Here is a 144,179-nt window from a genome sequence, read left to right on the forward strand (position 1 = left end):
ATTCCTCAAAATGACCTATAAGTTAAATGAAAATACTAACAATAAACTGGGTTTTTCTTGGTAAGCCAATTCAAAAATGTATATGCATATGCAAAGTATCTAAATGGCCAAACCAACATTGAAATAGTACAGTAGAGTTGGAGGGCTCATAATCTTGATTCCAAAACTTACTATAAAGCTACAGTAATCAAGACAGTGTGATATTGATACAAGAAGAGACGTATAGTTTAATGGAACAGAATAGAGAACCTGGAAATTGACTCACATATATAGTGTCAGTAGATTTTTGACAAAACTGCCAATGGAAAAAGGATATTGTTTTCCAAAACATGTCCTGGAATATCTGGATATCCATATGAAAAAAAACAATCTCAATCCTTACTTGACACCATAACACAAAAACTAAAAATGTAATCATAGACCAAAACATAAAAGCTGAGCAATAAAACTTATAAAATAAAATAGGAAAAGATTTTGGCTTTGAGGGTAAACAATTACATTTTTAGACAGAACACAAAACAAAACAAAAAAATAAAAATTTGGTAAGTGACTATGATTAAAATGTAAAATATCTGCTCTTCAGAAGATATTTAGAAAATGAAAAGCTAAACCACATACTTGGAAAAAATAATTGCAATGCATCTACCTGACTAAGGACTTGTATCCGGTATACATAAAGGATTTTAAAAAATTCAACATTAAGTCAATCCCATTTTTTAAATGGGAAAATATTTGAACAGATAGATCATAAAGGAAAATATACAAGTGGCCAATAAGAGCATAAAAAAGACCCTCAAAATCATTACTTAGCCAGAAATGCAAATTAAAACCGCAGTGATATACCACAACACACCGAATAGAAATGACTAAATGTGAAGAAACTGACACCAAGTGGTGGCCGGATGTGGAGCAACTGAAATTCTCACACATCGCTGGGAATGTACAATGGTACAAGTATTTTAAAAGTTTTTTGTCGGAAAAGAACACTGAGCTTTGTAGGACATCCTAGACTCCAGTCTTTTCTGGTGGCCAGGAGGGAAGGGATGTAAAGGATGGGGGTCGGGGAGGCAGCGCTTGCCTCTCATTTGTAAACACAGTCAGTTGGGACAATGAACTTTTGGTCAGTGCTTGACATGGGCAGGAGGGAAGATGGAGCAAGAATAAACCTGACGGACTTGGGAAAGACCAGTGGGGCTGCACTCTGTATTTCCTCGTGGCGATAGTGGGACCACAGCTGTTTGCTGCCTTCCCAGCCTTCCCTGTCCCCAGCAGAGCTCACTGTGTGATCCTGTGTGTCAGTCCTGGGCCAGAGAGGGCCCACCACGGCACTCCTTGCCCTTCCTGCCTTCTTTCTTTGCCATGTCTAGGTTACCTCACCCCCCATGTAACATGCCCTATCCCAGAAGTAATTTAAGACAGCCTGAGACCTAACAGAACCAGGGCTGGACAGAACCGACAATTGTTGAGCCGTGGAGGGATCTTCACATGCATGAGCTCATTGCCTTTGCTTCATTACCTACCTCCCTTTCAGTTACCCAGGCCAGAGCCCTGGGCACACCCCAGCACAGGAAGGGGACTCCTACATTTATGTGCAGGATTCTCACCAGTGATGACTCACCTGCCCCTAGAGTTCTGCATTATCTCATTTCAATTTCACAGCAACTGCATGTTTATTGTGCAGAAGTATTCCTACTGAACTAATGAAGAAACCGGCTCAGAGAGGTTGAGGATCCATCCAGAGTCTCCCAGTACTGACAGGTGGATCCTGTTCCACTACATTCCTCTACCGCCCTGTCGTGGTAGGGATGGGTTGCATAGTTCAGGGCAGTAAAGACCAGACAGGGCCAGCATACCTGACATGTGCTCCTCCCCTGCTCGATAATAACTGAGAGCCTGGGAAAAATTCCTTCTCTCTTCAGACCTTGTTTCCTTCACTATAAGGAGGATCAACAGCTTCTAGGGAAGGGGGTCCTGAGCTTTTCCTGTAATAGGCTAGTGAGCAGATATTTTAGGCTTTGTGGGCCATACACTCTTGGTGGCAACTACTCAACTCTGTGGTTGACTCCTGAAAACAACCATAAACAGTACTTACCTGAATGGGCATGACTGTGTCCCAATAAAATTTTACTTATGGGCACTGAAATTTGAATTTCACATAATTTTCACATGTCAAAACTACTGGTTTTTTAAAATTTTCTTTCAACTATTTAAACTCATCCAAATGTACATCAGGCGGCAGGTGTGATTTGGCCTCCTACCCTAGACTAGCGGTTTCTGCAAGGACAAAAGTTAATCAGGTGCACGCGTGCACCCGCGGGCAAAAGACACCACCCAAGCGCCGGGCTGCTTCCGGGCTCCTGAAACCCAGTCGGTGCGGTGTCCCGCTGTAGCTGACCCTGGACTGGCACCCAGTCCCCATCCTGAAGGGCGGCACCCACCCTGGTCCCGGTGCGCACTCACCCAGGGGCACCGCGCCCAGTAGGGCACAGATAACAAGCCTCATTTCCGCTGGGCGCGCGACACTGACACTGAGACCGCTTCCTACGCCTCGGGCGGCTGTACCCGCTGCCGAGGGGAGCGGATCCGCCGCGAAGCGTTCGCCCTGCCCGGCTGGTGGCTCTCACTAGACCCCCCGCCCTTACCCCGGCAGCCCGCCAGCAGCCCGAGCCCCCCGCAGGGAGGGAGGGCGGCAGGCTGCGACCCACTCCTCCGCGCACCCGCGGCTGCCCCTCTGCCCAGCGCCGAGAACTGCGAGACTGGACCTCGGCTCGCGGGCTAGGGGTCCGCATCCTCGCGGAAACAACCCCCTGGACTGACCGCCGCAGAGAGAGCAACCGAGGCCCAAGCCGGCAGTGTCCCGCCCGGGTCCCAGGTTAGTTACTACAACTTAAGTTCCCTGACCCCTGGGTCATCATCTAGCCAAGCAGCTCTTAAAGGTTTAAAAAACCCAAACTCTTCGGGAACAGAGGCAGTCCTCAGTGTGGCACTGTGGTCTCTTCCCCCAGAAAAGCATGTACACACATACACAACGTTTTGAATACAATTTTCAGGAACCTCAGACTCTTGCTCCAAAACCGTGTGGGTTGCGCATTCCAGGTGCCTCCCTGCAGCCCTGTCCCTCGCACCACAACAAGGTCCCCTGCAACCCTCTTCTGAAAGCGAAGGTCAGGGGACACGCTGAACCGGAGGGCTTCTACCCTGCAGCCCTCAGCACGGTCCTAAATCTGTGAGCTCTGCCTGAGGGTAGTCTTCCGAATTTAAATTAAGTTGAAAGAACATTTTCTTGAACTGTAATAAATGCACATAAAACTTCACACACCCTACTGGCACAAGAACAGAACCATAGACCAATGGAACAGACTAGAGAACCCTGATATAAACCTAACCATATATGGTCAATTAATATACGATAAAGGAGCCATGGACATACAAGGGGGAAATGACAGCCTCTTCAACAACTGGTGTTGGCAAAACTGGACAGCTTCATGCAAGAGAATGAAACTGGATTCTTGTTTAACCCCATACACAAAAGTAAACTCGAAATGGATCAAAGACCTGAATGTAAGTCATGGATCTATAAAACTCTGAGGAGACATCATAGGCAAAAATCTCCTGAATATAAGCATGAGCAACTTCTTCCTGAATGGATCTCCTCGAGCAAGGGAAACAAAAGCAAAAATGAACACATGGGACTACATCAAACTAAAAAGTTTCTGTATGGCAATGAACACCATCAACACAACAAAAAGGCATCCTACAGTATGGGAGAATATATTTGTAAATGACATATCTGACAAGGGGTTAACATCCAAAATATATAAAGAACTCACATGCCTCAACACCCAAAAAGCAAATGACCCAATTAAAAAGTGGGCAGAGGATATGAAGAGACAGTTATCCAAAGAAGAAATTCAGATGGCCAACAGACACATGAAAAGATGCTCCACATCACTAATCATCAGGGAAATGCAAATTAAAACCACAATGAGATATCACCTCACACCAGTAAGGATGGCCAGCATCGAAAAGACTAAGAACAACAAATGCTGGCGAGGATGCGGAGAAAGGGGAACCCTCCTACACAGCTGTTGGGAATGTAAGCTAGTTCAACCATTGTGGAAAGCAATATGGAGGTTCCTCCTAAAACTAAAAATAGAAATACCATTTGACCCCAGAATCCCACTCCTTGGGATTTACCCAAAGAATACAACTTCTCACACTCAAAAAAGACATATGCACCTGTATGTTTATCTCAGCACTATTTACAATAGCGAAGATATGGAAGCAACATAAGTGTCCATCAGTAGATGAACAGATAAAGAAGAGGTGGTACATATACACAATGGAATACTATTCAGCCATAAGAAAGAAACAAATTCTACCATTTGCAACAACATGGACGGAGTTGGAGGGTATTATGCTCAGTGAAATAAGCCAGGCGGAGAAAGACAAGTGCCAAATGATTTCCCTCATTTGTGGAGTATTAACAATGATGCAAAACTGAAGGAACAAAATAGCAGCAGACTCCAAGAAGGGACTAGTGGTTACCAAAGGGGAGGGGTGTGGGAAGGTGGGTCATGAGGGAGGGATATGGAGATTGTGGGGTATTATGTTTAGTACACATGGTGTTGGGGGGTTACAGGGAAGACAGTGTAACACAGAGAAGGCAGTGAATCTGTGCATCTTACTACACTGATGGACAGTGACTGCATTGGGGTGTGGGTGGGGACTTGATAATATGGGTAAATCTAGTAGCCACATTGTTTTTTCATGTGAAGCCTTCATAAGAGTGTATATCAATAATACCTTAATAAAAAAATTTTTTTTTAATTTCACACAACCTAAGTATACAACTGGATGAATCATCACCGACCGAACACATCGCCCCACACTGGGAAACATAACATGAACAGAGCCCGGAGGCACCCCTGTTGGCCACTTCTAGTTACTCACTGAGTCCCCCACCAATATACCAATTATCTTGATTTCCAACAACATAAACTAGTTCTGCTGGTTTCTGAACTTTATGGAGATGGGATCATACACTATGTATAATTTTGTGTCTCACTTCTTTCACTCAAGATTGTATTTGTAAGATTATCTGTGCTGTGTATATTTGTCCTTCAAGTGTTATGGATGTTGGGTATTATCCCAGTCTGTATATGCAGCACATTTTATCTTTCCTGTTGATGTCAGTAAGTTCTACTTTGGGCCCTTTATAAATAGTGAGTGCCACTATGAACATTCCAGGACATGCCTTTTATTGCATACAGGTATGCATTTCTGCAGGGTATTTCCCCAGAAGAGTAATTGCTCTGTCACAAACTATCAGAATGTCCAACTTTAACAGACACTGCTAAACAGTTCTTCAAAGTGGTTGAACCAATTTACACTCCCACATTAAAAGTGTGATGTTTGGTTCCTCCATATTTTTGCTGTTTTGGTGGGAGTGTTGGAGGTTTTGCATTGCAGTTTTGAGTTTCTCTCATGACTAATGATGTTGAGTATCTTTTTATGTGCTTATTGGCTATTTAGATGCCCTGGCATGTAAAGTATTGCTTCGAGTCTTTTGCCCTGAATATGTTTTAAACAGAGTTTCTATAGAATTAAGTTTGAGGACTGACAATATGATAATTCAAACTATAAACCAACTCCTCTGATACAGCTTTCTCAGAACTGGACCTTAAGACCATAGGAATGTGTTATATTTAAACAGTCTATCTTACAACTTTTAACCCACCATAGCCCTTTATTCTGCACCCTTTTCTTGTACACAAAGGGTGAGTCACTGTTAGGTAAATATTGTGGTTCATTTCAGCCCCTACCAAGACTGTGAAAAGTTCTTCCCTCTGGCAGAGACTAATCCTGCCCTCCACTGAGGCCAGAGATAGTTGTGAGGGAGTCAGAAGATATTGCAATTACAGAATGCACAAGGTCAAGAGCATGAGACTGCAATGCACAAACCTGGGCTCTCCTCCCTTTACATACACACACACCCCTCAGAGTAAACAGCTTTTCCTTTTCCTTCTACATCTTAGAGACATCACCATCCTTGGACAACCCAGTGGGAGATGGCCCCCTTTCTCTTCCTCTTCACACCACCTCTAGCCAACAGAGTTAACTTTTCAATTCAGGAAATGTACGCTGTCCCTCTATGTGCCAGATGCCTAGGGACAGGATGGCATGAGGAGGGGACCTCTTACATCTGGTCAGCATCTAAGGTGACCCTCTGAGCTTTAGAGTGAGACCAGCCCCAGCCCACTAAGAAAGGCATGGGAGCCTTGGTTACACTGGGTTGGTGCTGTGTAGAGTGGTTCTCAAGTCCTTGTTGACCACAGGCCATCTGCTCATGAGCTGGAAGTAGCTAACATATTTCTAGTCAGACATTAAAGCAGCGTCTGGGCCAGCAATCCCTGCTGACCATCATCCCAAAGGAAAGGATGAGTAAGTCTGCTCTTTGGTGAGACACTCATCAGGACGCCCCTGGCATGGGATTTGCCCCAGAGAGGCCTGCTGTGATGGTGACACTCTGCTGAATGATGTCTGCTGTGCCCACCCTGTGTCAAGGACCTTAGAGGGCAGAGATTCCAAGTTGGGTGTCTCATCTACTTATACTTTGCCTTCCACTCAAGGAATATGAGAATTGCAGTCCCTTCCTCTTTTTAATCTAAAGGAAAAGGTATTTATGTAGTTTAATGCAAATCTTCTTTCGAATTTAATCATACATATAGGAAGTGTGCAGACTATGGATTGTTACAACATGAGCACACCCATGTAACCAATACTTGGATAAAGAGAAAATTACCAGTACCCCACTAGTCCCCTCTTCTGCCTTATAGTCACCAGCAATCAATGGGAATCACTATTCTGATTTTGAACACAATAGATGAGTTTTACCTGTTGTATTTTATATAAGTGGAATCATAAAATAAACAGTTTTCTGTCTTGCATTTTTGTCTTAGTATAATATTTGTAAGAGTCAGCCATCCTCTTTCATATATTGTAATTTGCTGATTCTCATTACTGTGTGGTATCCCAGTGGTGAATATGTCAGTGACTATTGATGGATACTTGTTCTTTGCTTTTTTGTTTTAATGAAGTAGTACTGCTGTGAACATTCTTGCATATCTGTTGAACTTGTATAAGCATTTCTGTTGGTATATAAACAGTGTACATTTGCTGCATCACAAGAAATGCTTATGCTCAGCTTTAATATCTGCTACCAGTTTTTTAAAGTAGTTGTACAAATTCCACTCTCCTCCTACTTCCAATAGTGCATAGAAGTTCCAGTTGTACCAGTCTTGCTGACTTTTGGTTTGGGCTTACTTTTAAATTGTAATTATACTGTAGCATGCAATGAAGTTCATTGTACTTTTTACTATTAATTTATCTCATGACTAATAAAGTTGGACATTCTTTCATATGTTTACTGGCAACTTAGATATCTTCTTTGGTGATATGCCTATTTTTTGTTGGATTGTTTGCTTATTTTTTATTTGGCTGTAGTTCTCATATTCTAGATGAGAACCTCTTTGACATATATATTTCAAGTATCTTCTACCATTTTGTGGCTTGTCTTTCACTCTGTTGGTAGGGTCTTTTGATAAACAGAAACTTAAAATATTTCTGAACCTAATTTCAATATTTTCCTTTATGCTTAGCACTTTCTGTATACTGTTTAAGAAGTCTTTGCCTTTTCCAAATTCATGAAAATATTCCCATATGTTTCTTTCTAAAAGTTTTATTTTTCACATCAAGACCTAGAATCCACCTGGAATGATTATTTTTTTAGACATAGACAGGTTCATATTCTATTTATGTGAAAGGAAAATTGGTTAAAATAAGAGAATGACTTTTCTTAAGGTGACATTTTTTTTGTCTCAAATATTCATTCATTAGATCTGGAATTTTACAAATGACTTATAAACCCTCTAATTTGTGTTATATAACTACAGTTATAAACTGAATGACTTGATGAGTTGACATAATGTCATAAAAGACGACACTAAGCCACACAGCCTAGAATTTTTTGAAACTGATGTTTGTGAAATAGGCGCCTGTATTCATTTTTTCTTCCTATGTGTATGTCCAGTTAACCCAGGACCATTTACTAGAAAGATAATTCTTTCCTCATTGCACTTTAAAATTTGTCAAAAATCAGGTAACTCTATGTATGTTTCCAGACTCTTCTTCCTGTCCTACTGATCTATATATCAATCCTCTGCTAATTTCTCACTGTCTCAATTTCTATAGCTTTATAATAAGTCTTGATGTCTCATAGTGTAAGTCCTCCAGTGTGTTCTTCAAAATGGACTTGAATTTGTCTGTTGTTGTTTTGCCTTTTGCAGTTCCATATAAATTTTATATTTGTTATGTCAGTTTCCAGAACAAATACCTGCAGAGATTTGATTGGAACCATGCAGAAATACAGATCAATTTGGAGGGATGACATCTTGACAATATTAAGCCTTGCAATTCATGAATATGGTATATTCCTCCAATTATTTAGGTCTTCTCTTGATAATATTTTGTAGTATTCATTTAGAGGTCTTGCATATTCTTACTAATGTTTCCAAGGTATCAGTTGTTTTTTGGTGTTATTATACATGGTATCATGATTTTAATTCATTTCCCATTTGTTTGTTGCTGATATATGACATAACAATTGGTTTTGTATGTTGGCCTTGAATCCAGTGACCACAGTAAATTATCTTAATTACAGAAGTTTATTTTGGATTTTCTGTGTACATCTGGTGTCTTTTGTGAAAATGTACATTTTGTTTCTAATTTTCCAATCTTTGTTATTTTCTTTCTTTTACTTGATTTACTGCACTGACTAGAACTTCCAGTACATCACTGCATAGAAGTGGTGATGGAGGAGAAAAGTTTCAATATTCCCCTATGGGGTAAAATGTTCTCTGGTGTATGTGTTTTGTTTTAGGTATTATTTAGCAGATTAAAGAAGCTCCCTTCCTGCATTGCTTTTCTTTTTTTTAATCATGAATAGGTGTTGAATTTTTATTAAGTATTTTTTCTGCATCCATCAAAATAATCATATAATTTCTTCCCCTTTTTTATGTTAATGTGGTAGACTATTCTCATTGATTTTTAAATGTTAAACAACTATTGCATTACTGGAATGAACCCCACTCAGTTGTAATGTATAATGCTTTTTGTATAGTGCTGAAGTTGAATTTCTAATATCTTGCTTGGGGATTTTTGCTTCTGTCTCAACCTTTTTCATGAGAGGAATCACCCTCATAGGTTTGGTTTTAAGGTAATGGTGATTCCTAAAATGAAACACTGTCTCTTTTCTTACTCTTTGGAAAATTTGTAAGAATTGTGTTATTTTCTTCTTAAATGTTTCAAAGACTTTACCAGTGAAGCTACCTGTTTAGAGTTTTGTCAGTGGAAAGGTTGATTCCAGATTAAATTTCTTTAATAGCTAGAGAAATGTTCAGATATTCTGATTCTTAATGTTTCAGTATTGGTAAGTTTTGTTTTTCAAGAAATTTGTCCATTTCATCTAAATTTCAGCTTTACTGATATCAAGTTGTTCACAATATTATTTTTACATGTTTAATGTTTACCGGTTTATAATAAAGGATATTTTGAAGGATACAGATGAACAGTGTGAAAATTAAGAAAGGGAAACCTCACTGAAGTGCAGTGGGGTAGCCAGCAGAGGGGACAGTCATGCCCACCTGCCCACCACTCCTCTTCCATTGCAGACGCCGCTGAAAGTAAGAGACAGACACTTCCCAAGTCATAATGCTTTGGCCACTTTACTACTGAGCAGGAGGAAGAAAGGTTTCTGCTGCCCCTGCAACAACCCAGCCAATGAGAGACTGTCACAGCTCAGCCAATGAGAAGCTACGATATGTGGAACTACCAGTTTACTCCAGTGGACTTCTGCTTAGAACAGCCAGCCCAACTGGGCCCTTTCCTTTATAAAAGAGTGGCCCAGTCCTTTGTTATCCAGACTTGCCTCTGGCTTTGCTGTAGCTTGCATGTCCTGAAGTATAATTCTCTGCTATTTCCAAATAAACCCATTTTTTGCTGGTAAAATGACAGTTTTACTTTTAAGGTTAACGACATCCAGATGAATCCTGAGCATGAGAGCTTCTGTCCCTGAGGAACTGGGGTATACCACCCTCCCAACACGTGGGTAAATTCACCAGCCTGAAAGGTACACATCTTTAATGTGGGGACGACTCTTACTATAATTCTTTTTTCATTGCTGGTATTGGTAATTTGTATATTCTCCTTCTTACTGATTAGAACCACTAGGGTTTTATTCATTTTATTAATTTTCAAGAATAGCCAACTTTTGGCTTTATTGATTTTCTCTATTACATAGTCATTTGTTATTTCATTAATTTCTGCTCTCAACTTTCTTTGGGCTTTGTTCTTTTTCTAATTTTTATAAAAGCAAGTAAAGACCATTGGTTTTCAGCCTCTCTTCTATGCTAATATATGCACTGAGAGCTGTAAATTTTCCTACAAGAAACTCGTTTTCTTCATATGTTGTGTTTTTATCTAAAATACATTCAAATGGACACTGTAATTTTAAAAATACTATAATTCGCATTGTGAATTATTTGACTTTGTTTAGAAATGTATTACTTGATTCCCAGTGTTTTTAATTTCCTATTGATCTTTTGTGTCTATTTTTGTCTAGCTTAATTTTGCTATGGTAAGAGAACATGCTGTGAATGATCTCGATCTTTTGAAATGTGTTGAAAATTGTTTGGTGGCCTCCATACACTCACTTTTTGTTGTTTAGCATACTTTCAATAATATGGAGGATACAGTGGTTGTTGGGTATTTTGTGTATATGCATACTATATCTAAAAAAAGTACCTGTAATATTTAAATAAAATACATATATGTACCCAATTGTGTTGTTCAAATCCATCTTTGAATATTTTAATCTGATTTTTCTGTTAGCACTGCAGACACTGTTAAAGTTCCCCACTATGATTGTTGGTTTGTCTAATTCTTTTAATTCTGTCAACTTCTGCTTTATATATTTTTAAATTATGTTTTTGAGTGCATACCTATTTGGGATTGTGATATCTTAGTGGTGGGTTAATCCTTTTATAATTATGATCATTATGAAATGCCTTTTTTAAATTATGTTTCTTGCCATACAGACTTTTCTAGTGTTGGTATAGTGACACCAGTTTCTTTTGGCTATTATGTGCATGATTTTTTTTAATCCTTTTGTGTTCAGTATTTATGTGTCCTTATATTTGAAGTGTGTCTTTTATAAGCAGCATATATTTTTAAAATTCCATCTGACAATCTTAGACTTTTAATTGGCATATAGAGTTTGTTGACATGTAATGCAATCACTGATTATTTTGGAGTCATCTATCACCTATTTGTTTTCTATTTGGCGAACCTGTCTTATATTCCCTTTCTTCTTTTTTTCTAGTCTTCTAGTGGTAGGAAGCCAAGCCAAGAAAAGGGACAATGTTTCCTTAAGGCTTTAAGAACGCAGAGGAATACCAGGCTGCTTGACTTTAAAGCAGTGTAACAATGTACCCCCCACCGGACCCAGTGATATGGAACAACTTGTTCATCATAGTCATGGAGGCCCATTAGTTTACAATAGAGTATCCGTGTACCCTTTATTGAGATAGGTTAAGACATAACCAGCATTCTGCCTGAACCTATAGTACAGTAACAGCACTCCGTGCAACATTCTTGGGGACTGACTCTCCTTTGCCCTTGTAATGAATGTATAAAAGGCATGGGACCCCCCTGTGCTCGCGCCTAAGCCTTTGGATAAAGATCTGCTGAGCCAGTGCCCTCACTAATAATAAACCCCTTCTCACCATTCGTCTCGGTGTCCCGACTTGTTGTTCGTTGTTCCCGCAGTTCCTGCAACATTACAGTTAATCAATTTTTTAATTAGTCCATCCTTTTCTTTGTATTCACGTGTTAGTTATATATTCTTTTCATACTCATTTAGTGAATACCCAGTGAATCACAACACACCCTTACCTTATCACAGTGTAAGGAGCATTATCACTTCTACAACTTCCTTGCTAATGCTAAGGACTTTATACATTTTAAATTTACTTTGCCAGTGATGTTATTGTTATGCACTTTTATTACATTTATAGTTTAAAATGCCATAAAATGTGATTACTTGTTTAAGTCAATATTCATTTTTAACCACATTTTTATTATTTTCATTGCTTTTCACTCCTTCCTCAGTTTCTGTTTCCATCTAAGGTTATTTTTGTGCTCTGTGAAGAATTCCTTTCCATTAATACAATCTTCAGGTAAAGAATTTTTGGGGGTTTTTTAAGAGTTTGGTAGTATTTTTTTTCCCACTGAGTGTTATATGATGCTCTGTTAATTTGTTTTCTTGCACAACTTTAATAATGTCACTTTCTTGTTCTCTTTTGTCCTTAATTTCTGTTGAGAAGTTAACTGAAGTCATCACTTGCTCCTTTGAGGTAATGTGTCTTTTTCCTTTAGCTGCTTAAAAGTTCTCATCTTCCTTATGTTCCTTTGTTTGATTATGTTATGCTTAAGTGTGATTTTGCCCCAGCTGTGAATATGTGGACTGTTGGAAATTGCTTTTGGAAAATTCTCTGCCATTATTTATTTAAATATTCCTCCTGCATATTCTCTGTCAACTCTACTTCTGTGAGTATAATTGTATGTGTTATAATCTTTTAAAAACACATACATGAACCTGAGGAGGGGGAGGAGCCAAGATGGTGGTGTGAGTAGGGCAGAGGAAATCTCCCAAAACCACATATATTTTTGAAAATACAACAAATACAACTATTGCTAAAAGAGAGACCAGAGGATACAGTACAACAGCCAGGCTACATCTACATCTCCGAGAATTCAGCATGTCAAGAAGGGGGTAAGATACAAGCCACGGCCCAGCAGGACCCGAGCACTCCCCGACCCCAGCTCACCAGCAGGAGGAAAGGAGTCAGAGCGGGGAGGGAGTGAAAGCACAGGACCACTAAATAACCACCCCTAGTAATCTGTACCAGGAGCACAGACATGCATTGCATGGTGTGCTGGATATTAAGGAAACGGAAAAGTAAAATCTGCAAGCAGGTTGCCGCCCGGCTCCCCTGGGACAAAAGAAAAGAGAGTGCTTTTGAAAGTCTTAAACAGACAGGTGACTCACAGCTGGACAGAATTGTCCCGGCACAGTGAGCCCAGCAGACTGTGAATCCTGAGGAACTTCAGGTGCCCCAGCCCCTGGGGTGGTAACGCAGCTCTGAAGCCCCTCACAGCTATCAGCAGCCTGCCATTCATTCCCTTACCAGCTGGTGTGGCAGCAGAGCAGCTGGAGAGCGGCCCCACCCACAGCAACCAGCCAGTCTCCTTCAGGCATGCAGCCACCCAGGCCAGACACAGAGGACACTGCCAGTGAGCAGCTGCCTGTCGCAGGCAGACGAAGCCTGGGCAAGTTGCGAAGGGGCACCATATTCACAGGAGAGCACACCCGGCACACCTGCCACACACCCTGTGGGCCTCTGGGCTACCCTGACAGCGGCCCCACCTGTGGTAGCTCAGGGGACTAAACTGGAGGCTGCACCAGATGTGCCAGTAACTGACACAGGTAGCAGAGAAGAGCAAGGCGACCAGCAAGCAGGAAGGGACTTTGTTCTCCCAGCTGACACATGCCTACAACTACCTCTATCACCATGAAAAGGCAGAAGACTTTGGTCCAGTCCATAATTACCCACACAACCCCTGAGAGACGGCCTGGGGAGATTGATTGAATCAATCTTCCTGAAAAAGAATTCAAAGGAAAGGTCAAAACCATGCTGATGGACCTGCAGAGAAGCATGCAAGAGCTAAGGGATGAAGTCAGGATGAAGAATACAGAAATAAAACAATCTCTGTAAGAACTTAGGAGCAGAATGGATGAGGTGCAAAAGACTGTTAACAGAATAGAAATCAGAGAATAGGAATACAGAGAAGCTTAGGCAGAAAGAGATAAAAAGATCTCCAGGTATGAAAGACTATTAAGACAACTGTGTGAACAAACCAAACAGAAAAATATCTGCATTATAGGGGTACCAGAAGAAGAAGAAGAGAGAAAAAGGGATAGAAAGTGTCTTGGAAGAATTATTTGCTGAAAGCTTCCCCAAACTGGGGAAGGAAATAGCCTCTCAGACCATGGTAGCCCACAGATCTCCCAACACAAGGGACCCAAGGAGGACAACACCACGACACATAATAATAATTAAAATGGCAAAGATCGAAGACAAGGACAGTATTAAAGGCAGCAAGAGAGAGAAAAATGGTCACCTACAAAGGAAAACCCACCATGCTATCATCAGACTTCTCAACAGAAACCTTACAGGCCAGAAGAGAATGTCTTGATATATTTAATGCAATGAAACGGAAGGGCCTTGAAGCAAGAATACTGTACCCAGCATAATTATCATTTAAATATGATGGAGGGATTAGACAATTCTCAGACAAGCAAAAGTTGAGGGAATTTGCCTCCCACAAACCACCTCTACAGGATATTTTAAAGGGACTGCTCTAGATGGAAGCACTCCTAAGGCTAAATAGATGTCACCAGAGAAAATAAAATCACAACAAAGAAAGCAGACCAACCAAACAGTAACTAAAGGCAAAAAATAAAATCAACTATTCACAATAGCTGTCAACGGAAATACAAAAAAGTACAGAATAAAACACCCAGCACATAAAGAGTGGAGGAGGAGGAATAAGAATGGAGAGAAATAAAGAATAATCAGACTGTGTTTATAATAGCTTAATAAGAGATTTAAGTTAGATGGTTAGATGGTAAAGAGGCTACCTTAAATCTTTGGTAACCACGAATCCAAAGCCGGCAATGGCAATAAGTACATATCTTTCAATAATCACCCTAAATGTAAATGGACTGAATGCACCAGTCAAAAGACACAGTAATAGAATGGATAAAAAAGCAAGATCCATCTATATGCTGCTTACAAGAGACTCACCTCAAACCCAAAGACATACACAGACTAAAAGTCAAGGGATGGAAAAAGATATTTCATATAAACAATAGGGAGAAAAAAGCAGGTGTTGCAGTACTTCCATCAAACAAAATAGACTTCAAAACAAAAGCAACAAGAGATAAAGAAGGACATTACATAATGATAAAGGAGTCAGTCCAACAGGAGGATATAACCATTATAAATATGTATGCACCCAATAGAGGAGCACCAACATGTGTAAAACAAATACTAACAGACTTAAAGGAGGATATAGTATACAATGCACTCATTCTAGGAGACTTCAGCACACAACTCACTCCAAAGGACAGATCCACCAGATAGAAAATAAGGATATAGAGGCACTGAACAACACACTAGAACAGATGGACCTAAAAGACATCTACACAACTCTACACCCAAAAGCAGCAGGATACACATTTTCTCAAGTGCACATGGAACGTTTTCCAGAATAGGCCACATAATAGGCCACAAAAAGAGCCTCAGTAAATTAAAAAAGATTGAAATTGTACCAACCAACTTTTCAGACCACAAAGGTATAAAACTAGAAATAAATTGTACAAAGAAAACGGCTCACAAACACATGGAGGCTTAAGAACATGCTCCTAAACAATCAATGGATCAATGACCAAATAAAAATAGAGATCAAGCAATATATGGAGACAAATGACAACAACAGCACGAAGCACCAACTTCTGTGGGATGCAGCTAAGGCAGTTCTAAGAGGAAAGTATATAGCACTCCCAGCCTATTTAAAGGAAGAACAATCCCAAATGAATAGTCTAAAGTCACAATTGCTGAAACTGGAAAAAGAAGAACAAATGGGACCCAAAGTCAACTGAAGGAGGGACATAATAAAAATCAGAGAGGAAATAAATAAAATTGAAAAGAATAAAACAATAGAAAAAAATCAACGAAACCAAGAGTTGGTTCTTTGAGAAAATAAACAAAATAAGCCCCTAGACAGACATATTAAGAGAAAAAGAGAATCTACACACATAGACAGAATCAGAAATGGGAAAGGAAAATATCACGATGGACCAAACAGAAATACAAGACTCATTAGAGAATACTATGAGAATCTATATGCTAACAAGCTGGAAAACCTAGAAGAAATGGACAACTTCCTAGAAAAATACAATCTTCCAAGACTGACCAAGGAAGAAACAGAAAATCTAAACAGTACAATTACCAGCAAAGAAACTGAATCAGTAATCAAAAAACTACCCAAGGACAAAACCTCCAGGCAAGAGGGATTGACAGCTGAATTTTACCAGACATATAGAGAAGACATAATACCCATTCTCCTTAATGTTTTCCAAAAAGAAGAAGAGGAGGGAATACTTCCAAACTCATTCTGTGAAGCCAGCATCACTCTAATACCAAAACCAGGCAAAGACCCCACCAAAATAGAAAATTACAGATCAATATCCCTGATGAACATACATGAAAAATACTCAACGAAATACTAGCAAACCGAATTCAAAAATACATCAAGAGGATCATACACCATGATCAAGTGGGATTCATCTCAGGGATGCAAGGATGGTACAACATTCGAAAAGCCATCAACATCATCCACCACATCAACAAAAAGGACAAAACCCACAAGATCATCTCCATAGATACTGAAAAAGCATTCGACAAAATTCAACATCCATTCATGATAAAAATTCTCAACAAAATGGGTATAGAGGGCAAATACCTCAACATAATAAAGGCAATATATGACAAAACAACAGCCAACATCATACTTCACAGCAAGTACCTGAAAGCCTTTCTTCTAAGATAAGGAACAAGACAGGGATGCCCACTCTCCCCACTGTTATTCACATAGTACTGGAAGACCAAGCCAAGGCAATCAGACCACACAAAGAAATTAAAGGCATCCAGATTGGTAAAAAAAAGAAGTGAAATTGTCACTATTGGCAGATGGCATGATATTGTACATAAAATACCCTAAAGATTCCATTCCAAAACTACTAGAACTAATATCTGAATTCAGCAAAGTTGCAGGATACAAAATTAATACACAGAAATCTGATGCTTTCCTATAAACTAACAATGAAGTAGCAGAGAGAAAAATCAGGAAAACAATTCCATTCACAATTGCATCAAAAAGAAAAAAATACCTAGGAATAAACCTAAACAAGGAAGTGAAAGACCTATACTCTGAAAACTACAAGACACTCTTAAAAGAAATTAAAGAGGACAATAACAAATGGAAACTCATCCCATGCTCTTGACTAGGAAAAATTAATTTTGCCAAATGACCATCCTGCTGAAAGCAATCTACAGATTCAATGCAATTTCTATCAAAATACCAACAGCATTGTTCAAGGAACTGGAACAAATAGTTCTAAAATTCATATGGAACAACAAAAGACCCCGAACAGCCAAAGCAATCCTGAGAAGGAAGAATAAAGCAGGAGGGATCTCGCTTCCCAACTTCAACCTCTACTACAAAGCCACAGTAATTAAGACAATTTGGTACTGGCACAAGAACAGACCCACAGACAAGTGGAACAGAATAGAGAGTTCAGATATTAACCCAAACATATATGGTCAATTAATATAAGATAAAGGAGCCATGGACATACAATGGGGAAATGACAGCATCTTCAACAGCTGGTGTTGGCAAAACTGGACAGCTACATGTAAGAGAATGAAACTGGATGATTGTCTAACCCCATACACAAAGGTAAATTTGAAATGGATCAAAGAACTGAATGTAAGTCATGAAACCATAAAACTCTCAGAAAAAAACATAGGAAAAAATCTCTTGGACATAAACATGAGCAACTTCTTCATGAGCATATCACTCTAGGCAAGGGAAACAAAAGCAAAAATGAAATGGTGGGATTATATCAAGCTGAAAAGCTTCTGTACAGCAAAGGACACCACCAATAGAACAAAAAGGCATTCTACAGTATGGCAGAATATATTCATAAATGACAGATCCAATAAAGGGTTGACATCCAAAATACATGAAGAGCTCATGCACCTCAACAAAGAAGAAGCAAAAAATCCAATAAGAAAATGGTCAGAGGAGCTAAACAGACAGTTCTCCAAGAAGAAATTCAGACGGCCAACAGACACATCAAAAGATGCTCCACATTGCTAGTCATCAGAGAAATGCAAATTAAAACCACAACGAGAGATCACCTCACACCGGTAAGAATCGCCATCATCCGAAAGACAAACAACAAATGTTGCTGATGTCGTGAAGAAGGGGGAACCCTCCTACACTGATGGGGGGAATGTAAATTAGTTCAACCATTATGGAAAGCAGTATGGAGGTTCCTCAAAATACTCAAAATAGAACTGCCATTTGACCCAGGAATTCCACTCCTAGGAATTTACCCTACGAATGCAGCATCCCAGTTTGAAAAAGACATATGCACCCCTATGTTTATCGCAGCACTATTTACAATAGCCAAGAAATGGAAGCAACCTAAGTGTCCATCAGTAGATGAGTGGATAAAGAAGATGTGGTACATATACACAATGGAATATTATTCAGCCATAAGAAGAAAACAAATCCTTTCGTTTGCAACAACATGCATGTAGCTAGAGAATATTATGCTCAGTGAAATAAGCCAGGTGGAGAAAGACAAGTATCAAATGATTTCACTCATTTGTGGAGAAGGAGAACCAAGAAACTGAAGGAGAAAACAGCAGCAGACTCACAGAACCCAAGAACAGACACATAGTTACCAAAGGTTAAGGGACTAGGGAGGATGGGTGGGAAGGGAGGGATGGGGGGGTAATAAAGGGGGAATTATGATTAGCATGTATAATGTGGGGGGGGCACAGGGAGGGTTGTACAACACAGAGAAGACAAGTAGTGATTCTACAGCATCTTACTACGCTGATGGACAGTGACTGGAATGGGTTATGTGGGGGAAACTTGGTAATGGGGGGAGTCTAGTAAACATAATGTTCCTCATGTAATTGTAGATTAATGATACCAAAATTTTAAAAAATCACATACATGTATCATGCTCTTTTTCTATATTAACATTTTTGTTTCCTCACTATGCTTCAGTTTGGATATTTTATATTGATGTCTTCCAGTTCACTAATCCTGTCTTCTATGCATCTATTATACTGTAAAATCCATTGACTGAGAAATTAACATCACCTTTTGACTTTTCATGTAAACTTACCTTTTAGATTCCTTTTTGGAGTAAAACAATCTCTTTGTGTTGTTTACAAAGTTATTTCTGAGTTGGAAGACTGCTCTTTCCATATTTTTGTAATTCCTGTATTCCCCCATTCAGTCGGCTGCCACAGTCAAGCAGGCGGAAGGCACACTTTTTCTTCTGTCTGTACTGGAATTATTGCCTTTTTCTTTCCTAGAATTTCCACTTGGTTTCTTTATAGATTCTAATTCTCAGTGAAATTCTCCATTATCCACTGCCTTCACCATCTTTTCCTCTACTTTCATCACTTTTACTTTATCCTCTTGACCCTGTTAATCAGAGTTTTTAAAGGTTCTTGTCTGTGTGTTAACTGCAATATCTGGATTATTTGCAGATGTATTTATATTGCGTGTTTTTCTATTAGTTTTTTGGACATACAGTTCTCTTGGCATGCCTTTCAGTTTTTGCTTGAACAACTGGATGTTGTATAAAAATATTTTAGAAGCTCCAGATGATATGCCATCATTTCCAAAATGCGTTCACACTTTTAATCTGCTAAAACAGAGTAGGGACTGATCACTTTCATCCAGTCAAGGTTGAATTGAATCAAGACTAGGTTGCAGTTTTGGAAGGCTCCAGTGGCTTCCAACTGAAAGCTTGGTGTGGTAGGCAGGAAAATGGTAGGAAGAAAAGATGTCTGGGTCCCAAAGTCACAAATTGTGAACATGTTTTATTACCAGGCAAGGGAGGATTAAGGCTGCAGATTAAAGTTGCTAACCACAATGGCTTCAGGATAAAGAGATTATCCTGGATTATCTGGGTGGGCCGATCTAGTCAAGAATCCTTTCAGTGTGTGAGAGGGAAACAGAAGAGCTGGTGTCTGAGTGAAGCAATGTAAGAAAGACTCCGCCATTGCTGGTTTTGAAGATGGAAGAGGGTAGGGCAATGAGCCAAGAAATGTGAACAGCTCTAAAGCTGGAAAAGGCAAGACAATGGATTTGCCTGTCAAGCCTTCAAAAAGGACACCTGCTGCCGACATCCTGAGTTTAGCTCACTGAGATCCATTGCAGACTTTTGACCTACAACAACTGTAAGATAATAAATTTGTGTTGTTTTCAGCCACTACATTTGTGGTAATTGTTAGAGCAGCAGTAGGAAACTAATATACTTGGTACATTCTTTGGGCCCTCTCCAGGGTGTGGAGTTATCATTATTGTCTCCCATTCCATGGAGCTTCAAATTGTGCCAGTTATCTTAAGGGAAAACTGATCACTTGCTAGATTAAGTTCTCTGCACCCTACTTTCTCAATGAGATCGTGCCTGTACTTCTGCTTTTCCAGCCCTGAGTATGCCATAAGCTCTGATAGCAGTGCTCCTCTACTTGGCCAAAGCTGATACCTCCTGCCTTGTGCCCAGAAGTGGCAAATTCCCCCAGGGAAATGTGGTTGCAGAACATCATCTCACCTGTCTGTTACCCGTTCCCCTTTCCAAAAACTTGGTACCTCTAATCCCTAGCACTCCTAAATAGATGTTACTTTCTACTTTATCCACATTTTCTTGATGTATCCAACAAGATTACAATTCCTGCACAAGCTACTTCATCATGACAAAAGCACAAGTGAGGACTACGTTAGCTACTAATGTTTCACCTTTAGTTTCTAAGACTCTAGTATATCATTGCTGCATGGATGAGGTTTACAGGTTATTGTACACATTTATAACAGCTCAAGCTCTTCATTTATTCATACCTTTGAAGGGAAATCAGGTCTATAAGGGCAGTGATCACATTTCTCTTGTTCAACATGTTAATCCTAGGTTGGAAAAGGGTGTCTGGTGTAATATAGAAAATTATCAAATTGATGAAAAAATGCATATAAATGATTGTCTCAAAAGTGGGTTGAGTGATCTTTGCAGGACCATGGACAAAAACCAAATAGGGTCAAGAGGCGAAATGTTCTCCTAAGGTTAATGATCTACGTAAGCTAATATAGCTCAAATCAATAGGGCCAAGTTACCCTCTGACTTCGGAGTAAGCAAATTGAAAACCTCCTATATACAAGACAAAGTGATACTGCAAAAGAAGGACATCTAACGCGCTAAAGCCATCTCTGTTGCTTTGGCACAACTTCTCACAATAGCAGAGCAGAAGGTTAGAAGATTGTATTGTAGGAAACAATACAAAGACTTCATGGTGGCCTTTGGAAAATAAGGAATTTGTAAAATTATCATTTATTGTGTTTATTGTGTGCCAGTTGTGCAAAAGCTTGCTCAGGTTTACCTCTTGTTTTTAGGTCCCAGATGCAGTTAGCTTTTCCAACCTTGTAAAATACCACATACTGAAAATTCCCTTTCATTTTTTGCTTGCATAAAAGCCAATTCTTCCCTGAGTTTGTCTCTTTCTTATAATATTTAATTAAGTGCAGCCAGCAGCAACCAACATTCTGTTTTACCTCATCACAGCAGGCTCAGCAGTCCTGTGTTCTGCCTTCCAGGTTACTGAAGACAGCCTCTTGAACAGGTGTTTTTGCTACTGCAAAGACTAATTCTGTGGCAGTTAACGTCATATAGTAATCTTATTTCTAAGTTATAATTCCCTATATTTACTCAATTATAATACTAGACACTTAAATATTAAACTCTAGCATTCAAAAAATATATTTCTATTTTTAATTTTCATACATCTTATCTATGTAGCAAAATATAGCAAGAAATACATTCCCATCACTCATGTTTTAAAGTAATTATTTTGTCATATTTCTTTCCAGTGTTTTTTCATTCTACAAACAAATAAATATAACTTTCCTTCATTTCTACCTCAAACAGAGTCTGGAGTGTCTGGTTCCAGGAAGGTGACCCTGGATGCCAGAGAGGTCATCCCTGAATCCCATCTTCTGAGGCAGGTGCCTGGGGGCACATCACAATTATTTCCCATTTTCACCGAAGTCTTCATGGGCAACCAATATAACCACTTTCACTGCTATTTAAGCAAACTTTATTGTGCATCAGAATCGTCTGGGGGGCCTGTGACAACACAGAAAGCTGGGTCCCACCCCCAGCATTACTGACTCAGCAGGTCTGAGGCCAGGACCAAGAATTTTCATTTCCAAGAACTCCTAAGAGATGGTGATGCACCTGGTGCAGGCACTGGACCAGGCAGGGTTCTCTGCTCTGTTTGCCAACATTAGGTACTTTGGGACAGATACAGTCCTTTCCTGCCGACGTGGAGACACAGATGGGAGAACTTGGCTGCTGGTCTCCTTTTCCAAAGACAAGGCTGCTCCTCTGCTCTTAAATCCAGCTGGCTTAAATCTAAAGGGTCGATTTCATTTTCCTCCTCCTCCTCTCCTGAGGCCTCCACTCAGCCCCAGGAATGTCAGGATGGGCTTCTGCCCCAGTGTGACCTTCATGCAGAGACGGGCAGGCAGCATGTGACAAGGAACAGTGTGGTGTGTCAGGAAGGGCATGGGCTTTCCAGGCACGCTGCCTCTCCTCAAGGCCAGGTGCAGCCTCTTCCTGGCCAGCCCTGGGCAAGCCACCCAGTCCTGAGCCTCGCTTTTCCCATCTGCACAACATGGGACAATGATGCCCACATCCTAGAGGACTGCTGAAAAAAGCAAACGGGAGCAGCGTCAGCAGGAGCCCTTTGTTGACTGCAAAGTAGCCAACTGATGGGAATCCTCACTGCAGCTTCAGGAGAGATGGGCTCCCTGACAATCAGCTGTGGCATCATCTTCTTTTCTGGCAACTCTAATTTTATATTTAAGGCTTTCCAGCGCCCTCTTTTCCAACCGCACAGCCTTCACCTTTGAGCCTCAGTGTTACTGATCCTGACTCACCTTCCATGCATGTATTCACACACTGAGAGCCAGGCTGCTCATTGCCATCTTCAGGTACTAAAAAGAAAGACGAAAACAATCAAGAGACATGGCATTAAACTCCCATATCCCTTAATGCAAAGTCTTGAGCTTCTCAATCTCAGAAGTCAAGAGTAAAATGAGGAGAAACACTAACTAAGCAGTTTGTCATTGGTTACCAACAAGCCGAGATTCCACAGGCCCATTTTACGTCCTCTGCCCTGATCTTTCCCGTTTGAACATTAGGTTCCATCCCAGAATCTCCCCAATACTCAGGGACTTTCAGAGAAAGGAAATGAGATGCTCACTGAAAAGGGCAGAAAGGCAGGAGGGGGACATTGCAGATCTTGACCCTTTTATAGTAGTATGCAATCAAGTCATCCTGAGAACTTTCTTTCCTTCAGACGTCTTGGCTGTGATAAACGGTGATTACATCGTTGCTATATTGAAGGGAAAAGAACCCAGGTCACAGAGTCAAAAACACTTGGATGTCATTTTAGTTCTTCGAAAGACTGTAAGGCCTTGGACAACATCATTAACTTCTCTAAGCGTCAGTTTTTTAATCTGTGAAATGGAGATGCCACTGTTTGCGCATAGTGTTGTTTTGGACGGTAACACAGTTTCTCGCACACTGCAGGCCTTAGGGCAGGTGTAAAATATTTATTGAGGAAAGCCTCTTTTCCCCGGCTTTCCTTTCCCATCAGGACCTCCTCTAACGTCCCCTCCCACGAAGCCAAGGCACTGGGCCAGCTCCCTGCGGAGCCCACGTCCGTCCTTGAAAGCCCTGCGCCCCAGGCTACCCGGGCACCCCTCGGCCGGGTGAGCACAGCACCTTTCCGCCTGCGACCAGCCGCTTTGGACGCCTCCATCCCCTCCCCCGGCCGCGCGGTGGACTGCGTCACTTCCGCCGGAAGAGGCGAGCGCGTCAGCTCCGTTGGCGCGAAAGTCGGTTCGCGGTCTCAGTTATTTCCGTGTTGTGCCTCGGCCTCGGGCTTGGGGCGCCGCCGGGGACTTTCAGAGGCCGGCGGGGGTCGCGCCTTTCTAGCCCCCGTCCCCCGCCGACGTTCTGTGGGCCGCGAGTCCCCCACTCTCCGCCGGAAGACCCCCAGCCTCCACCGCGGTGAGCTGAGGCGCGGAGGAAGGCCACAGCCCAGCCGGCAGTCGTGAAGCCTTCTTTGGCCTTCGGGGCCCTCGGACCGCCGGGTGGGAACGTGCGTCGGCGAGCACAGGGCTGCGGCGGGGCCGAGAGCCGGGCCTTTCCTTGGGAGCTGCGGAGCAAGGCATACGGCCTTTTAGGTGGTACGACCTTGCTACCTGGCCTCCGTGTTGGTATTTAAAAGGCCGTTTACTCAGGGGTAACGAACTTCGAGCGCCCTGGATGTCGGCAGGGACAGACTTGTTCAGGGCATCCTTCAGCTAAGTGCAATAGGGGACTTCAAGCCCCATAACATAGTTAAGGCCTCAGTGTGTTCACTTTAGGGACATTAATTTCCTTTTCTGAGTTGCGGGGATTGGTGTTGTCACCTATTTTATTGACTTTGCCCACATTACAGTGTTTATTACAAACCGTAATGAACGAATTCATGGGCAAGGCTGGAATGTCTAAGTTATTCTTGTCTGTGCAGTAAAGTAGGTGCTTTAAACATTTAACTTCCTACGTAATGTGTTTTGTTCTTGTTAATGGTTCTTTATTTTGACAGTTCAAAAATGTCCAGAAATGACAAGGAACCGTTCTTTGTGAAGTTTTTAAAGTCTTCTGACAATTCTGAATGTTTTTTTAAAGCTCTTGAGGTAAGAGTAGTTGAAAACCCCGTTTCATGTTGTTAATTCATTTTCTTGTTTTTAATGTTTTTGATTTATTGGGCTTTTTATGTGTTATTTACAGCTTCACAATCGTTTTATCTTCATTAATATAGATATACCATTGTTAAACGTATTTTTTAATTCATGTAAGTATATTATGTATTTGGGGCATTGAAATCTATTACGTCATCTTTATTGAAAGTGGCAGACATGCTGTTCTTGGAAATTACGTTGCTTTTTTATTTTACTTATTTTATTGTCTAGTAACCAGAGTATATTTTGTGTGCTGAAAAAATTTGAGTCAGTCATGTACTGGTTACACTTCATTTTTTGGTTAATTATTAAGAGTATGTTTTATTATGTTCAGTTAATATGGGATGACGTGTCGGCGTAGTGTACAGCCTTGCTCACAGATCCCGGCAGTATCAGCGTGTCCTAAGAGTTTGTTAGAAATGCAGAATCTTGGGCCCCAACTCAGACTTACCAGTTACAATCTGCATCTTTAGATCCTCAGCATGAATCCTGTGTATATTAAAGTTTAAGAAATAGTGTTGTAGCTGTTTTTTCTTCAAAGTTCATTCACTCATGAAATACTTATTGCTTGTCCATTATCTGATAAGCACTGTACTTGGGATAGATCAGTGATCAGAGCAGGCAGAGATCCGTTCTTTCTCAGAGCTTACATTCCATTCTAGCAGGAGGAAATAGACATTAGTCAGACATGATAAGGCAATGAACTGTGTAGTATGTGACAAGATGCTGAGTGCTATGAAAAGAGAAAGAGAAAAACAGGTGAAGGGTCCTAGAGAATGTTTGTTGGAGGAGAAGGGAAAGTTACTATTTTAAATAGAATGATCAGAATTGGCTGTATGGAGAAGATAGTAGTTGAGATAGTTAGCCAGCCATGTGGATGTCTGGGGAAGACAACTTCAAACAGAGGGAACAACAATGCACAGGCCCCTGGGAAAGTGCTTGGAGTGTCTTTCCAACTTGAGCGTGGCTATAGTGTACTGAGCAAGGGATGGAGGAAGAATGTTAAGAGTTGCTTCAGAGAATAAGAGTAAAGAGTCATGTTCAGCTTTGTGGGCCATTTAAGGATTTTGGCTTTTTCCTTCAATGAGGTGGAGAGCCTTTGGTGGGTTCAAATCACAAGGAGTAACTAATTTGACTTAATTATTTTACAAGGATCATTCTGAGTATTTAACTTCAAGATTTGTTCAGAAAATATTGCAGTGCTTACTGGGTGCCAGGATATGGTGGCAAACAAGATAGGTCATGAAACTTCATTCCTATAAGGGAGAGAGACAAAAACTATATATAATATCAGTGTTATTTTTCTTCATAAAATAGAGGGAAAGGGTATTTTAGAAAACATGATCAGGAAAGGCATCTCTGAGAAAGTGACATTTGAGCAGATCTGATTGAAGAGAGGGATCAAGTCAGGTAAGCCCCGGGAGAAGAGTATTCTAGGCAGCAGGAGCAAGAGCAAAGCCCCTTACCTTAATGAGGTCCTGCTTAGCTTGTTCGAGGCCTAGCAAGAAAGCAGGAGTGGCTAGAGAACAGGCCAGAGGGAAAGGTGTAGAGGGTAAGGGTGGGAAGGTAAGTACAGCCCTGACTCTGTGGTCTTGTTGGCCGCCATAAGAAATGTGGATTTTATTCTCTGTGTGTTGGGAAGCTGGTAAAGGTTTTTGAACAGAGGGTGACAAACCTGATTTGTATTGTTAAAAAGGTTACTGGCTGCTGTGTGGAGAGTAGATTCAGGACAAGAGAGGCAATTTAGATAAAGAACCGCTTTCAGGGACTTCTGCAGAGGTCTCAGTGAGAGACGATAGGAAATTTCAGTAGGGAAAAGGCTGGATTTGGGATGGATTTTTGAAGGTAGAATTTATAAGACTTAAATACATGTGAATACTATCAGATACATTCTCATTTCCTTTTTCTTTCAGTCAATAAAAGAGTTCCAATCAGAAGACTATCTTCAGATTATTACAGAAGAGGAGGCATTGAAAATAGAGGAGAGTGATAGATCGCTTTATATCTGCGATCCTTTTAGTGGTGTTGCCTTTGATCACCTCAAAACGGTTTGTTAAATTTTAGTGTGTTCCTTCATAGTCTGTTTAGTTTGTTTTTGCTTCAGAGGACGTAAGTTCTTTCTGATCATGAAGTATTATGAAAATTATGAACAGAGAGGAATCTTTTGGTTTTGGGAGATGAATAATATTTTTAAAGACTAATTTTGTTACAGTAGGCTTTTGCATGTAGTTTTTATATTTCTGGGTATTTAACTTCACTTACTATAAGTGAACCCTATAAAACAGTAATGAAAGACTTCAGTGATGGAGTTCTACTGTACTTAAACTCAGTTTGATTGCAAGATGTTTCAGGGAGAAATAATAAAGAGTAGGAAAAGATCTCTGTGTAATGCTTGGTTACTATCTCTCTTGTGTGCTGTTGCATGTTCTTTTTAGTACCTGTACCTTTTATACGGTCTGGAAAATTAAAAGATGACAAGAAGCATTTGGGGGATGAATGTTGCTTATATACCAATGAGCCATCTTACTTCTTTTTGTTGAATCTAGAGTCTACTGACTCACTACTTTTTTGGTGTCTGGACAAGAGAGAAGCATTGAAATAAGAGTAAACTGGTTGTAATTCCATCCAGTTTCCAAAGAAGTGATTCTTGTTTGAAGGAGAAGAAAACATAGAAGAGTAGGTAGATGCAGTAACTATTACGATTTATGGAAGGTCTGTACCCACAGTTGCCAAAAGCATTGTTGGTCTTACCCTCCTTTTGGAAATAACACTGCTTGTCAGATAGAACCAAAGCATCAAAAACTTAGTTTTCTTATGAATGACCAAAAAGATAGTAATTTACCCTCTAGATATTTGAGTCAGTTGCGCAGTGGTAACTTTGGCAGCTGTAGGCTTCTTAATATATCTTGAGTACACACAGGACTGCTGCCTTTCTTAACTCAATTATCAAAGGATATGAAAGGTCATTTTTTGAGTATCCTACAGTATCTTAAAAGAAGACTTTGAGAACCTTCTTTGGAAAGACATTGAGTTGCACAAAAAGTGTCTGAAGCACAAATGTAGAAAGTACCTCGAATAATATTTTTTTGGTGACAGTAGGTATTTTAGAGGGGTTATTTAGGGTTTAATACTTTTAAACATTTTTGGCTGGGTGCTTCATTTGAAAGGATATTTCCTAATTATTGTAGGTTATGATTATTACTCATACACCCCTACCATTAAGATTGTGTTTATTTCAAAGATTAACATTTTTATGACAGTTCTGAGCGAGCATGGCTCTGGAGTGTATTTCTTTTAATAGCTGCCTCATTTGATTGCATGCATGCACCCGTGTGTGTGTTTATTTAATGTGTAGTTAGTGTACCTGAGAAATTGTATTGTGGTCTTTTTTTCTTGTAACAGTTTGGTGATTTTTCTGTAGTACTCATCAGCTTCCATAAAGAATTCGTAAATAATACAGAATGTAGTTTTATAAGACTGAAGGTATTTTCCTACTTATGAAACTTTTTTTTATAGCTTGGCTGCAGAATTGTTGGTCCTCAAGTAGTCATATTTTGTATGCACCACAACCGATGTGTCCCAAGAGCTGAACATCCGGTTTATAATATGGTTATGTCTGATGTAACTGTATCTTGTACAAGCCTGGAGAAAGACAAAAGGGTAGGTGTTGAGAGGAAAATCATGATCTATGTATATATTTCCACACTCAGTGTTTCACTGCACAGGAGACACTTAGGAAGACATTGCACTTGGTATTCCTGACTTACAGCAAACTCAGTATACAACAGTGTATATCTTTTTTTTCTCTTTTTTAATCAAATATGGTGAAATCTTACCAAAAACTGGTTAACTGAATTTTAAGGGAGACTCACTTTTTCCCTACACAGTCTATTTTTGTAGAGAAAAATCACATTTTGAATCACATTTTATCCACCATAGATGTTTAGTCTTTTTAAAAAAGGGATTCTAAGAGAGGGAAATGTATGTATATTTTATATATATAATTTAGATGTTTTAAAACATCTAACATTGTTAATTAAAAAGCACCATAGTTTAGTTAATTTATGGAGCTGAAAAAAATAAATATAGGAAAGTAAGGTATAAATAAAGGTAATTATAATTCATATTTATCTCATTTCAGAAAAGTAATTTGGTTAATGATGTTAACGTTATTGTGGTAGGAAACATCTCTGCCTTCAAACTAACAACAATGAAAGATATTTATAGGATATTGTATAAAAATGAAAATGATACTGTTTGTTTTAGTATTCATAATATATTTTTCTTTTGGGGCTACAGGAAGAAGTTCATAAATATGTACAAATGATGGGTGGACGCGTATACAGAAACCTTAATATATCAGTAACTCATCTTATTGCAGGAGAAGTTGGTAGCAAGAAATACTTAGTTGCTGCAGGCCTAAAGAAACCTATTTTGCTTCCTTCTTGGATAAGAACGCTTTGGGAGAAGTCACAAGAGAAGTAAGAAAGACATTTAGATATTTTCTAGATTTGAAAAAATGATACATTCAGTCATCTTGGCATATTTTGGGGGTTTTATGATATCCTCTTTGTTGTTATTCAGGGACAAAAATGGGGTCATTACTCTTTTCTCCAATGAAAACAAAAGAGCAGAATCTACAAGCTCTTATTATCAAGTTGTAAGTTGATAGGTAGAATGGGCTCTGGGTTTAGATTTAACTACAATAGAAGAGATGCTTTGATAATATAAAATTGCTTTCAGCAATAAACATTTATAAGATAGTTAAGAAAATCAGTGGCAACTGTAGCTCTTGTGTTGTATTATCCTTCAGTAGTGTGCCCATATTTTAATATGGAGAGTAAATTAGCCGTTTTGGCAGTTGTATTCCCTCCCAAGAGGGCATGTGTAGGGTTGAATATAGATAAGTGTAAGCCATTAATTAAGATGTGATCACCCAATAAATGTTCATTGAGCCTATTTTATGGACTGGCCTGAGCTAGGCGTTATGTACAGAGTGAGCAAAGCAGCATAGTGTCCCTGCCGTTGGGGGGCTTTAAGCCTATTTCAGGGGGTAGAGTTGGGTTTCCCCTAACATTAGATTAACAAACATAAGTCCAGGGTCCATGTTTGAATTAAATAGGTATTTTCTACGTCTTCCTCCCAGCACATCCTAGACACGTCTTCCCATTGCCACCCGCATTCCCAGCCTGTTTCATCACATCTGCCTAGCATGACTGTAAAATAATAATGTATTTTTGTTGGTGTCCTGCCAAAAATCAGTGTATATTAATTATATAGTGTAACAGGATAAAAAGTTCATTTTTCTAGAGACAACCAAAGAGCCATTGGGCTTTTTGAGTAGGGATTCAGACTTAAAATTTTGGAAAATATGCCACTTTGACTAGCATGGACTTAGAGTTAATGAAATGTATATATTTTCCTTTAGAACAGTTTGATTTGAAAGACTTTATCTGAAACATTAATCTTTACTAGAGACATGATGTTGAGCTACATGAGCAATTAGTGTAATTCTGAGTGTCGATTCCCCTTTTAAAAATGATTAAAACTCTAAAGAATGAGGAAAGCATTAGCAATGTTTCTGTCATTTACTATTATTCTGGTACATATTTAACTACCTGATATATTTAATATGTTAATATTTTTCTTTTTATTATTTGTTTTCCTCAGAAAAATAGCTAGATATACTGATATAAGCATGGAAGATTTCAAGTGTCCTATTTTTCTTGGTTGCATTATCTGTGTGACTGGATTGTGTACCTTAGACAGGAGGGCAGTTCAGCAACTCACAGTTAAGCATGGAGGTCAATACATGGGCCAGTTGAAAATGAATGAATGTACACACCTTATTGTACAAGAACCAAAAGGTAAAACTGTGTTTCCTAAATGGACAAATGCAAACTTTTCTCTAGTAGTTAACATTTAAAAATATTCACAGAATAGCTTCTACTTCTAATGTGTCATAAATCTAGTAGGATTATTTTTCTCCCTAAAATCTTATCAGGGTAGTTTGGTTCATAATCTGTAGAAAAATTACACAACTATCCTAGCATTAATCCAAGTCAGTGAATAAATATTAAAAACAAATTTCCAGTGGTATTTTATATAAATTTATTATCCTATTCTTTTTAAGTCCCCTGCACAGTTACCAAATAACTTAAAGAAATAAGAAATTTGTATGAATAACAAGAAAACTGATAGATGTAGCTAAATGGCGTTTCTTTCTAATGACAAATTTAGAAGGGTTGGCTTATTTTTAACTGAATGAATCAGCTTTACTGAATGAACTCTTAAGTTTTAACTTGGAAGATACACCTCGCAGAACATGAGGCAATTAAAAGAAAAATAATACATTGTGAATAAGAACAATTCTTTGAAATTGCTTTTAATTTTGGTGTTTTGTTACCTTTATATATATTCTAGAGGATATTTTTTACCAGTAGTCTTAAAATACATTAAATATACTGTTAGTAATATATTAAATATGCTTTTATTGTCTCTGTCTATAGTGTGTTTTTGTAAACTGGAGAAGAAACAAAAATTAGAAAAAAAATTGTTAAAATCAGTTGATTTATTCTTAAGTTAGAAGTTTGGTTATGGCCAGTTAACGGTGTAATGATTATGGGTAGAGTTATAACTGTTGTTGATTTCCAAATCTGAAAGCAGTTCATCTCTTGGCTCTCAAGTATGTTCAAAAAAAATCTTGTGTATTATCATTTGCTATATATTGACTTCAATTTCACTAGGATACTATTTCAAAATACATTGTGTTAAAATCTCTTTTTAAGGCAATAAAAGATTTATATTTTCAGTATGATTTATCTACTTACCTATCTATCCTGGACTTGAGGTAGAATCCTGATAGGTATAGTCTGTTTAAAGCTGATATTTTTTTATATTGTAAACATGTACATTTTTCACAGTTTTATGTAGTCTTTTTAAAACCATGTAATTTTGTGAGTAATCATGTTACAAATTAAAAAACTGGTATAAAGAAATTTATGTACGCAATACTCAAACCGAGTCTAATATTATTTAAGTTACCCCATAGTTGTCTCTGTCTCTGCAACTTTGCAAAAGATAAACCCTCTCACATACCACATGTATTTACACAACACAAAGAAGATATATAGTTGGGTAATAACCTAAAATATTACTTCTTAATACGCTGTGTCACATTGTTCAAAAGTAAGAGTAATTACTGGTACCTTTAATTTTTTGTCTCAGGTGGGTTTTTTTCATAACCTGTCAGTATGAATATTTCTGCAAAGAGATTTTTAATGGTTTGCGTTTCCCTCTCTTTCTTAATGAACATGATAGGTCAGAAATATGAATGTGCCAAGAGATGGAATGTACACTGTGTGACCACAAAATGGTTTTTTGACAGTGTTGACAAAGGTTTTTGTCAGGATGAATCCATATACAAGACAGAACCTAGGCCAGAAGCGAAGATTATGCCTGATACTTCGACTCCTGCTGGCCAGATGAACACAATTGATAGTAAGTGTCATTGGATTAAAATAAACCATCACTTTTAAGAGAGTTTTCTATGTAAGAACTAATCGGTTAAGAGGACCAGTGAGATACAGTAAGGAATTCCATCTTTCCTTGCTGTACTTCTAGGCATAATTGTATAATAAAATAACCAAATTGTATAAAAATTAGCCCATAACTCCTGATACTTCTTTTTTTCATAGTTGCATACTTGCTTTCATACTCTGACATATGCAAAAGATGATTAAAGAAATTAAGAACCTAAAGAGTTTTTTTTTAACTTGACTGACATTCAAATATTAGTATTTTTTCCTTCCATTGTTTTAGATCATCTGTATTCATGTAGAATTTAAAACTATTCCTGTTTTGTAGATGCCATTTTGGTAATTTAGCAAATGTTACAAATTTTTAAGTGTATTTTTTATTGAGGAGTAGTTGATATACAATATTGTATTGGTCTCAAGTATACAACACTGATTCAACACTTACCCACATTAGTAGTAAATCCTTACCCCAGCTAGTGCAGTTAGTATGTGTCAACATAGGAAGATGTTTATAGAATCATTGGCTATATTCTCCATGCTATACTACCATCCCTTTGACCAACTTACATTATGATTGAGAATTTTGTGCCCCTTTGTCTCAAATCCCCTCCCCACCCATCCACGCTCACCTCTCCCCACAGGCCCTTCCCCATGGTAACCACCAGTCCTTCTCAGTGACTACGGAGACTACTGCTTTGTTCATTTGTTTTGCTTTGTTTTTAGATTCCATGTAAGTGAAATCATACGGTATTTTTTTTCTGTCTGGGTTATTTCACTTAGCATAATACCCTCTAAGTCCATTCATGTTGTCACAAATGTCAGGATTTCTTTCCTTTTGTATGACAATTTTTTTTTCTTTTAATGTAATCTTCCTGGACCTTAAAGCCAGCAACTTCAGATTTTTGTTGGAAGCAAGCCACTGTTAAAAACATTTAAATACATTTTCATTTGAATATGATCTGAACCTTAGTTTCATTTTCCCTTTTCATACTTGGCCACCAAGATTTCAGTAAAAACATTAAAACATTTGAATATTCTTTTGGAAATTTTTCATAGCACCTTGTATATAAGAAAAGTTAATTTACAGGAAAATATGTAATCATAATTAATTTTACCTCTGTAAATTTATACATCTTTGTTCAATATGTAGGTCATACTCTTTCAGATGCCAGCCATATTTCCACCATCAGTGCAAGTTGCATAAATGAATCAATATGTAATTCAGTTCTTAATGGCAAAGTGGAGGCTACACTTGCAAATCTAGAAAGTCTGGATGTCAGTGCATTTCAAGCACCTGAAGATTTATTAGATGGTTGTCGGGTATGTCTTTATTATGCAATACACACAGTAAGAAAATAACATACATTAGTACTCCCTAGCCTGACTTTGAAGACCCATCAGATTTGGGCTTGCTCCTTATCAGCATAAGCCCTCCGCTCTAGCTCAGCAGTTGCTGTCATTGGGCCATGTCCATCCTTAGCTGTCAGGGTCCCTCTGCCTGGGATGTACCTTCCTCTGTCATCCTTCAGAGTTCGTGTAATTTTTCACCTCTTCTCTGAACACTTCTAACTATATTAATCTTTTCATCTACTGTATTTTGAGAGCTCTTCATTTCTGAACCACTTAATGGATTTTTATTTATAGCTATTAAGTGTTATACACAGTGCTAATCATTTCATATATATTGTTAGTATGTTGTGTATCTCATTTAATTGCCACAAGTAAATCTAAAGTGGGTATTACCCTGAGGCTGGCACCTAAAGAGGATTAAGTTTCTTGTTCAGAGTCACACAGACATTAAGTAGCTAGCCATAAACTCCAAAACCTGTATTCCTCACCTTTAGGCATAATGCTTTATTTACTATCTCTTGGGCTATTGAATCTTTTAGTACACGACTAACTATCTAATAAACACCTGATGGAAACATCAGATGTTGTAGATCTCCTAGAGTTGCGTACTTACTTAAAATATTCCTTCTTTTAGAAAGAATGGGTTATGTTTTATTCTCAATGAATAACCAAGATTTAACCCTATTTTATTGTTAAAAAAGTAAATTGGGCAAATTGCCTTATCCTGCTGTGCTTTTAAAACTTACCAGCTTACTGACAGAACAAAAGTGTCTTGTATAATCTTTTATCCTAGATTATACTAATTTCAGACAGGACTTTCAGTTACTCTTTACTTATAGGAAATACGTGATTCCTAGTTTTCATTTAAAATATATCCTGATAATGGAGGTGATTTAGTTTAGAATATAAATGCAGTCAGGAATAGATTTGTCATTTTTAGGGAAATTTTTAAAACATTACAAAAAAAAAGATGAAAGATATTTTTATATTGATTAGATTGGTTTAAATATCTACATGCTGATAATTAAAAATAAATTACTACATATATATTATTCTGAAGACATGCTTAGCCTGTTGGCTTAAATTTTCTTGTTTAGTCAACTCTGGAAAAGAGATCTCAATTTATAAGTAGGAAAAATGGTTCAAAGAGCCTAAGTTGCCATGGTCATCACTGGCAGCTGAACCAAATTATAAGCCTAGATTTTCTGCATTCAGATATTTAATTCCAGTTTATTTCTAAATTTACTTCAAAGTTTACACGTAGTGAGATCTTTACAATATAAGAAGCTATCTGCATTTTAGAAAGTGCTATGCACTAATATTTAGAAGATAATAGAATTTTACCTTCTATTTTATTTAAAGCCTCAAATTACTAAGTGTCTGCTGTGAAGAAGAATAATGCTATGGGACTGAAGAAGTGAGAAAGAAATCAAAGATTTGGAGTTGTTATAATGAGTTTCAGAATGTACTGCAATTCTTAATATATCTTAAAATGTATATGAGACTTCTTTTATTTATACACAATGGATCCAGATACGTGTTTTTAATGAATATGTTTCTATTGAAGTAAAGTAACCACCATAAATGCATCATTCTAAAAGTAAACACGTTCTTTCTTTGCAGATATATCTTTGCGGTTTCAGTGGGAGAAAGCTAGATAAACTCAGAAGGCTTATTAACAGTGGAGGTGGAGTTCGTTTCAATCAGCTCAATGAAGATGTAACTCATGTTATTGTGGGAGATTTTGATGATGAATTGAAGCAGTTTTGGGATAAATCAGCCCACAGGTTTTGTCAGTTTTTTAGTTCAAAGCCATTTCTATTTTTAATGGTTTTTCTTAAAAATGCATATCCATATAATTATGAAAACTGCATGGCAAGTGGGGTGATGGTCTTTATAGTTTAAACTAATATGTAACTATGTACTATTTTTATAGGCCTCATGTAGTGGGAGCAAAATGGTTGCTAGAGTGTTTTAGTAAAGGTTATATGCTTCCTGAAGAGCCATATATTCATTGGAACTACCAGCCAGTGGAAATTACAGTTTCAGATCAACCTGCAGTTAAAACAGCCCTTTTAAAAAAACCCACCAGCTTCTCTCAGAAAGACATTGCTTCTAATGAAAAGCATAAGCAAACTGATGAAGATCTGCTCTCTCAGTATGTAAATAAACTGCCAATAGGTAAGAAATAATTGATTAGTATTTATAGTATTAAATATTTTAGCAGAATACATACATAGGTGATTTCTGTCAGGTTTACTGGATTTTGAGTTAGACTAAACTTTTTCTAAAAGTTTTATGTTTTTCTAGGATAGGGAGTTCATTCTGAGCCCTCTGACCCCCTCTTCTCTCCTCCGCTCACCAGCTCTGCTTTGATCTGTTTTACATACCAGTATCACTTGGTTTGTGTGAATTGGTAACAGCATGAGCTTTTATTGGAACCTTGTTGGCGAATGCCTCTTACCTGGTTCCTTGGTCTTTGGTGCATATGGTGCCACCTTAGTGTGTAGTCCCCCCAGGGTGGTAAGGGAATTTGCTGGTGAAGAGTTGTGAGCATTTCTTAAAATTTATTATGAAATATATAATACATGCAAAAAATATCAAGAGTAATGTGATGAATAACCATATATTACTGTCTAGCTATAAAAAAATAGAATATTCCACTATGCCAAAAGTCTCTTGGGAGGGAATCCTTCCCCCTTTGCTTACTAGTGTAAATGTATATATATGTGTAAGCAGTATATGTACTCTTTCATTTTGTGTATATTTTAACTTGGATGAATGATACATGGTGTGTATTCTTTTGGTATCTACCCCCCAACATGAGAGAACTCATCTAATCCATGTAACTGATTATGACTATACCATACTGCCATATGAACATGAATATATTGTGATTTATCTGTTTTCCCACCCAGGGACATTTTCACTGTGCCCTTTTTTTTTTTTTTTTTAACGAGTACTAATGGTATTGCTGAGACTATTCTTGAAAGGAAGGAGCAACACACAGCAGCAATTCACCGGAGAATTCCGCTTTATTAGGGAAATGTGCTGGGTTATATAGGAAGGGGCATGGGGTGATTGTGGTGTTACTTCTATGGGGCTGGTGGCTATTGGCTAGGTGCTGGGATTGGGAGGGGGGCGAGAGGTGATTGGGGTTCAGGTGGCGCCGGCAGGAACCGAGGACCCGGAAGAGAAGCCGGAAGTTCGCCATCTTACGGGTGGGGGCCCTTCATTCCCCCCTTTCTCCTCTATGGGGTTGTGGACGTTGCTTTCTCTCTGACTGCTTCCTGCTGAACGGGGGCGGAGAAGGGAGTGAGGGCTTGAGGATTGGGAGGAAAGGGTTGATAGGACTCCCCACAGTAAGGACGAGTAGATGTGGACTTCTTCAGGTTGGAAATCAATGAAGGTTCCCTGTAACCATAGGTCAAGGACTTGTTGATTACAATGGTACCAAGAGGATATGGGTGCCAGAAGCCAGGCGTCTGCGGCAAGTGTTTCCAGGACCTGTTTCCAGGGGGGAGAGGGGTCCATCTCAGCGTGTGGTGAGGAGGTCACATGAAGGTGAGGGATCTTCTGTGGCCAGAAGCTGGTAGTTCCTGAGTAAAAGCTGGTTGAAAGTTTGATTAGAGATTTTACCAACTTGGGATTTGATAAACTTTACTATACAAGGCAAGAAGAGACAGGCAAGAAGAATGATTATTATAGGGCCTGCAATGGGCCACAGGCAGGTGAGGAAGGGGTTTGTTAGTATTGAAGAGAATGGGTTGGAATTGGAAGCAGAGTGGAGGCTGGAGGCAAGGTCGGTAAGCTTGGTGATGTCAGTTTCTACAATGCCGGATTTCATTGATGTAATAGCAGCATTCCTCTCGAAGGAAGACGCAGGTGCCGCCCTTTTCGGCTGTAAGCAGATCTAAGGCCCACCAGTTTTGAAGGATGACTTTAGCTAGCGAAGTGACCTGTCTTTGGAGAGAGGCCAGGGAATCAGCAGTGGATGTCAGGGCCCCCTCAAGTTTGGCGTTGAGATCTCTAATTGCCCATACAGAGTGACCCAAGGCTCCCCCTGAAAATCCTGCCCCAATGGCTGAGGTGGCTAGGGATGCAGAGAATAACTGGGTGTGGACCTTCCCATTTTGGGGTGAGAGAGGGCCGATCCTCTGGCAGCTTATAAAACACTAGTTGGCCGGGCTGTAAGACAGGAGGATTTTGGGAGGCGGATGGATCAGGAAGGAGCCAATCCTGATATTTCCACAATTCAGTGCAGAGGAGAGAGAGTAGCGGAAGGGCCATATTGGGAGGAATTGGTCCTTTGTAGGAAGGGAGCCCCAGGGGTAGAATCGGGCAGCCGTACATGATCTCAAAGGGCGACAAGAAGGAAGGTTTCTTTGGGAGGGCCCGAATGCGGAGTAGATCTAAGGGAAGTAAGGGAACCCTGTCAAGGTGTAGTTGTAGAGATAGTTTGGTCAGGATGTCTTTTAGAGTCCTATTGGTTCTTTCTACTTTTCCCAAAGCCTGTGGTCGATAAGGACAATGTAAATGCCAGGGGTGCGATAGCGAGTTGGAGAGGTTCTGGATAATTTGGGCAGTGAACTCAGGGCCGTTATCTGATTGGAGGGAAGTGGGCAACCCGACCTTAGGAAAGATCTGGGTGAGGAGGATAGAGGCAACCACGGACGCTCGTTTGTTAGTGGTGGGGAAAGCTTCGACCCATCCTGAAAATGTATCTACTAACACGAGTAGGTATCTGGTACGCCGTATGGGGGGCATGTTAGTGAAGTCTATTTGCCAATCTGCGGTGGGGACATTACCCCTTGCTTGAGCTGGGAAGGTTCGGTCCTTGAGTTGGGTATTAGGGTTAGTGCATTGGCAGATGGTGCACCTGCGGGTGATTTGGTCAAGTAGGGTTTTGTCTTCAGGAGAGAGAGAAAAAAAGGATTGTAAAAAATGGATCAAGGATTGGGGGCTAGGATGGAACAGATCGTGTAAGAAGCGGAAGAGAGACTCTTTGTCCTGGAAACAGAGGGTGTCTTGTGATAAGGCTAAAACCGCAAGGGCAGACGGATTGCTGTCTGGCGTTTCTTCTGATAGGGCAACTGACCGGGCTACTCTGTCAGCTTTGTTGTTACCTCTTGCAATGGGGGAGTCATCCTTTTGATGTGACTTGCAGTGGACTATACCCAGTCGGTGTGGGAGTTTTGAAGCCTCTAGGAGTTTAGTTATTAAGGCTGAATTAGTGATGCAATTTCCTTTTGTGGTGAGAAGGCCTCGTTCTTTCCATACTACCGCATGAGACAAGAGAATGTGGAATACGTATTTGGAGTCAATGTACAGTGCGAGAGACGTGTCGCGGGCCAGAGTGCAAGCTCTGGTGGCTGCAATGAGTTTGGCCTGTTGATTGGTTGTACTGGGGGGTAGGGCTCATGCCTCGATGATGTCTTCGAGGGAGACTACTGCGTATCCTGCGTCGTGGGTACCCCCATGTTTAAAGGAGGACTCATCAGTAAACCAGATGAGTTCAGAGTGTGAGAGGGCTCCTTCGGAGATCGTGGAATGGCATGTAAGGAAGTTGTGAAGGGCTTCTAGGCAATCAGGCAAGGGAGTATGAGGAGAGTAGGGTAGAGGAATAAGAGTGGCCGGATTCAGGGGCTGGCAGGGGAGGAAAGAAATGTCTGGATTTTGGAGGAAAGAGGACAGTAAGGTCAGGAGTCTGGAGGGAGGGAGAGTCTGTAAACTTTTGTAGGTTAAGAGGTCCTTTAGGTGATGTGGGGACAGAAAGGTAAGGGGCGCCCTGAATGTTAGTTTATGAGCTTCTTTCTGCAAGAACTGCCCAGCAGCTAATGCCCATAGGCAGGGGGCCCATCCCTGAACTGTGGGGTCTAATTGCTTGGAGACATAAGCTACTGGGGCAAAGGATGGGCCATAATATTGGCCTAGGACTCCTAGTGCTTGACTGGACCTTTCATGGATGTATAATGAGAAGGGCTTCGACAAATCAGGAAGATGGAGAGCTGGGGCTTCCACAAGGGCATGACGGAGCTTAATGAAGGAGTGTCGGGGTGAGGAGGATAATGGTTCTTCAGGGGGGCCCTTGCTGAGGTCGTATAGGGGTCTTGCCAACAGGGAGAAGTTAGGGATCCACGCTCTAAAATACCCAGCTAGGCCTAGAAAGGAAAGGATTTCTGTTTTGGTTTTGGGAACAGGCAGGTCAGAGAGGAGTCGTTTTCTGTCTAAGGTAATGGACTTTCTTTGTTGAGACAGAAGGAATCTGAGGTAAGTGACAGAAGGGGAAGAGATTTGAGCTTTGACGGGGGATACCCGGTAACCTCTGGAAGCCAGAAGGTTAAGTAGGGAGGCAGTATCAAGTTGAGACTGTTCCCACGAGGGACTGCAGAGTAGAAAATTGTCCATGTATTGTAATAAGGTGGACTCGGAGAGATCATGATGAAACTTTTTGAGGTCCTGAGCTAGGATCTGTCCAAAAATATGGGGACATTCTCGGAAGCCTTGTGGCAAAACTGTCCAAGTGAGTTGTTCAGAATGTCTTGTATATGGGTCCGTCCAGGTGAAGGCAAAAAAATCTTGGGAGGAGGGGTACAGAGGGATAGTGTCCTTGAGATCTGGGACTGAGAAGTAGGAGGCCAAGACAGGGATTCGCGATAAAAGAGTGTATGGATTTGGAACCAAGGGATGGATAGGGACGACGGCCATGTTGATGAGGCGAAGGTCTTGGACAAGGCAGAAAGATCCGTTGGCTTTTTTTAACAGCTAATATGGGGGTGTTAAACGGGGACTGAGTGGGTATGAGATAATTTTTGTTTAAAAGATCTTGAATAATGGATTGAAGGCCTATGAGGGCTGAAGTGGTTAGGGGGTATTGGGCCTGGCAGATATACTGAGAGGGGTCACGTAATTTGATAGAGGCAGGAGGACATAGAGCCACGGAGGGGCTGGTAATGTCCCAAGCTTTGGGATTTACAGGGTGTATGACGGCAGGACTGGAGCTTTCATTCGGTAGAGGGGGGTTGTCGGCTATGAGGGCCAGTAGAAACGGAGTACTGGGGGCTGTGGGAATGGATATAGTTATGGAAACGTGGAGGAGAGAAAGGATGTCCCGTCCTAGTAAAGGGATGGGACACTGGGGCATAACCAGGAAGGAGTGGGAGAAAGGTATGGGATTGTCTTGGATTGTGCATAAAAGTGGGGGGGTTTAATGGGAAAATCTGTTTACCTCCTACGCCGACCATAGGAGTAATGGCTGGCGTGGTAGGGTCCCGGTATTCTCGCAAGACCGAGAAGGTGGCTCCTGTATCTAAAAGGAAGGAGATGGGGCGACCGTCTTCTATTAAAGTAATCCTGGGCTCCTGTTTGGTGATGGAAGTGGTCGGGCGAGAAGCCCCCGGGCCCCATCAATCTTCTTCTGCCAGCCCCACTACGGCGGGCTTAGGATGGGGGTTGTTCGTCCAGCCTCCCCTTCGGGTGGTTGGGCAATCAGACCCCCAGTGGCCCTTTTTGTGGCATATGGGGCATGGGATGGTAGAAGGTCTGGGGGAGGGGCACGCCCTTGACCAATGTCCTTTCCGCAGTTGAAACAAGCTCCTGGGGGGGGCTTGTTTTTAGAGGGGCGCCCAGGTTGTGGTTTTATCAGCTGAGCCAACATTTGGAAATTGGCCTGATCAGCCTTTTGTTTATGGCGTTCTTTCTCCTCCTCCCAGTTATGGAAGACTTTAAAGGCCACTGTTAGGATCTCAGTCTGTGAGGTAGTGGGGCTAACTTTTTGAGTTTAGCTTTAATGTTGGGGTAGCTTTGAGCTAGGAAGTATGTCATAAGGACATGTCTTCCGTCGGGTGTTTCTGGGTCCAGGCTGGTATACTGTAATAGGGCTTGAGTGAGTCTAAGAACTCGAAGGGAGTTTCCTCCCTCCTTTGAATTATGTCTTGGAGCTTTTGAAAATTGACTACTTTACGAGCTGCCTTTTTCAGACCTGTTATTAAGCAGGAGGCGAAAATATCTTGAGAGTGGAGACCCATGGCGGTGTTATAATCGCAGTGTGGGTCTTGTTCAGGGACAGCAGTGGGGCCAGGGGGATAGGTGGGGTCAGTCCTGTGGGTTTCGGTAGCGTGTGTTTGGGCAAAGTCCCAAACTCATCTACGCTCTTCAGGGAGGAGGGTATTGGCCAGGAGCATGAAAATGTCATGATGTGTGAGGCTGTAAGACTGGAGGGTCCATTGAAACTCCCTGATGTATGTCGTCGGATCAGTGGAAAAGGAACCTAGGCGTTTCTCAAGTTGGGCTAAATCTCCTAGGGAGAAAGGGACGTGAACGCGCGCAATGCCTTTGTGTCCCACCACCTCCCAGAGGGGGGCAATAATTTTGGGAGGCCTGTGGGACCGAGTCAGAGGGGGACTGAAGGTTTCTGGCCCAGTCTGTGGGGGAGAGACAGGTGATAGGGGCAAGGATGGAGGAGGCTCCTGGGACTTAGTTAGAGGGGGGCTGAAAGGCTCAGGCTCGATCTGCATGGGGGGGAGGCAAGGGGGACGAAGGCAGAGGGGGTGAGGTAGGGGAGGAGATGGTGGTGGAGGAAGGGGGAGGGGCTGTTGTAGGAGAGGAGGAGGAAGGGAGAGGGCGGGAGGCTTCTGCAGGGGGGGAGGAGGTGGAGGCAGCTGCGACATCCGTGGTGGAGGAAGGGGGAGGGGCTGTTGTAGGAGAAGAGGGGGAAGGGAGAGGGCAGGAGGCTTCTGCAGTGGGGGAGGAGGTGGAGGCAGCAGCAACGGCGGAAAAGGGCAGAGGGGTTGTAGGAAGGGGAGGGGTCGAAGGGGAAGCCTGCATGGCGGAGGTTCGTAGGCTGGGTCAAAGTTAATCGAATAGGGACTGGGAGTGTGTGGACGGGAAGGAGACGGCTTGCAGGCTAGGAGAACTTGGGGCAGGGAACAGGTGGTGCAGATGCTGGGATTTTGAGCTAGGAGGCGAAAAGCTTCGATATAGGGAATCTCCTTCCATTTTTTCAGGCGCTGGCAGTAGTTAAAAAGATCGTGAGTGATGTTAGGATCAATAGTTCCCCCTGCGGGCCATTGGTTGTTATTGTCTAGGGGGTATGTCGGCCAATCTTGGGAGCAGTATTTACGGAAAAGTTTTGGTTTTATATCAGGGAGAGGGTAGCTAGAAGCTTTAGCAGGCATTCAAGAGGTGAACTTTCAGGGAGGGATGAAGAGGCTCCCATGGCTAAAGGACAGAGGAGGAAACAATCAGGGGAAGACAAAAGGAGATCATCGGACTGGGAGCAGACCACAAGGAGACAAAGGGCGTCCCCGATGATCCTTGGTGGTCTGCGGAAACTCGTATACGAGTCGGAATTTCTTAGGAAGTGTGGGTCATCACCCAGACTTCTCTAAGAAGGCAGAGTGCCGGAGTCACGAGGAACCTAGTACTAGGAATTTTCGGCAGAAGGAATGGAAGAGGGAGGGGGGGTAAAGGGAGCGTACTCATCTGCAAAGGAGTCACCTCATTTATAGCTGTTGGAGGAGGGGCCTGAGGGTCCGCCGCAGCCGTGAAGGCCTGAGGCGGGGAGAGTTCCCTCCTCGTTCCCGAGCGTCAGGGCCTTGCCGGACAATCACGGTCAATGGCACTGCGATAGCTCGGGGAAGAGCGGCCCACCCTGGGGAAACTTTACCCAAAGAGTTTCAGCACTAATGAAAGGAAGGGGCAGTGAGTGCGTTTAGGACTGTCGGAGGAGGGGCCTGAGGGTCTGCCGCAGCCGTGAAGGACTGAAGCGGGGAGAGTTCCCTCCTCGTCCCCGAGCGTCAGGGCCTTGCCAGACGATCACAGTCAATGGTGCTGTGATAGCTCGGTGAAGAGTGTCCCGCTCCATGGGGAAACTTACCCAAAGGCCAAAGAGGAGTGGTGAATGTGAGGAGCCAGCGCCGGAAAAAGAGGACGAGGGCAAGCTGCTGCTGGTGTCGGGGGGAAGACGGTGCCCAGTTGGGGTGTCCCGTCTCCCAGGTTTCGGCACCAATGAAAGGAAGGAGCGACACACAGCAGCAATTCACCGGAGAATTCCGCTTTATTAGGGAAAGGTGCTGGGTTATATAGGAAGGGACATGAGGTGATTGTCGTGTTACTTCTACGGGGCTGGTGGCTTTTGGCTAGGTGCTGGAATTGGGAGGGGGGGTGAGAGGTGATTGGGCTTCAGGTGGCGCCGGCAGGAACCGAGGACCTGGAAGAGAAGCAGGAAGTTCGCCATCTCACGGGTGGGGACCCTTCAGTTCTCATGCATGTCTCTTGTGCAAGCGAGCAAGAATTTTTCTTGGGTGGGCATGGTTGGTTGATGGGATGTATATCTTCAGCTTTGTTACACAATGCAGATTGCTTTCTGAAGTATTTGTCCTGCTTTACCACTTTATACTAGAACAACAATGAGTAAGGGATCCTGTTGCACCCACTTTCAACATTATTTCTCTTAAGGGTTGAGATTTTTGCCAATTTGATGGGTCTATAGTAGGATCTTATTGTGGTTTTAATTTCATAACTGATTACTAATACAGTGGAGTGTCTTTTTGAGTATTTTTTTGCTGTACCATTTTAAGGTAGTTGGATTTTTTAGTCTATTCCTTTGTGGTTTGTGCTTTTCTATTTTATTTAAGCTTTCCTACCCTAAGGTAAAACTATTCTTACATATAATTTTTAGGAGTCTTGCTTTTTCACATTTATGTCCTCAATCCATGTACAATTGACTTTTTAATTCAATATAAAGTGGTCAAATTATGTTTTATACGTTTGGATAATTACTTGTTTTCAGTATGTTTTATTGCATAGTACACCTTTTCTCTACTAATTTGCTGCTGTTATTTATTAAGGGTCTATTATGTGGGGATCTCTGTTTAGTCTTTCTGTTCTGTTTCATTGCAATACCACTCTGATAAACTTCCCTTTGATTATTTGCTGGTATAAAAATGAAATATTCTGATATTGATCTTAAATTTTGTATTAATTTGAACTTTCCTGTAGAATATTCTGTGTATTGAACATTTCTAAATTGTGGTAAAATATACATAAAATTCATCATTCTAACCATTTTTAGGTGTACAATTGAGTGATATTAATTATATTTTCATTGTTGTGCCACCATCATTGTCATCCATCCCAGAACTTTTTTGTCTTCTCAAAATGAAATTCCAAACCCATTAAACAATAACTCCCCATCCCTCCTTCCAGCCAGTCCCTGGCAACCATGATTTTGTTCTGTCTCTGAATTTTGACTGATTTAGGTAGTTGATATAAATGAATCATACAGTATTTGTCTTTTCTGTATCTGGCTTGTTTCATTCAGCGTAATATTTTCAAGTTTCATCCATGTTTGTGCATATGTCTGAATTTCATTCCTTTTTATGAACAGTGTCCCATTGTATGTATATACCACATTTTGTTTAACCATCTGTCAGTGGACAAAGGTTGTTTGAACCTTTTGGTTATTGTGAATAATGGTGTTGTGAACATTGGTGTACAGGTATATGTTCACTTCCCTGCTTTCAGTTCTTTTCCATATATCCCTGGAATTGATGGGTCACATGGTAATTCTGTGTTTAATATTTAAGAAGTTACCATCCTGTTTTCCACAGTGCTGTATTCCAATTTGCTTTCCCATAAGCAGGCCAGAGGGACTTAGATTTCTCCACGTCCTTGTTGATATGTTTTGGGTTTTGTTGTTTTTGTTTAGCTTTGTTTAGAAAAGCCATCCTAGTGGATGTAAAGTGTTGTCCCATTATGGTTTTGATATGCATTTCTGTGATTAGTTATGGTGGGTGTCTCTTCATGTGTTTTTTGTCCAACTGTATATCTTCTTTGGAGAAATGTCTATTCAAGTCCTTTATTTTTTAACTGGGTTCATTTTTTTGTTCTTGAGTTGTAGGATTTGTTTATATACTCTGATTATTATTCCTTCTCAGATAATATTTGCAAATATATTGCATTTCACAGGACCTATATTGTTATATTATGTAGCATTTTTGTAATTGATTCAAAATACTTTCTGATTTTATCTTTGGTTTATGAGATATATAGGAGGTAGATTTCATAAATGTTCTGTGCTTCAGAAAAATGTTTTCTCTGATTGCTTGGAGGTTTCTGTACATGTATATGATTATCAAGTTTTATCTGCTCTATCTGTATTAATGAAGTAGATGTGTTAAACTTCACTGCAATGGTGGCTTTATTAGTTTCTCCATGTTGTTCTGTCAAATTTTTTTATATGAATTATTACATGGTGATCCTCATTTTCCTAATTTTGTTTTATTTATTTTTACTTAAAATCCATTTTGTCTGATATTAATATGGCTATCCCTGTCTCATATGGGTCAGTTATTTATTGAGTATAGACTTACTTTAAACTGCAAATTTGTTCAGTTTCCATTTATTACTATTTATCATGTATTTTTATTACTTTCTATACCTTATTTTGTGCTTTCTGTTTGTCCCATTCTTCCCATGCTTCCTTGTTGTTAACATTTTTGCCTTTTGGGTAGTTTGAGCTTGCCCCTTACTACCCCACATCCCACTCCCGAGTTCTTATCTTTACCCATATTGATTTGGAAGTAATGTATACTACTTATTTTTTCAGTGATTACCCTTGGAACTTTAGTGTGCATCGTACCTTAAAATCTGAAGTTCATCAGAATTTTTATCTTGTTTAGAATAATAAGACACTTTATCTTCAATGCCACTACAAACCACACCTCTCTACAGATGAACTTACTAATATACTCACCTTAAAGTGGTTTTGTCTAGTATTTTCATTCTTTTTTTATCTCAAAATTAAACATTGTTAGTGTTGTTTTATGTGACCAATATTTATTTAGATTTACCAACATGTTTAACTTATTTCTTTGTTTCCCATTCCTTGTTAAATCTGAGATCTCTCTTGTGGAGTCATTTTCTTTCCTCCTAAAATCTCCTTTAGAAATTCCTTCAGTTTCTGTTAATGTCTTTATTTTACCTTTGTCCTTCAAAGGCAGTTCTGCTAGGTATACAGGCCTGGATAGTTACTTTGTCTAAGCTCTTGGAGGTATTATTTCCTTGTCATATGTTTCCTTGGCTACTGGATAAGTTAGATTGTCACTCTTTTGTAGGAAATCTATCTTTTTGTCTCTGGCTCTTTAACATCTTCCTTTTATTTTTCATGTCCAAGATTTTTACCATTTATTTTTCCTGCTTGGAATTCATTGTGATTTCTGAATCTGAGAATTCATTTTTTCCTTTGTGATAAAAAAATTTCATGTATTATCTCTTTGAATATTGCTTCCCCTTTATTCTTTATATTCTCTGATTGTCATTAACTCTGTGTATGGGTCACTTAACCTGTCCTTGTATTCATTTTTTTTTTGTTTGTGATTTATTGTGTGTAATTTATCAGGTTTTCCTTAGAAATCACTATTTCTCTGTTCAACTGTTGTGTAATATGTTTATTCTCATCCAAAGTTTTTTTCAGTTCATAGAAGTTCTAGTTCTTCTAATAATCAGTTCTGTATTCATGTTTTTCGTCTTTCTTTATTTCTTGAAACACTGAACCTATTATAACATTGGAATGGAGGGGAGGGGTAATTTTCTTAATTGTTGTTCATGGTGCCTGATTTCCTCGTGTGTTTTGTAGTATTTCTTAAAAGCTCATTCTTATTAGTAGGACTCTGAGAGTTCTAAGAAGCTTGGGGTGAGAATTTGTTCCTCCAGCAAAAATTCATATTTAAATGCCCCCTCCCCCTGACCCAAAGCCAAAGTCAAATGTACTTGTCATTTCCTCTTGCAGGGTAGACTTTTTGTTGGTGATAGTTGACTGGTTTTGGTCTACATTGCTACTGAAGGCATTTCCCTTTAGGGTGTCTGGGTCTGTTACCTCAGGGTATGCTGTGCCTCACTGCCCCAAAAGGATTGACTGCTGTCCCTGCATGTGATAACTATAAACTCTGTGGTTCCAGATTACTGCCAAAATAGGTTCAGGGTAGCCATTAGCTTTAGTAACCAGTAATGCTCTGGATTCATACTGCTGCTTCATTTTTTAGTCCTTGAGAATCTCCCTGGCTTTATTAAAAAATCAGCTGTGTGAGGGATTTCTCAAGATGGCAGTGTGAGTAGGGCAGTGGAAATCTCCTCCCAAAGCCATATATATATATTTTGAAAATAAAGGAAATAAATCTATTCCTAAAAGAGAGACCAGAAGATACAGTACAACAGACCGGCTACATCCACATATGTGAGTACTCCACATCTCATGAAAAGGGTAAGACACAAAGCCATGACCCTGTGAGACCTGAGCACTCGCCCCACCCCAGCTCACTGGCAGGAGGAAAAGAATCAGAGTGGGGAGGGAGTGGAAGCACAGGACTGCTAAATAACCAGCCCTAGTAATCTGCACCGGGAGCACAGACACACATTGCATGGTGTACTAGAGAAGTGGGAAAGTAAAATCTGAGACTGAGACTATGAACAGGTCCCTACAGCCAGCTGCTCTGGGACAAAAGAAAAGTGAGCTCTTTAAAAGTCTTAAAGCATAAAGGTTTAATAGGTAGACAAAATCATCGTGGAACACTCAGCCCAGCAGGCTGGGAATTCTAAGGAACCTCAGGCACCCTAACATCCTGGGTGGCAACACAGCTCCGAAGAACCTCACGGTAATAAGCAGCCTGCCATTCATTTCCCCCAGCCGGAACTGTAAGCAAACCGGCTGACCCGCCATCGCTGTGGACCAGCTGGAAGTAGCCACATCTGCAGCAACCACACAAAGTCTTCTCCCAGCGTGCAGCTAACCCAGAGGCTGACCCCTGCGTGTAGCTTCCCAGTACACACAGAGGAAGCCAGCTCAAAGTCCATAAGGCACAAAGGGCACCGTTATCACAGGAGAACACAGAACGCTCGCCTACAACCTGCTTCAGTGCCCTAGGCTATCTCAAGGGCCGCCCCACCCACTGCAGCTCAGGGGACTAACCCAGAGACTGCTCCCTGTGTGCTGTCAACCAGCACAGGCAGTGGAAAAGGGCAGCATGACCAGCAAGCAGGAAAAGACTTTGTTCTCACAGCTGACACACAACGCCAGTCGCCAGCAATCACTTCTATCACCTTGAAAAGGCAGAAGAACTTGGTGTAATCCAAAATCACTGAAACTCCAGAGAGAGGGCCTAGTGAAATGAATACAACTAATCTTCCTGAAAAAAAATTCAAAATAAAACTCAAAACCATGCTGATGGAGCTGCAGAGAAATATGCAAGAGCTAATGGATGAGTTGCAGAAGGAGGTAACAAATGAAACAAACAATGGAAGGATTTAAGAGCAGACTGGATGAGGTACAAGAGACTGTTAATGGAATAGAAATCAGAGAACAGAAACACAGAGAAGCTGAGGCAGAGAGAGATAAAAGGATCTCTATGAATGAAATAATATTAGGAGAACTGTGTGACCAATCCAAACGGAACAATATTCCCATCATAGGGGTACCAGAAGAAGAAGAGACAAAAAGGGATAGAAAGTGTCTTTGATGAAGTAATTGCTGAAAACTTCCCCAAGCTGGGGAAGGAAATAGTCTCTCAGACCATGGAAGTCCACAGATCTCCCAACACAAGGGACCCAAGGAAGACAACACCAAGACATATAATAATTAAAATGACAAAGATCAAACATGAGGACAGGGTGTGAAAAGCAGCCAGAGAGAGAAAAAAGATCACCTACAAAAGAAAACCCATCAGGCTCTCATCAGACTTCTTAACAGAAACCTTATAGGCCAGAAGAGAATGGCATGAACCAAGAATACTATATCCAACAAGATTATCATTTACATTTGATGGAGGGATTAAACAATTTCCAGATAAGCAAAAGTTGAGGGAATTTGCCTCCCACAAACTACCTCTACAGAGTATGTTAAATGGGCTACTCTAGATGGAAGTACTCCTAAGGCTAAATAGATGTCACCAGAGAAAATAAAATCAAAACAAAGAAAGCAGACCAACCAAATACTAACTAAAGGCAAAAAATAAAATCAGCTATCCACAAAAGCAGTCAAGGGAAACATAAAATGTACAGAATAAAACACCTAACATATAAAGAGTGGAGAAGGAAGAATAAGAAGGGAGAGAAATAAAGAATCATTAGACTGTTTATATAATAGCATAATAAGTGAATTAAAGTTAGACGGTTAGATAGTAAAGAAGCTACCCTTGAACCTTTGGTAACCACAAATTGAAAGACTAATTGAAAGACTACAATGGCAATAAGTACATATCTATCGATAATCACCCTAAATGTAAATGGACTGAATGTACCAATCAAAAGACACAGAGTAATGGATTGGATAAAAAAGCAAGACTCATCTCAAACCCAAAGACATACACAGATTCAAAGTGCAGGGATGGAAAAAGATATTTCATGCAAACAATAGGGAGAAAAAAGCAAGTGTTGCGGTATTAGTATCAGACAAAATAGACTTCAAAACAAAGAAAGTAATGAGATGAAGGATATTACATAATGATAAAGGGGTCAGTCCAACAAGAGGATATAACCATTATAAATACCTATTCACGCAACACAGGAGCACCAACGTATGTGAAACAAATACTAACACAAAGAAAGGGGGATATAGAATGCAATGCATTCATTTTAGGAGACTTCAGCACACCACTCACTCCAAGGGACAGATCAATGAGACAGAAAATAAGTAAAGACACAGAGGCACTGAACAACACACCAAAATAGATGGACCTAACAGACATCTACAGAACTCTACACACAAAAGCAGCAGGATACACATTTTCTCAAGTGCACATAGAAGATTTTCCAGAATAGACACATAGTAGGCCACAAAAAGAACCTCAGTAAATTTAAAAAGACTGAAATTCTACCAAGCCACTTCTAAGATCACAAAGGTATAAAACTAGAAATAAATTCTACAAAGAAAACAAAAAGGCTCACAAACACATGGAGACTTAACAACATGCTCCTAAATAATCAATGGATCAATGACCAAATTAAAACAGATCAAGCAAGATATGGAGATAAATGACAAAACAGCACAATGCCCCAACTTCTGTGGGACGCAGCGAAGGCAGTTCTAAGAGGAAAGTATATAGCAATCCAGGCCTATTTAAAGAAGGAAGAACAATTCCAAATGAATAGTCTAAGGTTGCAATTATTGAAACTGTAAAAAAGAACAAATGGGGCCAAACTTGGCAAAAGGAGGGACATAATAAAAATCAGAGAAGAAATAAATGAAATTAATAAAAATAAAACAATAGAAAAGAACAATGAAACCAAGGGCTGTTTCTTTGAGGAAATAAAATAGATAAACCCCTAGCCAGAATTATTAAGAGAAAAAGAGAACCTGCACACATAAACAGAATCAGAAATGAGAAAGGAAAAATCACGACTGACACCACAGAAATATAAAGAATTATTAGAGAATACTGTGTAAATCTATATGCTAAGAAACTGTGTAATCTAGAAGAAATGGACAACTTTCTAGAAAAATACAATGTTCCAAGACTGACCAAGGATGAAAAAGAAAATCTAAACAGACCAATTACCAGCAACGAAATTGAATCAGTAATCAAAACACTACCCAAGAACCAAATTCCCAGATGGATACACCGCTGAATTTTACCAGACATTTAGAGAAGACATAATACTCATTCTCCTTAAAGTTTTCTAAAAAATAGAAGAGGAGGGAATACTTCCAAACTCATTCTATGAAGCCAGCATCACTCTAATACCAAAACCAGGAAAAGACCCCACAAAGAAAGAAAATTATAGATGAATATCCCTGATGAACATAGATGCAAAAATACTCAACAGAATATTAGCAAACCAAATTCAAAAATACATCAAGAGGATCATACACCGTGAACAAGTGGGATTCATCTCAGGAATGCAAGGATGGTACAACATTCGAAAATCCATCAACATCATCCACCACATCAACAAAAAGAAGGACAGAAACCACATGATCATCTCTGTAGATGCTGTAAAAACATTTGACAAAGTCAACATCCATTCATGATGAAAACTCAACAAAATGGGTATGTAGGGCAAGTACCTTGACATACTAAAGGCCATATATGACAAACCCACAGCCAACACTATACTTAACAGCAGGAAGCTGTAAGCTTTTCCTTTAAGATCAGGAACAAGACAAGGATGCCCACTCTCCCCACTTTTATTCAACATAGTACTGGAGGTCATAGCCATGGCAGTCAGACAACAGAAAGAAAGAAAGGCCATCAAGATTAGTAAGTAGGAACTCAAACTGTCACTATTTGCAGATGACATGATATTGTACATTAAAAAACCTAAAGAATCCACTCCAAAACTTCTAGAACTAATATCTAAATACAGCAAAGTTGCAGAATACAAAATTAATATACAGAGGTCTATTTTATTCCAATACACTAACAGTGAACTACCAGAAAGAAAAATCAGGAAAACCGTTCCATTTACAATTGCATCAAAAAGAGTAACATATCTAGGAACAAACCTAACTAAGGAAGTGAAAGCCCTATACCCTGAAAACTCCAAGACACTCTTAAGAGAAATTAAAGAGGACACTAACAAATGCAGATTCATCCCATGCTCTTGGATAGGAAGAATTAATATTGTCAAAATGGCCATCCTGCCCAAAGCAGTATACAGATTCAATGCAGTCCCTATCAAAATACCAATAGCATTCTTCAACGAACTGGAACAAATAGTTCTGAACTTCATATGGAACCGCAAAAGACCCCAAATAGCCAATGCAATCCTGAGAAGGAAGAATAAAGCTGGGGGGATCTTGCTTCCCAACTTCAAGCTCTACTACAAAGCCGCAGTAATCAACACAATTTGGTACTGGCACAAGAACAGACCCATAGACCAGTGGAACAGAATAGAGACTCCAGATATTAACCCAAACATGTATGGTCAATGAATAAATGATGAAGGAGCCATGGATATACAATGGGGAAATGACAGTGTCTTCAATAACTGGTAGTAAAACTGGACAGCTACATGTAAGAGAGTGAAACTGGATGATTGTCTAACCCCATACACAAAAGTAAACTCAAAATGGATCAAAGACCTGAATGTAAGTCATGAAACCATAAAACTCTTAGGAAAAAACAAAGGCAAAAATCTCTTGGACATAAACATGAGCAACTTCTTCATGAACATATCTCCCAAGACAAGGGAAACAAAGGAAAAATGAACAAGTGGGACTATATCAAGCTGAAAAGCTTCTGTACAGCAAAGGACACCATCAATAGAACAAAAAGGTATCCTGCGTATAGGAGAATATGTTCATAAATAACATCCGATAAAGGGTTGACATCCAAATATATAAAGAGCTCATGCATGTCAACAAACAAAAAGCAAATAATCCAGTAAAATATGGGCACAGGATCTGAACATACAGTTCTCCAAAGAAGAAATTCAGATGGCGTACAGGCACATGAAAGATGCTCCACATCACTAATCATCAGAGAAATGCAAATTAAAACCACAATGAGAGATCACCTCACACCATTTAGGATGGCCACCATCCAAAATAGAATCAACAAATTTTGGCGAGGATGTGGAGAAAGGGGAACCCTTCTACACTGCTGGTGGTACTGTAAACTAATTCAACCATTATGGAAAGCAGTATGGATGTTCCTCAAAAAACTCAAAATAGAAAACCGTTTGACCCAGGAATTCCACTCCTAGGAATTTACCCTAAGAATGCAGGAGCCCAGTTTGAAAAAGAAATATGTACCCCTATGTTTATTGCAGCACTATTTACAATAACCAAGAAATGGAAGCAACCTAAGTGTCCATCAGCAGATGAATGGATAAAGATGTGGTACATATACACAATGGAATATTATTCAGCCATACGAAGAAAACAAATCCTAGCATTTGCAACAACATGTATGGAACTAGAAGGTATTATGCTCAGTGAAATAAGCCAGATGGAGATAGACATGTATTAAATGATTTCACTCATCTGTGGAGGAGAACCAAGAAGAAACTGAAGGAGCAAAACAGCAGCAGACTCACAGAACCCAAGAATGGACTAACAGTTACCAAAGGCAAAGGGACTGGGGAGGATGGGTGTGAAGGGAGGGATCAGTGGAAAAAAAGGGCATTACAATTAGCACACATAATGTAGTGGGGGGCACGGGGAAGGCAGTACAATACAGAGAAGACAAGTAGTTATTCTATAGCATCCTACTACTACGATGGATAGTGACTGTAATGGGGTTTGTGGTGTGGACTTGATCATGGGGGAGAGTCTAGTAAGCATAATGTTGCTCATGTAATTGTATATTAATGATACCAGAAAAAAAAAGTTAAATAAGTCCTGGGAATGTAATGGACATCATGGTCACTAGAGTTACCAATACTTGTGGTTTATTTGAAAGTAGCTAAGAGAGTATGTCTTAAAAGTTCTCTTTATGTGAATAATATTTGTAACTGTGTGGTGATAGATGTCAAGTAGACTTAGTGTGGTGGTCATTTCACTATATATACAAATTTAAGATGATTATTTCTACACCTGTGACTAATATAATGTTATATGTCAATTACATCTGAATAAAACTGGCAAAAAAAAGTCATCTGCATTTATGAGGATGGCTTTAATATTCAATCCTCTAACGTTTAAGTGTTTTGTATATAGTGTTGAGGATTTCAGGTGTCTAGGAGGATGTTTCTAGAAGGGTGTTTCCATTATTCCTTTTTTTTTTATCTACTTTCTGTTCATGATGTACAACAAAATTGATTTTTCAGACCATTTGCTTATGCGTTAGTAGTGCATTATATCATTCTAATTTTCTAGGATGTTCTTGTATAAATTTTATTCATCAAGGGTGTTTGGTAGAGGTGGGTGATAAGTTCTTCAAACCTTCCTTTCTAGTCAGTTAATGGTCTACTGACATTGAAAGGATCTAGTGACAGTGAACCTCAATGAATCCCCAAGTATCTGTAAAAGAATATAATAAAAGTTTTACAGTTCCTTCTTGAAGCAATTCTATTTGAGAGAGTTTTCCAGTAATAGGTGTATCAAGTACTATCTGTTGAGCTTCTGAATGAGATCTGTTTGAAAAGGGTCTACTACTAAAATAAACGAACTGCTGCAGAACCTGTTTATTCTGAGTCTCTTAAATAGCTTAAGAATTTTACTTGTAATTTATAGAAACTTAGCATTTCTCATTTGTTTTTATAGCAGGAGTATAGAATTCCACTGGGTTTTTTCTTTCTTCACATCTTAACAGCAATGTTGGTATCAAATAGCAAAGCTATCAAAGTTTTTTTTTCTTCTAGGTGTGGTTGTAAACATATTCAGTTGCAAAAAAATTCATTTTTACATTTTATACTAAGAATATCTATTGAAAAAGCTACTTTCCAGAGTTTTATAGTGTCATGTCACCTTTATTGCCATCTAAGCTTACATATCCTCATATGTCTCATAAGTGATAGATATACTATTATCCCTTACTCCTTATAGTATGAAATTGTGGGTCAAAGAGTCTCCTGACCACTGGTTAGAAATGCCCTAAACAAAACTATGCTTATTTCTTTAGAGTTTCAATAAAAGCAGTTTAGATACTTGCATGAAGTTATAAAGTAATACATATATTGTATATACATACACATACATTCAAATGGCAGTAGTTTAAAATGAAAATGGTTAAATCTGTTGGAGATGAGGATAGAAATCAGATGGCATAGTTACACAGTGTTAGGAATGAGAAAGACTTTGATCTATGCCTCATTCTGCCACTTAATAACTGTATGACCTTAGGCAGGTTACATTACGTCTTTAAACATAAGCCTCCTCCTGAAGAAAGAGTACAGAGTTAGAATAGTATCAACCTCATAGTGTCATGAGGATTAATTAGGTGCATGTAAGGCACTTAGGTGCACCTCTGTGTAAGTAACTGAAGAATCTTTGAATAGCTTCTAGGATTGTTGGAATCCTATAAAACAGGGCTTGGCAAACTTTGTATGTAAACGACCAGACAGTAAATATTTTAGGCTTTGCCATCCTGTCACATACTCTGTTTGGGTTTTTTTTCCCTTCTGTTTCTTACAGCTATTAAAAAATGTAAAAACCACTCTGAACTCACAGGCTCAGTTTGGCCCCTAGGCTCTAGTTTGCCAGTTTCTTCCATAAAGTATTACCTTCCAATAATACAGTAGCACTAGACTCAAAACATACTAAGTTCTACCTCTTAAACTTTTAGCCTTATTTTAACAACATTTATTGCACATTAGATTGTGTGATTTTGTTACCAACTTTATATTTTTATATAGCTGGGGTTTTTTTTCTACTACCCATCTCTCAACCAACTGCCGGAGTCCAGCTCCAGCGAGTCCAGGGATCCCTGAAGGGTGGATGAATGGCGTCGGCGAGTGAGGACACAGACGTTAGCAAAGATGCTAAGCTGGCCTGTTCATTGATAGAAACCTCAAGCATTATATAGGGGATTTGTTATATAAAGTCATCATAAAATCATCATAAAGCATGCATCATTAGGTGCTTTATGGCATAATCTTCTTGGAAAGTTTCTCTGCTTTCCCAACCATGAAAGGTCATCATGGTCTTTTCGTCAAGATTTTTCTGCTATAACTTTTAGATTCTAATCTCAGGTTAAATTTCTTCAAGGCACCACAATGTCTTCTAAATGTGTCTTAAAACTTGCTTAACTTAGGAAAGGTCATCTTAAAATTGGTCTCTTACCTAGACTCGCTGTGGGGTCATGTTTTTTCCATAATTCCCTGGAACTATTTACAGTAGAATGAGCAGCTCTCATTCTGTTGATCTGGACTATGACAATGCTTACCGCCATCTTTATAGTAATGGTTCATAAGGAAACTCCCACCTAGACTTTAGGCCTCTTCAAACAAGGCTTCCATCTGCTCTTCTGACCCATACCCCGTGATGGTCATCTTTTATTTCTCCTGGGGGCCGAGTTGGCCTGGGAGCTGTACCCTAAATTCATCTAAACTTTCTTTTATTTCCTAACCCAGGGATAATAACCCACTGGCCTCGGGGGAATGTGTAGGGTTTTATTTTCTCTTTAAATGAGGGAACTATCTTTAACACAAGCTGGGTTTTTATGATTGCTCTATGGTTCTTAACAGTCCTTTTCCTGGGGGCATTTTCTGATTCACGAGGGCTGCTCAGACTGGGGGAATGGTCCAATTAAGCAATAGAAGAGAGATCAGTAACTTCCCCCTTGGAGGCCTGCTGTGCAGTATCCATCCATCGGCCTCCTGGGCTGTGCCATCAGGCAGGCCGAGTAGGTTGGCTCCCAGCAACCAACCTTATCCTAAAGTGAAATAGTTGAATTCATTTGCTTAGGTCTTTTGTCAGTTGTTCTCAGAAAAATCTATGTAGAAGCTAAATAGCTTCAATTTCAATATGAAATGCACTAGGAATTTTTGAAAGAGAAGCCAGTCATAATTCTCTTATTAATGTATTTATATGGTCATTTCCATGTGAAGGGCTTGATCACTTACACCTGTTATTCTGTTATTTCCTTAATGATATTTTCTCAATTCTGTGGATTTATCTAAACTAGTTTGGAACTAAGACAGGTCCATGGAGTTATTGGAGCTTCATAATTTTCAACTAATTAGTTTTCTAATACACTAGAAGTACTTAGAACAGTAACATGATTGCTATTATCCTTCCTAATGGAATGTGGTAATATTGATAGCACTCTTAGGGACCAAGAAGATTCATATCCTTTACTGTGTACTAATAAAAAATTAGTTTTTTCTAAGTGGTCACAACTCTCAAACTCCATGTTACCTTAATATCCTTGCTAGGAAAAAATTTTAAGATAAATTATCCATTACTAAACAGTTCTTTTTCTCTTCCAGTTGAAGCTGCAGAGTCTGAAGTTGGGCCATTTAATGATTCTACTCATATTTCTCTGCAAGAAGAAAACCAGTCTTCTGTTAGTCATTGCTTTCCTGACACTTTTACAGTTACTGAAGAAGGTTTATTTAGCCAAAAGAGTTTTCTTGTTTTGGGTTTTAGTAATGAAAATGAGCCTACTATTGCAAATATCATAAGAGAAAACGCTGGAAAAATCATGTCCTGTCAGAGCAGAACTGTTGCTGATTATGCTGTGGTTCCTCTGCTGGGATGTGAAGTAAAAGGAACTGTAGGAGAAGTTGTTACGAATACATGGCTGGTAAGAAAACACTGTAACAATTGAAATACAGTATTGAAGGATACCTAAGTGCTTAGAGTATTAATGTTTATTTCTTAGGCAGTTCCATTTAAGTAAATTAGTGTTTGGGTTTGAGCACTGTCTGGATTTTGCTTTTAGCAATGGAAATTATAAAATATGAAAATATGTAAGCTTGGTCCTAATCCTGGTAAAGTAGAGATCATTGTCTCCCAGGGACCACAGCAGCAACATTTGTTCTTAGGAAATTACTCCAGGTCAGCTCACTATTTCGTTTTTCCCTTGCACTTTTGTATCATTCCATCTCGTTGGCTTATCACTGGCTATTTCACCATTGATTTTTATTTTTTTAACTTTCCAAAAGGAAAAAATTATACATACTTTTGAAGAAATTAAATTTATAGCAGTATTCAGTAACTTTAGTGGTAAATCTGATTTAAATATCTTATGTAATGAATTGATAAATATATTTCTTAAAATACTGTAATTGAAATTTACTGAAAATGAGCATATATAAGTTTCTATTAAAGTAAAATTGTTTTTATTATGAATTAAAATTACTGCCACCGTCACTGAGCCAGTATTAAGCATTGGTTGCTTATTACAGATTGATGTTATTGTTTCTCTCGTTTGTAAAAGGTAACTTGTGTAGACTATCAGACTTTAATTGATCCAAGGTCAAGTCCTCTCTTCACACCAGTCCCAGTAATGACAGGAAGGACTCCTTTAGAGGATTGTGTTATTTCATTCAGCCAGTGTGCAGGAGCAGAAAAAGATTCATTGACATTCTTAGCAAATCGCCTTGGAGGAAGGTATGTAGAATTTTGAGTGCACCTGCAGTTTTGACTTACCTTTTATTTGTTTTGACTTATTGGAGACATTCAAATTAGAATTAGGCTGGTGTCTTTGTACTGTTTATGGGTAGTGTGTAGTGTATATGTGATGGCTCAGTGTGGGAGAGGAGAGAGAGCTACTAGATGGATGGATGCCTGGCAAGTGTTAAAGCTACAGGATTAATGCTTACTTACCAGGAAAGAGAATATTTAAAGCTGATACATAGGCCATTTTTAAATATTGCTTATATAAACATTATTCCCTTCCATGTACCATATGGTTGAATTTAGTCTTTTACAGTGTACATTCATTGTTTCTCCAGTTTTCAGTCAGAAATGCAAATGTTAAACAGAACTAATGAATACTGTAAGAGAAAGAAAATGTATTTATAAGTTACTTCCAGAATCCAAATTAGCCCAATCCCTAAGTTAACATTAGATGGTGGCTGCTTAAAAAGGAAGTAGAAAACTATTGTAGCAATAAATGTAAATGAAGTAAAAGTTTACATTACAAGAAAAGTTCTTTTAGATTAGATCATAAAGCACTGCTAAAACTCTTTCAGACAAGAGATTCCTCTAAAATAGTGATACAGAACATTTAAAAAAATTAAAAGTTGTGCAAAGATATGTGAAGTAAATGCAAACAAAAAGGAGGGGTTGCAGTTTTACTGGCAGACAAGTTTGGATTCAAATAAGGCATTAAACAAGAACAGCATTGTAAATAGAGTTCTCTTCACACTGAAGGTAAGATTGATTATATGCCTCCTGATGAAGAACACACCACCACCTTGAAATAGTCTTACCAAAATAGTGAAACCTCAATCTGACGAAGCCTCTAGATTCAACCACTGATTTTTAAGCAATACAGATAGGAGAATAATGTGTTACACTACACTACATTGATACAGACGGAGGTCACTTTATAAATGTTCCAGTGTCTTCAACAAATACATGTTAGGTAAATGAGGAAAGAAGAAGGAACCTTTAAGTTAAAAGAATAAAAAACTAAATGTAGTGTCAAGGATACACTGTGTATAAAACTAAAGAAAGGTAAGGAAGTGATTACCATAAATACCCAAATAATGGCTATTGTTAAGAAGGGGGAGAGAAAGGGAGCCTGTAATTGAGAAGGAGCATGTTGAAGGGATTCTGGAGTGGCTGGCAAGATTCTATCTTCTGATGTAGGTGATGGATATAAGAATTTTTACCTTATAATAATTCATTAAATTGTATTTCCTTTTTTGCTGTGTTCTGTATTTGAATTATACTAAACAAAAAGTTTTTGAAAAATAACAAATTATAGAAAATAACAATGACAAAAATATGACAGCAGACTCCATGGGGCACAACTAAAGCAATACTCAGAGAAAAAATGGCTATGTAGAGAATATGCAGAAATCATTGACTTTCATATAGACAACCAGTTAGAAGAGCTAGTGAAAACTAAGGCCTTTTTACTAAGTCCATAATGAGAGGTAAAATTCCTAGCAACAAGTTTAGCATGAAACTTGGAAAAGCCACAGAAATTTGCAAAATGCTGTTAAGGAAAACAAGACTCAAACAGTAGGGAAGATAGAAGACTAAACATTATATAACATTGTTATCCTCTACACTAAGGTATAAATTTAATATCCCAGTAAAAATCCCAACAATTTTTTGAAGTAATAAGCAAACTTATTCTTAAATTCATAAGAAAAAACTAGCAAGCAAGAAGGTCATGTAAATTCTGAGAAGAATATTTAGATATATGTAAAACCTCACTAAATAATAGTGTGCCTATAGGTTGCAGAAAATGAACACAAAGAAAGTCTATAAATAAACCCAAATATAACAAGAAATTATTATGTGATAAAAGTGGTACTTCAAGTTATTGAGGAGATGGTTTAACTCAATAAATAGGATTGAATAAAATCAGCGCTACATTTATACCATAAGTGCCAAATGGATCCGTGGATTAAATAGGGAAAATGAAACCATGAAAGTACAGGGGACGATGTGGGAGTTTAAAAAATCTTACAAGTGGGGAACTAGAACATAAAACCCAGAAGTCATAAAAAAAAAAGAGAGAGACCAAATTCTGTTTATATCATGTGGTGGATTTCTCTTTCTGCCCCCACATTCTCTCTGTTTAATATTCTGTGATCTTGAGCTAATTTAATTTCTCTTTATCTTTTGTCAAGTTGTATATTTACAATATTTTGTCTAATACTGGTTATTTCACAAATATTAAGAGGATCAAATGAGATTTTATGTGAAAATGCTTTGAGAAATTGTAGTGGGCTACCAAAGGTAGAATGTGTTATTCACGCTTTTTTGGCTTTCCTGGTTGCCTCCTTGTAGAAGGTAAGGGACAAGGTGGGTAGGTGATGACTAATTAAGGAAATAATTTCTCAGGTTATTTCTTGAAAGTCTATTTTAATTTGCTTATTTTTTTAATTAATAGTTTAATAGTAGCCATGTATTTTTATCCTAAAGTAAGCATTTGTGAGGGGATTAGCTTACTTTAAGAAATAAAACCAACTATATCAGCAAATACTATCTTATACTTAGAACTCTAACCATGCTATTAGAAACTTCATTGTTAGTTGATTAACAGTTAACCAACTGATTGTGCATATGACCATTTGCTTTTCTTTAAATATAACTTACAGTGTTCAAGAATTCTTTGTTCGCAAGTCCAATGCAAAAAAAAACCTGTTTGCCAGTACACATCTTATATTGAAAGAACCAAGTGGTTCTAAATATGAAGCAGCCAAGAAATGGAATTTACCGGCAGTTGCTATAGCTTGGCTGTTGGAAACTGCTAGAATGGGAAAGAAAGCAAATGAAAGCCATTTTCTCATTGAAAATTCACCTAAAGAAGGTTAATACTTTTAAGTATATTTTGTTCTTTTAAGTATATTTGTACAATTTGATGGTTTCTAGGATATGAATGTACCAAAACTTGTTTTTAGGGGAGGTCATTAGTTTGTACTTTTCATGTTGGGTACAGTGAGCCACTGATGGCAAAATAAATGTATGTTCATAGCACATATGTTCGGTTTGTAGCTGTACTGTCAACTGTAGACTGTGTCTAAAAGTTAGAGGATACAAAGTAGGAGCATTCTAGGATCTCAGTGTTTGAAATCTAAAGATGTGAGCTTGGATGCCATTTCCTGTTCCTTCTATGGCTAACGCTGACATACTTAATTTGTTCTCTCTTCCTCAAATCTTTGGACTTTTGATGTTTTCACTAGCCCACCTCTTGCTTGCCTGTTACTCCTTGTCTTTCAGTTCTTAGCTTGAATGTCACTTTCCCTGGGAAGGCTTCTTTGGCTTACCAAATATGGCTTCTGTCTTGCCATAAAACCCTGTTATTACCCCTTTTTTGGCTTTTATCCCAGTGCTAACAACTCTAGTTTACTTTGATGTCTCCTTGATCAGTTATAAATTCTTGAAAGGCAAGGAATATACATGTCTTTTCATATATATATATATATTTTTTCATTGTCTAGCACTGGGCCTGGCATGCAGTAGCTATCTAATAAGTGTTTTTGTTAAATGTTGAAAAAAGGTGGGATGACCTAGTAGCCCCTCTTCTGAGATGGTGATGTCCTTGGACAAATTTTAGGGACAAGTCAGCGGTTTGGAAACAGCTCTCAGAGCCATTACTTATTTGCCCAGACAGACTGAAAATTTTACAACTGAGTCAAAGTGATATTTAGATCATGTTCAGTTTCCATTAAGAACTTTCCTAAAACTTGACTGTGGTTGTTAAGTCTGAATACATGTAATTGGGATTTTCTTTTTACTCTACCATTGACTGAGACGGCATTTATGTAATTTTTGGCAAATTGTGAGGTTTATTGAGACTATTTCAAGTTAGAACAAGTTGAAACAGGAAATCTAATTTCATTATTTGTTTCAGTTGATGTGATTGTCTAACATTTTAATATGTCATCCCTTTTACTTGGTGGGTAGGTGTATAACTGGTTCAAAGTGTACTTGAGAATTCACATAGAAACTAATAATCAGATACAAAAATATCACTTATTTTTGCCTCCTTAGAGACAAAAGATGACATTAGTGGCTCACAAGCATTTTTTTTCCACTTTTAATCTCTAGAACAAAGTTTGGAGACTGAAATAACAAATGGAGTGAATCCAAATCCAGATTCTTCAGAGCATCCTGTCACATACCTGGAAACTCTCAGAAAAACAGCCATTACACCTTTAGATATGAACCGCTTTCAGAGTAAAGCATTCCATGCTGTGATCTCACAACACACCGGCCAGGTTCCAGTCTCCCCAGCAGTAGGACAGCCACTTCAGAAGGAACCCTCATTACACCTGGATACACCATCAAAATTTCTGTCTAAGGACAAACTCTTCAAGCCTTCCTTTGATGTGAAGGTAAGGACTATATAAAATGGTCCTAGATGTAATAGTTTAATAAATTGTAAAGTTAATGCACCAAATTCTGCATCACCTCTAAAGTTTGTAATAGTAAAATTTCCAGAGATGTTGGCAAGTGGGCATATTATTGAGTCCCAATATATATCCCAGGTTGAAGTAACAGCTAAAGACAAATATGGTGTGAAATGAGGACATCCAGGTTCAAGTCCTCGATCTGTCATGAATGGTAGACACATCATTGAATAAATCTGAGCATCAGTTTTTTTTCTTTTATACAAAGAGGATAATATCCCTTGCTCTAAAAACTCACAGGTTTATCATATAAGAATCAAATGAAATGAAATAATTGTATATGTTATATTTATATGTGATGAAATAATTATATAAATTGTAAAATAATACACATTGCTACTCAGGTTTTTATTCTAGGAGTACATCCAGTGCTTGCTTTCTGAAAATGTCTATTTTTACCTTTTCAGTCATTCTCTTAAAAAGATGAGTTAAGTCTGCATATTTGTTTCATCTGAGTGCTGGAGTATAGCTTCCTTACTGAAAAAAATTCATTCTCAAATCAAGAGCTATTTTAACCTTCCCAAATGGTTTCCTTTTACTCTCCAACGATGATTTTCTTCACTATACCTTTAGTAGTTTTTGCCTTTCAAGTTACTGTTCAAACCATTGTCTTTTTTTTTTTAATCTTTAAACCTTTGCAAAATTATTGTGCCATTCATCTATTTAAGTTTTGCTGATAGGGAATTAAGTAGCATTTTAATAGTTCTTACTAGTATGTTCTTGAACAGATTTATAAAGTTTACAGATTGTTCATCTTCAGAAAATAAATATCAATTGATACCTGGGGCAGTTTTCTCTAAGCTAAATCTTTGATCAGATGTCTTTGGAAGTAACATTTTGTACTGTGATTAATACTGCTCCTTATGCCTAAAGAAATGGAGGCAAACCACTGGTTTGGAAACTGAAATGCAGCATCAGGCCTCTGCTTCACCTCTTGCTGCCCTTTAAGACAAGTCAGCCTCTTTGGGCTTCATTATCTGCATCTGTGAAATCATGGAGTATATCCAGATAATCTCTAAGGTCTCTTGCTCACATACTCTTTGATTAGTACATGAAATAAAAGGCAAGAAAATAGTAGAAATATCTCCATTGAGACCATTCTTCTTTAGATACCTCGCAGTGGAAAACTGATGGTTCTGAAATAGTATCAGTAAAGGTACACATTTAAAGGTTTCATTGTTTAGTCATAGTTCATTTAGTAGTGTTTTTTCTTTCTTTTTTCTTTTTTGGGTGATTCATAGATTAGTACTTCATCTTGTAATCAGTGGCTGAAGAATTGATATAATGTGGTATATATTCAATGTTTTTACTCTGAAAACAGAGAAGAGCCCATGGAATAATCACAAAACTGAACATACATTAGCCCTTACAAAAAAAATTAAAGTTGATTTTTAGTTAACATACATGAAAAAAGTTCAATAAATGTGCTGCTAAATGAAATACCAGTATTAAGTCAGGAAGCCACTGTGTGTGTTCAGAAAGAAATGGTTGCCAGTGCCATAGAGCCTTTCTCATGTCCTTTCCCAATCACTGCTTTCTCCTTTCTCCCCAATGATAACACTCCTGACTTGTAACACTGTAGCTTTGTTACACTTATTTTTGACTTTTAAACAGGTGAAATTGAAATCATAATACGTATTCTTTTGAGTCTTTTTTTATTCTGCCTTCATTTGAAAGATTTGTCATCATTGTGTAACCTCTAGCTCTAGTTCATTGATTTTATTAGCCTAATAATTCCAGTATATGGATATACCACTTTACATATCCAGTCTATTGTTGATGAGCATTTAAGTGGTTACTAGTTTTTTTGCTCTTACAGATAATGGAATTACCAACATTGTTGTGCATGTCTCCTAGAATATGTGTGCATACATTTCTTTTTGGTATATACCTAGAAGTGAAATGCTGGGTCATGGTAATAAAAAAACTACCAGAAAACAAAAGTCCAGGTCAAGATGGCCTCACAGCTGAATTCTATGAAACATTTAAAGAAGAACTAATACCCATCCTTCTTAAAGTATTTCAAAAAGTAGAAGAGGAGGGAATACTTCAAAGTCGTTCTGTGAGACTAGCATCACTCTAATACCAAAACTAGACAAAAACAACACAATAAAAGAAAATTACAGACCAATATCCCTGATCAACAAAGATGCAAAAATCCTCAACAAAATATTAGCAAACCGAATCCAAAAATACATCAGTTAGATCATCCATCATGACCAAGTTAAAGACTTCCCCAAAAAACTACTGGAACTAATAACTGAATTCAGCAAATTTGCAGGATACAAAATTAATACACAGAAATCTGCTGCATTCCTATTTGCTAACAACAAACTAGAAGAAAGAGAAATAAGGAAAACAACTCCATTTACAATTGCATCGAAAAGAATAAAATACCTAGGAATAAACCTAACCAAGGAAGCGAAAGACCTATACTCTGAAAACTACAAGACACCCATGAGAGAAATTAAAGAAGACACCAATAAATGGAAATCTATCCTGTCTTCATGGATAGGAAGAATTAATATTGTCAAAATGGCCATCTTCCCAAAGCAGTTTATAGATTCAATGCAATCCCTATCAAAATACCAAGAGCATTCTTCAATAAACTAGAACAAATAGTTCTAAAATTCACATGGAACCACAAAAGACCCTGAATAGCCAAAGCAAGCCTGAGAAAGAACAAAGCTGAAAGGATTATACTCCCTGACTACAAGCTCTTCTGCAAAGCCACAGTAATCAAAACAGCTTGGTACTAGCACAAGAACAGACCCATAGATCAATGGAACAGAATAGAGAACCCAGATATAAACCCACATATGTATGGTCAATTAACATGATAAAAGAGCCATGAATATACAGTGGGGAAAAGACAGCCTCTTGATTAACTGGTGTTGGGAAACCTTGACAGCTACATGTAAGAGAATGAAACTGAATTATTGTCTAACTCCATACACAAACTCAAAATGGATCAAAGGCAAACCATAAAACTCTCAGAAGAAAATGTAGGCAAAAACCTCTTGATAAGCATGAGCAGTTTTTTCCTGGACACATCTCCTCAGGCAACAAAAGCAAAAAGATGAACAGGTGGGAGGAGTAGGTCAAACTAAAAAAGCTTCTCTACAGCAAAGAACACCCATTAGCAGAACAAAAAGGCATCCTATGGTATGGGAGAGTATATTCATAAATGATTTATCCAATAAAGGGTTAGCATCCAAAAGATGTAAAGAACTCATACACCTCAACACCCAAAAAACAAATAACCCAATTAAAAAGTAGTTGGAGGCCCTTTTCCAAAGAAGCAATACAAATGGCCAACAGGCATATGAAAAGATGCTCCACATCACTATCAGGGAAATGCAAATTAAAACCTTAGTGAGATAATCATCTCACACCTGTTAAAATGACCACTCTCCAAAAGACAAGAAACAGCAAAAGCTGGTGAGGATATATAGAAATAGGGACTCTCCTACACTGTTGGTGGGAGTGCAAATTGGTTCAGCCACTGTGGGAAGCAGTATGGAGGTTCCTCAAAACACTAGAATAGAAATACCATTTGACCCAGTAATTCCACTCCTAGGAATTTACCCAAAGAAAATAAAATCCCCGATTCGAAAAGGTACATGCACCCCTATTTTTACTGCCGCACTGTTTGCAATAGCCAAGATATGGAAGCAACCTAATTGTCCATCAATAGATGAGTGGATAAAGAAGTGGTACATATACACAATGGAATATTATTCAGCCATAAAAAGAAAAGAAGTCCTGCCATTTACAACATCATGGATGGATCTAGAGGGTATCATGGTCAGTGAAATAAGCCAGGCGGAGAAAGACAAATACCATATGATTTCAGTTATTTGTGGAATATAAAAACAAAGCAAAACAGAAGGAACAAAACAGCAGTAGACTCAAAGACACTGAGAAGTGACTAGTGGTTACCAAGAGGGAGTTGTGGCAGTTATGGGGGTGGGGTGGAGTGTGGGGGAGGAGGAGGATAAAAGGCCCAATAATCTGCAGTCACAATATAAGTTGATCATGGGAACTGTTGAACCACTGATACACATTTGAAACCTACATAAGATTGTATTTTAATGATAGTTTAATTTTTTTTTTAATGCTGGTTCATGTTTCAACTTTAATAGAGACTAACCGTCCTAGTGATTATACCACTTCATACTTCCACTGCTAATTTATTAAGCACCCAGTGTTTCCCATCCTTGCCAAAAGTGTATTATAAATTTGGGTTTTTTTTTAACTTTCTACTTGAAAATAGTTTCTACCTTATAAAAAGTTGCTAAATAAAAGCAGCATAAGTAATGCATATGTACCCTTTACTCAAATATGTAGTTTTTATTAATTTTGAGATGAAAGGACTTTGTTTCATTTTAATTTCTAGTTTTATTACATTGTAATCAGTTTTTGTTTGTAATGTTTCTACTTCACAGAACTTAACTGATCCTTTCTTTGTACCCTATCAGGTTTTGAGAACATTTCTTGAGAAAAAGATATATTCTCTATAAGGGTGTAGTCTTTGCTACATAGATATAGAAGGTACAACTTATTGACCATATTGCTACATCTTTTATATCCTTCCCTAGTTTGGTTCATTTGACGCATCTCAGACTAAGGGCTGTTTTCAAGTTACTTAATATTAGTGTTTTTATTTCTCCTCGCATCTCATACGGTTTTGTTTTAACTGTTAATTAGTGCATAGGTATTCATAACTGTTAGGTAAGTTGAAATGTGTCCATTTAATGCTTTTTGGCTTGAAGTCTACTTTTGTATCAGAATTTCAATCTCTACTCATTGTTTTAATTTGCCTCATAAATTTGTGCATTCCTTCATTTCTTAGCCATTTTGGATTGCTGTGTTTTAAGTGTGTCTTCTATAGATAGCAGAGAGTTTAGCATTGCTTTACAGCTCTTCTATAGATAGCAGAGAGTTTAGCATTGCTTTACAGCCATTTTGAAAATCTTTTTCTTTCAATTAAGGAAGTTAAGCATATTCACATTTAATATAATTTATATTTGTTTTCATTTGTCATGTTTTAATTTCTTTGTGATTTGTTGTATATGTATATTTCTTCGTGTGTGTGTGTGTGTGTGTGTGCATGTGCACACGCATGCAGTGTACCTTTGTATTAAAATTTCTTTTAGCTCCCTTAATCCCCTTTCTTTTTCAATGTTCAGGATTTGGATTCTTCTCCAAATTTTTGGTCTGAGAAATTAGAAGATTAGAGCTGCCAATCAACTGAGTTGAATAAATTGGTTAGGATTGGGGCCTAAAGATGAAGAGTTGATGTTTTGGACACAAAGTTTGAGAAGCCTGTTAGATACCCAAGTAGTGTTGTCAAATAGGCAGTTACATAAAAAACCTGAAATGGTATGGACTAAAGAAAGAAATGTGGAGATTCGCGTTTGTAGTTAATATTTAAAGCCATATAAGAATAGATGCCAGGACAACAGGGGAAGTACAGAGGCCCACGGAACACCCCAGGGGCTCCCATTTAGGGGAGGAACCAGCAAAGGAGACTGAGAAGGAGCCACCAGTGAAGGAAGAAAAAGCCTAGAAATTGTCTTAGAGGCCAGAAAGTATTTGAGGAAGGAATGTTTAACTGTGTCAGATGCTGCTAGAAGATCAAGAACAGAGAACAGAAGATTGACAACTGGGTTTAGCATTGTGGAGGCCTCTGGTGGTCCTTGCAGTAAGGGTTTTAATGACATGACAGTAAGGGTTGTCACAAAAAATTAAAGATTATACATGCATAAAGATATTAAGTCTCATTCAATATAAAAGGGTGGAAATTTAAAGCATACAGATAAATATTTTAACCTATCTGATTGGCAAAAGAAAAATCTAATTACCCACTGTGCTGTTAAGTATGTTGGGAAACAGTCTAATGCTTTGCTTAAGAGAATGTCAGTGTTGGTACATACAATTTCCTTAAGTGTTTCCCTTTACTCTTGCATGTGCAAAATGGTATGTATAAAAGGTTAATATTCATTGCATCATTATGCTTACTGGCACACAATTCATTAATCTGAGCATTCATCGATTAAACACTAGTTAACTACAATCTGATGTATCCTTGGGAACCTGTGCAGATGGGAAGGACAATGAGCAGGCCCCTGGACATCAGTGGCCTCTTGTGAGGGAACTGTGGGTAGCTTGGGAACAGGAATATATTTTGTACTTTTGAATGATTTTCACAGTTCTCACCTCAGTCTGACTTTTTAGCCTTCCTTATAGTTCATGTCTTGCTTACACACATCCTTGCTCACTTGTTAATTCTGTTTTTTGTTTTGTTTGTTTGGTGTCCTTTATTTTATTGCAGCTTCATCTCTAAGACTGAGGCAAATGTAGTGAGGACTGCCAAAAATGTAAGCTTGTTAGTCTCTTTGAACCAATTTGCTGGGCAGTATGTAATTTTTTTTTCTTCATTGCTCATAGATACAAGTAACATTTCATTCTCTTTACTGTTTGGAGGAAAACCAGAGGAGGTTAAAGCTGTAATCCAGATAATTTTGAGGATTATCCCTTCTCTTTACCTCTCCTTTTTCTTTCCCTATTCTGTTTACCTCTCTCTTCCCTTCTCTCCCCTCTTCCCTTCTATCTCCTTTATCTCTTGCTTGCTTGATCCCACTCTACGTCTCCCCCTCTATATATAGGACGCACTTGCAGCCTTGGAAACTCCAGGAGGCCCCAGCCAACAGGAAAGGAAACTGAGTACACCACTCTCAGAAGTCATTATCAGAAACTTGAACCTTGCTTTGGCAAATAGCTCTCGAAATGGTGTTGATGCTGTCGCTCTGTCTGCTAGCCCTCAACTGAAGGATTCCCAAACAGAGAAGGTAGAGTTAGCTCTCTTATTAAAAAGAAGTTTTGGGTAAAATGTTTCAAACAAATAATTGTTGCTATGTATTTTATTTGCATGAACAGGAAGAAGCTCCAAAGCCACTTCACAAGGTGGTGGTGTGTGTGAGTAAAAAACTCAGTAAGAAGCAGAGTGAACTACATGGGATCGCAGCCTCCCTGGGAGCAGATTACAGGTAGTTAGCACATACGTCTGTGTAAGTGGTGATATGGCCTAAACTTATAGGGAAACCTAAGACTGCTGTGAACATCTACAAAGAAGCATTTATGTTGCCTTTTAGTGTGTTTTGTTATCTACACAATATTTCCAATTAATTTTTAATTTACCCCTTTTTTTAGAAATACCCTCTCCCATTTCAATTCACTCTTGTGTATTTTTTAGGATATGGTCAACAAATACTTGAAGAACCTATTTCGTGCCACTCACTATTCTAGAAACTTTGGATCCATCAATGATGAGTACAGTCTAGAAGATTCTTTGTCTTCAAGGAGTTTATAGTCGAGTAATACATCTAAGTCTGACCTTAGATAGGGATTTTCATATTAGAGCCCTTCTGTGAGTAGTATTAAGTACTGTAGCACTCCTGAATTAAAATGGTATTTTTTGAGGATGTTTTAATTTCTATCATTTTTATTACTTTGGAGACATAGATGATCAGATCTGTCCTCAATGGACGGCCCAACTAGCAACAGGTCTCTAGCACACATGACATCTGTACCAGGGATTGAGAGATCCCTGCCTATCCAGCCCATCCTGAGTTGATTGTACTCCTGCATTATCTGTGGTCTTCCCTTTTGCCTTATTTCAGTTAGTTTTCCACCTAATAAAGAAACTAGATCAGGAAAACAAAAATAAAATGTATCTGAGATCTTCATAAGCATCTTAGTGTGATTAATGCATCTGTTATAGAAAAGTAAAGCTTTCTTACTACACTGCTATTTGTATTACCTCTGTTATGTGTATTCTAATAGTATTGTATAATTACCTATTACAGTATTTGTATTACCTTTCACCAGTTGCTGAGCACTTGTTATGAGCCACACATTATTTCATTTCATTCTCACAAGCTTTATGAGGGTATATATTTGTCAAAATTGAATTCTTCCTTGGATATTCTGTTTGGATGTGAGCCTGATATAAAATATAAAAGGAACATATGGGAGCTGTGTTTTTAAAAGATTGCAAATGCCAGTTCCCTCAGTATAAAAAATAGAATATATTGCTGAAATTCCTAAGTAGGATTTAACTGGTCGATCGCATTAAAGTTTGCATTAAATCTATTCCTAAGATGGATTTTTCAGACTTGGTGATGGGTGAGAGGGAATTATCCTTTAATATGTAGAGATTACAATATTTATGTGTTCATAGGGTAATGAGTTCTCAAGTGAAGATGTCCCAGGTGTTCCCTTCTATCAGCTAGGACCAGAATGTCCTGAAGGGTCATCTGATAACTGTCTCCTGCCTTCTGGTAGTTAAAACATCTAGGCCAGGTCTTCTCAACACACCAGATGCATCATCCTCTTTTAGTCACATATATTTATGTAACATTACCTTGGATTTCATAAATATAACTTATCTACTTCTATAATTTAAAAATAGTCAATAGAAGGCACATAGTAATAGAATATATGTCTCATATGTGAATGCATATGCCTGATGACACTAGAAGAATGGAGGTATTCATATGTTTGCATATATACGTAAAATTACTTCAAATGCTACAAATGTAGCCATAAGGCTGAAACACAGAGACTGAGATACCATGAGCAGCATTTCGGTTGGCAAGATGACTTTACCAAGAGTTTACAATTTGGCAAAGTTCCAAATTAAGCCAGGTACAGTCTTAGATTAGTGACTGAGTGGTTGCATGTCTGGTATATTAGTGTATATCAAAGCTGTAAAAAGTATCTTGTGTTTGTGAAAAAGAGGTTCTAGGCTCAGATATCTCATTCAAAGCAACTTTTTTTTACTTACGTGAATTTCTGTCATAACATTAGAAAGTCATGTAAGATATGGGATAATTGTATGTATATCTGTTCCCCAGAGTTTTAGCATCCCTAGACCTTACTCAGTACTAGTTGCACCCCAGTATACAAACACACATTGTTGTAACAACCCAGATCTCCCCACAAATTTCCAAAACAGCTCCTAAAGTAAAGTAACAATTTTGCCAAAAGCACTGATTTAGACTAAGGTTAGGGCAGGTCAGCCATCTGTTTTTGTGAAGTTTTATTGGAACACAGCCATGCCTCTTTGTATACATATCATCTATGGCTGCTTTCATACAAAAAAAGCAAGGGTTGAGTAGTTGTAAGAGATTTTTTGGCCTTCAAACACTAAAATATTTATCATCTGTCCTTTTAAGAAAAAATTTGCCAACCCCTAATCTAAACCGTCTATACTATTGCAGCCTATATTTTATCACAGTGGAGTTGAGTAGTAAACCAAGATGACTCAGGCAGAAATACTGTTTTTCTAAATTATCTTGATAATTTATTTACATTTGTATTGTTTTACCTCACAGCAGAAATAGAGTTACTAGAAACACAGATAGATAAAGCAAGGATTTTTTACTACTATTTATAAGGATACATGGGTAGTAACAAATAGAAATGTTTATAATATAATGTAGGAGGAAATATCCCTTCTTAATTTGTCTAACTTGGCTATTTAAAAAGTTCATAGATGTTTCTTATTTAGGAAATGGAAAGTATGTTAAGTGTAAAAGAAATTTTGGTGGTTATATTTAGAAATAAAATTTTTACCTCCCGCGATTTTTACTTGAACATTCTGCTAAACTATAGCCCTCAGTTTTCTTTATCTATAAAGTGAATAAAATAATACCAATATTTTAGGATTATTCTGAAGAATGGATGAAGTATGGTTGTGTAAAATACATAGTCTCTATGGGTCATAGAACAAATGTACAATAAATGATGATGGCCAACAGCTGGAGGACAGATTGGATGCTTTGCCATTTTATTAATTTGAAAATACCTTGTTACTACCAAGTGATATTTATTATAAAATAAAGTTAAAATAATCAGAAAAGTATAAAGAAAACGGTAAAATTTTAAAGAATATCCTTCCAGATATCTCTGCATTTATATACCTAGAGATATACATACAAAACTTGACCCCCAAAGAATGGAGCCTGTCACTTAATGTTCTTGCTTACTGTAGGTCTTGAAAGTTTTGTGAAGGTCAGAATATTCTACTCTAAGAGAGTAATGACCATCTTAGATATTTCTCTTAGTAATTGGGTTGTTTTTTTTATTTAATTGTTCCAGATGGAGTTTTGATGAAACAGTGACTCATTTTATCTATCAAGGCCGACCAAATGACACTAACCGAGAATATAAATCTGTAAAAGGAAAAGGAGTACATGTTGTTTCAGAGCACTGGCTTTTAGAAGTAAGCAATACTTTTTTCCCTCCCCACTCTGTTAAATGAAAATATATATAAACATCATTTCAAGGTACAAACCAGTTTCCAGGTATATAAACAATTCTGGTAACTTAAGTTCACTGTGCACATTTCGTTTCTTTGTCATCAAAACTTACAGTCTTTAGTCCTTAAATACTTAATAAGTCCTTAGTGGGTATTCTTTCTGATACTCTCATTCTTTTCACTAAAAAAAAAATGATATGAAAGAAAATTTTATAATAATTGAAGAATTAATTTAGCATACCAGTACAGTTCAGAACTGTGTCTTTTCCTTTCCCTTTCCTTTTCTTTCACTCTTCTCATTTATTCTCTTTCCTTTTCTTTCTGGATATTCTCTGGAGTCTGGTTGATACTTTGAAAAGCATAGAAATAGAATGCGATTTTATACTTTAGTGAACATGACCATAAAAATTGAGGACAATTTTTAATTGCCATTTGTATAATGTATTTTTCCATGTCAGCTACTTTTCGCAACTTTAATTTTGCCAACTTCTGTCATCTTAAGACATAATGTATAGGTTGTTCTTATCCTGCTTAACATCATTTATTCACTAAGATTTTTTTCAATCCTGTTTTAAAACACATCATTGTATTGCAGTGTGCCCAAGAGCATAAACATCTTCCTGAATCTCTTTATCCGCATACTTACAATCCCAAAATGAGCTTGGATATCAGTGCAGTACAAGATGGCAAACTCTGTCACAATCGTCTACTCTCAGCCGACTCAGCAACGAAGGGTGAAGAGGTAGATAATGGACAGTTAAACTTCCCATCCTTATGCCAACTGTATCATTATATATTGCTTATACAGTGGTTTGCTTTGAGAAATTGTAATTTTTCTCCTTCAATAGCCAGATCATTTGCCTGTAGAAGAAAATGACATAGGCAATATGACCTCCAGTAATAAAGAAACAGCAACATCAAATGGAAATGGAAGGAGTAACTTTAAAGGAGGTAAAATATTTTAAATTATTTAAAAAATTTTTGTAGATACGCATCTTTCATATAGAATGTGTCCTGCATCTGATAGAAAAATACATTTTCTGTATTGCTTAATACAAGTAAAGCCTATATTTAAGGATTGAATTGAAGTTCTGTGCCAGTTGTTAAGACATAATTTGCAAAGCTTTATGTGAGTTAAGTGAAATTTGTGGACCTATGTTTTGCAGAATTAGTGTAATACAGCCCTATTCTATTAAAGATAGGTGGAGTTGATGGGTTTTTTTTTAATATACTATTTTGTTCAGTTATTTTCAAAAAGTTTTATTATATGTACAATATATTTTAGCATTCACAGTGTTTTAAGGGTATAGAGGGAGGTATGAAGAGTTTCTCCCACCTTTCCAAAGTTGTTAGCTTCTTATGTATCCTTCTAGAGCTGTTCATTGCATATATGATCATAAATATGTGTTTGCCTTTCCTCATTTTTTAAAAAATACATAAGTGGTAGACTATTCTTTATGCTGTCTGTACTTTGTCTTATCTTTTTGTGTAACGGTTCAACTTCTGAGTGTTTCATACTGGAGCTTCCTTGCTCTTTTTCTTTTTTTAGCAACTGTATACTGTTCATTGTTGGTTGACCCACTTTATTTAGCCAGTCCCTTGTTGATGATCATCTAGGTTATTTCTGATTTCTGGCTGTTATAAAAACTGCTGTAGTGAATAACCATACATCTACAGAACTCCTTTTTTTGATTAATATTTTTTGTTTTTCTTACTTATCGTACCCTACCAGAGCTTTCCCTATGACTTACCTATTTAGTTAGTCCTACTCTGTTCATTCGAAAAACAAGTCATCTATTTAGTCTGCAGGAAGCCAAAGAGAAATAAATATATTGTGGTCTGTGTTGTCAAGGACCATAGCGGGGAATAACATTCATCTCAGAGTATAGTACATACCAGGAGAAGGGTCAGAAGGAGCCAGGGGCTCTACAAAAGGGATAATCACAGCAGGTCTTAGCAGAGTACCTTCTAAGGACTCCCTGATTATTTCATATCCAGTCCTCATTGTAACAGTTGCCTTTATGTTCTGCAGTAACTAATCATAGTTTTAGTACATTCCTATAGCCTGTAATAAGTATCAGTAAATGTCAGCTTAATAAATTTGGGTTCAACCAAATCTAGACAAAACAGTTAATATGAATGAGATGTGGTTTAAAAAAAAAAATCTTGATTGGTGTGTGTTTGTGTTTGTTTGAAGCTCTGACACAGACACTGGAAATGAGAGAGAACTTCCAAAAGCAGCTGCAGGAGATAATGTCCGCGACATCTATAGTGAAACCCCAGGGGCAAAGGACTTCTCTTTCAAGAAGTGGTTGTAACAGTGCTTCTTCAACCCCTGACAGCACTCGCTCAGCCCGCAGTGGACGGAGTAGAGTCCTAGAGGCCCTGAGGTACACACCCATTGCTGTGGGCAGAACGGAGTGACTAGATGGCTTGGGAGAAAGTAGCTCTTTATTTAGGTTCCTGCTGACTCAGTCCCATGAGTTAAACCTCTTTTTAAAGTCACTTTATGAACTTTATGAACTACAAATTTATAATTTTATGAAATTTATGAGTGTGGATTTTGTTACGGCTATTTATCAAAATTGTCACTTTTATTCCTTAGGCAATCTCGTCAGTAAAGCAGAAGTTTAAAAAAGCAAAACCAGTAAAAGGGTTATACTGCTGGGCCTTATTTAGCCCAAACTGTGTATGTTATATTCAGATATGACCTGTTGGTTGTGGCCCTTTGCTAACTAGCTTTTTCTTCCTCCCTTCCCTCCCAGCTTTTCCTTCCCCCTCCCTCATTCCAAGACATTGTAGAATTCTTGGGGACAGGAAGCAGGAACCGAGGTTTAACTGCTTCATAGGGTGCAGGATTAATATTTTTTATTACCTCTGCTGAGAAAGGAATGAGTTTAAGATCCAGTTTGCCTCATTTGAAATAGACTCAGTGGGCTGTCCTCTCTGTTCTGTTGTATTAGTATTAAATAATATTAGTATTAAACATGAACATACTGTGTAAGTTTAAACATTTAAACATATGTGACTATATGTATTTTATAAACTGATTTTCTAAGAAAGGTGATTACAGGTCTTAGTGTAATGTGACATGTTTAGTAGCATAACATCTTTGATAGAAAAATCTTGAATTGTATAATGATATTGTAGGACTTGTATCTGGAATTGACAGTTGAACTATGAATTTATCTTATTAACTATATATTTCATGTTGCAAATTCTTTATCTGAGTATTGTGTATTTGGGTAAATGTGGCTTTTTGTTTAATGTAATTAAGGTCATGTTTTATTATTATAGAGAGCTTAAATCTTGTATTATGTCAGAGTGAACAAATATACTCTGAGAATAAAAGGCTATCTTCCTTGTATTTGAGGCAAATGAACTCCTTGAAGGTACCATCAGCTTTGGTAAATTATTTTTACTAAGATTCCATATACACACACACACACACACATTGAAAGAGCCAATATGTACATTGAAGGAAAATAGCTGAAATTCTGTTTACTCTCAAATGGAATTGTTACAATTACACCATAAAACACACTTCATTCTAGTGCAGTATAAGACTTTAGTTTAGTATAAGGCTTGTCTACTCGAAACTCTGGGAGGTTTGGTTACCAATGCCAGAAGGACCTGCTTTTAAGGCAGCCTTTACAGTACACTTCCCATGGAATTAATAGCTCTTATTATTTCAAGTGATAGAAAAACAACTACTGGTAAGCAAAGTAACCAGTTTTCTAAACATTGCCATGTTTCACTAAGCCTGTATAATTAAGAGAAATCCCATTTTTAAATGCAGTAATCATTTTAGGATTTTTAAACAATTTCTTGACAGTAAATCTTGCCCTTTGAAGTTTTAAGTATGTGGACATTCAGTCAAAATATGTGTTTCATTTTCTAGCTAGAACAGATAAGTTTCTACCAGAAACATTTAAAAAAGATCCCAAAGTTCATTTAGTCAATAAATGTTCTCAAATGCTTACTGTGTGCTTTTGTGGGCATATAAAGGTGAACTACAAATTTATAATTTTATGAAATTTATGAGTGTGGATTTTGTTATGGCTATTTATCAAAATTGTCACTTTTATTCCTTAGGCAATCTCGTCAAATAGTACCTGATATCAACACAGAGCCCTCCCAAAATGAACAAATCATTTGGGATGACCCTACAGCCAGGGAGGAGAGAGCAAGGCTTGCCAGCAATTTGCAGTGGCCTAGTTGTCCCACCCAATATTCTGAGCTTCAAGTTGACATTAAAAAATTGGAGTATTCTCCTTTCCAGGAGCCATTACACGATTCAGAAATTGCTGAACAGGGTAATGAGAAAAAAATCTATTTAGCTGTTTGTATTAAGTGCATGTTGACCTCTTAAAAATAAACAGATAAACACATTGTATTTCTTTGAATTATGCATGCTATGAAAAACTTACTAGATATTTCTGATCTGAGTTTAAAAAGAGTCAGAAAAGTAATAATAAATTTAGGTAATTTATCATTAAATTGAAAACTATTTTGATTCTTAAATTTGGAGATTAAGGATTAGGCATTTTTTGCCAGACATGGTTTTCACCATTGTTCATTCATTCTAGTCCTTTATGCACTTGTGTAGTTAATGCCTGGTTTTTCTCCCAATCATCTTATTTTCATTTAAATCTTCTGAATTTCATCCTATATTCAAATCCTACATTTGTTCTTTGGATTTGTATGTGTTGCTTTCTGAATTCCCATATTTTTTTCTTCTTTGGGGGCTTTACTTTGATAAAATGCTTTATATCCCTCATTGTTGGTCATCTTTTTACCCGCCTTTCTCTTTCAGGGCACTTGATTATTTCTCTACACTAAATGTGTAGACTTCTCTTTGCTGCTAATTTTCTCCAAGTGTAAAATTGCTTTCATTGTACAAATTCCAGTTACATTTTACTGATGAAAACTTAGTATTTAAAGAAAGGGTTGGGAGAAACCCACAGGTAATACCATTTGCCCTTTTTGAAAAGCTAACTTATTTATTTATAAGATATAAAAAGAAATAGGCTACTTACTTTATATGTACTTTTTACATTCCAGATTGTATTTTATTTCATCTTGGTTAAGACTGATGAGATTATTTCCCAGAATGTATTCTTAGTTGTATTTGAATAAAATCACATTATAGTGTTTTATTTCCCTCAGCTATCTGTGATCCTGGAAACATATGTGTGGCTGAAGCTCCAAAACATGTGATCTCTGAAGAACTGGAAACTCCTATAAAAGACAGCCATCTTATCCCTACACCTCAGGCCCCCAGTATTGCCTTCCCACTAGCCAACCCACCTGTGGCTCCACACCCTAGAGAAAAGGTTCATTTATTCATAGAATGATGATATGGCTTTTAGTTATTACTCTTATGCTGTATTCAGAATTTGTTGATAACAATATCAAGGGTTCATCAAATGTTGAAAACTACATTTCTTTGCATTATAGTATTTTGATACTTGATAACCAGAAGACTAAGTAAAATATCACCTTTAAAAGCACCATATGCCTGATAACTTTCATTTTCATTTTTTCTAAAATGAAACTCTGCCATTTCAGATTATGACAATAGAAGAGACTCATGAAGACTTAAAAAAACAGTACACATTTCAGTTGTCATCTCTTAATCCTCAGGAACGTATTGATTATTGTCATCTAATTGAAAAACTAGGTACGTGTATTTTACTTAAGTCAAAAATATCCCATATAGTAACCTTATTTGGAAGTCACATGTAGTTAATATTGATACCATTTGTAAGATGTAGAAACTGAGATAAAAATGATGGATAACTTGTCTAAGGCTATATACATTGAGACAGCATTAGAATTTTGATTTCTGTAAAGCTCTAATCTAAATCTAAAGTCACTGGGTCATAGGATTTAAATATTTAAAGATTTAAATTGAAACCAACTGTTAAGGTTTAAGGATCTTTTTGCTACTTTGAGCATGTGTTTATGATGAAACCTTGGACAAAATCAGTGAAATTATGGACTTAGAATATAAATAAAACTACATTTTCATGAAATTGAAGATACAGTAATTCCCGGAGAGGAGCTCCATCTCATGTAACATTCTTATTCCACTAGTTGTTAGGCCGTCCATCTGATGTCATTCTGGAAACAGCATACTAAAAAGGTAACTTGGTGCTCTGTAGCAGCACTGTCCAGTAGAAATAGAACATTAGAACATGCGCCATGTATGTAATTCTAAACTGTCATAATGGCTTCATTTTAAATAGTAAAACAAAAAAAAGTGGAGTTAATTTTAAATATTTAATGTATGTAGTCAATATAAAATATCAGTGAGATATTTGACCTCTTTTTTCTTACTAAGTGAATGGGATATATTTTAAGCTAATAGCAAATCTCAATTTAGAGTGGCTCTGCTTCAGGTTTTTAATAGCCACATGTGGCTAGTGACTATATAACAGCATCTCTATAGAGTTAAAAAAATTTTAAGAGAGCTTAATCTGACAGCTTGACATAAAGAAAACATTAAGAAATAATGTCCCTGAGTCATCCAGAAAAGATTAAGTGTTATATAGTACAATTATATATACAATTCACTTGATAAATTAGATGGAATTATAAGTCAGAATTGCTAAGTTTTACCTAGAGCTCACCAAAATGGAATGCTTCAGGTATTTGTATCCTATAGTTTGTTCCATCTCTGTAAACTCTGAACAAGAATAATAAGTAGCAGAGAACTGTCTAAATGAGGATAGAGAGCAGAGGCAGATGAGTACAGATTGTGCTGGAATGTGGGGTGTCTGTGACTAGAGGGCTTTTGACATGAAAATGGAGATTCTCTTCATTTTATAAGTGAAGCAACTCTGGCCAGCTGATAAACATAAATAAATCAGTCTGTCACATTGCCTCAGTCACAGGATACATTTATTATATGGAGTTAGATATACACAGCAGTTTGGAACTTTTACCTTTTTTCTTTTGTCACTCTGTGATCCTGAGTGATATACTCTATTCCTTGTCCTCATGTGTAAATTGTAGATAATCATAGTAACCTACCTTCATAGAGTTGTGAGGATTAAATGAGTTAATGACCTGGAACATTTGTGACAATCCCTGGCATGTATTCAGTGCCCAGTGTTGCTGCTATTATCGTTAGTCACCTAGAAAGCATAAGTAGAGTTTGAGTATTTTGTTCAATTCTTAGAAAGTCCTTAGTAGAACTCTTCCTAACCATTAATCAAGTTAACCTCTAAAATATAAACCAAAACCATGCTTTACATAAGCTTATATTTAGTTCTGCCACCTTCTTTCCTTTAAGTCAGGCTCCATATGTATGTACCTGAGAAGAGGATTCGGCTCCCACCTACTGTTACATCTTGATTTACCTAGTGTGTGTTTTCCTCCCAAACTTCTATGTTGATCTGCTGACCCTATTTCCTATCAGAAAATTTTCTTCATCTTTTAGCTTATAGATTCCCCCCTTTTGACTTCTTTCTCTGGTTACCCATATTCAGTGCTTGAAAATTGCTTAAGTAGTTGAGAGACATTGAAGAGATAAAATAACCAATTGTAATATATGGCCTTTGTTTGTATTTATTTATTTTTATATCTTGATTGTAGCAGGAAAATTTGAACAAGAATTTAGTATTGAGATAGCAAAGACTTTTTGTTAAGTATATTAGATCTGGTAATGGCATTGTGGCTGTATAAGAAAATGTCCATGTATATTAGAGATGCATGCTGAATATATAGGGGTAGAATAACATGATGTCTAGAATTTGCTTTAAAATTGTTAAGTAAAAAAACGGCATAGATTGAAGGAAGGATGGCAAAACTGGTTATTTTAGTACCTAGGTTGCCAGTGTTGGGGGGTTCATTTTTTTTAAAATCTACCTTTGTATTTTAAATTTTCCTAGGAAGCATTATTTTATAAAAATATATATGTAAGGTAAAATAACTGTCTTTGAGGTTTTTTGGTTTATTAATGCCTTTTGTTTAATAATGATTTTTATGTGATAGTTGAGGTACTTTTTCTGAGGAAAAAGTGAAGAATCAATAAAGTATAAAATTTTTATTTTGCTTAAGGTGGATTAGTGATAGAGAAGCAGTGCTTTGATCCCAACTGTACACACATTGTCGTGGGACATCCACTTCGAAACGAGAAGTATTTAGCCTCAGTAGCAGCTGGGAAGTGGGTGCTTCATCGCTCCTACCTTGAGGCATGCAGGATTACTGGGCGCTTTGTGCCGGTGTGTATTCCAAGTAATGTAAAGAGTCATTTTTCTCAAAGTGTAAATGTTTTAATAATTGATTCTGGCACAGATACTGACCATGTAATTGAAGTAACCACATATGACAGATTATACCAATTTTATAAGGTCCACATTAACAGTTAAAGCAAAAATATTTAGAAACCACAGACCCAGATTCTTAGATACAACAGTTTTATTTTCTGTAATCTGAATATAGGGTTATCTGTTTCTTAGAAATTTATTCAGTATATTTCTGATACCTAATTAAAAGCCAGGTATTCTTGACTCTCATCTGATGCTAAATCAATCTGTGGTTCCTCTGTGCTCATAAACTGGTGATTCTCTGTATTTATAACAATTGAATGTATAGCTTTTAAGTCTTACTAAATTGTGGACTCCTTGAGGACATTTTGTAAGAACTCAGAAGTTTATTGTTCAAATTCTCTAGGAAGAAGACTATGAATGGGGAACTAGTTCCATACTTGATGTTTTGACTGGAATCAGTGTACAGCAACGAAGACTAGCACTTGCAGCAATGAGATGGAGAAAAAAAATTCAGCAAAGACAAGAATCAGGCATTGTTGAGGTATTAACATATATAATTATGTAGGAAGTATAAATGGAGTCAATGTCATGATTATTTTAGATTTTAATTTTTTTTTAAGAGAATGTACTTAACAAAATAATAATTCTGTTTGTCTTTTATCCCTTGACCGATCTACTTAGTTTGGGCATTCTAAATTGAGCTTAGTGGCAATTCCTCATTCTTCTAATTGTGATCAACAGTAAGATATATATAATGGTGATGGCTCTTTCAAAACAATTTATATGTGTAAAATGTGACCCACACTGTATTTCTTCCAAAGAATATTTTCACCGTCTAACTTCAGGAGTTCTTACTTGGGGTCCACAGGCTCTCCCAGAGGAGTTTATAAATTAAAAGGGAATGCCATACCCTTGGATGGAGGAAAAATGCATCTTTATTTTTACCAATGTGTAATAGAAAGTCAGCATTTCCTTTCATTATAGAAATCTAGGCAACAAATCACAGCACTCTTAACAGTACCTGTCACTTTGCCCCACCAGACATCAGGTATTTTTACTTTGCATTATAATTGCTAGTACCTTGAAATACTATTTATACTCATCACTACTTTAAAATTATATAGTTTTCAACTACCACTAGATCTTTTAATTGAATGCATTAATATAGAAACACATCTATTATGTCACAAAATATTTTAAATTTTTAATAAGATGGTTTCTTTTGTAATCCTTTATACTTTATTTTGAACACTAAGAAAATGTCCATGTGGTATGGAAATTACATCTCAAAAAGCTTGTTATTTTTAAAAAATTATTTAGAAAACAGATCCATAGGTTTTACCAGGCTGCAGAAGGAGTCCATGGTACACAAAAAGTTTAAGAACCCTTGAGTTAAGTAATTTTTTTGTGTTGTATTCTGAGTTCTCTACTATCTCCAAGTCCTTAGAAACCTTGATTCCCTTTTAGAGTAATTCCACTGGTTTTTTGTTAATTGTTTTCCCTGCTTAAATATTATGTTTCTAATTTGCAAACATTTTCAAGAGAAATATAATGGAGGTTTCATCCAATCTAAGAAGCTGTGCTTTAAGCTTTACCCTAGATTAATTTAAGAAAAAAATACTAGAAAAGACTAAAAACAAAAGTCAGGTTCCTTTGTTTTAATGTCACCTAATCATTGAATCGTTTCCCTTCATTCTTCAAGTATTTGTTGAAGGCCTACTGTGTGCCAGACACCATGGCTCTGTGTTTCAAAGAATTCTGATCAGAGACAATTACCACTGTGGTGAAAATAAAGGTTATAAGATTATTTGTTGTCATAAAACTAAGTCTTCATATAAAATATTATCTGTGTTATTTTCTCATTTATTTTCCAAATAATTTCAAAACTGTTTTTCTGTTTTGTTCTGCAGGGAGCATTTAGTGGGTGGAAAGTTATCTTACATGTTGATCAGTCCCGAGAAGCAGGATTCAAACGCCTTCTTCAGTCTGGAGGAGCAAAAGTTTGTATTAAATCAACTTACTGAATTTTTTATGTGAATTATTTTCTAACTAAGGTTGCTGTGTTCAGTACTTGATTTCCTTTACTTTTGAGATTGTAGTCCTTAAGTACAGATTGTACAGTTGAACTACTTTGGGACACTGACAGATTGTAATGCTTCTTATTTTTTCATTAGGTGCTACCTGGTCATTCTGTACCTTTATTTAAAGAAGCCACACATCTCTTTTCTGACTTTAATAAACTAAAACCAGATGACTCAGGACTTAATATAGCAGAAGCTGCTGCCCAGAATGTGTACTGCTTGAAAACAGAATACATTGCTGATTATCTTATGCAGGTTTGTAAGATTCTGTCCTTGACCTTCTCATTGCCAGAGATATGCTTATATGCATAGAAAAGTAACTGCACAGTAAAATCCACAGCTTGTTGTTAATAGAATGGTAGTCTCCTGTTATCCTCCTCAATTCAACCCCTTTCAATTTCACTCTCTTTTATAACACACAGGTAAACCATTCAGCTTGTAGTTAAATGTTACATGGGTCATATTACCTCGAAAAGCCTTAAAAGTGCCCATAAAAATGTTGGAATATAAAGAAAACAGCAGTTGTTTCCAGGAGTCCAAGGAGAAAATTTATCCAAGGCTTCTTCTTTAATTTTTTGACCTTTTGCATTGATACACAGCAAATACCTGTATTACACAATAAGATAAATCAAGCATATGGAGGTTTCACTACAGCCCTATTCAGAATTGACCTATTGAGTGGGCAAAGAAAAATCTTACAACAGAGTGCTAAAATGTTATCAGGAATCAGCAAGATATAACACATGATCATAAATGTCTTACTACAAAGGATTTCAAACAGATGGTTTAGAAGAAGTAAGGGGAAGCCAAAACCCAGCCTGCCATGTGGTTTTTGCTACTTATGTGTTTGAGAGTTGCTCAGGGTTTAAAAGGAAAATGCCTAAAACATAAATATGAAGCCTTTGTCACAAAGCAGTAGGGCATACTGATTAGGGTAAGCCAGTACTAACTCTCCTTGAACACCTAAATAACTTTTTTTAAAGCTTGATTTTTTTGAGACATGAGATTTTAAAATTTTACCCAGTGGGAAAAGAGGCAGACTTTGGGAGAATGTAGAGAACTCAAATCTCATATCTCTTCCCTCCAAAAGTTCTTGATCATTTCAGGTATACAACTGCCATCTAAAACAAGAAACAATATTAATAGCCTATACTGTGCTGCACTGAGTATATAAAGTATATGTACTGGTTAAAAAATAGCAAAATGTCATCTAGGTGCCCATGTTAAGAAATAGAAGATTAGTTAGACTCATAGGAGCTCCCAGTTCTTCCTCCCAATTCCATCTCCCTCCTTTCCCATCAGAAGAAATCAGCATCTGCTTTGGTTATTTGTGTCTCTGCCTTTCTCAGGCTCGTAATGTGTGCCAGGTGATAGCTGTCTGGAGGAATATGTTGGAAGAAAACTGCTCTGTATTTCTATGTCTAAGCTTATCATTGACCTATCTCTTAACTCTCAGGAATAGGTCAAAACAGAACTCTTCTGTGGGATGAAGCAGCAGGCTAAGGAGAGGAGAGCAGCAAGTTTGCAGTTAAGATAAGCCAAGCTCAGATAAGACCGATACAGGCTCACTCCAGTGTTCTGACCTCAGTTTAAAAACCAGGTACAGTGGGTGCAGAGATCTTAGTGATGACAACCTTCAATATGTCCTTAGTCCCATTGCTCTAGTCTGGATGGTCACCCTCTGCTTCTATCATCCCTACGCTGCTATCATCCCAGGATCTCCAGTCATCATCCTTTATCTTTCTTCTCCATTGTAGCTCCTGTTTCTGAGTCCCATGTCATCCTGATCTCTCTCATTTTGATGGAGGTCATCTTCTAGTAACTTTCTGAGAAAGCACATGAGAGATAAATTGTTTGGGACTTTCTATATGTGAAATTCTTTTTCCTATATGCACACTTTACTTACTGATAGTTTGGCTGGGCATCAAATTCTACGTTGGAAACTATTTTTTCTGAGACTTTTGATTGCTTATCTCCTTGCATCTAGTATTGCTATTGAGTAGTCCAAAGCCATTCTCATTCATGATCCTTTATATGTAACTAAACTAGTAGGATGTTCTTTTTATCCCAGTTTTCTGAAATTGCAAAGTAATATGCCATTATGTTTTTATTTTTCTGTTTATATTACTGGGCACTTGGTAGGCCCCTTCTGGTCTGTTGACTCATCTTTCAGTTCTGGGAAATCTTGAATTATTTTTAAAAATTTGTTTTTCTCCATTTGCTGTCCTCTCTGGTACTTCTATTTACATATTGGATTCTTTATTATTTCTCACCTATTTCAGTCTTCACTTTTTTTTTATATATCATTAATCTACAATTACATGAGGAACATTATGTTTACTAGTCAGTCTTCACTTTTTGAGAGAATCCCTCAGGTCAATCTTCCACTCCTATCAATTTCTTCGTTTTCCTATTATGGTTTTAAAAATCAAGGCCTTTTTTTTTAGTTTTTTGAATTTACATTTTATTGTTTTAGTAACATCATCTTTTTGTTTTATAGATGTAATGCATTAGCTTTCAGAGGTTTTATTGGTGTCTTTTAAAGTTTTTTTTATCTCTAAGTTTCTGCTTCACCAGGGTTTTTCTTGTTTGAGTCTTTATCTTCCATGTTAGATGAATTTATCTGGTAATTCCCAGTTTTCTGTCATGATTAAGAGTAGGGAATAATAAGCTGATTGGAAGTATTGAGCCACATAATTGGGTCTTGAGCTGAGTGAAATAATCTCGGTGAACCAGTTATTGGGGACCCTCTCCTAGGTTCATACCTTCATGTGCTTCTTGAATTGTTTTAGTTTAATCCAGACAGAAGTCTTCCAATCTGAATAAGGGGATTGATGCCCTTTTTTTAAATTGATAAATAACATTATGTAGTTGCAAGTATCTAATATGATTCAATATATTATGTATATATTGCAATATATTGCAAAATGATCACCACAATAAATCTAGTTAACATCCATCACCAGTTACAAATTCTTTTCCTTAAGATGAGAAACTTAAAAGATTGACTCTTTTAGCAACTTTCAAGTATACCACACAGTATTATTAGCTGTAGTCATTATACTATTTGTTATATCCCCATCAATTAAAATTTATTTTATAACAGGATATCTGTACCTTGTAACCACCCATTCCACCCAACACTCACCCCATACCTCTAGCAACCATAAATCTCTTCTCTGTATCTGTTGAGTGTTGTTTTAGATTCCACTTAAAAGTGAGATCATAAACTATTTGTCTTTCTGTCTGAGTTATTTCACTAAGCATTCCCTGAACGTCTATCCATGTTTCCACAATTGGCAGGCGGTCCTTATTTTTATGGCTGCATATAATATTCCATTGTGTACACACACACACACACACACAGTGGTTTTCTTTATCCATTCATCCATTGATGGACACTCAGGTTGTTTTTTCATGTTGTTGATGTTGCCTTTTCATTTGTTGATGGTTTTCTTTGCTGAAAACCTTTCAGAAGCCTTTTTGTTTGATGAAGTCCCACTTGTTTATTTTTGCTTTTGTTGCTTTTGCTTTTGGTGTGTCAGATCCAAAAAATCATCACCAAGACTGATGTTAAGGAACTCAGCATATGTTTTCTTCTAGGAGTTTTGTGGTTTTAGGTCTTAAGTTCAAGTCTTTAATTCATTTTGAGTTCATTTTTGTGTATGCCATTAAGGTAATAGGGACTGCATTGAATCTTTTTATTGCTGTGGGTAATATGGATGTTTTGACAGTGTTAATTCTTCCAATCTGTGAACATGGAATATCTTTCAATTTATTGTGTCATCTTCAGTTGTTTTTTAAATCAATGTGTTAACAGTTTTCAGAGTACAGGCCTTTCAATCCTTGGTTAAATTTATTCCTAGTTTATTCTTTTTGATGCAATTATAAATGGGATTTTATTAATCTCTTTTAAATTCATTAGGTTTTTAAAACTTACATCTTTATATTTAAAATGGCTTTCTTGTAAACATGCTGTAGTTATACCTTGCTTTTTTATTCTTTGGAATATTTAGTCCATGTGTAATTATTACTATAATTAGAGTTAGGTTTTTTTACCATTTGTTTTTGGTTTGTCTCCCTTGTTCTTTTTTTGCCCTTTTCGGGGATATTAATTCAGTATTTAGAATTCTTTGTCATCCATTATCTTTTTAAAGCAAAAACCTCTGCTTTTTTTGGTGGCTAGTACAGGGCATATTTTACTCTACAGATTACAATTTTCATAATATCTAGAGTTAACATTTTGCGACTTCACATAAAATGTAGAAATCTTGCAACCTCCCCTAGCCTTTAAATCAGGTACAGTAAACTATAGCCTGCAGAACAAATCCAGCCAAGTGTTCTTGGGGGTTTTTTTCTGTTTTTACAAATAAAGCTTTAATGGAATACAGGCACATTCGGCCATTTACATATTTTCTGTGGCTGCTTTTGTACTACATGGCAGAGTTGAGTAGTTGCAACAGACATTGTCTATCCCACACAGCCTAAACTAATGTCTGGACCTTTGTAGAAAAGGTTTGCTGGCCCCTGCTTTATGCTAGGGTTGTCATGTTTTACATTTATCTGTTTTAGCCCTGGAATGCGGTGTTTTACTTTGAACAGTTATATGTATTTTGAGGAAGTTAAAAGGAAAAAAAGTATTTTATATTTACCCTGACATACACCATTTTGAGTATTGTTTCCAGGGTTCTATCTGGTACCATTTTTCTTCAGCCTGAAGAACTTTCTTTAGTTTTTAGTACAAGTCTGATGGGGCCAGTTCATTTTCTTTTATTTGAAAATGTCTCTTTTGCTTTTATTCTTGAAGGATCTTTTTCAGGATACAGAATTTGGGGTGATAGATTGTTTTCTTCTAGTACTTGAAAGACTTCTCTCTCTGCTGGCCTCCATTATTTCTGATGAGAAATCAATGGTAATTTGAATTATTCCCCTGTATGCAATGTGTCTTTTACCTTCCTGACTGCTCTCAGGATTTTCTTTTCATCTTTGGTTTTCAGCCATTTATATTTGCAGAGGTAGCTTCTGTGTATTGATTCTGCTTGTGTCTGCAGAGCTCATGAATCTGTAAACTTACCTGTTTTGCCAAGTTTGAGAAATTTTGGCCATTATTTCCTCATTCTACTATTTTCCTCTGCTCCACTCTTTCCTGAAAATTCAGGTAACTTACATTATACCTTTTGATAATGCTCCACAGGTCCCTAAGGCTATGTTCACTTACTTACAATCATTTTTCTCTGTGTTTTCTGATTAGCTACATCCTATTTATCCAACTTCATTGTAATTTTTTCCTGTCATCTTCATTCTCTTATATCTATCCAGTAAAATTTTATTTAGATACCATTTTTTATAACTAGAGTCTCTATATGGTTCTTTTTTTATAGTTTCTATTTTTCTGCTGAGACTCCCTCTTTTCTTTCAATTCAAGCATATTTTTCTTTACATCATTGAGCATTGTTATAATAACTACTTTGGAATCATCTGTTTCCAACATATGAGTCATGAGCAAGATTTTTTTTTTAACTAAACTTTCTATTTTAAGGTAATTGTAGATTTACATGAGTTGTAGGAATCCCTGAACACTTACCCCGGTTTCTCACAATAGGTAACATTTTGCAAAAACTATAGTGTAATACTACAATCAGGATACTTTTGTTGAGACACTCCAAGCTTACACAGGTTTCCTGTTTTACTTCTACTCATATGCACGTATATTTAGTTCTCTGCAGTTCTATCATGTGTAAGTTGGTCTACCACCACAGTCAAGATACAGAACAGTTCTGTCACTACAAGAATCCCTCATTTTGCCCTGTCTTAACTGTACCCTTGCCTCACCCTCTTCCCCCAACTATCTTCTACCTGGCCACCACTGATCTGTCCATTTCTATATCACTTCTTACACCTCAAATAAATGGAATCAATGTAATAACCTTTGGGGACTTCCGTCACATTCCTCAGAGGTGAGGTGTACCATATCCCTGAGCAGGTGGGTTCTTGGCTGCCCCTCCAGAGGGAGCAGCAGCACTAATCTCTTCATTTCTTTCAGCCCTACCTTGAATCTCCTGAACATGCATGATTAGGGGTCAAGCAGACTGTATCCTGAAGTGTCAGAGTTCATAACAGTGCTTGGGGCTCTCTGTTGCCTCCTTCCTGGGATTCCCATTGCATTTTCTGTTGGTCATCATTGCCCTCCTGTCCTCTGATTCTTCAAGCCATTAATACTAGAGTCTTAGCCAGCCCGCATGACACAGATCGGGACCATAAAAAATGAAAAGAAGAAATTCACCCTATACCATTCCCTTCTGATGAATGATAACACCCCTCTAGTAAATGTCTGATTTTCTTTCTCCTCCAATCTTTTATGGGAGTTATAGTTGTTATCTACTCTGTTATATTGCCAGAAAATCTTTTAGGTTAGAATATGGTTATGAGTAAGAAAAAAGCAAGGGTTTTAAAGTCAAGCAGAAAAGTGTGTAGACTTTGGCTTTGCTTCCGGCTAGTTATGTATAACATTGTGTTATTGAACCTTTATCTCTAAGATGGTGAATAAAAAGCACCTCATGTTTACCATAGGATTAAGTAAAAAGTAAGACAGATTTTCAAAGATTTACATTAAGCATTGTAAGTCTTAGACTTAAATGATAGCTTTTAACTATTTTTCCCTGTTGTCCATATTCTGTATTTTAATCCATTTTACAGATGAAGCCATTATTAAGATGTGATTTAACCCCATGCTGCCTGAATTATAAACTAATTTTTCTGATACAAGGTGAGAGTTTGTCACATAGGGCCCATTATTCACTACATGTGACAAGCACTAAATAGCATATCTTGAGAGACAAATGTTTATGTTTTTCTGGTCAAAAGGCAGAGTTAAGGAATCTATCACCTGGTCATTTAATAGTTTGAAATCTAAAAAAAAAAAAAAAGGAAAATACCACTTTTTGTCCTTTTGTAGGAATCCCCTCCTCCAGTAGAAAATTACTGTCTACCAGAAGCTGTATCATTTCTTCAGAATAATAAGGAACCTGGATTATCACAAAAGAGGAAAGCTCCAATGGACAAAAATAAAACCAAACAACCTAGAGTGAACTAAATGTGCTTAGTTACCACTTTAAATGTTTTTAAAATTGAAAGCCTGAATGTTGCTGTGATGGATTTGTATGGTAATTTAAAGACAAGTATCTGAAGAATTTGGTTTTAGAGTGTAATGATGACCCTGTTTGAAATTAGTTTTTTACAGCTGAAGTTTTAATCACTGAAATATCAACCATTCCTGAATGGAAACTTATTGAAATAACAAAACACAACTTCTCAGCTGTCTTATCATTAAACCACATTGAAGTATGTATGGGGTTTTTGTTTGTTTATTTTCTTGTAAATATCTGAGGCTGTAGCTTACTGGGAGTTTTAGCAACGTGATGAATTTTGCCATTAAAATGTCTGCTTTAATTCATAACAAGGAAGTAGTCATTTGGGATTTATTCATGTTTTCCCTGATATTTATCTTTTCACAATTTTACATCTTTTAACATGAGCCTGAACACAAGATTTAATGAGGAACCGAGGCTTTAAACTAAATCTGTGTGTATATATGTATATGCATGTTTGTACAAATATCCATAATGTTTGCCAAGTTTGGGTGTAAAAACTTGGAAAATAAAGACAATAAATAAAAGTAGTGGCTCAATTTAGTTCAGATAAGTTTTTATAAGAAAAGCATTCTGTCATCCATTTTCTTGTTGAAGCAGTAATTTCTAAAACTTATTATGAAAAGCAGTTGTGGAGATGAAAGATGGCGGTGTGAGAGGTAAGACAGAACCCCTCCCAAAACCACATATGGTATGAAAATATAGTTAATACAACTAATCCTAAAAGAGCAACAGAAAAGAACACTGCGCCAGACTACATACACCTGGAGAACAGAGCAGACCTCAGGAAAAGGCACCAGTGCCGCTCCCCTGCAACCCCCATCGTCATATCACTCCAAGGGCTGAGCAGCTCCAGAGACAATAGCTTCTGGGCACTAGAGGGCCCCACATACAAATATGAAACATTAAAGATACCTGGTTCTAACAAAAATCTCACAAACACCAGAAAAAGGCCCAAGTGAAACTGAACTCACCACTCTTCCTTAAAGAGAGTTCAAAATAAAACTCATAAACATGTTCATGGAGGTACAGAAAAATATTCAAGAACTCATGAATGAATTTAGGAGATTCAATCATTAAGAAATTCCATTGCTGAAATGAAACATGAAAAAGAGGGATTTAAAAGCAGATTAGACATAGTAGAAGAGATGGTAAATGGAATAGAAATTAGAGAAGAGGAATACAAAGAAGCTGAGGCACAAAGAGTAAAAAGGATCTCTAAGAATGAAAGAATATTGAGAATTATGTGACCAATCCAAACAGAACAATATTTGCATTATAGGGGTACCAGAAGAAGAGAGAAAAAAAGGGATAGAAAGTGTCTTTGAGGAAGTAATTGCTGAAAACTTACTGAAGCTGGGGAAGGAGATTCTCTCTCAGGCCATGGAGGTGCACATATCTCCCAACCCAAGTGACCCAAGGAAGACAACATCAAGACATAATAATTAAAATGGCAACAATCAAGGATAAAGACTTCTAAAAGCAGCTAGAGAGAGAAAAAAGATCACATACAAAGGAAAACCCATGAGGCTATCAGAGCTTTCAACAGAAACCTTACAAGCCAGAAGGGAGTGGCATGATATATTTAATGCAATGAAGCAGAAGGGCTTTGAACCAAGAATACTCTATCTGGCAAGATTATCATTTAAATTTGAAGGAATTAAAAAATTTTCTAATCAAAAGCTGAGAGAATTTACCTCCCACAAACCACCTCAGCAGTGTATTTTGGAGAGACTGCTATAGATGGAAGTGTTCCTAAGGCTAAATAGCTGTCACCAGGGGAAATAAAAACACAGTAAAGAAAGTATAACAATTAATTACTAAGCAGATGCAAAATCAAATCAACCACACCCAAAGTCAATCAAGGGATAGACAGTACAGAATATGATAATATATAAAGAATGGAGGAGGAAGAAAAAGAAGGGGAAAAATATAGAACCTTTAGGTTGTGTCTGTAAGCATACTGAGTTAAATTAGACTGTTGGATAGTAAGGGAATTACCCTTGAAACTTTGGTAACCACGAACCTAAAGCCTGCAATGGCAATAACTACGTACCTATTGATAATTACCCTAAATGTAAATGGTCTGAATGCACCAATTGAAAGACACTGAGTCACTGAATGGATAAAAAAGCAATATCCGTCTGTATGCTGCCTACAAGACACTCACTTCAAACCTAAAGACAAACACAGACTGAAAGTAAAGGGATGGAAAAGATGCTTCATGCACTTTAGAATGAAGATTCAATCATTCAGAAATTCCATATCTGAAATGAAACATACAATGGAGGGATTTAAAAGCAGATTAAATGTGGCAGAAGAAACAGTATATGGGATAGAAATTAGAGAAGAGGAAAAAATAGCAAGAGTTGTAGTACTTGTATCAGACAAAATAGACTTCAAAACAAAGAAAGTAACAAGACAAAGGACATTACATAATGATAAGGGGTCAGTCCCAAAAGAGGATATAACTTATAAATTTCTGTGCACCCAACAGAGTAGCACCTACACATGTGAAACAAATACTAACAGAATTAAAGGGAGAAATAGAATGCAGTGCATTTATTTTAGGACACTTCAACACACCACTCACTCCAAAGGACAGATCAACCAGACAGAAAATAAGGACACAGAGGGACTGAACAACATTAGAACAGATGGAACTAACAGACATCTACCAAACACTCCATCCAAAGCAACAGGATACACATTCTCAAGTGCACATGGAACATTTTCAAGAATAGATGATATACTAGGCCACAAAAAGAGCCTCAGTAAATTCAGAAACATTGAAATTACACAAACCAGCTTCCCAGATCACAAAGGTATGAAACTAGAAATAAATTACACAAAGAAAATGAAAAAGCCCACAAACACATGGATGCTTAATAACATGCTCCTAAATAATACATGGATCAACAATCAAATAAAAAAGATCAAGCAATATATGGAGACAAATGACGACAATAATTCAACACTGCAAAATCTGTGGGACGCAGCAAAGGCCATGCTAAGAGGGAAATACACTGCAATACGGGCCTACATCAGGAAAGAAGAACAATCCCATATGAACAGTCTAAACTCACAATTAATGAAACTACAAAAATAAGAACAAGTGAGGCCCAAAGTCAGTAGAAAGAGGGACATAATAAAGATTAGAGAAGAAATAAAATTGAGAAGAATAAAACAATAGGATCAATGAAAGCAGGAGCTGGTTCTTCAAGAAAATAAAATAGATAAACCCCTAGCCAGACTTATGAAGAAGAAAAGTCTACACACATAAACAATCAGAAATGTGAAAGGAAAAATAACTATGGACACCACAGAAATACAAAGAATTATGTGAGAATACTGTGAAAAATTACATGCTAACTGGATAAGCTAGAAGAAATGGACAACTTTCTAGAAAAATACAGCCTTCCAAGGCTGACCCAGGATGAAACAAAATCTGAATAGAGCAATTACCAGCAATGAAATTGAATTGGTAATCAGAAAAGTACTTAAGAACAAAACCCCTAGATAAGATAGTTTCACTCCTAAATTTTATCAAACATTTAGTGAGGACCCATACACCTTAGAGTTTTCCAAAAAGTAGAAGAGGAGGGAATACTTCCAAACTCATTCTACGAGGCCAACATCACTCTAAGACCAAAACCAGGCAAAGACACCACAAAAAAATAAGAAAAATTACAAACCAATATTCCTGATGAACATGGATGCAAAAATACTCAACAAAATATTAGCAAACTGATGGGAGGAGCCAAGATTGTGGCATGAGTAGAGCAGCAGATATCTCCCAAAACCACACATTTTTAAAAATAGAACAAATACAACTATCCCTAAAAGAGAGACCAGAAGACACAGGACAACACCCAGACTACATCTACACCTGCAAGAACCCAGCGCCTCACAAAGGGGGTAAGATACAATCCGTGGCCCGGCGGGACCCGAGCGCCCCTCACCCCTGCTCCCGGTGGGAGGAGAGGAGTCGGAGCAGGGAGGGAGAGGGAGCCCAGGACTGCTAAACACCCAGCCCTAGCCATCTGCACTGGGAGCGCAGACAGCGCGTGGTGTGCTGGATACTAGGGAAACGGTTGAGTAAAACCTGCAAGCAGGTCCCCGCAGCCGGCAACCCTGGGACAAAAAAAAAGCGAGTGCTTCTTGAAAGACTTAAAGGGACAAAGACCCCACAGCTGGATGGAAGCGTCCCAGGACACTCACCCCGCAGCTGGGAATTCCAGGGAACTCTGGGCGTCCTAACCCCCTGGGCGGCAGCAGAGCTCTGAGGCCCCTCATGCCAATAAACAGCCACCCGTTCCCCCTCTGCATGGCCCTGCCATAGCGGAGCAGCAGCCTGAGGCCGGCCATGCCCACAGCAACCGCATGCAGAACTTCCTTCACAGCGGCCAGGCAAGAATCAGAGACCCCATCTGCACACAGCTGCTCAGCACAAGCTGCTAGGGGTCGCCGTTCTCCCAGGAGAGGAAGGCCACAAACTAGCAAGAAGGGATGTTCTCCCAGCTGACCCATGCGCCAGCCCCCCACAACTACCTCTATCACCATGAAAGGCAGAAGAATTTGTTCCAGACCAAAATCACAGAGACAACCCCTGAGAAGGAGCTTGGAGAGAGAGATCTAACCAATCTCCCTGAAAAAGAATTCAAAATAAAGGTCATAACCATGCTGATGGAGCTGCAGAGAAAAATGCAAGAGCTAATGCAAAGTAGGGAGGGAGATTACAGAAATACAACAATCTCTGGAAAGATTTAAAAGCAGAATGGGTGAGATGCAAGAGGCCATTGATGGAATAGAAACCAGGGAACAGGAATGCATAGGAGCTGATCCAGAGAGAGATAAAAGGATCTCCAAGAATGAAATAATATTAAGAGAACTGTGTGACCAATCCAAAAGGAACAATATCCACATTACAGGGGTACCAGAAGAAGAAGAGAGAGAAAAAGGGATAGAGAGTGTATTTGAAGAAATAATTGCTGAAAACTTCCCTAAACTGGGGGACGAAATAGCCACTCAGACCACAGAAGTACACAGAAATCCCAACAGAAGGGACCCAAGGAGGACAACACCAAGGCACATAATAATTAAAATGGCAAAGATCAAGGACAACGACAGAGTTTTAAAGGCAGCCAGAGAGAGAAAAAAGGTCACCTACAAAGAAAAAACCCATCAGGCTATCATCAAACTTCTCAACAGAAACCCTACAGGCCAGAAGAGAATGACACGATATATTTAATGCAATGAAACAGAAGAGCCTTGAGCCACGGATACTGCATCCAGCACGATTATCATTTAAATATGAAGGAGAGATTAAACAATTCCCAGACAAGCAAAAGTTGAGGGAATTTGCCTCCCACAAACCACCTCTACAGGGTATTTCAGAGGGACTGCTACAGATGGAAGCACTCCTACGTCTAAGTAGATGTCACCAGAGAAAATAAAATGACAGCAAAGAAAGGAGACCAACCAAATACTAACTAAAGGCAAAAAATAAAATCAACTAACCACAAAAGCAGTCAAAGGAAACACAAAAGAGCACAGAATAAAACACCCAACATATAAAGAATGGAGGAGGAGGAATTAGAAGGGAGAGAAATAAAGAGTCATCAGACAGTGTTTATAATAGCTCAATAAGTGAGTTAAGTTAGACAGTAAGATACTAAAGAAGCTAACCTTGAACCTTTGGTAACCAGGAATCTAGAGCCTGCAATGGCAATAAGTACATATCTTTCGATAATCACCCTAAATGTAAATGGACTGAATGCACCAATCAATAGACAGAGTAATAGAATGGATAAAAAAGCAATACCCATCTATATGCTGCTTACAAAAGACTCATGTCAAACCCAAAGACATGCACAGACTATAAGTCAAGGGATGGAAAAACATATTTCAGGCAAACAACACCGAGAAGAAAGCAGGGGTTGCAGTCCTAATATCAGACAAAATAGACTTCAAAACAAAGTAACGAGACAAAGAAGGACATTACATAATGATAAAGGGCTCAGTCCAACAAGAGGATATAACTATTCTAAATATATATGCACCCAACACAGGAGCACCAGCATATGTGAAACAAATACTAACGGAATTAAAGGAGGAACTAGAATGCAATGCACTCATTTTAGGAAACTTCAACACACCACTCCAAAGGACAGATCCACCAGACAGAAAATAAGTAAGGACACAGAGGCACTGAACAACACACTAGAACAGATGGGCCTAATAGACATCTATAGAACTCTACATCCAAAAGCAACAGGATACACATTCTTTTCAAGTGCACATAGAACATTCTCCAGAATAGACCACATACTAGGCCACAAAAAGAGCCTCAGTAAATTCAAAAAGATTGAAATTCTACCAACCAACTTTTCAGACCACAAAGGTATAAAACTAGAAATAAATTGTACAAAGAAAGTAAAAAGGCTCACAAACACATGGAGGCTTAACAACATCCTCCTAAATAATCAATGGATCAAATGACCAAATTAAAATAGAGATCAAGCAATATATGGAAACAATGACAACAACACAAAGCCCCAACTTCTGTGGGACACAGTGTAAACACTCTTAAGAGGAAAGTATATAGCAATCCAGGCATATTTAAAGAAGGGTCAACAATCCCAAATGAATAGTCTAATGTAACAATTATTGAAATTGGAAAAAGAACAAATGAGGCCTAACGTCAGCAGAAGGAGGGACATAATAAAGATTAGAGAAGAAATAAAATTGAGAAGAATAAAACAATAGAAAAAATCAATGAAACCAAGAGCACTTTCTTTGAGAAAATAAACAAAATAAATAAACCTCTAGCCAGACTTATTAAGAGAAAAAGAGAACACACATCAACAATCAGAAACGAGAAAGGAAAAATCACGACGGACCCCACAGAAATACAAAAAATTATTAGCAATACTATGAAAACCTATATGCTAAGAAGTTGGAAAACCTAGAAGAAATGGACAACTTCCTAGAAAAATAAAACCTTCCAAGACTGACCAAGGAAGAAACAGAAAATCTAAACAAACCAACTGCCAGCAAAGAAACTGAATTGGTAATCAAAAAACTACCCAAGAACAAAATCCCTGGGCCAGATGGATTTACCTCGGAAGTTTTTTAGACATACAGAGAAGATATAATACCCATTCTCCTTAAAGTGTTCCAAAAAATAGAAGAGGAGGGAATACTCCCAAACTCATTCTATGAAGCCAGCATCACCCTAATACCAAAACCAGGCAAAGACCCCACCTGGTGAACGTATATCCCTCCAGACACCAATATCCCTGATGAACGTAGATGCATAAATACTCAAGAAAATATTAGCAAACCGAGTTCAAAAATACATCAAAAGGATCGTACACCATGACCAAGTGGGATTCATCCCAGGGATACAAGGATGGTACAACATTTGAAAACCCATCGTCATCCACCACATAAATAAAAAGGACAAAAACCACATGATCATCTCCATAGATGCTGAAAAAGCATTCAATAAAATTCAACATCCATTCATGATAAAAACTCTCAACAAATTGGGCATAGAGGGCGTACTTGCAACATAATAAAGGCCATATATGATAAACCCACAGCCAACATCATACTGAACAGCGAGAAGCTGAAAACTTTTCCTCTGAGATCAGGTACAAGACAGGGATGCCTACTCTCCCCACTGTTATTCAGCATAGTACTGGAGGTCCTAGCCATGGCAATTAGACAAAACAAAGAAATACAAGGAATCCAGTTTGGTAAAGAAGAAGTTAAACTGTCACTATTTGCAGATGACATGATATTGTACATAAAAATCCCTAAAGACTCCACTCCAAAGCTACTAGAACCAATACTGGAATTCAGCAACGTTGCAGGATACAAAATTAACATGCAGAAATCTGTGACTTTCCTATACAATGACAATGAACTAATTGAAAGAGAAATCAGGAAAACAATTCCATTCACAATTGTATCAAAAAGAATAAAATACCTAGGATAAACCTAACCAAGGAAGTGAAAGACCTATACCCTGAAAACTATAGGACACTCTTAAGAGAAATTAAAGAGAACACTAACAAATGGAAACTCATCCCATGCTCTTGGCTAGGAAGAATTAATATCATCAAAATGGCCATCCTGCACAAAGCAATATACAGATTTGATGCAATCCCTATCAAATTACCAACAGCGTTCTTCAACGAACTGGAACAAATAGTTCAAAAATTCATATGGAAACACCAGACCCCAAATAGCCAAAGCAATCCTGAGAAGGAAGAATAAAGTGGGGGAGATATCGCTCCCTAACTTCAAACTCTACTACAAAGCCACAATAATCAAAACAATTTGGTACTGGCACAAGAACAGATCCACAGACCAGTGGAACAGAATAGAGACTCTGACATTAACCCAAACATACATGGCCAATTAATAAATGATAAAGGAGCCATGGACATACAATTGGGAAATGACAGTCTCTTCAACAGATGGTACTGGCACAACTGGACAGCTACATGTAAGAGAATGAAACTGGATCACTGTCTAACCCCATACACAAAAGTAAATTCCAAATGGTTCAAAGACGTGAATGTAAGTCATGAAACCAGAAAACTCTTAGAAAAAAACATAGGCAAAAATCTCTTGGACATAAATATGAGCAACTTCTTCATGAACATATCTCCCCAAGCAAGGGAAACAAAAGCAAAAATGAACAAGTGGGACTATATCAAGCTGAAAAGCTTCTGTACAGCAAAGGACACCATCAATAGAACAAAAAGGTACTCTACAGTATGAGAAACTATATTCATAAATGACAGATCTGAAAAAGGGCTGACATCCAAAATATATAAAGGGCTCACATGCCTCAACAAACAAAAAGCAAATAATCCAATTAAAAAATGGGCAGAGGAGCTGAACAGACAGTTCTCCAAAGAAGAAACTCAGATGGCCAACAGGCACACCAAAAGATGCTCCACATCGCTAGTCATCAGAGAAATGCAAATTAAAACCACTATGAGATATCACCTCACACCAGTAAGGAAGGTCACCATCCAAAAGACAAACAATGACAAATATTGGCGAAGTTGTGGAGAAAGGGGAACCCTCCTTCACTGCTGGTGGGAATGTAAATTAGTTCAACCATTGTGGAAAGCAGTATGGAGGTTCGTTAAAAAGCTCAAAATAGAAATACCATTTGACTCAGGAATTCCACTTCTAGGAATTTACCCTACAAATGCAGCACTCCAGTTTGAAAAAGACAGATGCACCCCTATGTTTATCGCAGCACAATTTACAATAGCCAAGAAATGGAAGCAACCTAAATGTCCATCAGTAGATGAATGGATAAAGAAGATTTGGTACATATACACAATGGAATACTATTCAGCCATAAGAAAGAAGCAAGTCCTACCATTTGCTACAACATGGATGGAACTAGAGAGTATTATGTTCAGTGAAATAAGTCTGGCAGATAAAGACAAATACAAAATGATTTCCCTCATTTATGGAGTATAACAATGAATCAAAACTGAAGGAAGCAAATAGCAGCTGACTCACAGACTCCAAGAAGGGACTAGTGGTTACTAAAGGGGAGGGGCGAGGGAGGGATGGAAAAGGGTATTGTGAGGTATCATGATTGGTTCACATGTTTGTGGGGTCACAGGGAAGACAGTGTAGCTCAGAGAAGACAAATAGGGACTGTGGTATCTTACTACACTGATGGGCAGTGACTGCATTGGGACATGGTGGGGGGACTTGATAATAAGGGTGAATGTAATAACCACATTGTTTTTCTTGTGAAACCTTCATAAGAGTGTATATCAGTGATACCTTTAAAAACAAAGAAGAAAAGCCAACTGCTTTTTCTGATGTTTGTTTATTCATAATATTGGATTTAAAAAACTGTTAGGCAGGAAAATAGATATGGGTGGGGTGGAAAGAGAGCCAGAAAAGACTCACAGAGTTAATGAGTTAATGAGTTGAGGCTCCAAAGGCCAGGAGTAAATTGGAATGTCCAGATATAAAGTGTGTAACTTTAAATAAAACTTGTACTCTCCTTCACTACTGCCCTTCAATTTTTTGTTGTGGCTGGGACAATAATCGAAGAAAATAAACAATGCCCCCCTGACACCTCTGCTTCATCTAGTCTGCTGTTGAACCCCTCTAGTGTATTTTTCTGTTCAGTTATTGTATTTGGCTCTGTGCCATCTATTTGGTACTTTCTTATATTTTCTCTTTTGAGACTCTCACTTTGTTTATTCATTATTCTCCTAAGCTCGGTGAGCATCTTTATGACCATTATTTTGAACTCTTCATCTGCTAAATTACTTATTTCCATGTTATTATGGTGACATTTCGTCTTGTTCTTTCATTTGAAACATATTCCTCTGTTTCTTCATTTTCCTTGATTCTCTGTATTGGTTTCTGTGCATTAGATAAAACAGCCACCTGTCTTGAAGGAGTGCCCTTGTGTAGGAAATGAAACATCATTCAATCCTGCCCTAGTTCTTGGTGGTTTCTCAAATCTTTGTGATAGTCCTAGAAATCTTCTTGATTCTTAGTGGCTCTCAGTAGATGAAGGTGTGCCAAGACCTATCCGTGTCCCAAAGGGGACGATCTCAGCACCTAGATTCAGGCTGATTGGAAGCCACACTCCTGTGCAGCCACTTTAAAAATATACAGATAATAGCTTTTCTTTCAGGGAAAGAGTGTGAGTTGGACACTTCTGTCTGTTCCTCTGTGCTGAGCCCTGGGGTGATAGCCAGTTAAGAACTGTTTGCTGCTGTCCCACTGAACCTGTGAACTTGAGCCCTGCTGGCCGCCAGAGCCAGGCTATCAAAGGATATGTCCTCTGGTCAGTAGCCACAAAAGCTGGGGTGCCAGACATCTTCACAAGCTCCTTTCTCAGAAACAATGGTGACCTGGATATGGGAGTTTGGGAGAGTGTGAAAATGGTGCCCACAGGGTCCCCTCCCAGGTCTTTGCGGAGGATTGGAGTCAGCTTGTAGATGTGTGTTTAATCAGAAATCTGCCCCTCAGGCCACAACTACAATGATATGTTAATAGGCATCTTTCACAAAAAGACTGGGGGTTTCAGATTGTTATGCGTGTGCTGTACCCTTGGGGTATTAGCCAGGCAAGAACTGTTTCTCTGCTGCAGTCCTATGGAATCCTCAAGCACAAGCCTCACTGGCTGCCAGAGCCAGGTGATCAAGAGATGTCCCCTGGGTAGCAGCTGAAAAAACTGGGGCACCAGACATGAGCACAAGCTCCTTTATAGGAGATACCAGTGACCTGCAGCAAGGCAGAGGGAGAGGGAGAGACAGTGCCCACCTGTGAAGTCTCTGGAGAGGATCTAGTCAACTTTTAGATGTGGCCTGCAAGCAGGCTTCTAATTAAAAACATAACTGTGAAGATATGCTAATAGATTATTTCACAGAAAGATTGGGGGTATGTTTCAGTCTACTGTCCCTATGATGTGCCCTGGGGGTGGTAGCTAGTTAGGAACTGTTTTCCCACCTGATAAAACCAGCCCATGTGTTTTTTGTTTAGGGGAGGGATGGGAATATAGTTTATATGATAATTTTGGTATGTAGGAATTTGTGTTGTCCTAAACTTGAATTATCTCAAAGCTGAAATTTTTGGCCTATTCTCTTCAGGGACAAAAGGAAAATCTGAATTAAAAAATTGGGTTTTGTATCTAGATTAAGGGCTTTGACCCTTCACTGTCTTGAGCTTGCCTTTTAAAGAATATGAATTGAACTGTTTATGTCAAAATTATGGTCCCGATTCCAGTTTGCCCCTTACACAGAATGAGGTAGCTATGTATTTAGAGGATTGGGGTTGTGCATGTAGTATTTGGTGTTTAGATTTAATAAAGGCTAATGCAATTTTGTAGTTCCAGTAGGTGGTTTTGTTAGGGTGCGGTTTTGTATTTTCCTCAGTTCTTGTCCCTGCTGCAACAAAGCATTGAGGCGCAGAGACACAGTAGGTGAAGCAGAGTAAAAGTTTTATTTAAAGTTATGCACTTAGAGAGAAAGTACAGGCGACATCAGAGAGGAGGCACCTGAAAGGCTGAAGAGTTTTATTTAAAGTTGTTGGGAGGAATTTGGTTTGGAGACTCAGGGAAGTCAGAGTACAAGGTGAGGAAGGAACACATAAAAGCAAGAGTGTCAGGGAATGACAGAACAGAGTGATAAAGGAAGTTCACTGAACTGCTACTCAGCATAGGGCACATCTGCTCACTCCTTAAGACAGGGTCACCTGGTGTCCACTGTCCACTTGGATCTGTATGGCATGGGAACTGAGTCCCTACCACCCCAGGATTTGGGGGAGTCACAGAGCACTGGATGGAGTCACATTATGTTCTGTGAACTTTCTAGAGGCAAAGAAAGGAGACTTTCAGGCAGGCCACTAGAGATGACCGAAGAGCTGCAGTTCCATCCAGGTTACCCAGGAGACAGTAATTTGCAAGGCCAGATCTGAGCTCTGTCAGTAGCCTCTCCCTCCTTATCTGAAATAGGACAGAGTGAAGATTTGAGCTTAAATCCAGAGGATGAGAATGATATAGCAAATTAACAAAGACAGTTACCACTGGAAATGTGCAGAAACAAAACATTCAAAGTTGAGCAGTGAGAAGTTAATTAAGGCAAAAAGGTGCACACTCGGAGAAAGGGGAGTGTGGACAACCTCAGAGAAGAGGTGTGCTGAAAGGTTTAAGTTTTATTTAGAGAGAAAGTGTGGGTGACCTCAGAGGAGGCACCATGGAAGGTTGAGAAAAACTGTGGGTGTCCTGAGAGAAGAGGTGCACTACAAGACCAGAGGTTCCCCCTTTTAAGGATTTTTCAAGAATGTGACAGAGGGCTAGGGGGTATAGACTTGTTAAGTGACCTCAAGATGTTCATCTTTGATGAGAGACATTATGTCTCTTCTCTTCTCAGTCCTTCAGGTAATTCTGCAAAATTAACACAAGAAATTGACTGATCCAGTTCCTCCCCAGAATAGCAGCTTCCCTCTGGGGACGTATCAATCAAGACCATCTGCCCTGCCTCCAAGGTGGGCTGAGTTATTGTCTGTTTGCTAAAGAATGTGTTAAGAATCTTACTACCTAAGTTGCTGGGTTTTAAAATGCAATCTTAGCTTTAAGATGGAATCTTTCCTGTTTTTACTATACTGTTTATAACTGGGCTTGTTTGCTAAATTAATCATGATGCTTGTCTCCTGCCCAGGTTGCAAATTACTTGATTAGGGGCTGGAGGAGGAAAAAAACAGCATATAGGTTAAGTTAAAGAATAAGTTGGCTCCTTGGGCAAGGGAAACAAAATAAAAAATGAACAAATGGGACTATATCATGCTAAAAAATTTCTCTACAGCAAAGGACACCATCAGCAGAACAAAAAGGCATCCTACTGTATGGGAGAATATATTTGCAAATGACATATCTGACAAGGGGTTAACATCCAAAATATATAAAGAACTCACATGCCTCAACACCCAAAAAGCAAATAACCCCATTAAAAAATGGGTGGAGGATATGAACAGACACTTCTCCAAAGAAGAAATTCAGATGGCTAACAGGCACATGAAAAGATGCTCCACATCGCTAATCATCAGAGAAATGCAAATTTAAACCACAATGAGCTATCACCTCACACCACTTAGGATGGCCAACATCCAAAAGACACACAACAACAAATGTTGGCGAGGATGCAGAGAAAGGGGAACCCTCCTACACTGCTGGTGGGAATGTAAATTAGTTCAATCATCATGGAAAGCAGTTTGGAGGTTCCTTAAAGAACTCAAAATAGAAATACTATTTGACCCAGGAATTCCACTCCTAGGAATTTACCCTAAGAATGCAGGAACCCAGTTTGAAAAAGACATATGCAGCCCTATGTTTATTGCAGCACTATTTACAATAGCCAAGAAATGGAAGCAACTTAAGTGTCCATCACTAGATGAATGGATGAATAAGATGTGGTACATATACACAATGGACTATTATTCATCCATAAGAAGAAAACAAATCCTACCATTTGCAACGTGGTGCCTGCTACTCAGCATGTAGAACTAGAGGGTATTATGCTCAGTAAAATAAGCAGGCAGAGAAAGACAAGTATCAAACAAATGATTTCACTCATCTGTGGAGGTATAAGAACAAAGAAAAAACTGAAGGAATAAAACAGCAGCAGACTCAGAACCCGAGAATGGACTAACAGTTCCCAAAGGGAAGGGGACTGGGGAGGATGGGTGGGAAGGGAGGGATAAGGGGGAAAAAGGGGCATTACAATTAGCACACATAATGTAGGGGGGCACGGGGAAGGCAGTATAGCACAGAGAAGACAAGTAGTGACTCCTCTGTAGCATCTTACTACGCTGATGGACAGTGACTGTAATGGGGTATGTGTTGTGGACTTGATAATAGGAGGAGTCTAGTTGTTGCTCATGTAATTGTATATTAATGATACAAAAAAAAAATAAGCTGGGCCTTTTAGCTGGCTAAAGTAAATCTTAAAATGGCATGATCTAATTGACACAATGAAGACATGGGCTGCTCTCACTTATCTGGGGAATATCTGGACATTCCAAGTTACTCCTGGCCTTTGGAGTTTCAACTCATTAACTCTGTGAGTCCTTTATGGCTCTCTAGTTTTATCTGGTTAACTCTTTGGGTCCCTTTTAGTGGGCTTTATTTATCTCATTCTCTTTCCACCCATTCATATCTATTTTCCTGCCTTACAGAAGGACTAGTGAACAGACAGGATAGTGAAACTCATTGAATTTGAGTGACAAGAAAAAGGAAAAGAGTGAAGATAGCTAAGGGATGTATGGGACAACATCAAGTGGACCAATATTTATGTTATAGGGATCCCAAAGGAGAAGAAAGAAAGGGGCAGAAAGCACATGAAGAAATAATGGTTAAAAACTTCCCTAACCTGGGGAAATAGACATCCAGATCCAGGAAGCCAAAGAAGATGAACCTAAAGAGACCAACTACAAGACACAATATAACTAAACTGTCAAAACCTAAAGAAAATGGGATAATTTTAAAACCCAGAGAAAAACAACTTGTTACATATAAGGGGAATCCACCCCCCAGCTTCACAAGACTATTAGATTTTTCAGTAGACATTTTGCAGACCAGAAGAGAGTCGCATGATATATTCCAAGTGCTGAAAGAAAAAAACTTAACCAAGAATACTTGGCAAGGTTATCATTCAGAAGTGAAGGAGAGAGAGAGTTTTCCAGATGAGCAAAAGTTAAAGTTGTTCATCACCACTAGACCAAGCTTACAAGAAATGCTAAAGGAACCTATTTACTCAGGGTGGGGAGCAGGAGAGGAGGTGTTATATGTGTGTGGGGGTCTAATTAGTAATAGTAAACATGAAAGTGTAGATCTCATAGTAAAGGTAAGTATATAATAAAAGTGGTAGATTATAAAGCTAGTATTGAGGTTAAATACAAAAGTAAAATATGGTTATAACTACAGTAATTTCATAATGGATATACATGATAAAAAGATGTAAATTGTGCCATCAAAATCATAAAAAGGGGCAGGAGAGTAAAAATGTAGAGCTTTAAAATGCATCCCAAATTAAGTTGTTATCAATTTAAAATTGACTGTTAAAGTTGCTTTACATAAGCCTTATAGTAACTGCAAAGCAAAAGCTACAGTAGATAGACAGAAGATAAAGGAGTCTAAGCATACTACTAGAGAAAATCATCAAAAAGAGCAAGAAGCAAAGGGACTACAAAAAAGGTAGAAAACAACAAAATGGCAGTACATACCTATCAATAATTACTTATATTGTAAGTGGACTAAATTCTCCAATCAAAAGGCATAGAATGGCTGAATGGGTAAAAAAATTAAAATCAGGCCCATCTATATGCTACCTACAAGAGACTGACTTCAGATGTAAGGACACACAAAGACTGAAAATAAAGGGATGGGAAAAGATATTCTATGCAAATGTAATGAGAAGAAAGCTGGGGTAGCTATATTTATATCAGACAAAACAGACTTCAAGACAAAGGTATAGTAAGAGACAAAGAAGGTCACTATAGAATGATAAAATGTCAACCCAACCAGAGGCTATAACATTTATATTTATTCACCCAATATAGAAGTACCTAAATATATAAAGCAAATATTAACACAGTTAAGGGAGAAATAAACAGCAATACAATAATAGTAGGGGACTTTAACACTTAACTTTAATTAGTGGATAGAACATCTAGACAGAAAATCAATAAGGAAACATTAGCCTTAACTGACACATTAGACCAGATGAACTTAACAGACTTACACAGAACAATAGAGCAAAACACAACACAACACATTCTTAAGTGCACATAGAACATTCTCCAGGATACATCATATGTTAGGCCACAAAACAAGTTTCAATAAATTTAACAAGACTGAAATCATATCAAACATCTTTTCTGACCACAATAGTATGAAACTAGAAATTAATTACAAGAAGAGAACTGGAAAATTCACAAATATGTGGAGAATATGCTACTGAGCCATAGACACCAACAGTGAAATAAAAAAATATTTTGAGAAAAATGAAAATAGAACATAGCAACACCTATGTGATGCAGTAAAAGCAGTTCTAAGAGGTAAGTTCAGAATAATGAGTGCCTTAACAAGAAAGATCTCTACCTAACTTTGTACTTAAAGGAATTAGAGAAAGAAACTAAAATTAGAATCAGAAATAAAAGGAAAGATATTAAACTGATACCACAGAGATAAAAAGGATAAGAGACTACTATGAACAATTGTATACCAACAAATTGGACAAAAGAAGACATGCATAAATTCCTAGAAACATACAACATACTAAGACTGAATCATGAAGAAACAGAAAATCTTAATAGGCTCATTACTAGTAAGGAGATTAAATCAGTAATAAAAAACCTCCCAACCAAAAAAAGTCCAGGATCAGATTGCTTCACTTGTGAGTCCTAGCAAACAATTACAGAACAGTACCAATCCTTTTCAAACTCTTCCAAAAAATACAAGAAGAGGGAACACTCTCAAATTCAATTTAGAAGCCTAGCATTACTCTTATACCAAAACCAGACAAGGATATTACAAGGAAAGAAAATTACAGGCCAATATCCCTGATGACACAGATACAAAAATCCTCAATGAAATATTAGCAAAGTGAAATAATACATTAAAAGAATCATATACCTTTGTCAAGTGGGATTTGTTATAGGATGCAAGGATGGTTCAACATAGGCACATCAGTCAATGTGATATAGTACATTAACAAAATGAAGTATAAAAATCACATGGTCATCTCACTAGATGCAAAAGCATTTGACAAAATTCAACATCCACTTATAATAAAAACTGTCAATAAAGTAGGTATACAGAGAATGTACATTGACATAATAAAGGCCATATAAGACAAGCCAATGGCTAACATTATACTCAATAGTGAAAAGCTAAAAACTTTCCCTTTAAAGATCAGGAACAAGACAAGGACACCTCTCTCACCACTTTTATTCCTAACCAGAGCAATAAATGAAAGTCCAAATTGTAAAGGATATCACTATTTGCAGTTGACATATGAATAAAGAACCCTAAAAACTCCACCAAAAAACTGTTAGAATAAGTGAATTTAGTAAAGTTGCAAGATACAAAATTAATATGCAAAAATCAGTTGTTTCTATACACTTCTAAACACTACTGTGTCTCCATACACTATTAGTGTGTTTCTATTCTCTACTAATTCTCTACTAATCAGAAAGAGAAATTAACAAAACAACCCCATTTACCTGGATCAAAAAGAATAAAATACTAGGAATAAATTTAACCAAGGAGTGAAAGGCCTGTACTCTGAAAACTGTAACACACTGATTTAAAAAACAACTAAAGATGACACAAATAAATTGAAAGATATTCCATGTTCACAGATTGGAAGTGTTAACACTGTCAAAACATCCATATTACCCACAGCAATCAAAAGATTCAATGCAGTCCCTATTGAAATGCCAGTGCTATTTTTCACAGAATTAGAACAAACAATATTAAAATTTGTATGGAACCACACAGACCCCAAATAGCCAAAGCAATCATGGGAAAGAACAAAGCTGGAGGCATCATGCTACCTGATTTTAAACTATATTACAAAACTATAGTAATTGAATAGCATGGTATTGGCATAAAAACAGACACAGTGATCAATGGAACAGAGAGCCTAGAAATAAACCAAACATACAAATCAATTTGCTTATGACAAAGAAGCCAAGAATACCCATTGGGGAAAGGACAGTCTCTTCAAGAAATAGTGCTGGGAAAACTCAACAGCCATGTGCAAAAGAATGAAACTGGACCACTACCTTAATGGCATACGCAAAAATGAACTCAAAATGAATTAAAGACTTGAACTTATGACCTAAAACCACAAAACTCCTAGAAGAAAACATATGCTGAGTTCCTTAACATCAGTCTTGGTGATGATTTTTTGGATTTGACACACCAAAAGCAACAAAAGCAAAGATAAACAAGTGGGACTTCATCAAACTAAAAAGGCTTCTGAAAAGTTTTCAGTAAAGAAAACCATCAACAAATGAAAAGGCAATGTACCAGTGGGAGAAAATATTTGTAATCATATATCTGATAAGGGGTTAATATCCAAAATGTATAAAGAACTCATATAATTGAATAACAACCCCTTACCCCCAAACAATCGAATTAAAAAATAGGCAGAGGATCTGAATAGACATTTTTCCAAACCAGGCATACAGATGGTCGACAGGTATATGAAAGAAGTTCCACATCACTAGTCAATAGGGAAATGCAAGTCAAATCCACAAGGCTTCACCTCCCGCCTGTTGGAATGGTTATTATCAAAAAGACAAGAAATAAGCAGTGTTGGTGAGCCTGTGAAGAAAAGGGAACATTTGTGCTAGTTGGTGGGAATGTAGATTGGTGCAGCCATTAAGGAATATGGCATTTCCTCAAAAAAATTAAAAACAGAACCATCATGGTTTAGCAATTCCACTTCTGGCTATTTATCTCACAAAAATGAAATCACTAACTTGAAAAAATATATGCATCCCCATTTTCATCGCAGCATTATTCGTAACAGCTAAGACGTGGGAACAACCTGAATGTTCATCAATGGATGAAAGAATAAAGAAACTGATATATACATACACACACACCATGTTATTCAGCTGTGAAAAAGAAGCTATAAAAAATTTCAGCAGGAACTTTTGTAAAAACTGAAGAAAGCATCCAGGCAGCAATGTGAAAGGACCTTGAAGGCATTATGCTAAGTGAAATAAGTCAGACAGAGAAAGTCAAATACCAGATGATCTCACTTATATGTGGAATCTAAAAAAACAAAACAAAAATTCATACAAAAAATAACAAGCTCAGATACAAAGAACAGATTGAAGATTATCAAAGGTGGGAGGTGGGGGTGGGAGAATGTATGAAGGGGGGTCAAAAGATAAAATCTTCCATTTATAAAATAAGTCCTGGTGATGTAATGCACAGTATGGTGATTATAGTTAATACTGTATTGAATATTTGAAAGTTGCTAAGATAGTAAATCTTAAAACTCTTCATCACAAGATAGTTTTGTATGTATAGCGATGTATGTTAACTAGTCTTATTGTGGTGATCATATCACAATATATACAAATATTGCATCATTATGTTGTACACGTGAACCAAATTTTATATGTCAATTATACCTCAATACAAAAATCAAAACACTGAAAACATAGGCCACTTATGATTTGCAACTGAGTCCAAGTTTCAGTCAATCGATCAGGTACGTTGTTAGAGCTTTAAGATCTAATACTTTAAATCCAGAATCTCTAGTAAGTGCACATGTATCAATGAATTCAGCTCAATCCAGTATTATATTCTGTTCTCCTTGCTCTAACTCTTCAAATATACTCCCACACATATTCCCCAGATAGTCTTACAATTAGGAAAATCTTATAGTTATTTCATTTTTGGTCACTCTAGCCATGGATGTAACAGCAACAAAGAAATACTTGAGAATGAACATGTGTTTACAAGGGATTTTCAAGAAAAGGTTAGTCAGCTAACACAAGAGGGCAAATTATGACCACTGGCAAGGCAGACTCAGAGAGCCTTGAGTTTTAAGACTCAGTTTAGCCTGAGCCCAATCAGATGTTGCCACTCCAACTTTCAGGACCCCATCTTTTCTAATCAGTATCCTAAGTTTCATGTGAGAAACTTTATGAAGTCAATTCAACTGATGTAATTCTACAAGCTGCACGATTCAATTTTGTTTGGTTTTCAGCAACAGCAGTCCCCTGACTACAGGAAATTATTCTCTTAGGCTGTCGCAGAGGCTCGCTGGCCCTCAGACCAACTTGAGCGGAGAGTTTAAGGACCTGAGCTTGTCATTTCTCCTTGTAAGTGCTCCAGTGCCCGCAGCAACAAACGCACGCTACTCCTCGCAGACATCATTACTGCCGTAAAAGTCTAGTGCACCCAAGTCCCAGGGTCTCCCGGGCACTTGCTTCAACAGATACTTCATCATAAGCAGAGGTGGCAAAATAACTGTAAAGCCACAGCTTGTCACGGGTTATGAGCATCCCATTTCCCACCGGAAGAACCAAAGGGTTTGCTAAAGGGGTGCAGGAGTAGCTACGTCAGAGAGTAGGCACTACTCCTAGGGCTGAGGAAGTGTGAACAAAGAAGGAAGTCAGCAGTTTAAAGGCAGGGTCCCTCTCAAGGCTGAGGCTCAAACCTGTGAGAGGACAGCATAGCTGCCACTGCAGCCCCCAGCCTGCAGCGGGAGAAACTTGCTGGAGGATACGGTTTTGGGTAACTTCTAGAGGGGACGAGATTAGCTGAGGAGAGGGCTGCTGAAGTGCTCATCCATCTGCCAGCCTGCCTCTGCCAGCTGGCCAGCCGCCCTAAGATCAAGAAGGGCCCTGCCCCAAGCTACCCCTACGGCGGTCCTCCACCGCCCTCTGCTGGCAAAGCCCGTTAGCAAACGAGATGTGTACAGGGTCCAGAGTTTTCTGAATCACAGTGCAGGGCAAAGAAGGGCAACTATGGAAACTAAAGGTAATAAAGTTAGGAACTGGTGCACTACTCATTTATAGGAAATGTAGGAAAGCAACCAGCTAAATCCAGAATGCGAAAAATTCTACAACCGTGATGTTCAGATTTGTTCAATAAATAAATGGTAAGAATAGAGTGGGGCAGTAACAAGAAACTTAAAAAACTAAGTGCAATGGGTCATCCTTGTCTAGATTCCGTTTCAAACAAACAACTGTAAAGCGCCCTGAGAAATCAGGAATTTTAACAGCAACAGGTATTTGATACTAATAAATGTTAGGGTTTTTTTAGGTTTGATAGTGTTATTATGGTTGAGTCTTTATTCCTAGGTAAAATATGTATGGACGAAATAGGCCTGGAATTATCTTTAAAGCAATCCTGGAAACAGGGAGAGTATTTACAGTGAAGTAGGAGCAAAACCACAAACGGAAAATCGTTGAAGCTGAGTTATGGGTTCAAGGACATTAAACTATTCTCTGCATTAATTTGAAATTTTTCATCATAAAATATGCTAAAATAAATAAAATCCCACCACCAGCAATTTCAAAAACGATAGTACACCTCACTGCAACATCAGAAACTCTGTATTCTGGGGCTTTGAGAGGGGACAATAAAGTCTCCAGCCTCCATGGCATTGTCCTGACCTGGGGACAGGAATGTGGCAAAAGTCATTTTCAAGTCAAACTCAAAGAAGTGTTTGTTTCCGCCCTTTCTTTCCCTCTCTAACCTTAAATCTGGCAAGAGGAGTGGAAGCAGATCCTCATGGTTAAGAATGTGTTGGAGTCCAACCACTGGGCTGGAATCCTGGCCACTTCATTACTAGTTAGATGGTGTAGGCAAGTCATATATCCTTTAAGAACCCCTCTTCCATCGTAAGGGACTGCCAGAGATTAAATGAGTACTATTTGTTACCTGTTTAGAAGAATGCTTGACCCAATATTAAATAAGGTTTTAAAAACAAAACTCCAACAAATGATTTCCTACTTAAGTCTCTTGCCAGACTGGAGCTAAGGTTAAAAAAACAGATAGAAGGAAGAAGGGACAGTCAAGGAGAAGAAAGAAATGTAACAGAAGCTTGCCGCCTACCTCCACCCCTGTTACCATGGTGCAGTTGATGCTGGGAATTCCTGACCTGTAAGTTTAATTCAGGTTCTAATTAAATCAGAAACCCAGCAAGAAAACCACAATAGTCCCAGCAAGTTAAAGCCAAGGACAAGCCTGAGAGGATTCCTTTCTCTGCCTACATGCCGTTAAAGAGGATGCTTAAGTGCAACCCACAGGACTCTTGAAAGGTAGGGACTGGTGAGTGAAGTGAACCACAGGCCAGGAGTGGAGATGCTACAAGTGTCTGAGGTCCCAGTTCCTCAGTGGATGAGCTGTAGGATTCTGCAGTTGCTGAGGCTTATCTCTGTAAAATTAATTAGGGTTCATTTCATAGTCAGTAGGGAGAACTGCAGACTGCTAAGAAAACCCTGAAAATCCACCGGTGTTATAACTGGGCAACATAATGGAAGGACAAAATGCCAGGAGCAAGAGGAGGGGGTACTCCCAGACCCAGTCTATGAGGCCAGAATCATCCTAATACCAAAACCAGACAAAGACAATACAGACACAGAAAATGATAGGCCAATATTCCTGATGAACACAGATGCAGAAATACTCAACAAAATATTAGCAATTGAACTAAAAAATACATCAAAAGGATCATCCATCATGACCAAGTGGGATTTATTCACAGGATGCAAGGATAGTATAATATTCCTAAATCAATCAGTACCATACACCACATTAACAAAAAAAGGATAAAAACCACATGATCACATCAATAGATGCTGAAAAAGCATTTGATAAAATTCAACATCCATTCATGATAAAAACTCTCAAGAAGATGAGTATACAGGGTATAGCTCTGGACTGGAGGGGTTTCCCAGCTCCAGGCAAGTTCACTCTGCATTCTATGAGACCAAATAATGAGAACAGAACATTTGGGTGATAAAAGGCTTTATTATCACAATGGCAGGTCTAATGCTAGAGTCATATCTACATTCAGCACATCTGTCTGTGTCTCTGTCTCTTTCTCTGCTCCAGGCTCTGCCTCCTTCCTGTGCTTCAGACTCTGCTCTGAGCACTGGGTGGAGCCCTTTATATGGCAACACAGGCAACCATGGCATATTGCCAATGGATGTGGATGCAGTAAGCTAAGCAGTAGACCAATTGCATCATCAAGTAGATTAGGGACAGGTGAAGATTCTGGCCATAGGAACTTCAATTTTCCCTACAGAGGGTACATAGCTCAACACAATAACACAATATACAACAAACCCACAACAAAACATCATACTTAACAGCAAAAAGCTGAAAGCTTTTCCTCTAAGTTCAGGAATAAGACAAGGATGCCCACTCTCCCCACTTTTATTCAACAGAGTACTGGAGGTCCTAGTCACAGCAATCAGACAACACGGAGATAAAAGACATACAAATTGGAAAGGAATAAGTTAAGCTAACTATTTGCAGATGACATATTATACATAGAAAACTATAAAGAATCCACGAAAAAACTACTAGAACTAATAACTGAATTCAGCAAACACAGAAATCTGTTGTATTGCTGTATACTAACAATGAACCAGCAGAAGAGAAATCAGGAAAACAACTCCATTTAAAACTGCATCAAAAAGAATAAAATACCTAGGAATAAACCTAACCAAGGAGGTGAAAGACCTGTACTCTGAAAACTCTAAGACACTCATGATAGAAATTAAAGAAGACACCAATAAATGGAAATCTATGTGCTCATATTCATAAGTGCTTGTGGATAAAGTGAAGGATTCTCACCTGGACCTGGTCAGCTAGCTCACTACACACATGTGGGTTATTCACTGTATATAAAGAGCTCTGCCCAGTGCTCTGGGTGACATGGTGGCACAGCTGCAAGGCTGCAGAAGAGCAGAGACAGGACTGGAGTGGTGGCAGCACCAAGGACAGAGACTGAGACGGCCATGGGAGTAGAGAGTCCCAGAGACAGAGACCAGTTTGCTGCATGCAGACTCACTCTGAGTGGACAGGATTCTAGTGACTGACCTGCCACCACGGGAATAAAGTTGGATATAAACCCTTTCACCCCAAGAATGTTCCACTGTCATTTATTTGGTCTCATTGAATCCACAGTGAATTTGCCTGGGACTGAAACACATTGGTAAGACAGTGCTCATGGATAGGAAGAATTAACACTGTCAAAATGGCCATTTGGCCCAAAGCAATTTACCTATTCAGTGTGATCCCCACCAAAATACCAATGGCATTTTTCAATGAACTAGAACAAATAGTCCTAAAATTCATATGGAACCACCAAAGACCCCGAGTAGCCAAAGCAATCCTGAGAAGGAAGAATAAAGTGGGGGGGATCTCGCTCCCCAACTTCAAGCTCTACTACAAAGCCACAGTAATTAAGACAATTTGGGTCTTGCACAAGAACAGACCCACAGACCAGTGGAACAGAATAGAGAGCCCATATGTAAACTCACGCATATATGGTCAATTAATATATGATAAAGGAGCCATGAATATACAGTGGGGAAGACAGAGTCTTCAACAACTGGTGTTGGGAAAACTGGACAGCTACATGTAAGAGAATGAAACTGGATTATTGTCTAACTCCATACACAAAAGGAAACTTAAATGGATCAAAGACCTGAATTTAAGATGTTCTTCTCTATTTTATTTATTTTTGCTCTAATCTTTATTATGTCCCTCATTCTACTTACTTTGGGCTGCATTTGTTCTTCTTTATCTAGTTCCTTTAATTGTGGTTAGACTGTTGATTTGGGATTGTTCTTGTTTCTTGAGGTAAGCCTGTATTGCTATGTACTTTCCTCTTAGAACTGCCTTTGCTGCCTCCCACAGATTTTAGGCTGTTGTGCTTTTGTTTTCATTTGTTTTCATATATCACTTGATTTCTATTTTAATTTTTTCATTAATCCATTGATTATTTAGAAGCATGTTGTTTAGCCTCCATGTATTTGTAGGTCTTTTTTTGTTTTCTTTGTGTAATTTATTTCTAGTTTCATACCACTGTGGTCTGAGAAACTGTTTGATATAATTTCAATCTTTTTGAATTTACTGAGGCTCTTCTTGTGGCCTATACATGATCTATTCTGGAGAATGTTCCATGTACACTTGAGAAAAATGTGTATCCTTCTGATTCTTGGATTAACAGATACCTTCAGATATCTGTTAAGTTCATTTGATCCAAATGTATTGTTCAGTGCCTCCGTTTCCTTATTTATTTTCTGTCTGGTTGAGACGTGTATTGATACGAGTGGTATGTTAAAGTCTCCTAAAGTGAATGTGTTGTAATCTACTTCTCCTTTTAATTCTGTTAGTATTTGTTTTACATATTTAGGTGCTCCTATGTTGGGTACATAGATATTTATAATGGTTACATCCTCTTGTTGGATGGATCCCTTTATCATTATGTAATGTTCTTGTCTCTTGTTACTTTCTTTGTTTTGAAATCAATTTTGTCTGATATAAGTACTGCTACTCCTGCTTTTTTCTCCCTATTATTTGCATGAAATATCTTTTTCCATCCCTCACTTTTAGTCTGTGTGTGTCTTTGCATCTGAAATGACTCTCTTGTGGGCGGCATATAGATGGGTATTGTTTCCCTTATCCATTCTGCCACTCTATGTCTGCATTCAGTCCATTTAAATTTAAGGTGATTATTGATAGATATGTATTTATTGCCATTTTATTGTTTTCTAAGCTGTTTTTTATAGCTCCTCTCTGTTCCTTTCTTCCTCTCTTATTTTCTTCTCTTGCTATTGATGGTTTTTCTTTAGTGTTGTAATTGGATAGCTCTTGTTTTTTAATTTTTTTGCATGTATTTATTGTAGGCTTTATTTTTGTGATTGCTAAAGTTTGAACGGTAGCTTCCTTTCTATATAATAATCTATTTTGAATTACTGATTACTCTATTTCAAACACAATCTAAAGGTACTTTTCTTTCATTCTTCTTCCTCTTCCACATTTTTCGTATTAGATGTCATAATCTGCACTTTGTTTTTATCCCTTAACTGATTGTGTGTACAGTTGATTCTTCTTTTTGTTTTAATTTTGTACTTGCTAATTAGTTGGCCTACTACTTAGGATGGTATTACCTTACTGTGGGTTTATTTTCACTGGTGAAAACTATTTAGCCTTAGGAGCATTTCCATCTATAGCAGCCCCTTTAACATATCCTGTAAGACTGGCTTAGTGGTGGTGAATACTTTCAACTTTTGTTTGTCTGGAAATTGTTTAATACCTGCTTCAGATTTAAGTGATAATTTTTTTGGGTAAAGGATTCTTGGTTGGAAGTCCTTCTGTTTCATTACATTAAATATATCATGCCACTCCCTTCTGGCCTGTAGAGTTTCTGTTGAAAGTCTGCTGATAGCCTGATGGAATTTCCTTTATAAGTAATTTTTTTTCTCTCTGGATGCTTTCAACACTCTCTCCTTATACTTGATTTTTGCCATTTTAATTATTATGTATCTTGGTGTTGTCTTGCTGAGGTTCCCTTTGCTAGGGATCTCTGTGCTTCCATGACCTGTCTATTTCCTTCCCCAGATTGGGGAAGTTTTCAACAATTATTTCCTTAAAGAGACTTTCTATCCCTTTGTTTTCCTTTTCTCCTTCTGATACCCCTAGTATGTGAATACTGTTTTGTTTGGATTGGTTATATAGCTCTCTTATCATTCTTCCATTCCTAGAGATCCTTTTTACTCTGTTCCTCACCATCTTTGTGTTCCTGTTCTCTAATTTCCATTTCATTTACAGTCTCCTCTATGTGTTCTAATCTACTCTTAAATCCCTCCATTGTATGTTTCACTTCAGATTCTGTATCCTTTAGTTCTGAGTGATTCTTTTTCAGGTCTTCTATCTCTTTGTTGAAGTCCTCCCTGAGATCTTATACTTTTCTGTAAATCTGTGAGTATGTTTATGACTTTTATTTTTAAATCTTTATCAGGAATATTGGTGATCTCTTTTTCATTTAGCCCTCTTTCTGGGGTTCTGTCTTATAGTTTTGTTTGGATCATATTCTCCTGCCTACTCATTTTGTGTGCATTTCTGTGTTTCTTCCTGTCTTAGATGTCTCTGCTATGCTTTATGGCCTAGAGAATAATAGCTTTATGAAGAAGGTATCCTATGGTGCCCAGAAGCTTAAGATTCTTTACTCTCTAGGGCCTGGTTCTATTTTGTGGAGGCCCCAACTGTTGGTGTGCTGTGGGTGGGACTGTCTTTCTGTCTGGGGTCTAAATCTGGGTGGGCAATTTGCTTCAGCTACACCTTTGTGATCAGCTCAGAAGGCTCTGTTGAGCTTGCTGTGGGTGGGACTGCCCTCTGTCTGGCCTGAAGCAATGGTGAGGATGCATGGGCTGATGTGTGGCTCTGCCCTGGCCAGTTGAGGTTTGGACATTCATGAGGAGAAAGAAGCTCTTTGGGCTGGCTCCTTCAGGTGCCTCCCTGGTTGGGCTGAAACAGAACCAAGAAAGCTGAGAGAGCCTCCTCCTGTCAGGCAGCAAAGTCTGATGCTGCTGCTGAGCCAGGAGGGTTGGCTCCCAAAAGCACACGCAGGGAGGAACCTCAGGGATGTGTTGCCAGCAAGGTGGGGTAGAACACCTGGAGCTCCTGAGAGTTTCCAATCTGTTGAGAGTTGCCCCATTTCTAAAGAAAATTGCTCATTGTGGGTAAAATTGCAACATTTCCAGAATCTCTGCCCTGGCCTTAGTGCATCTCCATATCAATAGGTGTTTCCAAGGGGTGGAGAGAAGTCCAGCTCCATAACAATGGGTAATTACAAGGGAGAGCAAGGGCATATCTGGACCAGAGAGGTTGGGTGGGGTCCCTTTTGGAGCCAGGTTGCAAGAGAAATGGGCGAGAGAGGTGGACGACTGCTTGTAAGCAATAAACGGGTTTCTCCCACTTTATTTCTCCCTTTGACTGACCTCGGTTTCAAAGGTATTTTGCCCTGTGCTGGGAAGGTGTATCCCCCCTGGAGTTACACTCATATAGGATAAAAACTCTAGCTTCTGTCCCTTTTTTTAGGGATGATAAACTATCTAAACTTCGGAGTTTAAAAGGAAGGGCACAAACTCTCTGGCCTGAGGTAATGTTTTGAGTTTCCTTATGCTAACATTCAAAACAATAAGTAGTTTTATTTTGTATCTTGCCTCCATACACAAAAAGATTAAAAAATCAAAGTTTTAATTTTCTGGGTTAAAAAGGCATCTGTAAAGAAAATAGAAGTTCCTATGGCCAGGATCCTCACCTGACCCTAAACTACTTGATGATGTAATTGGACTCCTGCTATGCTAATGCTTACACACCTGTTGGCAATGAGCCATTATTATTGGTGTTACTATATAAAGAGCTCATCCCAGGGCTCTGCCCAGAGGCAGAGACAGAGACAGATTGTGAACACCCCAGAGGCAGATGTGATTCAAGCACATGACCTGCCACAGTGAGAATAAAGCTTGGTATAAGCGGTTTTACTCCCCACAATGTTCTGTGAATACAGCATGAATTTGCCCAGAGCTGAAAATCCCCTCCAGCCTGGAGCTACATTTTGGCATAGTTGGCAGGATTCACTGAGACTGATAAAAACAAAAAACAAACAAACAAAAAGCAGAATAAGCTGCCCTCATGGGAAGAGTACATCAGCTGGCTGCCCCTACAGTTGGGAAGAAACTCAGGTATCCCTCAGCAGGCATGTGGTCCCAGGTGCCTTGCCTCCTAGAGGACTGGGCCCCTCCACAGGACTGGGGGGAGATGGACGTGATGCCTGAGGCAGTAGAGGAGGCCCTTTGCACAACAGGGAATTCATTAAATAAATAGAATACCCATGAAGCAGTGGGAACCATGGTTCAGCTATTCTTCACAGTGTTAAGAAGAGGCAGAACGGAGAAGAACATGTTCTTGTAAAAAGCAAAAGAAGAGGTAAAGGTCATGAAAGAAGAAAAAAATTCATTGATGATTGAGATGGCCTTGCTGTGAGGGGCTATGAAGATGGTAAAGGATGTAATGGTAACACAAGAAGAGATAGCACAAGCACACAGGCTGTGATGCGCTGTGGAGGAATAGAAGATTTGTTGAAGAATGAGATGGCATTGCTGCGAGGCAGTGTGGAAGAGGTAAAGGCCATGAAGGGGAAGGACGCATCCCTGCAAGAAGCATTAGAAGAGGCAGTGCGAGAACAGGAGTAGTGAGGTGGTGTGGAGGAGGTGAAAGAGTCTTTGCAGAATGAGCTGCTGGTGCTGCAAGATACTGTGGAAGAGGCAGAGGCCATGAAGGAGAAGGACGTACTCCTGTGAGAAACATAAGAGGCAGCAGGAGAATGCCAGCTGCAAAGTATTAAGGAGGTAAGAGAGCTGCTGAAGACTGAGATAGCATCGCTGAGAGGCACTGCGGAAAAGGTAAAGGGTGTAGCAGAGGAGGTGCTCTGTGGAATGAGAGAGCTGCCATCAGTCCTCGAAATGGTGGAGGAGCTTGCGGGCAACAAAGAGGTAGAGGTGGTGCCCGGTGCCCTCTACCTACTGAACCCTCCTCTATTGAAACTCTGCCCAGTTGTAGTCAAGAAAATAAAGGCACAATAGAAATACCATTTGACCCCGAAATCCCACTTCTTGGAATATACCCAAAGAATACAACTTCTCAGATTCAAAAAGACATATGCACCCTTATTTTCATTGCAGCACTTTTTACAATAGCCAAGATATGGAAGCAATCTAAGCATCCATCTGTAAATGAATGGATAAAGAAGAGGTGGTACATATACACAATGGAATACTATTCAGCCATAAGAAAGAAACAAATCCTACCATTTGCAACAGCATGGATGGACCTGGAGGACATTATTCTCAGTGAAATAAGTCAGGCAGAGAAAGACAAATGCCAAATGATTTCCCTCATTTGTGGAGTATAACAATGAAGCAAAACTGAAGGAACAAAATGGCAGCAGACTCAGAGACTCCAAGAATGAACTAGTGGTTACCAAAGGGGAGGGATGTGGGAGGGTGGGTGGGGAGGGTGGGAGAAGGGGACTGAGGGGTACTATGTTCAGTACACATGGTGTGGGGGATCACGGGGAGAACATTGTAGCACAGAGAAGGGACATAGTGGATCTGTGGCATCTTGCTGCACTGATGGACAGTGACTGCATTGGGGGTATGGGTGGGGACTTGATAATATGGGTAAATGTAGTAACCACATTGTTTTTTCATGTGAAACCTTCATGAGTGTATATCAGTCATACCTTGATAAAAAAATAATAATAAAAAAGAAAAAAGAAAAAAAAGAAAATAAAGGCACAGCAGCTGCAGATTCCTCTAGGAGAGGTGCTGCCCTCTCCCCAGGTTGTCTATGCTTCACCCCTATGTACAGGCAGAGCTGGTAGATTTGGGCTCCTGGTTTTGGCAGAACCTTTGGAGTCCATACAGCCTGGCTTCTGAGCCTTTGGGATGTAGGGATGGATGGAATCATTCTGTCTGGATCAGAGTGACAGGCCATTTGCCACTGGCATCTCCAGGAAATGATGAAGCAGATGAATTGGCCTTGGTATGTTGGCTAGAAGGAAAGCCTGCCTCTAATGTGGCCCAATAGTTGTTGCATGTGGGGCAAAAGACAATGTGAGCTATAGCCTGTCAGTGGGGGTGGGGCTTGCCTTTGACCTTTGAAGAAGTTAGCAGAACATGGCTGGACTGAATTGTATGCTCTAAAAGGGATTTACACTGAACCTTACAGCAACATGGGACAATAGCTAAGGGGTCAAGGCCCCTCATCAGGTGGCAGATAGACTATGTTGGGCCTCTGCCTGTGTCAGAGGGGTATTGATATCATAACTTGTATAGACACAGCTACTGCACTTTTGGTTGCTTTTCCTGTGCATTGCATAGACCAGCAAACAACCAAAAGAGGCATAGAGCGTCTCTTTGCAGCCTATGGCTGACCACAGGTAACTGAGATTGATCAAGGCACCTATTTTACTGGACATGCACTACAAAAATGGGTGCAACAATTAGAGATGAAGTGGAAGTTTCATGTAGTATATAATCCTATGGGGGTAGGCATGATAGGTACAATAGCTTATTAAAATCTGGCCTGAATTCAGACACCAATGTATACAGGGATGGTTAATCTGCTGACAGCGCTACAGCGTTTGAATGAAAAGCCTCAGAAAGGGGCACTGAGCTCTGTAGACATGCTAACACACATTGCTCCCTCCCCTATACAGCTGCAAGTACAAAGCAAGGAGAAATGGTTGAAGCCAGGATTTGGCCACCAGAATATCTTGCTCCCAGCACCAACTGCAATAAACCCAGAAGACTGTTCGGTGGACGTGGCCTTGGACATTTCAATACATAGCCCAGTGATGGCTGGCCCTCCTGGCATCTTTGGAACAAGGCCTGGAGGCTGGCCTCTTACATATTCCTGGAGCAACAGCAGAGTGGCTCCCAAAGATTGTGGTAGTGTAGCCTAAATGGCTGAAAGGTAAAAGCATCTTGCTGGGAGTTTTATCTTTATGGCCAGTACATGCATCTCCAGTAGAACTATATATAAATCCATAGGTAACTCCCACAGGGAGAGGGGTAAAGGTGTGGTATATTAGACCTAGATGGGATGCCCTTCCTGCCACGATCCTATCACAGGACCTATTGCATGCATCCTATGATGGACAAGATTTGTCTATGTTGGTGTCATTAAAATATGTGTCTTATCGCTCTTAAGGTTAACCCACTCTAATGTCTTTGTAGATTGGGCACACACCCTAGTGAAAACTGCTACTTGCTGGGTGTGCAAGGAGCTATCTTTCCACTAATGGCCTCCTGTGTAAAGTGAATCATGAACTGGGACTGGTTTGAATACAGCTGTAATAGCCACTTGGTGGCAATTGATCTCCTTGGGCTTGAGGACTATTATTAATGTAATTTTTGTTGTTACAAGGTTCTTACCTTTCTTGCACAGGGAGCATTGCAGATTGATCTCTCCCATGGAGTGTACAAATACACTCACCTGAGTAGAACTGGTTTGAATACAGCTGGGATGACCACTTGGTGGCAACTGATCTCCTCAGACTTGAGGATTATTATAATTTTTGTTGTTAGCTGTATAATTTTCATTGTTACCTGTATGTTGTTCTCTGCTGCTGTTGTAGAATCTGGTACAATGTTCCAGCTTTCTTGCACACGGACCATTGTGGAAGACTGAGGGCAAGTAGATTGTGAGGAAGAATCCTGGATGGATGGAGTGCAGCAAAAATGGAAGTTCCTATGGCCAGGATCCTCACCTGACTTTCAACTATTTGATGATGTAATTGGCTTACTAGATAGGCTAATGCTTACACACATGTTGGCAATGAACCATTATTGCCAGTGTTACCACATAAAGAGCCCCGCCAGTACTCTGCCCAGAGGTAGATGTGATTCCAGCACTCAACCTGCCACTGTGAGAATAAAGTTTGGTGTAATAAACCCTTTTACCCCTAATGTTCCATTGTTTTTATTCAGTCTCACCTCAGTCTCACTGAATCCAGAGTGAACCTGCCTGGGGGCAATCCCCCTCAGGTGAGACAGTATCTAACAGGAGTTAAGAGGAAGTTATTGTCAGATACTTTGTCAGATAATGAGGTAAGGAAAGGTAAAATATGATGGTTCAAGATTTAAAACTTCAGAGTTTGGGGTCAAAATCGCTCAGGAAACTTCAGAGTTTGGGGTCAAAATCGTTCAGGTCTAAAGACAGAAACAGAAGTCCATGATTCCTAAAATGTCATTACAAAATGTAGAACATCAAACTAATTGTTTGCAATAAACTTTTAAAGTCATTCATTCCCTGTTAAATCTGCCACCTTTTTAGTGAGGTAGTGAGTGCCTCCTAGTTAGTTGTTAACCCAACTTCTCACTGATCCTAAAGCTGTCTCTTCAACCCTAGTAACAATTAAGGGACTACAGATGCTGATACCCTCACACATACATATTTTCCATCATATCTGGAGGCAAAGGATCTTTAACAATTCTTGCTGCAGGCTTGGACTGTATCCCAGTTCAGTTCAGTTTCAGGAAGGTGTTCAAAGGGGAGGGCATTCACAGAGGAAATGAGTTCACTATGGTAAGTGCTATTCAATTTGTGTTACTACATTCAGTTATTCCGAATTCTAGTTCTCACTTGGGCTACAATTTCAGAAGGCTTAAAACCATCTTAGTGGTTACTTACAAATACGAAATCCTTGACATGGACATAATTCCTCACTTACTCTTACATAAAAATGCTTATTTAGAGCAGTTATTTTCCTTTGATCAATATATCCTCTACATTACTTTTTTATCAAGCTCGAGAAGCAGTTCATAACTTGCTTGCACTCTGTGGATCCCATTAATACCTAGTTCCCATAGCCAGTGATTAATTAAAACCATTATAAACCCGCAGATTTAGGCTAGTGATTAGACTGTTTAGATCTCTTCCTTGATTCTCCTTCCTGGCTGACAACCTCATTAGTTTGTCTCCATTGCATAAATGCAGATTCTGACCTCAATCTTCCCTCTCTCTCCAATTCCCATCCCACACTCCCTAACTCCTGACATCCCTTCCTACATGTTTCTACTCCAAACCAACTTCACCTTTTAGATGGAGATGCTTGGTTAGTGTGCAAGATAATGAAGAAATCTTTTCAGCAAAGTGCTGGACAACTGGAGAACCACATGTAAAAGGATGAAGTCAAACTCCTACCTCACACCATATTCAAATATTAAAATGGATCAAAGATCTAAATGAAAGCTGAAACTACAGAACTTAGAACAAGCACACATATTTGTGATCCTGGTAATTTCTGAGGTAGAAGAAAAACACAACCAAATAAAGAAACAGAAAAATTGGGATTCAACCTAATTAAAAACTTCTGTGCTTCCAAAGACACTAAGAAAGTGAAGATGGGAGAAAATATGCCAGTTATGTCTCCAAGGACCAAGTATCTGGAGTATGTAAGGAACTCTTTCAATTTAATAATAAAAAACAATTTGGAAGTTAGCAAAGTATTTGAATAAACATTATCCCAAAGATGTACATACAAGTGGTCCATTAGCACAAGAACAGATGTTTGTCAGTAACTACAGAAACGCAAATCAAGGGATTGGCTTAAAGATGGCAGCATGAGAGGTGAGACAGAAACCTCCTCCCCAAACCACATATAATATGAAAATACAGCAAATACAACTAATCCTGAAAGAGCAACAGGAAAGATGGCTGTGACAGACTGCCTACATCTGGGGGGAAAGAGGAGGCCTCACAGAAAAGGGTAAAGTACCAAAGCTGTGATCTGGTGGGACCCAAGCCCTTCCCCCACCCCAGCTCACCGGCAGGAGGAAGAAAAATGGAGCGGGGAGAGGGTGGAGGCCTGGGACTGCTGAACACCCAGCCCTGGAGATCTGTCTGCTCTGGGAACACGAACCTGTATTACATGGTGCTCTGGAGATTAGTGGGGTTGGAAAGCTAATAGGCAGAATACTTCGAGAGACTGAAATTCTAGTTGCTTGTGGAGAACAGATACTGACAACCAGCTACTCTGGCACAAAAGAAAGGTGGGTGCTCTGAGAGACTTCCTAACAGCGAGAGGAGCAAGGACTGCAGAGCTTGCTGCTCAGGAGAAAGGGCAAGTGGACAAAATTACACTGGTGCACTCTGCCCAGCAGGTTGGGAACTTTGAGGAGCTTCAGGAACTCCATCCCCCTGGCTGGATACACAGCTCCGAGGCCCCCCTTCCCTGCCACTGCAATATGCGGCCTGCTGCTCCTTCTTCCCAGCAGGGACCATCTCTCAAACCTGCTGCCCCCACCATTGCCCAGACAGCAGTTAAAAGTGCATAGCATAGAGGCCCCTCCCTGCACGCTGGGCCTACTGGTCGGCACTGGAGGCAGGCACTGCAGCAGGAAGCAGGAAAGTGCTCTTTCCTTCTGGCAGGCACCAGTGCCAGCTCATCTGTGCCCCTGCCTGCCATCACGCCAGGGGCTGAGCAGCTCCAGAGAGTAGAGCTTCCAGATGCTAGAGAACACTGCCTACACCAAGTTATTTTTACTAATATGAAACGTCAAAAGAACCTTGTACAAACCAAAAATCCCACAAACACCAGAGGGCCAAGTGAAACTGAACTGACCCATCTTCCTGGAAAAGATTTCAAAATAAAAATCACAAACATGCTCACGGAGCTACAGAAAAATTCAAGACCTCAGGGAGAAATTCAAGAGATAGAAACTTTGAAAAATACAGTATCCAAAATGAAACATACAATGGAGGGATTTAAAAGTAGAGTAGATGAACTAGAGGAGACAATAAATGAAATAGAAATTAAAGAACAGGAATACAAAGAAGCTGGGGCACAGAGAAAAAAGGATCCCTAGGAATGAAAGAATATTAATAGAATTGTGTGACCAATCCAAACAGAACAATATTCACATTATAGGGGTACCAGAAGGAGAGAAAGAGGGATAGAATGTGTCTCTGAAGAAATAATTGCTGAAAACTTCCCAATGTGGGGAAAGAGATAGTCTCTAAGGCCACAAGGGACCCAAGGAAGACAAAACCAAGACATATAATAATTAAAATGGCAAAGATCAAGGATAAGGACAGAGTATAGAAACAGCCAGAGACAAATAGTGACTCTGTGCCATCTTACTACACTGATGGACAGTGACTGCAATGGTGTATGGGGGTGTGTGGCACATGATAATATGGGTGAATGTAATAACCACATTGTTTTTTCATGTGAAACCTTCATAAGAGAGTGTATGAATAATACCTTAATAAAAAATAAAAACAGCCAGAGAGAGAAAAAAGATCACATACAGAGGAAAACCACCAGGCTATCATCAGAATTCTCAATAGAAACTTTACAGGCCAGAAGGGAGTGGCATGATATATTTTAATGCAATGAAACAAAAGGGCCTTGAACTAATACTCTCCCTGGCAAGATTATCATTTAAATTTGAAGCAGGGATTAAACGATTTTCAGATAAGCAAAAGTTGAGAGAACTTACCTCCCACAAACCATCTCTACAGTGTATTTTGGAGGGACTGGTATAGATGGAAGTGTTCCTATGGCTAAATAGCTGTAACCAGAGAAAATAAAATCACAGGAAGTAAAGGAAGCAGACCAATTAATTACTAAGCAAATGCAAAATTAAATCAACTACCCCCAAAGTCAATGAAGGGATAGACAAAAGAGTACAGGATACCCAATACATAAAGAATGGAGGAGGAAAAAAAGAGAACCTTTAGATTGTGTTTGTAATAGTGTACTAAGTGAGTTAAGTTAGACTGATAGTAAAAGAAGCTACCCTTGAACCTTTGGTAACCATGAATCTAAAGCCTGCAATGGCAATAAGTATGTATCTAATCACCCTACATGTAAATGGTCTGAATGCACCAATCAAAAGACACAGTTACTGAATGGATAAAAAAACAAGACCCATCTATATGCTGCCTACAAGAAACTCACTTCAAACCCAAAGACATAGAGACTAAAAGTGAAGGATGGAAAAAGATATTTCATGCAACTAATAGGGAGTGGAGAAAGACAAGTACCAAATGATTTCTCATTTGTGGAGTATAACAACAAAACAAAACTGAAGGAACAAAACAGCACTCCAAAAAGGGACTAGTGGTTATGAAAGGAGAGGGGGTGGGGGAGGGTGGGTGGGAGTGAGAAGGGGATTGAGGAGCATTATGATTGGCACAATAATGTAGCGGGGTCACAGGGAAGACAATGTAGCAGAGAAGACTAGTGACTCTTTAGCATCTTACTATGCTGATGGACAGTGACTGCAATGGGGTGTGGGGGGACTTGATAATATGGATGAGTGTAGTTAACCCCAATGTTTTTCATGTGAAACAATAAGAGTGTATATCGATGATGACTAAATAAAAAAAAAATCAAAACCACCAGATACCACTTCACACCAACTTAGATGATTAGAAAGAAAAAGGTCATTATGAGGAAATGAAGAAATTATAATCTTCAGATATTGCTGATGGTAATGCGATGTGGTGCAGCCACTTTGGAGTGTGACACAGCAATTAACCCCTAGAGGTATGTTCAAGAGAACTAAAAACATAAAGAGAGACATAAAACCTTGTATGTGAAAAATTGACAGTATCATTACTCACAAGGACAAAGTGTAAATGACCCAAATGTCCAAATGATGAATGGATAAACAAAGGGTGATCCATCCACACAACTGTTTGGCAATAAAAATTAAGTACTGATACATGCATGCTACATGAACTAAAAAACCTGCTGAGTGAAAGCCTGTCAAAAAACCCCATTACTATATAACCTGTTTATGTGAAATGTCCAGAATGTAGAAATCTACACAAGAACAGTTGCTCCTTAGGGCCAGAGGGCTGGGGGACAAATAGAAAAGGACTGCTCAGGGGCATAGTACTTTTGCAGGGAGGATGAATACTGAGAACTATTTAAATGTTAAAAAGAGTTAAAAAGAGTGATACAGGAGTCTGAGTTTCTATGAATGTTCTATGTATGGTTGTCAAGAAAAATCTCAAATCAAGTACAATGACCAAGTAGCAAACTGTTAACATTAAACAATTTAATCCCATTACCAAAAATAAGCTGAAATACTTCCTCTATTTTAGAAATGTAGGCACTACAGTCAAGACTAAATCCTGCAATCTGAAATGGCTGCTCTACCCATTTGAGAAATTTGTAAGCTTCTCAAGACAAAGTCTCAAATCATTAGTCTACATAGTGAGAACATTTTTTCACCATGGTTTAAGACAACAAAATCTAATACAGTAACAAAGATAAAAATACATTTCAATGTTTTATCTTTGAAAGGGATATTCACCAAAGCTTTGCAGCCACTTTCAGTCTGAGCCTTTTTAACACAGTACTCTGCAAACATTTCTCAGTTCACTCCTGAGACGAGATTCTCATCTTCCTACAGCAAAGGGGCCACGTCATCAATTCATCATCTTAAGAGCTATGAATAAAAACTACTGGACTCCAGGATCCATATATTTACTTTTTATTTAATTTGTTAATGTTACAGAGTTCTTGCACTGCCAAACCATGCCTGAGAATTCAAAGAAAGAAATGGTACAATGGACAGCCTTATCCACCCATCATACTGTATATTAAAACTTGATTCATGTGCATTTTTGATAATTTCAATATCTTTTAAAAACTTCAAACAAGAGTTGGAATTTTAAACCTCCTGCAGGTCTTCAGATTTCTAGTACAAATGCTATTAAGTAACAGTTTCACATATTCACCCTAGTTTTTTCCTCAATAACATAACCAACAAAATCTTACTGGAAAAAAAAAACATGTATTTCAGGGGAAATACGTGACTCAAGGTCCAAGAGATTATGTGTCAATATTTTTGGTTCCCAAATGAAGTCTTCAGTTTAACCAAGAATTGTTTCTCACTTAATCATCCAACCTCTCCTTGGCTGGCTCAGCCACTCACCCAAATACACCAGAAGGCAGACATCTGCCCACCACTCCAAAGAATGCAACATTATTGCCCACTATAGCTGGCAGATTCTGTCAGGAGATCCTGTAACCCTCCCAGGAGTCCAGCGACTGCAGTGACACTTTCAAGACTGAGCTCCTACAGGAAAATGCTCCCACATAGGATAGTTTTACTCATCCATTTGCTTCACTCTTGCCAGTAGCAAGTCTGCAACTCCTGCATTTGGCAAAGGGATTTATTATAGAGAAACCCAGACTCTGCATCAAGTGGTCACATACCACTTTGAAATATTTCTATTGAACCAAAGATACAAAACTAGGAAATTACCAGACTACCTCATTAGATGGAAAGACTTTTTGGTAATCCTGGGTAGCTTCCTGAAGTTCCTTTTACTGACTTGAAAATTTGCTGGATAGTTAAGCTGTAATTGTTAAAAAGAGAAGTGCTACATCACCTGTCTTTCACCCCTGACTCTCCAAATGAACAACAAAAAAAAAACCACACCAGAAGGTTGATAATGGAGCTAAGCTGGAACAATCACTGCATCTACAGAATATCCAATAACTTAAAAATTTATTGGGCACAAGTCTATCCGGAAATCTTGTCAAAGATCATGCAAGACCTATGAGACCAGTGGGTTTCAGGCTGAGGTTCTGCTCCCATTGCTTTGAATGTATTAAGGATAAGTCAGCGAATCCCTTAGCCTGAGCAGAAGCCACTCTTTCCACTGCAGTTTACCTTACAATTTAGACCTGATCAGAGGAGGCTTTAGCAGCACCTGAAGTAGAGCCCCCTGCATCCACTGCCCTTTATATCAAAGGCTATTTGGTTCCGTTCAAGGGATTGGCAAATTCACGACACATTTCACAATTCTAACGCATATTCAGGTTACTCACTTAAGCAATATGCACTGTCCAAGAACTTATTCCAAGTGAAAGCAAAAAAACACCTTAATGTGGAACACAGAAAAAGCACTACCCAAATAAAAAAAATTACTGTAAGAAATAAGATTATTCCCTCCCCCATCCCATTTCCCACTTGGTGGACCCAAGTTTGGTTGAATTTAATTTGTGGTTACCTCAGAATACAACTCAAAAGTTTAAATTATAAATCACAGCCCTACACAGATTATCTGAACTATCTGAACACACTAGTCCTTTCAGAGCGGCATGTTCCAGGAAGTCTAACAGAGCCACAGAACACTACAAAGTATTCCTTAAGGGTGGGACACAGGACAGGTTAATTAAGGTCACTTAAATCTTCATCTTTTCCAGCAGATCAGAACCCAGGTGGCTGACTTTCTGCAGGATTTCTCATAGGAATCCAGTAGAGCTGGTTTCAAGTTTCACATCGACACTTAATAGCTGTAACCTTCTTATCCAGAAGTTGTGATCCACATGAAGTCCACAATGAGTGCAGCAAATCTGAGGTAGTCAACCCTTACGAAGGCTCAGTATCTGAACATAAAAAGATTTTGAAATGACCACTGGCTGCAGGTTTTGTTTTTGTAGAGTAATTATGAAAGAACACTGGTGAATACAGTTCATGTGTGTATGTAACAATGAAAACCCCCCTAAATGCAATAAACAAAATGAGCAGTTTTGACACTTTATAAACTTCCACAGTGCAACAGGGCTGGTCACTTATACCAAGTGGTCTGCATCAATTGTAGATCCAGCAGAGATCAGATGATGAATGGCTGTTCTTGGTGGTTAGCTGTTGTCTAGTTACCTTAGAAGGGTTAGCAAAGACCAGTCCTTAATTGTACTGTGTGTGGCTTTTCTGATTTTCAAGCACAGCATACTGGTTGTCTAGCTGAAGTTTAAGGGCCTGGTTTTTTGAAACCTCATCCCTACCTCTAGTTTTGTGTCTTACTACTTCAAAGCTCTTCTCCATTTCTTTATCCCTAAGGGAAAAGAAATGTAATCAGTAAGTATGTCTTTATCAGTAGGTTTTGAAAATACTCTTCCATGAATTAAGAAAAGCTTACCCCTTAGAGACAGGTGAGAAAAACTGGTATAGGTGCCCCCTGCTGTCTGAATGTTCATGTCTCGCCACCTCACTTGTGCAGAAGACTGACATTAGTACCTGTTTCTCACTAACTGAAGGAAATCCAAAGAGGATCTTCACTTAACGAGAAAAGCCATTACTGTACTAATAGAGGTCTTCTGTAAAAATGAAGTGGTGTAGCTCAAACTTTCAGAAAGCAGAGGATCTCGCTCCCTTTTACACCCATTTCAGCTTATGAAAGATTTCACAGGAAGGGTCTACGTTTGGATAGCAGGGGAAACCTGTACATAAAAATCCTTATCAAACCATTTTTAAGACTTCAGTTGAACAGAAAACACAGAATACTATCCTGAACTCTTACGTTATTTTCTGTATTAGCAAATCTACTGATCACTATTAACTGTGAATCTATTTGGGGACCAACTAGAAGGTTAAAAAGCTACCTAATGACAGAATGATTCTAAGAGTCATTTACTCATTTGCTTTAGCAAATAACAGCCAGTATGTTTCTCCTTTACGCATAAGGGCAATAACTTTCTCAATTAGGTTAAGTTCTACTCATCCATCAATGACTTCTCACCTCTACTTTACAGGAGTGCATCTAAGAAAGGTGAGGGTGCATCACTGCCCCATACTTTGGAGGGCAGAGCGGAGGCACCAAGTCCGAGGGGAGGTTTAAATTCAAATCAGTTGTGCTCTCAAAGAGGCAAGAACGCTGGGGTTTACTTTAAAAGCCACCCCAAAAAACAAGTTTCCATTTGATGTCATTTACATTTCTGCCCATTTTATAACATTCATGTCCCTAAATAAGATGTGGATGTGCCACATGTGGTCACTTAACTCCGCCACGTAGCATTCATTTTAAATAACTACTGACATAAGATTATTTTGACATTAGATTTATAAATGCCAACATCTTTCACCTATTCACACTGACTGGGAAAACAATCAACTATTGCTCTTATATTTCTAGTTCCCATATTATGAGGAGCTTAAAGAATTCTGGCCGAAGAAACTTGTCACAATTACAGAACAGACACCAGGGTAAGAGAAAACTTTTGCAGACAGAGCTTGTCTCCGGTGCTCTTTTCCTGGCCCCCTTCCAGAGCCCTCCCCACTGCCCACCTCCTAGCTCCCAAATCCTGAGTTCCACCCTAAGTCTCAGCTGCCCATCAGCGGCAGCCAATACAAATAACCCCCCCATGCCCTCCACACCCTCCCAGGTGGGTTTTTATCTCCCTTCCATCCCACGGCCTGGTCAAGGGACAGGGCTCCAAAACAACATGCAATAATCCGAGTACTTACTTCCGGCTTTCTACATGCTTGGCAGTGGACTGCAGGGATGGGAACTGTGTATCGCTGTATATTTCTGGTGGTCCTTGGGGTGTTTTCCTTGTTGTGGTTAACCTGGCCCCAGGAGGCCTATACACACCGCTAGTCATCGCCGGTTCTGGTGTTTCTGTAACTAACATTTCGTAAGTTTAGAGAAACTACTCCAATGACTGGCATTTGAGTAAGCTATTCCTACATTCCCAGTTATTTAACAATTCCAGAAAAAACTCAATACCTGCATAGGAAAGGCCTCTGGGAAACTGAAGCAATTACCTAAGGAAATGTGTAAAAGTAAAAATACTCTATTTTGCTAGGGTAGTCTTCTAACTTCTCTTTCATGTACAACTTTAATTATCTCTGAGTTCTGTAAGTCAGGTTATTGGAAGTGGGAAAGGAATCTTCTGGATGTGGGAGACAAGCTTCATCAGGAACAGCCTGCCTTTCACAGTGTGACCACCTTAGTCCTCCTTATTTTACATATCAGCAAATGGAACCACTTCTTTACCTCGCTGGTGGATTAAATAAGATGCTGTGCGTAAGGAACAAACTTAATAAAATGCCTGTGTAGTTTGTTTTTTAACTTCAAAGATGATTCATAATAACAATAAACTACTAGCTACCCTTATGATTTCATTGTCCTCCACATCATCAATGGATTTTGAGGTTCTTCCTTTATTTTCTTATAAAACATAGGTAAAACGGGGGAAAGAAAGCAGCTGAGCAGCCCAGTTAGCACCATGGCTCATATTGTGGGCACACAGCCTCCCAGCTTTTCCCTGTGTGTCACCTCCACACCCATCTTCAATATAGACTCAGTGTTTTATGTGTTTTCCACTTATTAAAAACTTCTTTTCAAATATACACCTACATTATCACTTTTTAGCCAAAATATATATAATGCAGCCATTTGAATACTACCGTAAAGGCTTATTATTTTTCATAGTGTTTAATTACATGGGGGAAGCCATTAAATAACATACATTTGTTAGTTACTGAGCATCTGCTACACGTCAAATGTCTTTCTAAACTACATAGAGGGGACACAAACATTAACAAAATGCCTTCAACTCTATGTTCTGGCCACTAGCTATGTGGCTGGGGGCCACTATACTGGGCAGTGCTATTCATCACTGCAAAGAGCACCATCACACAGAGCTCCTCCAGAGGGACGAAACCAAACAGGCAAAACAGATGCCAAACCAAAAACTAACGTGGAGAAGAGTCAGTAAAGAGAGCACAGGATGGGTAGGTGACTATTATTTAAATAAGGTGGTCCGGGAGGGTCTGAGTGGTGAGGTGAAAACTGAGCAAAGGCCTGAAAGAAGAAAGGAAGCAAACGTCCCAGAATTGGCAAACACGCCAAACCCAGTCCAGCAGCTGATTTTATAAACAAGTTTTTACGGGAACACAACTACACACACTGGGTGTACAGATCATCTATGGCCGCTTTTGTGCTACAACAGCAGAACTGAGTAAATAAAACAGAGTCTGCCTGGCACTCAAAACCTGTATCATTTACTACCTGGCCTTTTATAGAAAAAACTTACAGACCCCAATATAAAGGACAGAGAATTCCAGGATGAAAACATAAGCACGAAAGGCCTGCAGTAGCAGTGTGTCTGCTATATTCAAGGAGCAGAGTGAAATGGATCAGATTAACAGAAAGACAAAGTCAGGAAAAGAGGGCCACAAGGTAGGGATGAAGGCCTTCTAAGTTACTGAGAACTGTAAGCTTCTGCTCTGATCAGAGGGACCCCAGTGGAGGTCTGTGAATAGCTCAGGAACAGGTTCTGCCACACTGGAGAAGATTACCACTCTGGCTGCTGGCTGGGGAACAGACTGCATGTGGAGCGGCAGGCACACCAGTTAAGAGGTGAACTCAGAAGCCCATATAAAAAATGAGAGTTAAAACCAGGGTGGTAGCAATGGAATAGAGGAGAACTAGTCATATAAAATCTGAACTTCTTTGGAAAGTAAAGCCACAAAATTTACTGGCAGATTAGATAAAGGTTTAGAGCAATAGAAAGCTGTCAAAGACAACTCTAAGGTTTGTGGCCTAAGTGACTATTGAGATCGAGATGCTGGGGGTCAGTGAAGATATACGGGCCTGGATTCAACAGAGATGAGCTGAGGATGTAAATTTAAGAGCCACTGGCATGTAGAGATACCAAGATTGTGAGGGCAGATAGAGGAGAGAAGCTAGGGCCAAACACAGAGCAGACTGGTCCTTGGACACGGGGAGAAGTACCAGCAAGGGAGACAGACCCACCAGCAAGGGAGCAGGAGAATGTGGTGCCCTGAAGCCAACAGGAGACTGTGTTTCAAAGGGGTGATCAACTGTGTCAAGAACTGCTGATGGGGCAAATCAGATGAGGACCGAGACTTGGACACTGAAGACAGCAAAGCAGAGGTCATCAGGAATCACCAAGATGCAGTTAAAAACATACATGCATAGAAAATGGCTAAATAGGACACAAAAATATGGGATATCAGGATATTATTATTCTGTATAAAGCAACTGGTATACATTAAGCAATGTTCCTCAAACTTGATTTTCATTATCCAAGTTCCTAAGGAAACCTTTTTAGACATCCTTTTTCCTAATCACCACTGTCCACCCACCAAGAAATGTTAATACCAGATATACTGTGTATCCTGTTCACATGCTTTGGCCCTCTGGTGGGCCACAAGTCACACTCTTAAGACCCAAGATTTCTTCACCCCTGCCAAGATCCATTTTATCCCCTTAAGAATGATAAAATCCACCCTTGTGAGAATTCATGCTTCAAGACAGAGCAAAATGGGGAAAGGGAAAGAAAAAGACTAACACAGGGGAAACACAGGTACTCAATATTCCTTAGTCATCTGTCAAAAATGGAAACAAACACCTGAATATTTGAACTTGGTAAATTAGTTTACATATAAATTTCAGCAGCCTACTGAAAAGAATGGATCTCAAACTCCCAAGTCCTTTATTAAGGGTGTGAAAATCTTCAAACAGATGAATACAAATCCCTCTCCCAGGAATGGGAAAGGGGCCCCACTTACACTCCCACAAACATGCATTTAGTTGAAAGCTGACTGTGTAAGAAATCATTCATGAACAGACACCTTTATGAAAATGAGACAGTAAGATTACCAATTATTGGAGCGGGAGGTGCTTGTACTGGAGCTGTTTTATTCCAGGGACCTGAAGATTTTTCTATACAACCGCCACCACCTCCACCTTCTTCCCAATTATCACCCGGGTCTTCTCTCTTTTCATTCTCATCTTCTTCCTTTTCACTATTGGAAAAGTAAGCAAGTAAATTCAATTACAGAACCACCAGGAAAATTGTCAGTTCAAATCCTTAGTTCCATCAATGCTGACAGAATCTGTGTAACCCCAGAGAAGCCAAGTAACCTCTTAAAAGCCCAAATGCCCCACTTCTTTAAGAGTAATAGCATTTTATTCTTTTATATATACTGGGACTTCCACTTAAGGTTCGTGGAAAGAATTTCACGGCTGAAAAAAGGTTTAGAAAACCACTCGGTCTGATAGTCTCCACTTTCCTTTTGATAGACCTCATATAAGAGATATTTAACATATTGACATGCCAGGCTTATGACAATCTGTGTGATTATTTACAGCAGCCCTAAGATCAGAATTCTAGATACTGGCTCAAGCAACAGCAGGAGGGAAGTGTGGTCAAGCTAATCTGAAATACAGAGAGAAAAGGGTGAGTCGAAGGATTCAAAGTATAATCACCACGTTTTTCTAGGACCCAAGTACACAAAGAGACATTTATGGCATGCATATTTTTAGTGATCAAATTAATGGTTTTTGAAAGCTATGTAATTTAATTTGCTAATCCTCTAGTACATGTCACAAAATATAGTTACCCTTGAACAACATGGGTCTGTATTGTGGATATAGGTCCACTACTATGCAGATTTTTTTTCTTCAGTTAATATATTGGAAACGTTTTTGGAGATCTGCAACCACCTTCTACTTTTCTCTAGCTTACTTTATTGTAATATAGTATATAATGCCTATAATATACAAAATGTCTTAATAGACTTGTTTATGTTATTGATGAGCTTTCTCGTCAACAGTAAGTTATTAATAGTTGAGAGATAGGGGAGGTCAGCACTCCAACTGTCACATTGTTCAAGGGTCAACGATACTCTCAAAATTAGATTTCACATTCCATCTGAGGCAAGTTAAGTCCCTGCTCAGTGCTACAGATTTTATTAGTACCACTCTCTACTGTCTGATACAGGTAAGATACAGAACTGGTCCCTGATAACAAATATGTGTCACCCATTTGAAAAAGAAAATATACAAGAACTCTGTCTGGCTTACTAGTGACTAAATGCAAAAGATACCCTCAGTGGTAACATACCTTCCTCAGACTGACTGCAGTGGTCTTTTATGCCAATTTTTAATTTATTCTTGCACTGATTTGAGTCAGAAATCTGTAATTTCTCCAAGGTATCTCTGACTGTTTCTCCTTTTGCTGGATTGCTTACTCCTATTTTATGTAAACTTGAGCGTTCTTAACTATCGCTTATGGTCATCTTCTCTCTATACAGCTGGCTTGAGAGCAGGGACATAAATGCCAAGTCAGACTTTTCTGCAACTCTGCCCCTGCTGATGTACCCTGCACAGACTAACAGCTTTTCCCTGAATTATTTTCCATGACAATAGTGGGTTTTTCCTGGGTCTTCAGCTTCTCAATCTCCTTCACCACTGACTACCCTTTTCCCTCCCACCAAAATAACATGGCTATCGCTTAAAGCTGTGTCCCTGACGTTTCACTCTCTCAGCCATTTTCTCCTTTTGTGGTATCTGGTCCACAATCAGGACCATCACAACATACAGATGACTCCCACACTATGTGACAGAACATCACGGCCTCTGCTGGCTTCAGCAAAAGGCCATCTAAGGGTGCTTCCCTTCCATTTCCATTAAAACAAGCCCCTGACTGTAAGACCAATTTCTTGAATAGCTAATGGTTTGCTTTAAAGACACTTGTGATTTCAGAATTTAGAGGCCCTAAGGTAGCAATCAGGAAGGGAATGGGGGAACCAACTTATCTTCAATCTGTATTTATAGGAAGATTTCACTCAAGACTTGAGAGAACATAATTTCACTTAAGTTTGAAAGGAAAACAGGATGAAGAATATGGCCAAGCCACCCTGTAGCTTTCCTTTTTGTTAACACATAATAGAATCCTATGCAGCCACCAGAAATGGTCAGGCCTACACTAAAATGAAAGAATACTCATGTCCTGTAAATCACCAACTTACTAAAACAAAATCTATATACCTAATATAAATATAAAGACTTCTAGAATGATTTTTTTAAGTGTTAAAAGTAGTAGCTGGGTGCTAGAATGCGAGACTTTATTTTCTTCATGCAGCAAGCAGTTATGAGCAGATTCTATAGCTAGACTGCCTGGTTCAAATCATCTAGGCTCTGCTATTTATTAGCCAGGAGACTTTGGGATGGAACTTCTGTACACCTGAGTTTCCTCACCTATAAAATAGGGATAATAACCTCATTATGAAGATAAAGTGAATTAATAAACAAAAAGCACTGAGAACAGTGCCTGGCACATAGCAAGTGCTCTAAGTGTTCACTACCATATACTTTTTAATATTTGAGTTTTTGTATCAGCAGCACATATTATCACCCTCATAACAGGAAAAAAAGTAGTTTTCTTGTGACAACAAAACCCCCATGAAAACATGTTTTTTTAAAATGGATACCATACAGTATTGACCCTGTTCTCTAAAGCTTATATAAGTGGAATGCATGACCAGGTAATGGTATGGAGGTCATAATTTATCCAAGAGTCTAATAGTGGTATCCAAATATCAGAATTATCCCTGAAGTATTTTTTTAAAGTTAACCACTTCTGAAGCCATGCCAGTGTAATCATACTATATGTGATTTGCTCAATTCACAAGTAGAAGTATGGGTGTTACCCAGCTACAAACAACTAGTCAGTCATGTCCCAGCAACCCAATCCATACCAGACAGGGAGATAAGCTCCCCAGAAAGATTTAAGTGCCTTCGTGGCACTTCTGTTCTATTCTATACCCAAGATGTGATAGCTTTCAGTTGGTCATTTACATTTTCACACAATTAACTCAATGTGCTGAATCACAACTGTTCAAATATATTAGACTCTAAAAGAGCTTTCCCTCAAATTACTTTAATATTTGATGATTAATATAACTAAACTCCAGAACTATCAGTTTGCAATAAACAAGCAACTGAAGACCAAAAAATTTTAACACTGATTATCCCTATGTGGGGAATTATGGGTAATTCTTGTTTATGTCTTTATGCTGTTATACTTTTCAAATATGTAAAAAATAAAAAGGCATACTGTTTTTTGAATACACAAAAAAATCTAAAAAAAAAAAACTCCAATTTGGTCAGATACAATACTGAGAGTCCCCAAAAAAAGCACATTTCTTGACTGTCTAGGGTCTAACACCTCTTCACCCTCAGAGTCAAGCACAACGAGTACAGTAATCCATATCTAAAAATACCTCCAGATTATAAGCTACTACAAAAAATAAAGAGTGTTCTGTTAAATTAGAGGGATTTATACCTCTATAATTATAGGCACAAGAAGGCAACTTAGTATTCTGGCTTAAGATTCTGTACTATAAGCTAACCTAAACACCAGAAATTGTCTAGTCAAGAGTCTTCACCTAACAGAGGGAACTAAGGCCCAGAGATGCTAAGTCCTGCCAAAATGCCACAGGACTAATGGTGGAAATAACTGAAATATCCTATTACTTTTTACTAGTTACATACGCCAGAAATGTCAAATCTCCAAATGCCAAAGCCAGAACAAGAAACATGTTAATTATTTCCACAGAAGATAACTAGGCTAAAATTTGGTGTTTGACCCATATTTAATACATAGCTTGCATCAGCTAAAATTGATGTTTTTAAGCACTACAAAGCTACTATAAACTCATTATCACAATTCAAAGAAAGTGTACTGTCTTAAATATGCCTATGTCTGTAAGGCTACATTAATGGTGCAGGGGGAATGTTGATGCTAGAAAGGAATTTATTGAGTGTCTACTATACCAGGCAGCGATCCATCCCCTTTTCTAAGTTAAACCTTGCTCTAACACCAAGGCAGGGAGAAGACCCATAGCACCTGGGAGGTAACTGATACTAATTTAAGTACCTTCCCAGGGTACTACAAAGTAGCAGAGCCTAGTGAGTGGGACTTCAGAGCGCACATTCTTTCAGGTTGCTGGGATTTCATTTCACCCTCTTTATAGTTCTAAGATGTAACACAAATTTTCTATTTTGAGATTTGAGAAATTCACTTTCTTTAGTAAGGCTGATCAGGATTACACATCCTGCAGCAGTGTATTTATAAAGAACAGAACATTCTTACCTCATCTCAAGGGACATTACATGAGAATTTATACATCCTAATCTCCACCTTTCCCAACACCAGGAATGAAACATAAAACAAAATCCAGACTTGACTGTGGTTCTGCTGGAATGCTGGGCATCTTCACTGGTTTGACCCGATTATCCAATCACTGTTACAACAGTAAAATGATAGAAACGGCCTGATGAGCTCTACTTAGCAGCCTAAAGTATCACACCTCATATCCAAGGACTCACTCATGGTAGACTAAGTGTCTCTCCTGTGCCCCACAGCACCTTGCGCATCACTGAAATGACCTACTGGTGTTCAGTAGAACACTGAGTTATTTTTATAACCCTAATACCCAGCACAATGGCTGGCACACAGCAGTCATACAAATGTCTGTATAATAAATCCAGCTTGATGCAGGAGTAATTTCTTCTCTTCAAAGGACAACTTAACCAGCTCTACCTGATGGGTTTAGAGGCCTAGGTTTCTTAAGAAAAATCCTAGAAAGCCACTAGGCTCCAAGAGCTCAATTCTTTATGGAAACATAACAAATGCTCAATGTTTAATAACCACAAATATTAAATGAAATCTTTCTTTCTCCCAAAAATCCACTTTAAAGATGGAAGAGGCCTACAGGTCCCACTATCAACCAATAACCCTAGGGCCCTTCTTTAATCACCATCTTAACAGCTTCCCTCTCTATAACTTTTCTCAAAATAACATGACCTTGAATGAGATGTCTTAGACACATTATTTGACATGTCTTTATAATACTCTTGGTACTTAAATCTTCAGTTGGTAAATCTGAGATAGGACATTGATATCGTTAAGTTTGCTGCTACGGAAAATTTCATGCCTTTCAAATGTGCACATTATCTTTGATTAAAGTCCAGCATGCTAACCAACTGTGAGGACTAGTGTCAAGAACTTTAAGACTACATGCAGCATCTGCAGCTAATTAAAGATACACAAATGTGGCAAAAATGATTGGTACATCCAAGCGAAGAGTATATGGGCACTTATTTTACTACTCTTGTAACTCTTCTGAGGTTTGTAGTTTTCAAAGCAAAACGTTGGGAGAAAAAAACTTAAGATTGTAGGCTGATAATTTCACAGTATTTTAAATAACTTCTGGAGTTTCATTTTCCATTGTCCTATATTGAGATAGTGGGACTGCCTCTCTCACGGATAGAAAAGATTAAAGACATAAAGAACCTCCCCTGACAACGCCCCCTCACAAATCTCATTTACTTTCTAAGGGCTTCTGCCCAAAAGGTAAGACCAACACACAGAAGACAGAGAGGATCTCTAGCAACCCTTAACACTCTAAGAGAGGGATTTTTGTTTATATGGTTATACTAATGGAAACCTGTACATATCATTTTCTCCTACTACGTCCATAAAGAATGGACTCACCAGTGTCTGACTTTAGTCATAACTGAGGTGCCTTCACTATGCCTTCTCAACTCCTGGTTATTTTAAGTCAGGTGCCTCATGATTAAACAGCAGAGAAATTCCCAGAAGTCTTCTGATCATTCTAACTGACCCACTGAATAGAAATGATTAATATTAACCAAGTGGGTATTTTACAACATCCTGTTAAAAATCCTCACAACAGCCCTTAGTAGTCATCTCAACTTTGCAGATTAAGAACCAACAGTGAAAAGTAAAACAACTTGCCAAACGTCACACATAAGCAGCAGGGCTAAAATGCAAACCTGGGTTTGTCTTTCTCTAAAGGCCATGTTTTTGCCACATGATCAAGTCCGTCCCATTTATGTGAGTAATCTACTTCCCACTCCTATGAACTGTCTTTCCTTTGGTGCTCCCCACCCTATTGTGTTTCACTGTCAAGCATTAATACGCTTAATTAGTAAAAGGATTAGTATCACTTAACACAAGGATATTCAGTTTATAAAGAGGAAATTTTAGTCATTACGGTTTCTCACTCTCAAGCCTTTCCTGGAAGCTATAAGATCCCCCTTTACTGAATGATTTATGAAGGCAATGGCAACACACACCCAGACTCTAGTTGACGGGGGATCCACAAAAGCACCTTTCTGAAGGTGCGTTTTTCAATGTTAGTGGTTAGAGAAAGACCTCTAGAAGGCTACTTAGGGGCAATGACTAGATGCTAACAATGAAAAAATAATACAAAAGCTGGTCTACTTCAGGTTAAGCAGAACTTAGATGCTCTTATTAGCTGAGATGTACCTATGCTCCTGGCGAAGATGAAAAATATAAGTGATAAAAGAAATGTTTCACTGTGTCAGGAGTAGCCAAAAGGAAGACTAAAATAACTCTGAATATGGATATGGGATATATAATCAATAATAAAACATAGGTTCAGTTTAAATATCCTCCATAATATAACAAAATCAATTTCTAGCATTCAGTGAACGTGAAACCTTTTTCCTAGGCAAATGCTACTCCTGCTCGGTCAGGAAGTTCAACGTGACCAAATGCCCTTCCTGTCATTCATCTTCACGAATGTGAAGTCTGGGGCTTGCAGTTAGGAAAGCCAGAGCAAGAGCCTTATTCTGCAAGAGAGGAACCACACACAGGCAGTTCCCCAACCCCAAATGATTAAGAACTTTGCACCCACTCCTCCCTATGTTTACAGGTCAAGCCCCAGGAGAAAGAAAACAGAATTTTCTAAATTATCTCTTCAAAAGCATATAATACAAAAAAGCCAAGAGGTGGAGGGGAATAAAACTGCTAGTCTGACCACTTCGTAACACTACTACAAAGCAATCTCTAGAGTGAAGAACTGCATTTTCTAAAGTTTCCTATCAATCAAGTTCCACTTTGGTTAAGCTGGTAAATTCTTTTCATAAGAAATTCTGTGAAAGAACCTAGGACATTAACACCTACTTGTGATAAGTATTTAACAAATGTCAAAAATATGAGGCCTGTTTTGTGAGTAGGTTATTTAATGCCATAAATATTACCATCTAGAGATCAAAAAGACGGTGTGTTCTGTTAAGGAAAATATTTTCTCCCTTGTTCTACGTGGTCACTGACATATGCAAACTAAATTTCAACTGGAGGCAGTTCACTGGAATCATTTATTTCTTTGAGAATAAAGGGTTTTTAATCTGAAACTAGTAGAACCACAAACTCACCTGTTTTCTTCTATTTTGTGAGCCCCTCAAAATACATTTATTTCCATGAATCTAAAACTGCTACTACATATTGGACTTGATAAAATATTAATTTCAAGTCCTCTGAACCAACCAATCCAATTTAAAAAAATTACTTTCCTTGAATTTTAAAAACAACATGCTTACACTATATGATCGTATTCAAACGAAACTAGAAGGAAAGTTCAATTTATAGTGTTAGGAGAGTGGCTATCCTTGGGGGGGAAGACAGTGATTTCAAAGGGCAAAGAGAGGAACTTCTCTACTAGTAATGTTCAGTTTCTAGACCTTGGTGCTGATTAAACAGGTTGGTTTCATTGTGTGAATACATGTCTGTACCCCTGTGTAAATACTTCAATTACAAAAATATATTAACTTGCTTATTAGAGAGGATCTGAAGACCATCGACAAATTTATGAAACAGAAAAACTAAATTCAACCCAGCAAAATTATTAGTAAAAATTATGAAACCACAAAATCCATTTTAGTTGTCTCAAAAAAAAAAGGCCTAAGGGGGCCTGGAAGTAGGCAACCTCTCACAGGATTTTGAGGCTGGCAGCTAATTTGATGAGCATATAGGACTGCCATCAAAAAGAGAAATTGGAGCCCTAACAAGCATATCTAAGGCACAAGGCTACTATGATGTCGTTCTGGGGCT

General features: G+C 38.5%; 2 protein-coding genes and 1 long non-coding RNA gene across 10 annotated transcripts in view; 1 reads left to right on the forward strand and 2 right to left on the reverse strand.

The window, feature by feature from the left end:
* Nucleotides 1-11,377: 11,377 nt before the first annotated feature.
* LOC118973284 (uncharacterized) lies at nt 11,378-23,904 on the reverse strand. 2 transcript variants are annotated; one of them, XR_005062551.2, is made up of 4 exons: nt 23,834-23,890; nt 23,310-23,441; nt 19,172-23,040; nt 11,378-11,889 (listed from the first exon to the last, which is right to left on the reverse strand). It is a non-coding gene; the product is annotated as an uncharacterized lncRNA (long non-coding RNA). The 2 variants fall into 2 exon arrangements; XR_005062550.2 differs by having other exon boundaries at nt 23,310-23,904.
* Nucleotides 23,905-23,908: 4 nt separating this feature from the next.
* Nucleotides 23,909-91,239, forward strand: TOPBP1 (DNA topoisomerase II binding protein 1). Of its 3 annotated transcripts, none has more exons than XM_073232404.1 (28): nt 23,909-24,300; nt 24,702-24,792; nt 26,751-26,885; nt 28,354-28,497; nt 29,137-29,318; nt 30,508-30,704; nt 32,158-32,337; nt 33,526-33,695; nt 35,349-35,512; nt 35,662-35,906; nt 57,594-57,910; nt 58,547-58,719; nt 61,392-61,603; nt 62,845-63,131; nt 69,878-70,060; nt 70,149-70,258; nt 73,374-73,497; nt 74,129-74,275; nt 74,382-74,484; nt 75,731-75,923; nt 77,629-77,849; nt 78,703-78,869; nt 79,105-79,216; nt 81,601-81,764; nt 82,216-82,353; nt 83,723-83,812; nt 83,987-84,148; nt 90,849-91,239. In XM_073232404.1, exons 2-28 carry the CDS (start codon nt 24,709-24,711, stop codon nt 90,984-90,986), a joined length of 4,542 nt encoding a protein of 1,513 aa, XP_073088505.1. In that variant the 5' UTR covers nt 23,909-24,300; nt 24,702-24,708; the 3' UTR covers nt 90,987-91,239. The 3 variants fall into 3 exon arrangements, with proteins under 3 accessions (XP_073088505.1, XP_073088506.1, XP_073088507.1); XM_073232405.1 differs by having other exon boundaries at nt 23,909-24,297; XM_073232406.1 differs by having other exon boundaries at nt 23,909-24,121.
* A 37,925-nt stretch (nt 91,240-129,164) lies between these two features.
* The window catches only part of CDV3 (CDV3 homolog), a 16,501-nt gene continuing 1,486 nt past the window's right edge, over nt 129,165-144,179 (reverse strand). Inside the window, exons 3-6 of one of the 5 annotated variants that reach the window (XM_037022924.2) lie at nt 136,112-136,257; nt 132,946-133,105; nt 131,487-131,536; nt 129,165-131,087 (exon numbers count right to left, since the gene is read on the reverse strand). In XM_037022924.2, coding sequence (XP_036878819.1) covers nt 131,071-131,087; nt 131,487-131,536; nt 132,946-133,105; nt 136,112-136,257 — 373 coding nt within the window. In that variant the 3' untranslated portion in view covers nt 129,165-131,070. Of the gene's footprint in view, nt 131,537-132,945; nt 133,106-136,111; nt 136,258-144,179 lie in introns of all 5 variants that reach the window. The other 4 variants (XM_037022926.2, XM_037022923.2, XM_037022922.2 and 1 more) reach the window with 4 other exon arrangements.

Source organism: Manis javanica, chromosome 3, assembly GCF_040802235.1.
Source record: "Manis javanica isolate MJ-LG chromosome 3, MJ_LKY, whole genome shotgun sequence".
NCBI classification, from domain to species: Eukaryota; Metazoa; Chordata; class Mammalia; order Pholidota; family Manidae; genus Manis; species Manis javanica.

What these genes read in the sequence shown, in the direction of transcription:
- TOPBP1 (XM_073232404.1), top strand. Translation starts at nt 24,709, where the DNA reads ATGTCCAGAAATGACAAGGAACCGTTCTTTGTGAAGTTTTTAAAGTCT. An exon ending in CCTTTGATCACCTCAAAACG is followed by an intron (nt 26,886 to 28,353) that starts GTTTGTTAAATT and finishes TTTTTTTTATAG; the next exon opens with CTTGGCTGCAGAATTGTTGG. An exon ending in AAGGAGTAACTTTAAAGGAG is followed by an intron (nt 74,485 to 75,730) that starts GTAAAATATTTT and finishes GTTTGTTTGAAG; the next exon opens with CTCTGACACAGACACTGGAA.